General features: G+C 36.9%; 6 protein-coding genes, 1 long non-coding RNA gene and 1 pseudogene across 31 annotated transcripts in view; 3 read left to right on the forward strand and 5 right to left on the reverse strand.

Annotated features, from left to right (window-relative positions):
• LOC127853899 (S-adenosyl-L-methionine-dependent tRNA 4-demethylwyosine synthase TYW1-like) overlaps window positions 1-9,558 on the forward strand; it is an 11,586-nt gene extending 2,028 nt beyond the window's left edge. The window contains 3 exon segments of the mRNA XM_052388704.1: window positions 4,148-4,394; window positions 7,133-7,300; window positions 7,617-9,558. Of these exon segments, the coding sequence (XP_052244664.1) occupies window positions 4,148-4,394; window positions 7,133-7,300; window positions 7,617-7,838 (637 nt within the window). The 3' untranslated portion in view covers window positions 7,839-9,558.
• Window positions 9,559-18,733: 9,175 nt separating this feature from the next.
• On the reverse strand, window positions 18,734-20,974 carry LOC127853910 (uncharacterized). Of its 22 annotated transcripts, none has more exons than XM_052388832.1 (3): window positions 20,306-20,974; window positions 20,150-20,227; window positions 18,734-20,071 (listed from the first exon to the last, which is right to left on the reverse strand). In XM_052388832.1, exons 1-3 carry the CDS (start codon window positions 20,371-20,373, stop codon window positions 19,177-19,179), a joined length of 1,041 nt encoding a protein of 346 aa, XP_052244792.1. In that variant the 5' UTR covers window positions 20,374-20,974; the 3' UTR covers window positions 18,734-19,176. The 22 variants fall into 22 exon arrangements, with proteins under 22 accessions (XP_052244792.1, XP_052244831.1, XP_052244801.1 ...); XM_052388871.1 differs by having other exon boundaries at window positions 18,734-19,954; window positions 20,267-20,974; XM_052388841.1 differs by having other exon boundaries at window positions 18,734-20,032; window positions 20,267-20,974.
• A 138-nt stretch (window positions 20,975-21,112) lies between these two features.
• On the reverse strand, window positions 21,113-35,793 carry LOC127853987 (RWD domain-containing protein 4-like). Of its 2 annotated transcripts, none has more exons than XM_052388889.1 (6): window positions 35,660-35,793; window positions 28,410-28,490; window positions 25,616-25,725; window positions 23,586-23,631; window positions 23,118-23,231; window positions 21,113-22,509 (listed from the first exon to the last, which is right to left on the reverse strand). In XM_052388889.1, exons 1-6 carry the CDS (start codon window positions 35,681-35,683, stop codon window positions 22,318-22,320), a joined length of 567 nt encoding a protein of 188 aa, XP_052244849.1. In that variant the 5' UTR covers window positions 35,684-35,793; the 3' UTR covers window positions 21,113-22,317. The 2 variants fall into 2 exon arrangements, with proteins under 2 accessions (XP_052244849.1, XP_052244856.1); XM_052388896.1 differs by having other exon boundaries at window positions 35,731-35,755.
• Window positions 35,794-38,263: 2,470 nt separating this feature from the next.
• On the reverse strand, window positions 38,264-45,739 carry LOC127867406 (uncharacterized). Its single transcript, XR_008043487.1, has 3 exons — window positions 45,601-45,739; window positions 43,959-44,583; window positions 38,264-38,530 (listed from the first exon to the last, which is right to left on the reverse strand). It is a non-coding gene; the product is annotated as an uncharacterized LOC127867406 (long non-coding RNA).
• On the forward strand, window positions 40,361-45,178 carry LOC127867396 (uncharacterized). Its single transcript, XM_052408519.1, has 2 exons — window positions 40,361-40,593; window positions 43,203-45,178. The coding sequence occupies exon 2, from the start codon at window positions 43,252-43,254 to the stop codon at window positions 44,662-44,664; it is 1,413 nt and encodes a 470-aa protein (XP_052264479.1). The 5' UTR covers window positions 40,361-40,593; window positions 43,203-43,251; the 3' UTR covers window positions 44,665-45,178.
• A 2,424-nt stretch (window positions 45,740-48,163) lies between the features above and the next one.
• On the forward strand, window positions 48,164-99,622 carry LOC127854001 (bleomycin hydrolase-like). Of its 2 annotated transcripts, none has more exons than XM_052388912.1 (11): window positions 48,164-48,272; window positions 67,599-67,753; window positions 68,573-68,725; window positions 77,956-78,186; window positions 79,140-79,232; window positions 79,861-80,052; window positions 85,385-85,546; window positions 87,575-87,642; window positions 88,885-89,002; window positions 95,213-95,276; window positions 98,850-99,622. In XM_052388912.1, the coding sequence occupies exons 1-11, from the start codon at window positions 48,260-48,262 to the stop codon at window positions 99,002-99,004; spliced, it is 1,404 nt and encodes a 467-aa protein (XP_052244872.1). In that variant the 5' UTR covers window positions 48,164-48,259; the 3' UTR covers window positions 99,005-99,622. The 2 variants fall into 2 exon arrangements, with proteins under 2 accessions (XP_052244872.1, XP_052244863.1); XM_052388903.1 differs by lacking the exon at window positions 98,850-99,622 and adding an exon at window positions 97,791-98,032.
• Window positions 99,623-116,703: 17,081 nt separating this feature from the next.
• LOC127854011 (uncharacterized) lies at window positions 116,704-125,238 on the reverse strand. Of its 2 annotated transcripts, XM_052388928.1 has the most exons (5): window positions 125,112-125,224; window positions 122,993-123,109; window positions 122,443-122,569; window positions 121,810-122,089; window positions 116,704-118,146 (listed from the first exon to the last, which is right to left on the reverse strand). In XM_052388928.1, exons 3-5 carry the CDS (start codon window positions 122,520-122,522, stop codon window positions 118,003-118,005), a joined length of 504 nt encoding a protein of 167 aa, XP_052244888.1. In that variant the 5' UTR covers window positions 122,523-122,569; window positions 122,993-123,109; window positions 125,112-125,224; the 3' UTR covers window positions 116,704-118,002. The 2 variants fall into 2 exon arrangements, with proteins under 2 accessions (XP_052244888.1, XP_052244882.1); XM_052388922.1 differs by lacking the exon at window positions 122,993-123,109 and having other exon boundaries at window positions 125,112-125,238.
• Window positions 125,239-133,336: 8,098 nt separating this feature from the next.
• Window positions 133,337-137,270, reverse strand: LOC127854025 (protein unc-93 homolog A-like; annotated as a pseudogene).
• Between the last annotated feature and the right edge of the window lie 6,909 nt (window positions 137,271-144,179).

The raw sequence follows: 144,179 nt of genomic DNA on the forward strand, positions 1-144,179 counted from the left end.
ACTCTGGTTGTCATTGTTACGGAATTATGGCCCTTTTTTGACTTAGTAACTTTTAATATATGGTTAAATTTTGTGTTTCGATCCACTTTAATTCTTAAGTATCAAGGCTATTGCTTTGAAACTTCAAATACTTACATGCTATCATGAGGTTACTGTACCTGGCAAGTTGAATTTTACCTTGACCTTTGAATGACCTTGACTCTCAAGGTCAAATTATTAAATTTTGCTAAAATTGCCATAACTTCTTTATTTATGATTAGATTTGATTGATACTTTGACGAAACTACTCTTACCTGACATACCACAATAGACTCCACCCAAACCATCCCCCGTGCCCTCCCCCCCCCCTATTTTTTTTTTTTTTTTTTTTAAGATCATCTCACAAATTACCACCACACACCCTCACACTATAACCCCCCCCCCATTTTATTTTTTAAAACGGTTATGTTGAAATACCGTCCAACCGTCGCACCCAAAAAATACCCCCCCCCCCCATCGCTCCACCCAACCCCCCCCCCCCCCTCGCCCCCGATTTTTTTTTTTTTTTTTTTCGCTTTTTTGGAAGATAATGTAATAAATGTCCACAACCCCACACTATACACACCCCTCTTCACTCCACCCCTCCCTCCTTTGTGATTGAAAATGAGAGTCCCTTCACCTTTAAAAAGAAAATGGACGGAATTATGGGCCCTTTATACTTAGAAAATTAAAAGTTTGGTTAAGTTTTGTGTTTTGGTCCACTTTACCCCTAAAGTATCATAGATATTGCTTTCAAACTTGGAACACTCGCAAACCTGTCAAAAGGGTACAGTAAAAGGACAAGTTGCATTACTCTGTATGTCATTTTTACGGAATTATGGCCCTTTTTTGACTTAGTAACTTTGAATATATGGTTAAATTTTGTGTTTCGAACCACTTTACTTCTTACCGGTAAGTATCAAGGCTATTGCTTTCAAACTTCAAATACTTTCATGCTATCATGAGGTTACTGTACCTGGCAAGTTGAATTTTACCTTGACCTTTGAATGACCTTGACTCTCAAGGTCAAATTATTAAATTTTGCTAAAATTGCCATAACTTCTTTATTTATGATTAGATTTGATTCATACTTTGACAAAACTACTCTTACCTGACATACCACAATAGACTCCACCCAAAACCATCGCCTGTGCCCCCCCCCCCCTCCTTCCCCCCCCCCCCCCCCGAATCCCCCCCCCCCCTATTTTTTTTCATCTCATCTCACAAATGACCGCCACACCCTAACACTATACCCACCCCCTCCCCAATTTTTTTTTTTAAACGGTTAAAAAACAAAACTATTTATTTTGATTATTTTATGTTTGAAAGACCGTCCAACCATCGCACCCAAGAATCCCCCCCCACCCGAATCCCCCCCCCCCCCCCCCCTAATTTTTTTTTTTTTTTTTTTTTAAGATCATCTCACAAATTACCACCACACCCTCACACTATACCCCACCTCACCCCCCCCCCCCCCAATTTTTAACCAGGTTTTCCGAAGGAAAAAACTGGTTATTAGATTGGCGAATGCGGGCGGGCTGGCGGGCTGGCTGGCTGGCGGGCTGGCGGAATAAGCTTGTCCGGGCCATAACTATGTCGTTCATTGTCAGATTTTAAAATCATTTGGCACATTTGTTCACCATCATTGGACGGTGTGTCGCGCGAAATAATTACGTCGATATCTCCAAGGTCAAGGTCACACTTTGAGTTCAAAGGTCAAAAATGGCCATAAATGAGCTTGTCCGAGCCATAACTATGTCGTTCATCGTCAGATTTTAAAATCATTTGGCACATTTGTTCACCATCATTGGACGGTGTGTCGCGCGAAATAATTACGTCGATATCTCCAAGGTCAAGGTCACACTTTGAGTTCAAAGGTCAAAAATGGCCATAAATGAGCTTGTCCTGGCCATAACTATGTCATTCATTGTGAGATTTTAAAATCATTTGGCACATTTGTTCACCATCATGGGACGGTGTGTCCCACGAAAGAATCACGTCAATATCTCCAATGTCAAGGTCGCCACGACTAAAAATAGATTAAAAAAAAAAAAAAACTTACAAAGGGGGTTAATTTTTTTTGGTCATTTCAAAAGTTCATTTTGAGTTTTCTCCCTTTATCAGATTTTTTTTTCACAATGAAAACCTGGTTTTGTGACAATTTTGTCCCTTGTTTTTTTTAAACGGTTAAAAAACACAAATATTTATTTTATTATTTTATGTTTGAAATACCCTCCAACCATCGCACCCAAGAATCCCCACCCCCACCCCCCCACCCCCCCCACCCCACCCCCCACCCCCCCCCCCCACCCCCCGAATTTTTTTTTTCCCTTTTTTTTGCATTTTTGGAACATAATGTAATAAATGTCCACACCCCCACACAATGCACCCCTCTTCACTCCACCCCTCCCTCCTTTGTGATTGAAAATGAGAGTCCCTTCACCTTTAAAAAGAAAATTGATGAGCGGTCTGCACCCGCAAGGCGGTGCTCTTGTTACTTATATGGCTTTAGTAATATCTTGTTAACACTCTAGAGGCCACATTTATTTCCGATCTTAATGAAACTTGGTCAGAAGATTCATCCCAATAATATCTTGGACGAGTTCAAAAATGATTCCGGCTAGTTGAAAAACATGGCTGCAAGGGGGTGGGGCATTTATCCTTATATGGCTTTAGTAAAACCTTGTTAACACTCTAGAGGCCACATTCATTTTCCGATCTTCATGAAACTTGGTCAGAAGATTTGTCCCAATGATATCTTGGATGAGTTCCAAAATGGGTTTGGTTGTTTTAAAAACATGGCCACCAGGGGGCGGGGCATTTTTCCTAATATGGCTATATATTGCTTTAGTAAAACCTTATTAACACTCTAGAGGCCACATTTATTGTCCGATCATCATGAAACTTGATCAGACAATTTGTAACAATGATATCTTGGATGAGTTCGAAAATGGTTCCGTTGGTGGAAAAACATGGCCGCCAAGAGAGCGTGGCATTTTTCCTTATATAGCTTTAGTAAAACCTTGTAAACACTCTAGAAGCCATAATAATTGTCCGATCATCATGAAACATTGTCAGAATATTTGACGCAATGATATCTTGGACAAGTTTGAAAATGGTTCCAGTTGCTTGAGAAATATGGCCACCAGGTGGCTGGGCATTTTTCCTTATATGGCTTCATGAATTTTCATGAAACTTTGTCAGAATATTTGTTAAAATGATATCTTGGATGTGTATGAAAATGGTTTGTGTCGGTAGAAAAACGTGGCTGCCAGAGTGTTCACTAGTCATGAAAGTTGGTAAGAACATTTTGTTCTGATGACATCTTGGGATGCACAGAACAGGTCAGTTTCTTTTAATCTCAGGTGAGTGACTTTGAGCCTTTCAGGCCCTCTTGTTTTATGGGTGGATTAATTCTTTTAAAATATCTCTAGGTTAAAATTTAGCTTCATTAGAAATTTGTTTGTTTTCTATCATTTAACCTAATTAAAGAAAAATAAACATACTATTAGACCTTAAAGAAATTGTTTTGTTAAAAATTGATTAATATTTTCATCTATTTAAACAGTGTCCTAGAGAAAACATACTTTATTTGAACACATGGATAGTAACCATTTAATTTGCATTTACAGTCTGTTCATACGTATATACATGACATAGTTAGAATTCAGTGGTTACATAATTATACAAATAGATTTTATTATCATTATTTTGGTTGCATAAACCTAACACCTTCACAGAACTATTTGTGCAAACAAGTAATTCCCACAAATAACATAAAATTACTTGACTAAAAATAAATACTATGATTTGAGAAACCAATGCCCTTCACATAGGAGTATGTGCAAACAAGTTGATATTATTCAAGTTCTTGTCAATTTGATTAGTTTAATTCTATTATGTCATATGCTGTATTGATTTGTAAGCCAAAGGCCTATTGAGACCTCTCTTTTTTCAGTTTCCGTGGTAAAACTAGAACTCTGTATATTGCTAACTTCGTGTATATTTTAAGATCTTTAGCATGCTGCCAGTGTCGGGTCAACCAGAACCTCCCTATGGCAATGTGTAGACCATATGCATCAGTTTGTCTTCAGTTGAAACTAGTGATATGTGGGTTTTCTAAATTCAGAAACCTGACACCGGTCACCCAGCTGTATGTGAGTGTGGACGCGAGTACCAAGGATAGCCTGAAGAAGATTGACCGGCCGCTCTTCAAGGACTTCTGGGAGCGCTACATTGACAGCCTAAGGGCGCTATCAGAGAAGGGGCAGAGAACTGTGTACAGACTCACGCTTGTCAAGGCGTTCAACACCGACGAGATTGAGAACTATGCTAAGCTGGTGGAAATGGGAAAACCTGATTTTATTGAAATCAAGGTAATGTGATGCAATTTCTAATGGCATGTACAGTCTGGAATCACCTTTTTGTCAATTTTAATTTTTAGACAAAGAATATCTACAAATTTTCATTAGATTTGAGACAAATTACTTTGGGGATCCTCTTTAAAGATTTTTATACCATTTCAGGCCACAGCATATGTAGGTCATTATAATGAAATATATTTAAAACAAAAGAAAACTTTGCTAATCTTTCCTTAAACCAAAGGGTCAGGAGTTAAAATTTGTGTATGTAAACAAATTATGTATAATAATGCAAGTCTGTCCATTAAAAACCCCTGAAACTCCAAGGCCCACAACACCAAAAGGTCTGATATTCGATATTATATTGTATTATTGTGTTGCCTGACTATGGTCAGGGGACATATAGGTGTAACTTTTTGGCGGTGATGGCGGGGGGCGGCGTGACACTTTTTGAAAAAGGCTCATAACTTCTGTGTCCTCTCAGATGTTGTTTTTATATTTGGTATGCATGTGTATCTGGGAAACACCTTTCAATGCGTATACAATTTTTTCCCCTGTGACCTTGACCTTGAACTTGAGGTCAGCATTCAGGTTTCAAAATCTGCAACTGTGCTTCGAAAAAGGCTTATAACTTCTGTGTCCCTTCAGATATTGCTTTCATATTTGGTATGCATGTGTATCTGGACAACACATTTCCATGGGCATACAATTTTTGACCCCTGTGACCTTGACCTTAAACTTGAGGTCAGCGTTCAGGTTTCCAAATCTGGGACCGGGATTCAAAAAAGGCTCATAACTACTGTGTCCCTTCAGATATTGCTTTCATATTTGCTACCCATGTGTATCTGGACAACACCTTTCCATGCGCATGAAATTTTTTATGCTCCCCCAAAATTTATTTTGGGGGCAGCATATAGTCGCTGCTTTGTCTTGTCCGTCCATGTGTCCGTCCGTTCGTGCACAATTTTTGTCCGGGCTATTTCTCAGCAACTAATGACAGGAATTCAATGAAACTTTATAGGAAGCTTCATTACCAAGAGGAGATGTGCATATTATCAGCGGGTTCTGGTCGGATGATTTTTTTTACTAAGTTATGGCCCTTTGAAATTTTCTATAAAAAAATAATTGTCCCCCCAACTACTGTGCCCTCAAGACGTTTCCTTTTATCTAAATATATAGTGCAATATTGTGACAAAAAAAACCTTTGGGGAGCATCGCCCGTCTCCGACGGTTTCTTGTTAACTTTGGGTCAGTGTTCAGGTTTGAAATCTGTGACTGCGTTTCAAAATAAGCTCATAACGTCTGTGTCCCATTAGATATTGCTTTCATATTTGGTATGCATGTGTATCTGGACAAGGGATATCGTGTCATGTCTGTCTGTGTGTTTTTGTCTGTTTGCTTTTAGATTTACAATATTCATACAAAATTATTTTGGTCATTCATTAAACAAAGTTAAGCTTATTCAATATGTTACTAAATAGGACAAAAAAGGGTAAAAGTTTGATTGTAACAACATTAAGAATTAATGTCCCATACCCGACAAAATAAACAACACAGGTATGCTACCATCAGGCGACACATCCAACTCGCAGAGTTCTAGTTCGATAGTGAACCGATACAAAATGTGTTTAAATCATGCCCCTAGGTGAAACACTTGCCACAGTCCAAGGATCACATGATTTAAATATGTCGATTTATATAGTGATATAGAAAATAACATTTAAAATCTGCTTGTTTAAAACCATATGTGACAAAAGATAGTTGACCTTTACAAAATTTCTTTAAATCGTGCTTGTAGGGTACACATTTGTTAATTGTACCTATATACCTTAATTCCTAAATAATCTTATTGGAAACAACAAAGTGAACAACTTTGATGAGTTTGCTTTGTAATGTCAGATTTTGGTCCTCTACCTTTTGTTTAAATCGGCCCCCTAGGTTCCAAACTGCACAAGGAAGCAGTCTAGGTCTATTTTGGCACACTTTTCAGCTCACCTGAGCTTACCATGATTATGGTGAGCTTTAGTCTATCATCTTTTGTCCATCATCACTTCTGTAGTGTCTATTGTCAATATTTTCCTTCTTGATACTCTAAAGGCCACATTTATGGCATAATATTCATGACACTTTATCAGAACGTTTGTCCCAATGATATCTGAGTTTGAATGTTGGTCAAAAGTTCGACACTATGCTACATGTACTAGGTCAAGGTTTGTGAACATTCTATAATTAACATTTTTGGCTTATCATTCTGCAAATTGCTCAGAACAGTTGTTAGAATAATACCTTAGCTGGGTTTGAAAACAGTAACAATCTGATGGAAAAGATTTCTGCAACAGGTGGGCCAGTTTTCCTTATATGGCAAAAGTGAAACCTTGTGAACACTCTAAAAGTCAAATTCTTGCCCAATTATCATGAAACTTGATCAGAACATTTGTTATTATGATATCTATGGATATTTGTAAATTGGTTACAGCAACAATACGATAGCTGATCAGAACAGTTAAGTCTTTCAGATCTCAGACAGGTGACTTAGGGCATTTGGAGCTCTTGTTTAGAAGTTACATTAATTTTTTGTTTGCAACAAAAATCATGTTAATTTACAACAAACAAATGTCTTACCCATGTAACACACTAAAATTTATGTTTTGTAACGAATATTTTTTCAAAGAAAATCTACAAAATTGAGAGTTCCAGGAATTTGAAAGTTACACATGAAGAAGACAGCATTTAAAAAGTAAATCCCATTACAGGGGGTGACCTACTGCGGCGACTCGAAGGCATCAAATCTGACCATGAGTAACGTCCCTTGGCATGAGGAGGTGGTGAAATTTGTGCAGGAGTTTGCCAATGAACTACCCGACTACGAAATAGCTGCAGAACATGAACACTCAAACTGCATTCTTCTTGCTCATAAAAAGGTTGGTTTGAATGGTATATTTGATTTGATTAAAAATAATGCTGTGATGTTCTTCTGTCTAGTGCAATTTACAAAATAAAAGAATAAGGTTTCAGAAAAGGTTTTGTATACTTTTAATCAGCATAACTTAGGATTTTATTTATCAGTGTATTAGATAAAGATATGATATGACAATCCTTGACATTGATCAAGACCACGCAGTTTTACACTTGATACTTTTGCAAGGAACATTTTTATATCAATGGTATGGATATTCCTTTTGATTTGGGGTTTTTGTAATTTAAATCCATTTTCAATTTTATTGCACCTAATTTCAGTTTAAGATAAATAATGAATGGTGGACATGGATTGACTACCCAAAATTCCACACACTGGTGGCTCGTTACACTGGCAGTGGTGGCCAGATGACGTTCACAGCGGAGGATTACATGGCAAAGACTCCCAATTGGGCAGTGTTTGGTGCCACAGAGCAAGGCTTCGACCCGAAGGAAACGAGATATTTCAGAAAGAATGCCAAGAAAGACATAGCAGGATGCTGAGGGTGTGCTTATTACATGTACTGTGTCATACTTGGTGAGATTCCAGAGATTTCATCTGAATAATGCTTACCAATTCAGTTTATCTGGATAGTCTGACAATTATTGAGTTTCGGTCGACTTTAGATTTACCCAAGGGGCACACAAACAGTTGAAAATTTTGCACTTGAGTGTATGTTTTAATCTTACCCAAGTATCAGTTTATTTTTAAGCTACTTGTTGAAAGCTTGATAAAGCATTGCAAACGTTTGAGTGTGTGTGCATTTGTCAAAGCTTGTCTGGACTTAGTTATTAATTGTGCAGTTTTAAAATAACCATCATCATAAGAAGATGTGTATCACCTCTCTTCTTACCTCAAAGGTCGAAGTCAAACTTTAGTTAAAATATTGCCACTAAACAGTTTGTTTAGACTGTCACTTTGTCATTTACCATGCAATTTTAAATCACTTATACCACAATTGACAAGCATGATAAGATGGCATATTAGGTAATGATACCCATCTCCCAATCACAAACATCAGAGTAACACTAGAAGGTCAAAAGTCTAATTTGGAAATAAAACTGGTTGTCCTGTATATTGTTCAGTTATCTTTCAATTTGAATATAACTTTCCACACATGACCTCTATGATCTAACAGGTCAAAGGTCATATTTGGTCATTAAATAGCTTTTCGGAACTCACTATAATTTAAACATTCATCTTGCAATTTTATATAACTTTTCACAAATTACCACCATTATAAGAGCTTAAAGAGGTAAAACTCAAATTTGGACATAAATGAGCTTTACTGGACTGTTACTTTGTCGTTCGACATTTAATTTTAAAATTGACCACCATGAAGATAAGAAAGGTGACATGTAATATCTGTCACCCTATCTCAAAGGTCAAGGTAACACTTAAAGTTCTCTATCATAAAACAGCTTGTTTGGACTGTATCAGTGTCAAATGTCCACCACAAGATGCTAAGTAAGATATGTCACCCTACTTCAAGGGTATAAACATAATTTCTCATGCAATTTATCAATAAAATGGACGGCAAATGTCCACTCCTTGGAGGTGTGCCAACTCTTGGGCAAGACTTAAGGTGCAGCCTGGTGCAGCTTGTTAAATTATTACAAGCTTTGCTGACAGGAATTGAATGTTTAATGCTTCGCATACAATTGAAGACATAACATACTCAGTAAAGAAAACGACTTGTGTTCTTACATGGCAATATTCAATTTCATCCCATGTAAGGATTTCACCGATTGTTTAAAGTATTTTTATTCTTGTCCTCTTTATGAATCATTAACCCAATTTCTAGACTAAAGACTTTCTAAAGTTGTACTGGCACGTTCACTTCCACACATTGTAATAATTTACACACACAAAATAGAAAACAAAATAGTACATACTCATTTTACAAATATCTTTGTATAATATATAATTGTGTGTTTTTTTTGGTATTTGCATGGGTTATGACATTACATTTTTATATTCTTCTGTTATTGTAACATGGTTTGAATCATTGTGTTTGTCTTATTAAATTGAACATGTTGATTTGTTTAATGAACTTTATAGTGTACTTAATTTTGGATATTGCCTTTGAAAAGGTATTATAACATGCAACCATTACATTTCCACATGTTTTACAATTTCTATATTTTACTCCTTGGTTTTACTCAATTGGTGGTAAATTGTAAATGTTAATATTCTTTCCTGAATAAATTCACCATTCTGGTTGTTGATTTATTCTGGTTTTATTTGCACACCATAACACACTGTACTTCTTGCTACTGAAGTGCTTCAAACTAAATACTACTTAATCTTATAGTTCTTAACTAACAAATGCATAACTGGCCACAAGGTATGTGCTCTTTAAATGTAAAAACTGTAATTTTAGCTTGCAAGAGCATAGGCTTCCAAAAGGTTAAAAGTGGGAAAAACAATGAAACTTTATTGAGTTATCATAACTGTATAGCTAAATGAAGTTGGAAAGTGTGTTTGTACTAATAATATGTGTGAAAGTTTGACAGCCTCCAAAATGGAGCATGTTCATAGCCAATGACTGGCATTATGTGAAAATGGACCTTAACAGATGTATACACAACGGTAAGTGGTGCTTTATTTCAAATATTTTTATGCCCCCTTCAAAGGAAGAGGGGGTATATTGTTTTGCACATGTCCACCAGATGGTTTCCGGATGATAACTCAAGAACGCTTACGCCTAGGATCATGAAACTTCCTAGGTACATTGATCATGACTGGCAGATGACCCCTATTGATTTAAATATCATAAATAACTCTAGCTTATCCCTTTCCAGGGAGTTAATTATCCGGAAAACTTAAAGCGCTGGGAATCATCCACCTCTAAGAAAGAAAACCAAGTCAGGTTAAACATAGTACAATGTAACCTAACCGGAAAACAAGAACAACAACTCATCCTTCCTTTCCGGATAACCACGAGTGCACGCCTATTTTTGCTCAGGACTTTTTCGTTCTTTTAATCGTGTTTATTGTCGGAGTTTGAGGGATAAATTTTATTTATCTTTTCTGTATATTATTCGGTTTACTTTTTTAACCAGGTTTTCCGAAGGATAAAACTGGTTATTAGATTGGCGAATGCGGGCGGGCTGGCTGGCGGGCTGGCGGGCGGGTGGAACAAGCTTGTCCGGGCCATAACTATGTCGTATCATTGTCAGATTTTAAAATCATTTGGCACATTTGTTCACCATCATTGGACGGTGTGTCGTGCGAAATAATTACGTCGATATCTCCAAGGTCAAGGTCACACTTTGAGTTCAAAGGTCAAAAATGGCCATAAATGAGCTTGTCCTGGCCATAACTATGGCATTCATTGTGAGATTTTAAAATCATTTGGCACATTTGTTCACCATCATGGGACGGTGTGTCGCACGAAAGAATCACGTCAATATCTCCAATGTCAAGGTCGCCACGACTAAAAATAGGTTTTTTTTAAAAACAAACAAAGGGGGTTAATTTTGTTTGTTCATTTCAAAAGTTCAGTTTGAGTTTTCTCCCTTTATCAGATTTTATTTTCACAATGAAAACCTGGTTTTGTGACAATTTTGTCCCTTGTTATTCTTTTTATTGCAGTTTTTATATGCCCGTCTATGACGGAACGTATTATGGTATACCCCGCGTCTGTCCGTCCGTCCGTCCGTCCGTCCGTCTGTTAATGTCGTACGCTAAGTCAAATATCCTTTGACAGATTTTCTTCAAATTTTAACACAATCTTAATATTGATAAACCCTGATCCCCTTTCGTTTTTGACAGAATTCTGAATTGTCGTTCCAGAGTTATGGGACTTTGTTCGTCAAAATTTCGTGATTTCATTGAATGTCCTACTGTAGCTCAAATATCCTTCGATGGATTTTTTTCAAATTTCAACACAATCTTAATATTGATAAACCCTGATCCCCTTTCGTTTTTGACGGAATTCTGAATTGTTGTTCCAGAGTTATGGGACTTTGTTCGTCAAAATTTCGTGATTTCATTGAATGTCCTACCGTAGCTCAAATATCCTTCGATGGATTTTTTTCAAATTTTAACACAATCTTAATATTCATAAACCCTGATCCTGTTTTATTATTCTGCTTTTGCTGGGTATCGTTGTTAATAGTGCTCATGTACATGAGCACGTGCACCACGAGGTTTTCGTTCCATTTCCTTCTATAGGTAATCTACGAGGACTTCGTGCCTTTTTCCTCAATAAATAATTGAGGGCATTTGTACAGCGTTTGTTTATTTACATTGTGCTTTCAATTTAACAATTGGTTTTCGTTTGTTGTAGGCTCTTTCTGTTTCTTTTGTTTTCAGAAATGAACTTACAAAAGAGAGGTTCGTGTGGTCACATCAAGGCAAGGTGGGATTCTCAGGACACTTGCCTGGCATATACCGGTTGTACTCTACTTAAAAAGTGTCTTACGACATATGGACACAAGCTGGTCGCCGTCGGACGTTGATCAGCCGCAAACGCCTCGAACCTCTAACGTACGTTGATTATCCGGTGACTTCACTGGTCATGGATGACCAGCTGACATTTCAGTCACCGGATACCGGGCACGATAGTGGTGTTGTCTGTCGGTCATCATCTGACCGTATGACTCCCACCATACATACCGGTGACATTGATCGTGGACCTACGGATCGATCAATGTCTGACCAAATGGCAGCCGCCATTCTACGGTCTTTGGCCGGTGACGTAACCGGTCATGATATGACCGGATGGTCACCGGTCCGGTCTGGTCATGATATGACCGGCCGGTCAACGGTCCGGTCATGATATGAACGGCCGGTCACCGGTCCGGTCATGATATGACCGGCCGGTCACCGGTCTGGTCATCGGTGACCGGTCCGGTCCGGATACCTTCACCGGTCCGGTCACGGGTCAGAAGAAGGCATCGATCTTCATCATCAGATTACCCTTCTTCCAACTCGTCATCGACGAATGAATCTTCGTCATCAAGGAGTAGACATCGGACACGCTCATCTTCGTCGAGTGATTCTCATCGCCACTACGCGCGTAAGCGATCACGTCGTCGTTCACGGAGACGCTATTCCAGAAGATTCCGGTCTCATCGCAGCCGATCTACATCTCGACATCGCAGCCGATCCAGATCGCGACATAGCAGAAAAAGAGCACGTCGACAAACCTCACATAGACATCGTACCTACCATTCGGATAGTCGATCACCGTCTTATTCCTTTATGGAATAACATGTTTCCTCACCACATGTGTCGGCTCCCATGTTAACAGCCACACATGTTGGAACTTCAGGAGCGCAGCTAACAACTACTGCTACATTGTCAGCACCACGGGTGACTTCGACCGTATCTAGTCGGACACCCCCTAATGCTACCCATTCGAATCCTGATGTTCTATGGGTACAGAATGCGTCTGGTCATTTTGTACCGGTCAATGCTGATAAGCATTATCAAATTGCTGACGTCGTGGATGATCATTCATCTTTACCAGACAATCTGGCACAAGATAGTTTCATTCCTGTTCCAGCTGTTTCTTTACACACCTCTGTTCCTGTAGAGAGTGAAGCTGAATCGGATGCGGACATTGATACGAATAAATTTTTGGCTTCCAGTATTCAAATTTACGAGCTGATATTCCAGACTCTGGGTGAAGAGTTGTGTCCACGACCTGTGGAGACTTCTTCTAATTCGACGATCTCGATCACTGAACAACTCGTTCGTACGTTTGATCCCACCATGGTTACTAAGGCGCGTTCCCGCTTGGATACACGCCTTCCGATTGGTACTACTGTCTTATCTGTTTTTCAATCGTTGGAATCAGTGAATAAAACGATTCCTAAACGAGGAGATATGTGGAAAGTACCGAAGGATTTTGTGGAGTCTAAACTTCAGGAACTTAACTACAAACCACCGGTACCCGATCCGACTTCCGGTTTAGATTGTTCTAAATTACCATCGCAGGATCCAGACATCAATAAGCTGTTGCTTACGATGCCTAGTTCATCTACTTCAGTGTCTGTCCCTTTTTCCATGATAGAACATTCGGAAAATAGAGAGCGAAGATCATTAGGTCTATCCAACCAGGTAGACTTAATGCTAGCAACCTTGTTACACTTGGTTTGTGATTGGTCTGATTCAGTTCCGGAAGAACTTCGGGATTTATTGATCCACCTATCACGAACAGCATTATCCCTTTCACATAATGCTGCTGCTTCAATGTCTGAGATGTTAAGGATTCGTAGAGATCTTATCCTTTCATCTTTACCTAAAGATTTTCTCTTAGAACCAGGTATGAACTCGCTCAGAACAGCTCCTTTCACATAAGGTTTCCTTTTTGGTGGAAGGATACAAGAAGCAATCACAGCTGACGAGGATGACCAACTTCATGCTTCTTTAGCTAGAAACAATTCTGGACAACGCCAAGGAGCCTTTAAGCAGCCTTCTTTTAGGCCACCAGCAGTTCCAGCACCCAAGAAGGCCAAGAGAAACAATCCTTTCTATAAAAGACCTGCTGTTAAGCCACGGTCGGGTCCTAACAGGCCTTCTTTTTCTAAGAAGTTTTCTGGTAGAGATTCTGGGAAAAAGAACAAACCCAAGCCGGATCAGAGGAATTTCAAACCTTCTGCTGGCAAGGGCGTACCGCCTCCTTATCAGCCCTAGGCCCCTACCCTTTCTACCTCCACAACCTCCGATGCCGGAAATACCAGTCGGGGCCAGACTTTTCCATTTTTCAAACCGATGGCTTCAAATTACTTCGGACGCATGGGTTATTCTCTGGTGACAAAAGGCCTGACTTTTCAATTCGAAAAAAGGCCTTCACTTTCTCACGTTCCGATAGAACTTGTATCTCAGCATCCACATATTCCACAGTCCATTCTCGGGCTCTTGGAAAAACAGGCGGTAGAAAGGGTTCAAGATCCTTATTCTCCAGGATTCTACAGTCGTCTTTTTCTTGTTCAAAACAAAAATGGTTCCTGGAGACCAGTAATAGATTTAAAAGTGTTAAACATGTACCTTCTCAAACCAACTTTCAAAATGGAGACTTTTTCCTTCATACGGATCTCCATCAAACACCCTGCACTGGGGGGTGTCTTTGGATCTGGAAGATGCGTACTTCCATGTTCCTATACATCCCAACTTCCGGAAGTACCTTCGATTTGCCTTTCATGGCCAAGTCTACCAGTTCTGGGCCATGCCATTTGGGTTGGCGACCGCCCCACGAGTTTTTACCAAACTAATGGCTGCAGTCGGAGCTCACTTCTGAGTACACGGGATTGTTCTTCTTCAGTATTTCGACGACTGGCTCTTACACCAGCTCGATCGTCATTTACTTCTTACCAACCTAGAATTCTCTTGGAAGGAACTCCTCTCTTTAGGACTCCTTCTCAATGCAGAAAAATCAGACCTCATTCCTTCTCAGGACTTCACTTTCGTGGGAATGAATTTCTTGACACACATCAATCGGGTCAGAGTGTCATGTCAACGTATATCAGACCTTCTGGTAAAGGTCAACTGGGTTTTGTCCCAATCTCATATAACAGCTCAAGAATTCCTCTCTCAACGGTATCCTGAGCTCAGTAGCAGACTTTGTGCAGTTGGGACGTCTATTCCTACGTCCTCTTCAGCATTATCTCTCAGCTTGTTGGAAATGGTCTCCGGGCAATCTGTTACAACAGATTCCAATCCATCCTTCCCTAGTGTCTCATCTTCAGTGGTGGCTAGACGAGGGTAGCAGGAGTACCACTTCTTCCTCAGCAACCGTCATTACATATAATCACGGATGCGAGCAAGGAAGGATGGGGTGCTCACCTGGAACCTCTCAATCTAATAGTGTAAGGGTTGTGGTCTCATCAGGAATCTCACCTTCATATCAACAATCTAGAAATGCGAGCAGTATTTCTAGCTGTATCTCATTTCCAGTCACATCTTCGAGACTCTTGTGTGATGGTGTCAACAGACAACACATCGGTGGTGGCTTACATCCAGGCAAAGGGGGGAACACATTCTCAATCCCTGTATCTGGAAACCAAGAAATTACTTGTTTTTTGCAAAACACTCAACATTTTTATTCTGGCCAAATACATACCAGGTAGCCTCAACGCCCTGGCGGATGGGTTGTCTCGCAAACACCAGATACTTCCATCGTAATGGACACTTCATCAAGAAGTGACCAACCAGATCTTTTTCAAGTTCGGTTATCCCCTGGTCAATCTATTTGCGACCAGACACAACTACAGACTACCTCTGTATGTGAGTCCAGTTTACGATCCAGCAGCGTGGGCAATAGACGCGCTTTCGTTCGCTTGGGACCAACTGGAAGCGTACGCCTATCCCCCACCCATTATAATTCCCCAAATATTGGCGAAAATCAGGGTGAGCTCATGCCGGATACTCCTGATTGCCCCTTGGTGGCCCAGGATATCTTGGTTCAACGATCTTCTCAGTCTCCTGTACGATTATCCCAGGAAACTTCCTCACAGATCAGATCATATCAAAGCGGCAGACTACATGCGGATCCAGTAATGTTCCACTTACACGTCTGGCAGTTATCAGGCAATCTCTGCAGAAGAAACGTTTTTCTGTCAGGGCTTCAACCCTCGTTGCTTCTGCAAGGAGAAAATCCACCACAGCAGTCTATTATGCTCGCTGTAAACTCTTCTCTTATTGGTGTATTCGAGGGAAAATGGATCCCCTCAATCCCTCTGCTAGAGGCATAGCAGATTTTCTCATCTATCTTTTTGATGATAAGAAACTTTCTCTTAGCTCTATCAAAGGATACAGATCTATGATTTCGCATACATTGGCTTTTACTAAGTCATCACAAATCTGTGCTGATCCAGCGATTTCGGAACTGATTAGAGCTATGGAACTTAAACGTCCTGTATCTCGAACACTGGCTCCTAAATGGCATTGAGCTTGTGTACTTGGTTCGCTTACTAAGGCTCCCTATGAACCTCTTGATCAGGCTTCTTTACAGTTCCTAACCTGGAAGACCGTGTTTCTTCTTACTATGGCTTCATCCAAACGGAGAAGTGAAAGTCATGCTCTTTCTATAGAAGATAACCATCTTCGTTTTGATGCTGTCGATGGATCTGTTACATTATTATGTCAGCCAGGATTTTTTGCTAAAAATCAACTTCCCTCTATGGCTTCCAAACCCTTTAAAGTTCCAAGTCTTTCTAGAACTTGTGGACATGAAGATGATGATAGACTCCTTTGCCCTGTAAGGGCTTTGAAGTATTACCTTAAGAGAGTAAAGTTTATGCGAGGTTCTCGTAAAAGACTTTTCATTCCATTAAAAGGGGGTGGGGCGATGTGTCTGCGGCTTCTATTTCCCGTTGGATAGCCTCGACAATTAAGACAGCTTATTCTTCTCTTTCATCCAGTGATTGATCCCTGTTTAAGATAAGACTGCATGAATTAAGAGCTCTTTCGGCTTCGTGGGCTTATATTAATTATACCCCACTGTCTGAAGTGCTTCAAGCTGCTTTCTGGAGGAATCCTACCACCTTCTCCTCTTTTTATCTTCGTTCTCTTGAGTGCCAACAAGACAATTTGTTTATGTTGGGTCCTCTTGTTTGTTGCTCAAACTGTAATTTCTTCTATGGAGTAGGTACTCTAGGCCATCCGAGAATTAAGTACGTACAATATGGTACTAACGAAAATAATCTGAGGACATGATCTACGATCTCTGGCTGAAAACCCTAAATATAGGTTCTGCTGTGATGGGAAAAAATATGCGAACCTTCCCGCCGCAGCTTCAAAATCAGCTAGAGATAACAGGTAATTATTTATGATATTGAAACAATTTTTTAAAGTAAAATTCAATTTAATAATTAAATACTTACCTGTTATCGGTAAGTCCCACCTCCCACCCCGCTCATCGACATTTAATGTTTTTGTAAAGGAAAGATGAGTTGTTGTTCTTGTTTTCCGGTTAGGTAACATTGTACTATGTTTAACCTGACTTAGTTTTCTTTATTAGAGGTGGATGATTCCCAGCGCTTAAAGTTTTCCAGATAATTAACTCCCTGGAAAGGGATTAGCTAGAGATAACAGGTAAGTATTTAATAATTAAAATGAATTTTACTTTAAAAATTTGTTTTGAGGTCAAAGGTCAAGGTCACAGTGACTCGTTCTTGGATGCAGTTTCGGACCACATTTGCAGATTATATTATGTACTGGTGTCGTGGGGTCTCCGTCCCCACCAGATAGTTTCCGGATGATAACTCAAGAACACTATCGCCTAGGTTCATGAAACTTCATAGGTACATTGATCATGGCTGGCAGATGACCCCAATTGATTTTCAGGTCACTAGGTCAAAGGTCAAGGTCACAGTGACTCGAAATAGTAAAATGGTGTCCTGATGATAACTCAACAATACTTATGCCTAGGATCATGAAACTTCATAGGTACATTGATCATGACTGGCAGAAGATCCCTATTGATTTTCAGGTCACTAGGTCAAAGGTCACGGTCCCAGTGACTTGAAACAGTAAAATGGTTTCCGGATGATAACTCAAGAATGCTTACGCCTAGGATCATGAAACTTCATAGGGACATTGATCATGACTTGCAGATGACCACTATTGATTTTCAGGTCACTAGGTCAAAGGTCAAGGTCACAGTGACTCGAAAGAGTAAAATGGTTTCCGGATGATAACTCAAGAATGCTTATGCCTAGGATTATGAAACTTCATAGGTATATTGATAATGACTGGCAGATGACCCCTATTGGTTTTCAGGTCACTAGGTCAAAGGTCAAGGTCAAAGTGACAAAAAACGTAATCACACAATGGCTGCCACTACAACTGACAGCCCATATGGGGGGCATGCATGTTTTACAAACAGCCCTTGTTTTTAAACAATTTTTCTTAAGAATCTCAACTAGTGCATTAAAGACAGATTTTTATGCTGCTTATTGCAATGTGAAAAACATCAGAATTTAATGAGCCTGTGTTCTTGTACAAAAATTCTATTTGTACTGCATTCATTGTACAGGGTTTCGATACGCTTCACGCAACGTGAAATGTTGGCACCAATTTTATACGTATTCAAAAATTATTCTTATACCTTAAAATATGGGCACAAACTGAAAAAAAACTGCAAATTTATTTTAATAACTTGAGGTACAGTCAAGTTACTATTACCGTATCATTACCCATAATGGGTCTCTTTGATGTTCAAGACTGCATATCGCGATAAATAATTGACATTTTTAGATGCTTTTTTGCACACAGCATCTTCAAGGCCTGTTCTTTCAAACGCATTTAGTCTTAATCAGAGCTACTCTTTGTCAAACATTTCGGTATGTTTTGCTGACATATATATACGACTTTGTTGACTTCCGTCTCGTTTCCAAATCGAGGTTGAACACGCAAAACTTGTTGATTCTTTCAATAAATGATCTCAATCTTAATGTTTTATTTATGGTTCATTTTCGATATCGATATTTAGATATTTTCAAACAATTTACATGGTTTATAAGATGCCCATATCTTTTCAATCTTTAAAAGATTTTCAACAGATAATTCTCAAAAGAATGTCATGTGCAAAGTGTAGATACAAGATAACAAATAGAAAACAATTAATAAAAAAAATGAATATAATGTATAACTGGCAATATTAGTTGGTCATTGTTAACAACACAGTTCATGTTTCAACAGTTCAAATAGCGTGTTAGATGCCCTCCTGAATGGTTTCGATCACGTAATCCGTTATGGCTACAACTGATCCGTTAATGCATGAATTCTTTGCCTGCCCTTAAAAATATGACTATGCGCTGAAACAGTAAGCAAAGGGAATATTTCATCAAACTGGTGTAAAAGAAGTCTCAAAACATTTATTTCTTTTCACCAGAACAACTTTATTACGCTACTGATATGGTAATGGTAACTTGATTGCAAAAATAAATATTTTAATGGTGTGATAACATTCTGTTGAGCCTGTGTGTAAACCCCTGAAAACCCCGTTGATTCTCCGGCCTGATACTGGTAATGAACAGCTGTTACACTGTTAACACGTGCGTTACTGTAACACCTTGTATGGACAGACACATCATCGATCATAAGGGATGACCTTGTATTGACAGACACATCATCGATCATCAGGTGTGACCTTGTATGGACAGACACATCATTGATCATCAGGGATGACCTTGTATGGACAGACACATCATCGATCATCAGGTCATCAATCATCAGGGATGGCATTGAATGGACAAACATATCATTGATCATCAGCGATGACCTTGTATGGACAAACACATCATTGATCATCAGGGGTGACCTTGTATGAACAGACACATCATTGATCATCAGGGATGACATTGAATCGACAAACATATCATTGATCATCAGCCATGACCTTGTATGGACAAACACATCATTGATCATCAGGGATGACCTTGTATTGACAGACACATCATCAATCATCAGGTCATCAATCATCAGAGATGACCTTGTATGGACAGACACATCATTGATCATCAGGGATGACATTGAATGGACAGACACATCATCAATCATCAGGTCATCGATCATAAGGGATGACCTTGTATGGACAGATACATCATTGATCATCAGAGATGACCTTGTATGGACAGACACATCATCAATCATCAGGGATGACCTTGTATGGACAGACACATCATTGATCATCAGGGATGACATTGTATGGACAGACACATCATCAATCATCAGGGATGACCTTGTATGGACAGACACATCATCGATCATCAGAGATGACCTTGTATGGACAGACACATCATTGATCATCAGGGATGACCTTGTATGAACAGACACATCATCAATCATCAGGGATGACCTTGTATGGACAGACACATCATCAATCATCAGGGATGACCTTGTATGGACAGACACATCATCAATCATCAGGGATGACCTTCTATGGACAGACACATCATCAATCATCAGGGATGACCTTGTATGGACAGACACATCATTGATCATCAGAGATGACCTTGTATGGACAGACACATCATCGATCATCAGGGATGACCTTGTATGACATTTTATGGACAGACACATTTTTGATCATCAGAGATTTTTTAAATTACCTCAACATAATTAAACAGTCACCACATAAGTGATCACTCAACTCTTTTAAGTTTTTTTAAACCTTTTTAGCTCATCATATTACTCTGATACTTTTTGACGGACCATGTGGCTGCTATAATCGGCATCTGACTGGTTTATCTGTTAGTTTCATTTACAGCTTGCAAGTGGTGTATTTATTATGTTCACCATATGAATATTAGATGTCTCAAGCAAGATTCAAGTCCCATGATAAACTGTCTAGTCACACTGAAAGGGAATATAATGGCTTACTCAAACATCTCCAACTTCAAAATTCATCTCCATTGAATTATTCACATCAATTTTTAGAATCATATAAATGGCGTGTTGACGTAAGACCTTATCAAAAGTCTTGGCAATATCTGGAAATTAAAATGTAGGCAAATACAAATTAGTAAACTTAATTCATCAGGGCATTTCAAAATAACTTGCCCCAATTGTTTTTATTTTTGTTTCAAAATCCCTTAGTTACATAGTTTGGACCAATCCACGTACACGTGTAAGTTTTTTCCCAGGACTTGTAAATTGCGAATTAACCTGGTACTTTAACTAACATGTATGCTAGCTCTGTATCAAACATTCTTTCAAGACACCATTCATTGATTCAATATCGGTACCATGTTGTCAAGAGTACAAGACACAACTTTGTGTAATGATAACAGGCTTGTGACTCATATTGACTAACAAACTGTTAAGTTATTTACAGTTCATTTATAAAATATGTCAACATATTTATACATATTTACAAATTGCACAGAATGATAATGCATTAATTTGTTTTCTGGTTTCTTTTTTCCCACGTTCCATACAGTTCATTTTCATCATGAATAGTTAACAAGAAAAACATGCATATATTACAACACATCTTACAATTAAATTTTACCATCAATATCTTTAACATTACAATATAAACAAGATTTGCTAAAGAAATAATTGACAAAACATGACTTCATACGTCTCTTCACAGCTACTAAAAAAGTCCTGACAATAGTTCCCATTCTTTACTTTGCCTCAAATCATTAACAACGTTTACCGGTATTTCATATAGTACAAGGCAATGTAAAGACATGTACAATATTGCTGCTGTAAGTGTGGGTCTAGTTTGGTTCATTTTACTTTCATAAATATCAAAGTATTTATATTTGCTTCAAAAAAGCAATTGTAATGAGAACTTCTGCACTTCATGTGAAATTTAACAGCGTTAATAATTCCTACGAAATATAGGCAGTTTGGATTGAAGTTAAATACTTTGCAAAAATCATAATAACTGTAAAAGAATAAAAGTTCAGCATTGTGAATCAAGTCACCAATAAAATAAACGCTTTTTCCAGACCATGATTTAAACAAGAGGTCCTGAAAAGCCCAAAGTCACTCACCAGAGATACAAAAGACATGACCTGTCCTGTGCAGCCCAATATATCATTAGAAAAAATGTTCTGACCAGTTGTAAAACCAGATGAACCTGGGCTTTAATTATTTTTTCTATTTATTATTTTCTTGATTGGTTTCTGGTTTCTAGACATCAGCTAGATACATATTTCATATGCAACTTTAGTCATTAGTCTGCATTTTCAACAACAAAAAAAAATCATTTTTTTTCATTTTTTGTGCCAGCATTGGGAGTTGCATTGTTATGCTTATTGAAGACTTTTACTGTATGGCCATGAGTATAATCCCACTATGTGTACAAATAAACATTATTATGTGAAAGCTAAACATAGCATTGCTTATAATATTTTCTTATCATGTGATTCAGCAACATATGTATGTGCATATCACATAGACTGAGAAAAAAATTAGCAACAGATCACAGATTTTTCAAAACTCAACTATAATTTCCTAGTAAATGAGTGACTGACTTTTCCACCTCTGTCACCCTATTCCCTACAAGTTCTATCAGCTTTCCTGGCCCCCAGTCTGTGACAGGTGTTTAACAATATCAACCCAGTTCCAGCCACGAGGTTTCTCCCCTGTTGCATTCCCCATTTTCTCATACAGCCGTCTCTTTTGGTGTTTTGTCAATTGCTCTTTCCTTTCTTTCTTTTTACTACTTTCGTCTTGGATCTCCTCTAAGATGCTGTCTTCGCTCTTTACAATACAAGAAAAAGAAAATACTATTACGCTGAGTCATTTATGGTTGATTGACAATTATTTGATATTTAGGAGATATACATCTTACTGAGAACAGAGAGTCCTTCTATTATTTTGAAGCAACTTTATACTATCTTATCAATTTTTCTACAAAACATAAAACACTGATGAATAAAAAAAAACTAGCATACAAATTAAGAAGAAATGTGCCGGAAAATAAACCAAAGAACAATTTTATTAAAAAGCAAATAAATGTCTAAAGAAACTATGTACATAAGACATGTGTACTACTCGGAAACACCCATTAATCTGTGCAGATTTGTGTATGCGACACATGTAGACACAACTTTGTTTTTTCAACAAATATCTAAGTGAACCTATCCCACTGTTAACTTGTTCTCACAAATTTCATTGAAGTAAACAACATATGATCCATGATGCCATTTAAAGATTTTAATTAATTTCATGTGACATTCCTCTTTCATATTCATGTGGCTTCAAGAATGCGAGAATTAAACCAAATACTTATAAATAATATTTTGTTATCATATTTTGTTGTCAAATACCCCCAAACTCGAGTAAAATCCAGAAAGAGGGCACCTTACCTTTGAGGAGGCCATAGAAGCACTCTCTGGTTGGTCTGCAATCAGATCATCATAGTGTTCCTTAACCCACTCAAACAGCGAGTATGTCATAGCTGTACCCTCTAGATCAGCAGTCTGAAATATCAGAATTGTTGTGTGACCAAATAGTTAATACACAATGAAGATTGAAAATGATTTAATATATGTAGATTATAATATTATATTCTGCTTTTATGTAAAATTCGTGTATATTTCTTGCAACATGTGTAAGTTAGAGTTGTAAAATGAGTACTGTTTATGACAGGCAGGTTGATACATTGCATGTATTGCTCAAGATGGTACAGCATTTAAAAGTGAATTATTTGTTTATTCTAAAGCAATAAATTACTATGTGAGAGTAATCACAATATTTGAATGACTATAGCAATCCATGTATATAAATAAATTATTTAGAGATTTTTATTTGTACAAATTGGAACATAACATTACCTGTTCAAGTAGACTATTTCTTATTTTTGATTTTACCCTGTCAATTCTGAAAATATACAACTTATTTAGATACATAACACAACACGATGCCATGGTAAGCCCTTTGTCAACAAAGGCATTCATTTCGTGTTAATAAGCTATCAAGTAAACCTTTACCTGTGTGAACTCAGCACAAAGGCATGTAATTTAACCTATTTATGCCTAGTGTACTCTCCCATTCTTCTAAATTGGATCAATTTATTTCCAAAATAAGGGATGTCTAGTATATTTATTTCTATATTTAGAATATTTCTTACAGAAATTCCATCAAGCAAACAGCGCAGACCGTGATGAGACACCGCATCATGCAGCGTCTCATCTGGGTCTACGCTGTTTGCCAAGGCCTTTTTTCTACACGCTAGGCATTAATGGGTTAATATCACTGTCCATATATTGAAGATTTCTCACGAAGTCTGACCAGCTAGAGACAAAGGCACACAAAAAATTGTGAACATCTGTGGATATTTATTATGCACAACTGCCTGCAAACCAAGGGGATGCACTACTGCAACAAAGTATACTTGATTCATCATGTAAATCTGTATTTCTTTAGGCTGTCTTAAAACACAAACAAAGTCTGACTAAGTACTGCACTTTCAATTTAAGACATCCTAACATGCATGCACTGTTCAGAATGATAATAATTAAGTTTTCAAAGTATTATCTTAAAATTGCCACATCAATAAATGATCAAGTAACAACAGCGCATACAAAATGTTTGAGGCCCATATTTGAGTGCGACAACTGCATGATTAAGAACAAAGGTCTTACTCTCAAAATGCTATCTTGACGCAGCAAACAGTAACTGTTGACTGCGCTAAGATAGCATGTTGCGAGTCATGAAGTTACTGTCCAGATACAAGTAAGTTGAAAGAGAAATATGCAAGCACGTACACTCAACCATTGTGTCAGAACTTACAGCCAGCAGGCTTTCAACCAAATTGTGTATGTTTAATATCACATTTTAAGATTTATCTTCCATGGACCCTTTCTCACTCAGAGGCAAACTGAAAATGGCTATGTGCAAACAGCATAAAACCAGAACAGCTTGCGAGTTACTGGCAGTCAGTTCAGGTTTAATGCTGTTTGCTGCTCATTAATATCAAAGGGTTGGAACTGAAGACTTTAATACTTGAATCTAGTAAGAAGGTCTTCAACAAGGGATGTTTGTAAAACACGCATGCCCCCCATGTGGGCTGTCAGTTGTAGTGGCAGCCATTGTGTGAATATGTTTTTTGTCACTGTGACCTTGACCTTTGACCTAGTGACCTGAAATCAATAGGGGTCATCTGCCTGTCATGATCAATGTACCTATGAAGTTTCATGATTCTAGGCCTAATTATTCTTGAGTAATCAGCAAGAAACCATTTTATTGTTTTAAGTTACTGTGACCTTGACCTTTGACCTAGTGACCTGAAAGTCAATAGGAGTCATCTGCCTGTCATAATCAATGTACCTATGAAGATTCATGATCCTTAAGGCGTAAGCGTTCTTTAGTTATCATCCGGAAACCATTTTTCTGTTTCTAGTCACTGTGACCTTCACCTTTGACCTAGTGACCTGAAAATCAATAGGAGGCATCTGCGAGTCATTATCAATGTACCTATTAAGTTTCATGATCCTAGGCGTAAGCGTTCTTGAGTTATCATCCAGAAAATGTTTTACTATTTCGAGTCACTGTGACCTTGACCTTTGACCTAGTAACCTCAAAATCAATAGGGGTCATCTGCCAGTCATGAGCAATGTACCTATGAAGTTTCATGATTCTAGGCCTAAGCATTCTTGAGTTATCATCCGAAAACCATCTGGTGGACGGACGGACCGACCTACCCACCTACCGACATGTGCAAAACAATATACCCCCTTTTCTTCGAAGGGGGCATAATTAAATATAACATTCTAGGAGACTATAAACACGTCTAAATATGTATCTAAGTGGGAAAGGGTAAAAGTAAATGCACTGATAACACATGCTAGTGAAAATTGCATACATGTGTTTGTTGTAGAAGGTGTCCAGGTTGATGTTAGGTGGAGTATCTGGATAGTTGTCCACCCATGAAATTTCGACTATCAGCGACCTGTAGCTGTTATCTTCACCATACTAAAAAAGAAGACTTAAAACATGCATTCATATTGCAGCCCATCAGTACTAACACAAATTTATGCTAATAATATTACCAGAACCATTCATTATCAGGCATAATTTTATGAATTAGAGAATTAGTATTGTATTATTAATTAACCAAAATGTTTGCCATTTTTTAACTTGACTGGAATGTCATTACAACAAAAGAAATGTTTAAATCATGTTTCATGCTGATTTTGCAAAGTTTGTTTACAAAGTTTCACTGAAAACACATAAGGAAAACTGACCCATCCCCTTTTTTAAATTAAAAAAGAACCTTTCATAGATTATAAGATATCATTTTAACAAAATGTTCTCAGCAAGTTTCATATACACTTGACAAATAATTTGACTGCATGAGTTTTCAAAAGCTTTCACTGGAGCCAGGTTTCATGAAGATTGAACTATAACTGTGACTTTTACAAGGTTAACAAGGTTTGACTATAGCCATATAAAGAAAAATGCCAGAATTCTTTTTAAACTCCTCCAAGATATAATTTAGGGAAATCTTCTGATCAGGTTTAAAGAACATCGGACAATAAATGTGGACTCTACAGTGTTAAAAAACAAGGTTTTACTATAGCCATATAAGGAAAAATACCCCACCCCTGGTAGCAATATTTTTCAACCGACCAGAACCATTTTCCAACTCGTCCAAGATACCATTGGGACAAATCTATTGACTGACAAAGTTTAATTAAGATCGGAAAATAAATGTGGCCTTTAGAGTTTTAGCAAGGCAAATGTTAACTATGCACACTGCATGGCAGACAAAAGATGATCACAAAAGCTCAGCATTGGATCTCAGCCTTCTGCTACTACATGATGATGTATATTCAATTTTCTTTTAATCAAGTTCATCATGAACTTAAGTAAGGGGTTGTTTTACCAAAACTTCAAGTCATTATTCTTATATACCATTAACATGGTCACACTAAAATGTAGAGTGTAATACCCATACTATTTATGGCAGATGAGGTTGGAAAATGCATTAACCTGTAATAAAAACAAAGAAGAGAAATGGCAATGCAGAAGGCTGGCAGATGGAAAAATGTTGATAAATGTTCAGCACATGTTTAAATGTAGTTTAATAGAATGTTTAAACAAGAGCACCACCTTGCGGGTGCAGACAGCTCATCTATTTTCTTTTTAAAGGTGAAGGGACTCTCAATTTCAATCACAAAGGAGGGAGGGGTGCAGTGAAGAGGGGTGTATAGTGTGGGGGTGTGGACATTTATTACTTTAACTTCCAAAAATGCGGAAAAAAAATGCGGAAAAAAAAAATCGGTGGGGGGGGGGGGGATTCTTGGGTGCGATGGTTGGACGGTATTTCAAAAATAAAATAATAAAAATTAAATATTTGTGTTTTTAACCGTTTCAAAAAATAATTTGGGGGTGGGGTGGGTGGGGGGTATAGTGTGAGGGTGTGGTGGTCATTTATGAGATGATCTTCAAAAAAAAAAAAAAAAAATTAGGGGGGGGGGGGGGGAGGGCACGGGGATGGTTTGGGTGGAGTCTATTGTGATATGTCAGGTAAGAGTAGTTTTGTCAAAGTATCAATCAAATTTAATCATAAATAAAGAAGCTATGGCAATTTTAGCAAAATTTAATAATTTGACCATGACAGTCAAGGTCATTCAAAGGTCAAGGTAAAATTCACTTGCCAAGTACAGTAACCTCATGATAGCATGTAAGTATTTGAAGTTTCAAAGCAATAGCCTTGATACTTAAGAAGTAAAGTGGATCGAAACACAAAATTTTACCATATATTCAAAGTTACTACGTCAAAAAAGGGCCATAATTCCGTAAAAATGACAACCAGAGTTATGCAACTTCTCCTTTTACTGTACCCTTATGATAGTTTGCGAGTGTTCCATATATGAAAGCAATATCTATGATACTTTAGGGGTAAAGTGGACCAAAACACAAAACTTAACCAAATTTTCAATTTTCTAAGTATAAAGGGCCCATAATTCCGTCCAAATGCCAGTCAGAGTTACATAAGTTTGCCTGCACAGTCCCCTTATGATAGTTAGTAAGTGTTGCAAGTATGAAAGCAATAGCTTTGATACTTAAGGAATAAAATGGACCTAAACACAAAACTTAACCAAAATTTTCAATTTTTTAAGTATAAAAAGGGCACATAATTCTGTCAAAATGCATGCAAGAGTTATCTAACTTTGCCTGCCCAGTCCCCTCATGAAAGTAAGTAAGTGTACCAAGTTTGAATACAATAGCATTGATACCTTCTGAGAAAAGTGGACCTAAACGCAAAACTGAACCGGACGCCGACGCCAACGCCAAGGTGATGACAATAGCTCATAATTTTTTTTCAAAAAATAGATGAGCTAAAAAGATCTAAAATAACTTAAATATTGATGTTAATTTTTGTTAAATAGAAATATTGTGACAGAAAATTTTGCATGTGATATGTAGTTCTTTTTGTCATCACTTCATGTACCTGCAATTTATTTACTATATGCTTTTTTATCTTATCGCTGCTAAATTCCCAGAGGTACAATGTATGACAACTTTCAGAATGATTAAACAACTATCTTAATAAATTTATCAAACTCAAATCCTGTTTGTGTTTTTCTTCTTAATTTACATTGTATGTGTTTAATGTGTGCATTCTAGTCACCATGCAGGTATACACTTACTTTGTACTGAAATGTTGTGGGTCCAATCTCTTTAAACATGGTATCACCATCGTAAATAGATCTCAAGACTTCAAGTTCTTCCTACAAATAGAGTATTCTTTAAATTTGAGAGTAACATTAAATCAATGTCATGTTTTATGTCATGATAAAATGCTACTGTTTAATCAAGGCAGATTTATTTAAGTTAAAGTGACGATTTAAAAACTAGAAAATTATAAAACATTGCAAAGCGAAACGATTGAATTACTGTCAAAGTCAATACTCAAACAAACTTCAGCAAACAGGGTTTTTTACACTGACCAAAAAAAACCTCTTGATTTATTTTAAACAAGCAAATTCGTTGAATTGATATCCCTCGCCAATATGCTTCTGGACACAAAAGTGTTACCGGTATATTAGACACTCAAAAAAGCATTTTTCAAGGGCCATAACTCTGTTATGAACAGATGGTGTACAATGCCATTTGGCGTGCATCATCCTCTTATCCATATATATATATTCATACCAAGTTTCAATGAAATCCGCCAAAACACTTCCAAGTTATGGCTCAGGACACACACAAAAGCATTTTTTCAAGATACAAAGGGCCATAACTCTGTTATTAACAGATGATGATATTTTAATGAAAAAAATGGATTCCTTGTGAAAAAAAATACATAGGGATGGCACGTTTCAACCAAATGAGACAATTAAAATAAATTCAAATTCAAATGATAGCAAAAAAGTTATTTTGTGCCATGCACAAAGTCAGCAAAATGCACACGTATTATGACCAAAATGCTCAGCAAAAAAATCACCAAAAAGTTAATTTTGAACATGTTAAACAATTGCAAAACAGTTGAACCAGTGAAGATATTTTTAAAATTCAAACTTATTTTAAAACTGCAAATCAAGACATACAGTGTAATTATGATCATTTAGCAAATCAACATGTTTGAAAACAAGAGTTCCGCGGTCGGAGATGACCGCATTGAAGCCGGATTTTTTATTTAAATGACAGGAAAGTACCTTTCGTGTTTTTGTCAATGCAATACTTAAATTACTGAAATATTGTTCAAAGGTCAAAATGAAATGTAAGTACTTTTCAAGGCATGAGCAAACCTTGTGTTATGTTTTGAATGCATGCATATACATGAACAACAATAACATTTAAGGTCACAAATATGAACTTGAATTGACAATTAGGACCTTGACCTTAGAATGAATGACCTTGAAATGACCAGTGGTCATCTAAGTGTGCTTGCAAACCTTCATGTCAAGTTTGAAGACTCTATGTCCAAGCATACCAAAGTTATAACAATTTTAACATTTTAACATTTAAGGTCACAGTGACCTTGACCTTCAAATGAATGACATTGAAATGACCAGTGGTCATCTTCTAGTACTGGCCAATCTTTATTTCAAGTTTGAAGACTCTAGGTACAAGCATACCAAAGTTATAACATGAAATAAGAACTTTAACATTTTTACATTCAAGGTCACAGTGACCTTGACCTTCAAATGAATGACCTTGAAATGTCCAGTGGTTACTTACTAGTTCTGGCCAACCTTCATGTCAAGTTTCAAGACTCTAGGTCCAAGCATACCAAAGTTATAACAACTTTAACATTTTTATATTGAAGGTCACAGTGACCTTCACCTTCAAATGAATGACCTTGAAATGACCAGTGGTCATCTGTTAATCCTGGCCGACCTTCATGTCAAGTTTGAAGACTCTAGGTCCAAGCATACCAAAGTTATACCATGAAATAAGAACTTTAACATTTTTACATTCAAGGTCACAGTGACCTTGACCTTCAAATGAATGACCTTGAAATGACCAGTGGTTACTAACTAGTTATGGCCAACCTTCATGTCAAGTTTCAAGACTCTAAGTCCAAGCATACCAAAGTTATAAGAACTTTAACATTTTTTATATTGAAGGTCACAGTGACCTTGACCTTCAAATGAATGACCTTGAAATGACCAGTGGTCATCTGTTAATCCTGGCCAACCTTCATGTCAAGTTTGAAGACTCTAGGTCCAAGCATACCAAAGTTATACCATGAAATAAGAACTTTAACATTTTCGAGCACGCCGCCACCCCGCCCGCCCGCCCGCCCCCCCCGCCCGCCCGACAACATCAATCTATAAGCCGAGATTTTTTCGAAAAAAATCCGGTTAAAAATCACTGGGGTTGCTAGTACAAAGAACTTTATACCATAACATTTATAACATGAGTGGATTTTTGGTCACCCATCTTTTTTTTTTCCTCTTCCTACTCGACACTTTTAGGGAAAAAAATCCGAACATCATTTTATTAAAAACTAGAAGTGGCACAGCAGAGGCCAAAGTGTATCCCCTTGCCGCATAGATGTTATATATATTTAAAGGCAATTTTGGGTGGGCAAGGCCTATGTTGGTGGGGCCCTAGGGTGGGAATTGTGGACATGGATGGTCCAGATAGACCGTGTTGTCATAAGAGGTGTTCAGTATTTATTTAGAGTAAATTGGTGACTAAATGAAGAAGTTATATGTTAAAACAAAATGTTGGGTACAAAAAAAAAATGGGTACGAAATTTTGGGTACGAAAAAATTATGCCCCCAAAAATTTGGGTACGAAAACAAATTTGGGTACAAAAACATATTTGGGTACAAAAACAAATTTGGGTACTGACAAAAATGGGGTAAAAAATAATAATTTGGGTACGAGAAAAAAATTGGGTTCAAAAACAAATTTGGGAAGGAAAATTTGTTGGGGGTACGGGGAAGTAGTACCCGTGGACCTCTCGATAAATTTGAAAGAGGACGGGAACCAAGCTGCCTTTACCTTTATCAATGGTCCTGGGATGGGTAATGTGGACGTGGATGGTCGAGATAGACCGTTTTTTCATAAGAGATGTTCAGTATTAATTTGAAGTCAATTGGTGAATAAATGAAGAAGTTATGTTAAAACAAAATTTTTGGTGGGCGTGGTTGTCCACTATCTCCTCCTTCACTATAAGCACTAGAACCTTGAAACTTACTCACATGGTAGCTATGAGCATATGTGCAACGGTGCACGATTTGGAATTTTGATCTGACCCTTGGGTCAATAGTTATTATCATGTGCATAACATGTTGTTAGTAAAATGATTTTTTTTTACCAATTTTAAAGTTTTGGTAGGGCGTGGTCGGCCACTATCTCCTCCTACACTATAAGCACTAGAACCTTGAAACTTACACACATGGTAGCTATGAGCATTTGTGCGATGGTGCACTATTTGGAATCATGATCTAACCCCTGGGTCAAAAGTTATAATCATGAGCTTCGCATGTTGTTAGCAAAATGAGTTTTTTTTACCCATTTATTTACCCATAACTTTTGACCCAGGGGTCAGATCAAAATTCTGTCACCGTCACCGTGGCACATATGCTCATAGCTACCATGTGTGTAAGGTTCAAGATTCTAGTGCTAATAGTGTAGGAGGAGATAGTGGCCAAACGGACGGTAAGAAAGATGGAGACCAATACAATATCCCCAAGCTTTTAAAAGCGTGGGGATAAATACTGGCCTAACAATACTTTTAGCTATTGTATGCCGAGTTAGACTTTTTACAAGAATACATCTTCCTTTGCCTAAAATTGTATCTTTCCTTTATAAATACTTTTGATTTACATATGGTTTGAAAGGGAAAAAAATGTACATGGCTACGAAAAAAAATGATTTTATCGTGAATGGTCTCAGAGATATTAATAAGTGAATCTTTGTAACATTTCACGCCTATGCACATTTTCCTAAATAAAATGTACATAACCCCCATTGCCTAACACTGTATTGTTTCTTTATAAATACTTTTAATTTACGTATTATAATAAAGGTTATAAAAAAAGGCTAAGAAAACGTTTTTATTTTAACGTGAATAGTCTGGTAGATATGTTTAATCAAATCTTTGTAACATATCAGGCCGATGCATATTTTATTGTAGAAAAGTATCAGTATAATGCTTCCTTCAACTTTATTATTTCTAAATTAACATCTCATGTTTAAATATTAAGGCAATATTAAAAGCTATAGCCGAAAATAAATTGAGCAATTTTAACCAAAGAAGTTTAGAAGATATTATGTGCAAAAATTTGGAAAGATTTCAGGCTGAGGCATACTTTTGTATTGAAAAGTTCATATCTGCCTTTGACTTAAAAGGACCTTTTCACAGATTTTGGCATGTATTGACGTTTGTCATTAAATGCTTTATTTTGATAAATGTAAACATTGGATCTAAAAAGCGCCAGTTAAAAAAAATCAAAATTAAAGAGAAACAAGAGCTGTCTCCATAGGATGACATGTGCCCCCGATAAATGCTTTGATAGAAGTTATGAGCATTTTTCGAAATCTAAACGCGGACCTAAAGTTCAAGGTCAAGGTCAAAGGGGTTAAAATTTGTGTGCGTATGGAAAGGCCTTGTCCATATACACATGCATACCAAATATGAATGTTACAACTGAAGCAACATAGAAGTAATGAGCATTTTTCGAAACCTAAACACCAAGTGTGACGGACAGACGGACTGACAGTGCGATCACTATATGCCCTCCTTCGGGGGCATAAAAAAGTAACCCTCAACTGGTCTCAAACCACTGAACCCTTGAGTAAAAGTCTAATACTAAGACCACTGGGCCATCCCTGCTCATACTATGATTGATGTACATGTATTTTATACTTTATATAAGCAATCCTCGTACATGTAGTGCTACAAAATAAAACGACAACAAAAGATTTCTCCATATTATTCAATCAGCGCTTCCACTAGCTTTTAAAAGTTGGTAGTCCTGACTTCCAAGCCTAAAATTTTGGATGTCCCACTTTAATTTCAGAATTTAAATTGACATAGATGTTCCAACTCTATCTATTACCCGATAATCCAGTATTATTAGGATTTCATAACCAAACTACGGCGAATATTGACGATGAATGTGTTAAAGAATTTCATAAACACAAAAGTTCACCTTTTTTCGCAAGTGCATATACAAATTGAATTGTGGGATGGGGGAATTCCAATTGTTAATCATGTGACACAATTTGAGAGCATAGAGCACTTTTCATATTTAGTAATAACAACAAATCAATGACTGAATTTAACATGTTACATATACCTCCTTTCAGAAAAGTTTGCGAAAGTGAAAGTGAATTTCTGAGCATTAGAACGAGTCTTTCTTTAAATTTTACGGAGTACGCTTCATTCCAGATCGTGATATAACGTGTCAGGACATTCATACATGAAGACCTTACGTTTTTGGTTATTTCAATTGCGTAATAACGCAAATACGCTTGTTATCTATAGCCCTGATATATATTGAGCTTGCCTTCACTTAATACTGATAAATAATTTAGCAAGACAATACAACTTTTGAATACACATCGATACACAGCGATAAAGGCGCAAACGCATTCTCTTCAAAGAAGACCATGTCCAGGCTTTTTCCGCCCTATGCCACGGGTCCGAAATTCGGCCCCATTCCCAATGCAAATCTGGTTGTTTTTTTCCCAATTGAAAAAAAATTCCCAATTCTAAAAAAAAAAAAATTTTTTTTTTTTTTTTTACCCTTAAAATATATAAGTTGACCTGATCAGGTGTAGAAAAAAGAAAGTATTGCATAACAAATTAACTGTTGCCTTGAATTTGTTTTGAAAACTGTAAAATATGTTAATGATTATTTAAGACTGTCCTTATTTTCCTCAAAATCCGGCGCTTCGCGCGATTTTTTTCACCTAAAAAAAGGCCAAGCCTTTTCCCCAAATTCAGATTAAAAAACCTGCACTCATCACACATGTTCATGATATTTTGTAAAATTTTAATAATAAGTTATCCAAATAGTTGTTTTTTACCAGTTAACGGCTTCTTTGAAATATAAGAAACACTATTTACATGCGATAATTTTTCCCAATTGAGCCAATTTTGCGATTAATTTTTTTCCCAAAATGGGGGTTTTCACGACGCGAAATTCCCAAAATTCCAGTGTGGCGTTTTCCCAAAATGGAGCGGAAAAAGCCTGATGTCTCTATAGTCTATTGTGGTCTACTGTTTTAATACACACATGTAGCGACATGTGTAAAGAAACTTCAGCGTACAATTTATATAGTATTGACATACCTGTACGCTGAAGCCAACCCTGTATCGAAAGTCAACCAAGTCGTAACATATTTATGTCACGCTATAAATCAAAGAATACTCATTTTCTTGGATACAGTTCTACATATATTGGTTAATGAATATAAATTAATGCATAGAGGAATATTTTAAGGTTCAAATGTTTCAAATGCATCTTACAATAGATGAATAAAACTCTCATCAGTCTGAAATTAACAACTTTGACGCCATTGTCGCTTTGTCACGTGACAAGTTTTCATTTGGATACTTTCGGATCAACTTTGACATTTTTTGCTGAAATTGTAAACATTACTTTCGTTTTCTGAAATCTATTATTTTTGATTAACAACATACGTCAGGTGGATTATAAAACTGATTTCAGTGTGACTCAGGTAGTTTTAAATATTTACTTTGAGTTTGTAATTACACTACAATTTGTTAACAAAACAAGCCAGAATAATCTTAAATGCCGGGAAATGTCATTCTGAATTTCAAAACACTTGAGCACATGGTATGTTACTAAAAGTAGAAATACCGTCATATGACCGTGAAATCTCGGGAGATTCGCATTTCAAGAAAGTCTGTCACATCGCTGTTTTACTCGATATGTAAGAGCAGAATAGATAAATTTTAAATGTTTAAGATAGTATTTTGTGAAAAAATATATCAGTTAAATGTGAAAAATGTCCATCTTTCCGATCAAGTGGTTTATTTGGGCCAATAACTGCATTTAATAGCTGTTTTGGACCGGTCTTTGTTAACTGTCAACGTTTCGGGATTTTCTGGTTGACTTTCCTAATGGGGTTGGTCCATAACTATAAAGTCGCGCCAGTCAAAAATCATAAAAAGCGACATTTAAAGTTATGGTAGCCAGAACTAACACACATGTAGATAAGATTATGACGCGCATCACTTTCCCAAGTGACTGAAATATCGTCGCCGGACGAATTTCCGTGAAAACCCGATAACGTAAAAAAATTTCTTGATAGATCTTTAATTGGACGAGTGATCTGCCTAAATAGTGAATGAGTACGAAACCTCCCGAGCTCACTCACATGAAACAAAGTTGACATACCTTAGCCCAGAAAAAAATACTATACATTAGGTTTCTTGCGAGTTTAGAATAAGGTTCTGAATTCTTACCTCCTGCAGTTCTGTTTTCGACATGACTTAGTGATAATTACAATGACAAATCAATGTTGACATGCACTTACTTTTGACAGTTTTTAAGTACGCACCATTTAATAGTGCGGTGTGAGTTCTTTATAGGCTGCATTACACCAGTTATATTATTATTATAAAAGTTCCAACGTTCAAAGCATTTTTCTTTTATGTCCTATATATCATATTTCTCAAGACCGATATCATTGTTAGAATAATTCTGTTGTTTTTTTTTTAAATAAATGCAGTCAAAAATATATGGTCTCGCAACTTCTAAGAAAGAACAATTCGCCACAAGGCTCAATCGGAAAACACTGTTTCGGAAATGAAATTCCGCTTATTCGCTTACGACACGAGTCTTTATATAATTGTTGAAAATCCTCAAATATCTGCCCACGTTTTAAACACCGATCCTTCGCGAATTATATTCTGGTAAAATACATGGTTTGTCTTTTTTAATCCAGTAAACAAAAACAGAATCACTTAAACGTAATAAACACCAACACCCTGACCCTTTTATGAACGACTTTCCCCTTACGGAAGTCAGGTCCCAAAAGCATCTTTTTCTAACCCTTTCAGATGCAAAATGGGCGACCCATATCTATTTCATGGTTGACAAGCCTTGGAAGCGAATCGGCACACCCGATCCTTAAAATATTCATTATCACGAAAACGTCTAAAGGGCGTGCATCTTTTATTTATCCGACCCCTTTTTGAGTATCCATGGTGATGTCGCGGTGGTGTAGTGGATGAGGTGTCCGCCTAGCGATCGGGAGTTCGTGGGTTCGCTCCCCACTCGGTGAGCATTCTCATTATCTCCTCCCTAGACACCTAGTACTGGTTCTTCCCAGGAAACGGACTCGATAATGTCCCTCTGCCTATAATGCTCTAAAGGGCGCTTGGCAGTATAGATAGATAGATAGATAGATAGATAGATAGATAGATAGATAGATAGATAGATAGATAGATAGATAGATAGATAGATAGATAGATAGAAGATAGATAGATAGATAGATAGATAGATAGATAGATAGATAGATAGATAGATAGATAGATAGATGTCGTGCGGGACATTACAATGTAAAGAAATTGAAGCTGTCGTAAACGCGGCTGCAAGGATCGTAACTAGCGCTCCCAAATGCTGTAGCTTTGACCGTCTCCTAGTATCTTAAATGGAAATCCCTAGGTAGCCGACATAACTACAACATCATAAGTTATTTCTTCTTTATAAAATAAAGAACAATCTTTCCCCATCATACCTTCCCAACTTGATAACCAAGAAGTACGATCGCAGATATCCGCTTCGTAGCAATAACGATATTCCGCAATTTTCACAAAAAAATCAGCTGCGTGGGTCTTCATTCCTGCCCTCAAATAGTTCGGTTATGGAATTCTCTTCCATCGCACACACGAAACGTCACTACGATAACTGCATTCAAACATAAACTCACAAATTAAACAGACAAAACACACCATCGCCAAATCTGTATAATACAAGTATCGAACATCGAAAATGGCAGATACACCACTGCGGACTACGTTTAGGTTAACGCACATTCAACCATGATGTTCACCGTTACGCGTAGACACATCACTTATGGCACTCTTTGCTTCATTGATGCATAATAAACGCCTTCCAACTACGTATTGCAGTGCCCACATTTTGATAACATACGTAACACCTTCCTTTCAAATCTGACGTGTCCATTGACGTTAAACAATCTGCTATTTGGAAATGATCACCTGGACACAACACATATCTATTTAGCGTGCCTTAGGCTTCATTGCAGTAACACATTCTTTGACATCTCGACTGTGGTTGGGATAGACCGTCTCCTCAGATCCATATAGAGATCATTTCACAATAAAATTTCATACAATGTATTATAAAAAAGATAATTAAACCGTATGAGAACGATACAACAACATTATCCTCTTACAATAGCATCCTTAACTATGCATATTGCAATTTCTTCTCCAGTAACTCCAACATGGAAAGGACTAAAATATTATTCTTGACTAATAAATTTATGAAATTTCGACAAAAGCCCCGTACTTCAATAAACGCACCCAAACATTCATCTTTTAACGTTATCCCAAGTGAAATGCACCAAAATGTCGCAGACACACATGTGATGCAGGAAATAAGAACAAAAACTGTGGGCGCGATCGCTAAATTATTTAAAAACCCAAAGAGAAAATGAATTCTTTAGAAAAAGGCACTTCTTTCGACCGCGGAAAATACCCTTCACCTTTAAGGTGCTAATAGGGAAATCGCTTATTAATGAATGTGGATGGCGGTCAGCGTGTCTGTAAAAATGTTCTGTCCGCCAGAATAGGCTTTCGATATCTGCCAATGATAATTTTTTCTATTGAAAAGTACAGTTGTAAGATTCTCAATTTACAAGACACAAGTGAGATTTTCAAAGACCAGCGTTATGCAAATACGGATCTTATGCCATATGCGACCAGACCAGCTCAGGCCGGGCAGTTGCGAAGGCTGGGCTTTAGTTACGTTTGCCGCCTTCGCCATAAGACACATTTTTTCACCACGCAGCAATAGTGTCGCTTAAAAATATGGACATGAACTGCTTTCTAATCAAATGGTAACATAACGTACATGTATACACATGTATTTCACTATAGCGTATGAAGAGGGTTGGGGTAAGCAGCGCAGTGGAGGTTGCAGCACTAAACGACCGACGGGGTCGCCATGGGGCAGCGATGGAGACCATGGCTTGGAGGGGGTGGCTTTAGCATATGGATATTGCAGATGTGGTCCAGAAACAACATCCCCTGAGAGGTCACACGGCATGTCCGCACATAGATGCAGTCGTGAAGACGCAGGTTGACCTGTAAATAAACTCTTAAATACAAACTAACATCGCAAATTACGTCAGTGTGTATTTCTATACGAGATCGCAAAATTAGATAATTCTTGCGATTGCATTAAGATTATGAAATAGCAGTCTAAACGCGGTCTCTTAACGATATCTGTTACAAAAAATAACTTAAGTTGTGGTAAGAGGAAACATTTGGCAGAATATTAACACGATGTAATACCATTATTATATTACAATGATCAAACTATATTTCCTTCACTAACTAATGCAACACACAGCCGGTCAGATAAAAGCAGATACAAACCTGAACCAATGTTCTTGAAACTTGTTTTTCACATTAAAAATCAATTTTACTTGGTATGAAGGTTTATTTAAATGACATTAAACATGATGTAATCTTTGATGGCGCTGAAATTGATTTTATGATTTAATATAACTTGCCTTGAAGAGACTCAAAATCAATGCAAGTTTGTTGACATCGACTTTCAGTTTATTCACATCTTTTAAAATACCGTTTTTAAAAATTGGCGTAAAATTATAAACAAGAATGTCAGGTGAAATGGAAAATCGATATAAGAGTGTTTTGTGAAGACGGGATCAACTACTGACTTTGTATTCATTTTACTAAGTTCATGTTTATTAAAGTTACCCGTACAGATGACAAAAAACTGTATCTGCAAATATACCGGAATAAAATAACACGTTTACGTATATTAACAAGCGAACCGCAAAATTCACAAATGTGCAAGTCTTTTTAAAAGTCCATGTGTTCACGTGAGAACTAGTTGATTTTTTTCGTGCGAGCCTTTAATTGCATTCGCGAGTCCTAGTGTGCGACTTAAACACAGACGCAGCAATGCTAAAACTTTAAAAAGCAAGAAAACGCCAACGCGCGAATTTATAGAAACATACGGTGGCACTAAGGTGACATCACCGGTCAAAAAAAAAAGACAGGAAAACAGAACTTGTGTTTTCTGCTCCAAACAAACGGGAAAACAGAACTTGTCTCCTCCTCCTTCTACTACTACTACTGCTACTGCTACTGTTGCTGCTGCTGCTGCTAGTAGTAGTAGTAGTAGTAGTAGTAGTAGTAGTAGTAGTAGTAGTAGTAGTAGTAGTAGTAGTAGTACCGGGTCTTAGTAGTAGTAGTAGTAGTAGTAGTAGTAGTAGTAGTAGTATAGTAGTAGTAGTAGTAGTAGTAGTAGTAGTAGTAGTAGTAGTAGTAGTGGTAGTAGTAGTAGTAGATGTAGTAGTAGTAGTAGTAGTAGTAGTAGTAGTAGTAGTAGTAGTAGTAGTAGTAGTAGTAGTAGTAGTAGTAGTAGTAGTAGTAGTAGTAGAAGTAGTATAGTAGTAGTGGTAGTAGTAGTAGAAGTAGTAGAAGTAGTAGTAATAGTAGTATGTTATATTATATCAGAGCCTTGCCTAAAGGACGTTTTCATTGTCTGATTAATTTGAAGGAACAATATAGTATCTTGTTCCATCCATATAATCCACGTCTGTGATTGGCCGATTATCTTGTGCGCACAATATAGCGATTGTGTTTTCCCGTCTCCCCCCCCCCCCCCCCCAAAAAAAAAAGACGGGAAAACAGTCTTTATTTTGTGTTTCCCTGAGTTATTTTTTTTGGAGCGGAAAACACACGTTCTGTTTTCCCGTATTGTTTTTAAGCGGTGATGTCACCTTAGTGCCACCGTAGAAACATAGAATGTTATCAGAGATGAAACTTCGAGCCAGTTTTTCTACCTCACCTTGTCGTTTAAAATGTTGCTAGGCAACTATCGATAGTCTCATTAATTTGTAAACGTTATTTGCCAATATTTCTTTGAAACGCATTGTAATATACTAGTATAACAAGTAATCGGTATAGTTATGGGAAAACATTCGATTCCGCCAACTGTGTTTTGTGTGCATGATGCAACGGTACTGTTCAACACCATGAACTGAATTTGTTCTTTTCGGGTTTATAGTTATTTCATGCCAGATGCTGCACTACATGAGGAATTCCTACGATAGAACGCTATACAATTAACAATAAAACGTGATTATAAGAAAAGGATATATAATAGTATACAGGTGGGTGAACAATTATTGGAATGAGCTAGCCGCCGAGAGTTCTATATTTAAAGAAACTTTTATGTATTTTATTGACATTATTATGATAACACTGGTCTATATTTCATCGATATTTTCAACTTTAAAGGGACATTTTCACGTTTTGGTAAATTGAACAAATTACAAAAAATGATTCAGATTCGCAAGTGTCCGTTGTAGTTATAATATTATAATATTTGTGAGGAAACAGTAATACTGAGCATTTAAAATGCTCTAAAATATCCAGTATATGCATCTTTTGACGACCTGAAAATTATAAAGCGTTGTAACGCGAAACGATTAAATAATTTGGAGAGTCCTATTGTTGTCGAACTATATTTTGTGACACTCCGAGGATTGCTTATAATTATACAGAATAAAATACATCATTCATTGTATGAGCACGGATGGCCGAGTGGCCTAAGCGTTGGACTTTTGCTTCAGGAGTCAGTGGTTTGAGCCCAGTTGAGGGCTACTTTTTTTCTTTCTTTAATTTATTCTTTTTTAGCTTTTACTGGAGCTTTTTAGGTCAAGTTTTTACATTTATCAATATAATGTATTGAATGACAAACTTCAATAATGCCAAAATCTGTGAAAAGGCCCCTTTAAGGCGAGCGTCCTGGGCACCTGTCTTATTTACTGTTGGTCTATTTTATTTATAAAAAAGATAAATCGTCATTTTGCTAAGATTTCATTATGTGCGTTTTACTTCATGAGTTGATTACGTCAAGGAAGTAAAACGCATTTAGTGTACATATACTTTAGATACTTTATTCGGTCCCAACTTTGCGCGTATAAAAGACGTATATGTCTATTGGCCATTTCAGATTTTCTACATAATGATTTAATAGCACTCCGCGATTTTCCATAGACTCTTAATGTCCCTTACACGACTGAACTCTTTACATCCCCTTTAAAGACATATTGACAGTTAATAATTCATATTCATAAAAGAAGATATTTAATACGTATCTATAACAATATGGGAATTCTAGTTCAAAATGCTTTTGGAAATATTGCTTGTACTTTTTAAAACAAAAACGGTCTCAATAACAGCGTACAAATTCACTAATTGTAAAGTTACAATAGTAATGAATGAACCGTACATGATGTTATTAATTTACATGATTTGTGCTGTCGTAAGTCAGTTTGTTCAAATCCCATCTCAAAGTATGAACGAGAATTTTAATTAAAATAAAATAAACGTAAAGGAAAAAAGATATAATCACAATCTGCCATCTGACGATAACATCTAAATAAAGCGTGTGTTCATTAACCTTCATTTAATCTATTATTAATACAATTTAAGTACATAGCATTCGACTGTACCGGTAAATAATTATTTAATGATAGTTATTAAAGCAATTACTGCTGACAGATTACATAATCTGATTAAATTTATTATTGACTAACGCTAGAAACTCAAGATAACAAACTAATACAATCGTATTTAAGTGTAGCCGATATTTTAGAAATATTACCATTAAATAAGGGGAAATTAACAATATCAAAATCAAAGCTATCGTGTTTGTCACAAAGACAACTGTGCAGAATCAATGCTGAAAGCATTATATTTATTAATTTCGAGTGATTTAGGATAAATTGTGTTAATTGTTCTTAAACTGGATTATCTATACTAGTATATGACAAATCATTAATATATCTACCGTTCTTTTTAAAACTTTGAAAAAAAAGAACTTTTTAGCCCAGCACATATTGCTGATTGCATTTGTTTACATTTCAAATTAATGTAAGCATTTTTAACAAACATCTTTTATTATTTCTATAGATTCTTCGTTAATGGTTACAGTTTGTTATATTTGAATATTAACGATCATACAGATGCTTGCTTGCAAATGAGTGTTTACAATTGCTTATTGCAATCGAAAGTCTCTTTTGTAAAAGTCAATTCATATCAATATAAAGAAGTGAAACTCCAGCTGCTGGAGCAGTATTGAATTTTCATTAAAACAATTAGTTGGTCCTTTATTTAAGGCAAGTGACCGATTGCCAAAACAGTACAAAACAGCACAATACAGCACAATACAAACCAACCTAAACACAAAATATGATTAAAGCTGGGGTCACCGCCTTGGAACGGTCAATGCAAAGCATTGGGGGTTTAAACCTGGTTATAGAGCGCTCAACCTCACACTTGGCCCAGCAATATTCATAATACATTTAAGTGTAAATAAAATTTAACGTCATAGCATTGTAACTCAAATTAAACAATAATAAAAGGGAATTAAAACGCATTCAATTTAATTACTATTTAATTACTCAATTGCATTGAAGATACAAGAGTAACAGAATTACAACTTTTTGACGAACGATCAACTAAAACTATTAACAATTGTCAACTACATTCCTTCTTTATAGAAAAGATTTGAGAATATAGAATCATAGAGTTAATATCTCAGATAATCATCGCGCAAATACAGGAAGAAGCAGCAATAATGGGTGTAAAAAGCCCCGAACCAAATAAATGGGTATTTCCCGAGGTCGTTTTTCTACATTATTGATTCCTGTACCACTACCCAAGCTTCTTGAAAAGAAAGCATCATTTATCGTTTGAAATTGTGCTATTTCAGATTAGCAACTATCGACCTATTCGCTACTAGGTAACCAATAATTGTCGCCATGAACACCACGCAGATACCATGGAATGTAACGACAACGAACGGCAACATGGACGTGCAACTCAGCCACACATGGAATATTCCATTCGCTGCAAAACTCGTCGCGATCCTAGTATTATCCATCAATTTGCTCCTCGGCAGTTCATCCAACTGCATACTCATAATAATTATTAACAATTCGCCCACCCTGAAAACGCCGGCAAATAGTCATCTGATAAATATTTGCGCAAACAATCTGATCCTGTGCTTATCAATGCTTTTGTCACTTATATCGATTCTTCTGCCAACGAATTACAAGACAAATACAACTATTCTCACAGGGTTTCACATTTTTCTAACGTTCAACTGTTTCTTACAATACTGGGGAACGTTCGCGTCCATTAGCTATTACAGATCAAAAATTGTAAATAGCCCGTCCTTGGTTGTCAAACGCCGACGGCAGATTATATCGCGATGCTTGGTAATGTCGTGGGTGACGTCAGTGCTCGTGAGTCTGATGGTGTGCCTGGCGCACATCGAGTACGACGTGTATGCCTGCAGGAGTATCAACCCATTCCAGAATACATTCATGTATTGTCAAGGCAACAACAAAATGTCTTCACAACAGCTAGGAATAATTATGATCAGCCTAATCATATTCATTGCAATGTTTGTCATTATATGCACCTCGTATCAAAAGGTATTCAAAGCTTTAAATAAAACAAATACCTTTGGTAGAAATAGAGTGTTCCCGCTTTCTACGCGATCTGCAAGTTTGCCCTCGGAAGGAGAGAGAAGTAATTGTTCGCCTCAGGATGATGGATCTAAAATGGTACATTCATCCCATCGAGAGCGGGTGGTGTATACCATCTCGAGGAATTCCGGCACCGACGAGTTTATTGTCCACTACACGAGGAATGACAGTATAAACATGTTGTCATTCGAAGATATACTGGCCTTGGAAAACCCAATCTTAGCATCTCAACTACGCAAACAAATTGTTCAGAAACGCAACGTTTATCTCACGCGAAGCAATGCGAGTAATACGTCCGTAAAATCGAAATGCCCGGACTTTACCGACATCTCCGCCAGCGCCGATCTTCAAAGGTTTCAAAACTTGAAAAACAATTCTGCTCTCCGAAATCATTTCATAAGGAGGGACCGGATGGGGTTTAATAGTGCAACTCGGAACAGTTTGGTGATGCTGGCGTCTTTTGTAGTCTGCTCCCTGCCAATGTTCGTCTGCGAAATTCCTACGGTGCTCACCAGCCAATCCGAAAGTCACAGAGTGCTTATTCTGATGTTTACGGAGCTGGTGTTTTGTTTGAATGCCCCTATCTATCCACTGTGGTACCTGGTACAAAACAAACGTGTGCGTAAATGTTTACTTAGAGTGATGGACACGATTTGCATGAGTTTGCGTATCAGACGTTAATATTAGTGTGTTCTTCGTTACAAAACAAGCCATGTGCTTTAAATAAAGTACAGTAAACAATAAAGATGCATGAGTATACTGAATGTGCATAATTGGAGTAGAGTAACATGTTCACGCATACAAGTATTGTGTTTCTGTATTATAAGTAAGAAAGGAGAACATATGAGCAACCTGAGAATGCGTCCAACGCCCTCACATATTTTTTTTTCATGTAACTGTAATAAAATACTGAATGTAACATTTAATTAATATTCTAAATCAAGCGATAGTTAAATTAGTGTATACATTAATAGAACAACTGGTAGCCGCCTTATTGTTTGATAATATTTTAGGTGAGGCGAAAAGCCTGTGTTATTTCATCAACGATAGGGCAACAACCTCTGTCATGCCCCGACGCCCACTTGTGTTATGACATATTTCAACTAATCGTTACGTCAGAGTATTTTTATCGTTGATCATTTTGATTTATTACGTTGACGTGTAATTCGTGAAGTCATGAGCACTTGAATTTAACTTTTTTGGTAAAATATGTAGTTTTTTGCTGTTTTGTTTACTTGTTCGTATGAAATAAAATACTAGTACATATTGGTACCAAATTCTTTGTTGTGTTGAATCTAATCCATTTTTTTTTGCGAAAATGATGACTTGATTGTTGATTTTTTGAGTAACATGAATTACCTCCAAATAATGACTGATATAAAAACCTCCTTACCTGATAAAAAATAGAATATAAAGGCACCTTTTGATTTCATGACAATATTTGGTTGTGATATTAGCAATCATTATAAAAACAAATGAGTGCTATTCTTATTTTTACAAAGCAGTTAGGGTTGCGTACATTAATTATTACTAGTGCAACATTTATAATATAGAAATATGCATCGTTCTTTTATGCAAACAAATCTTTCCACAAAAGGCGGTATATAGAAGTCGCACTGTCCGTCTGTACGAGTTTCCGATGTTCGTCCCACAATTCCTGTCTCAGCAATAACTCCGCCGTATATTAATGAATTTTGATATATATTTTTTTACAGATATAAGCCATCACACGGCGACATTTTGCCTGTAGCTCATGTCTCCATTCTCCAAACATCGAGGTCAAACATTAAGGTCATACGTCATTTAGTGGCCAACAAACAACTTGACAATTCTCGTCTGAGCAATAGCTTTGACTGGTTCCGAGCATAGCAGATGACATTATTAACGCTGTTTGCCATCTAACATCGACCTTCAGTGTACGGTTATCTATTTCGCGTGTTAAACGGTAACGTGCGTGTGTGTGTGTGTGTGTGTGTGTGTGTGTGTGTGTGTGTGTGTGTGTGTGTGTGTGTGTGTGTGTGTGTGTGTGTGTGTGTGTGTGTGTGTGTGTGTGTGTGTGTGTGTGTGTGTGTGTGTGCGTGCGTGCGTGCGTGCGTGCGTGCGTGCGTGCGTGCGTGCGTGCGTGCGTGTGTGTGTGTATCAGAGTTTATTTTCAGGTCCTACTAGCCTCTTCACGAGGTATCTGTATGACGTACCATTTGGGTCAAAAGACAACAAGACCTACTTGTAAAAAAGAGAAATGTACGTCGACGTACAATATGTACGTCGACGTACATTATTTTGTACTTCGACGTACAAAATTGTACTTTGACGTACAATTTTTACCGACCCTTGAGTGTTAGCCAATCAGAAGACCCCTTACATCTGTTGCTTTCATCTGCATGTTAAACATTCACTGCGCTATTTTCAGACTCTATACGATTTGTTTTTCAAAATTTGATTTCATATTATTTGGCCTATGCTTTCTAAAGAATCGTGCTTCCACAATAAAACAGCGGAAGTCTACACTGTGTATTATCAACCTGCTGTGGTGATCCTTATCTTATCCATTTGAGCTTCAAGTAATGACATATAGATCAGACATCGGCCGGCTTTCTAATAAAGTGTATACTATTTATTACTTTAAACGATTTTAGAATAAATACCGTCAAGTAGATACTTATTTTTATTTTTATTTTTCAATTTTGATATTTTTATTCATTTTGTTCACAATTAAAAAAGAGATTTGAAACATTTATTATGAATACATCTGAAGGAAAAGCGGCTAAAGAGACGAGAGTTTTGATTGGCTGTCCAGAAAATTTGTACGTCAACACAAATTGTACTTCGACGCACAAATATTTACGTCGAAGTGTATTTCATATTTGTACGTCGAAGTATAATTTGTGTACGTCGACGTACATATTGTACGTCGACGTAAATTTCTCTTTTTACCTAGTAGTTCTTGTTGACTTTCGACCCAAATCGCAATATTTCTTAGTTAATTGGGTATCAACGTTAGTAACAAAATGGAATTCATGCGTAAACGTGCAAATTGGTATCCTTGTGGCGACTGTAAGTTGCAATGTGCCAGTGCCTGTTTGTTTTGTGCAATGTGCAGTCAGTGGTACCATGGTGTTTGTGAGAATGTATCTGACCTGGAACTTTATCAGTGGGGTGAAATCGATATGGACTACATATGCAAGCGTTGCCGTTTGGTCGATAACTGCAACTTCGATTACTCACAGGGTTTGAGTCGCCTAAAGAACTGCGACAAGATCGAGGCCATGCTGACTATCATGTGGTATGAGATGGGACGTATGCCAGTCAGATATGAGTATTATAAAGTCAACCATTTTTGTGCAGTAACGCAGAAACGCATCAACTAACAGCACGCCATTGAGGGACGGCGACAGCGACGCTGATATTTACGGACAGTGCCATCAAAGCGGTGCATTACCACCCCGAAGCGTCCAAGGTCAGATACTTGGGTGTGTAGCGGTAACCGCTATGAAGTCCTTTCATACAGTGACGACACACGCCCATCTGAAGAGCATCTTATGGACACAATGGACTTCGAAGAAAACATTTCAACAAATCTACCAGCGAGACGAATAACAGTTAAGAGACGAAGATATTCAACGAATGGCAACATATGTGAGTTTGGTTGGTACTGGTCATTCCACCGGCTATTCCCAATCCTCCGTAAGATAGGTAATAACTAATCTTCAAACAGTAAAGACCTATAGAATACATTCTTTAGGTCTTTGACTTACCGTAACCCATGAAATATGAAAAAGTTGGAGACTATAGGAAAACCGTTGCGCTGAAAAAGGTTACATTCCACTAGAAAACGACATGAACAATTAATGTGCAGAAACAGTCGATTTTGATTTGAAGTTCTTTCTCGGTTTAAACATAACATATCTTTTGCATTTCGTAAATCGATACTGCTTAAAATTCCCTTTTAAGAAAAGTTATGGTTACGAACGGTCGATTTTTATGTGTCAAGTTATTTCTTAGTTTGTACATTACTATCTTTTTTATTGCATAAATCGATTCCGCTTTCAAGAAAAGGTTTAGTTATGGGGGTCTCTATGTACAAAATGTTGCATTTATTTTCGTTAAAGTTGTCGCTTTCACATATTATTATTTAAGGAAAGTATTTAGTATAAAATGACCTGTATGTGAGAGCATGGAACGACAACTCTGCATGGAGCTCTTCGTTACAACAACAACACCTGTGTCATCAAAGTCCACTTCGGTCGCCGGTTTTCCGTTTCATATAGAGTAGAACATGTCTCAGTCAGGTAATTGTTACCTTTTTTATTTGGAAATGTTCTCATAATACTAGCGTAATTGATTTCATGCGATACTATTGTTTTGTTTTCTCAATATTGACTGACTCCCAGAGCTTTAGTCCATATAAACGTACGTACTCCCAGAGCCTTTGAAAGTTTGATAATTTTTGCTAGGACGGTTCTTAGCAACCTTCTGGGTCATAAAGCTGAGTGTTACATTATTGCAACTACCAGAGTCTTTGATATTTTTTTCTATGATGGTTCTGGAAGTCCAAATGTACCCCTTTATGTTCACAGCCGCACTTCTGCAAGATGCGTTTCTGTGCGAATCGCTTAAAAGACGTCGTATCTTACCAATTAAGGAAAGCAAATAATAGACTTTCAAACACATTAAATTTACCTGCATGGCAACCAACCAACATGGCAACCAACCAAATTTATTCTTTGTATGCACCTTAAAAAAACATGATGACATTTCAACACACTATTCTTGTTGAAATTTCAATGTTTAAATTTGGAACAGTGTAAATATTCAACATCTGTTCCACATCGTTATCGACCTAGGCCACATCAAATATTACGATGTGCAAAAGATTGGTGTACTGCAACCTAACCTAGTGTTTTTTCCAGGAGTGAAAATGGGCATGGCGCATTCCTTTCAATTAGGGCATTTTAACGCGCAGTTTAGGCAAAATAGGGCAAAAACGTTCCATGAATACCTGGTTTTAGGAGAAACATGTAATCAGAGGCAGGTGTGGGAAAAACAAAAAATATAAACAAGCAAATATAATGGTAATTGATGTATTTAACTTACTTTAATTAATATTAATATATTTACCTTGCAAGTTCCATGCTGTTTCAGTAAACTGTACAGCATGACAAACATAATAATGCAATATATGCATATGAATCTGATTATAAACAGATCCACTAACATATTATAAGCATTGCTTTCCACAGGAATTTTTTCAGCGCCCCGGGGCTTAAAGGGGTGGCTTGATGTTGATTATTTTTTTAATTTACGTGTCAATTGACGTTCTGTGCGGGTTGTCAGCGGTCATTCTTTTTCCTAATTTTTCCTACTTTTTCATCAGGATCCTACTTTTTCATATTTTTTTACCACATCTTCCTACTATTCCTACTTTTTCATTTTCAATGGAGAAAAAATTATTTTTTTTAGAGTTTATTTAGTGAACTTGCAGGATGAATGAATCTATGGCATGACTGTATCCCTGTTAAGGTGCATTCATCTAGATGAGACCTGACAACCTATGCTGACTGTCTGCTAGCACCTCTTCAGGAAGCATAGATATTTATTTCTTATGTAATTTTGAAATTATTGACATTTTTTTTAAAGTAACAATAGTGCCTTGTTTACTTTCTTAGCATTTGTACACTGCAGACTTCACTACCTTACACAGTTTCCAGTGATGCAAGAGCTGAAGGAACCCATTTTTTATTCCAGTTTTATTTTGTTTCCATTGACAACAATTTGATCAAACTTTATGCATGTTTACATGATATTGCTGTTTGGAATGTAGTGATATAGAGATACATGTATTGTATGAGGGGTAATGTAATATGGAATTTATTACACAAGTTATTTGAAAAAGATAAAACTGATGCTTTTTTATCATTTACAAATATAATGTAATAAATTCCGTATTACATGACAACGGATATGATGTTCTATTGATATCATAGGTACATCATGTTTAGTAATAAAAGATAAATTCTCATGCCTAAATGCCCTGATACATTTTCTGATGATGCCATAGCTAGTGAGGTAACTTCAAGGTGTTACAGCGTAGTATTAAAAATATTTAAAGGCATTATTACACTCCGCAACGTCTTCAATGATGTAAAAACCATTATTTGAAACTGAAATAAACAATCTAGTGCAACTGTTTCATTGACCAATCAATGATGTCATAAAAGATGTCAGGTGATAAGGTCCTATCTCCAGTTGCATAATCTGCTCTGCAATGACCAGTCATTTTGAATGTAACTGCACCCCAGGGATCGACAAATTCACTCTCCCGCTCGTAATTACGCGTAGAAATCGGCTCCGGACGAGTGAATAATCCGGCAGCGCTCGTCCTGCAGGGCGAGTGGCATTTCTGGCCGAAAAGATTAAAATTTCAAGTTTTAAAATATTTTTGCAAAACAAAACGTTTAATCCAAGGTGCCTGTACCACATGACTTTTTCCACTATGTGTGGGACAATCGGATGTCAACCAACCATCGATTCAGGTAACGTTTTTGATAATTTCTTCATTAATTCAAAACCATTTTCAAAAAAACTAAAGACGAGAGCCCGGTCATTGTCAAAATACACAACTGTGTTAAGTTTGCGCAAAATTAATTTAGTATTTTTTCCAAAAAGTGCAACCGCGCGTTTGAAAAGACACGAATTGAAATGCTATGTGTGAAAAAATATCAAGAACTTTTAAAGTTATCGCAGGATCCAGAAAACCACCATTTTCAGCAGTTTTTCTAGTCTATTTGTTGCCATAGCAACCAGAATTGTTGATGTAGGAACAAAATGAAATGACATGCATAATGTCCATATTGCCATCTATCCAGGTTTCAAGTTGCAAGAAAAAATATTAAGAACTTTTTAAGTTATCGCAGGATCCAGAAAAGTGTGACTGACAGACAGACATAGTGCAAACCATTAGTCCCCTCCGGTGAAACCAGTAGGAGAATAATAAGAGGACATCTGAAGACAGGTTTGTGAATGTGAATAAAAAATATCATAATTAATGAACTTAACTTGCAAACTGCAGTTCACAACTTCACAGCTCTTGATTTGTTCTTTGATGTTATTCACACGTGTATAAACATAAAATGTTCTTAAGATGAGTTCATGAGCACCAAATTTATATAAATTTGACTTTTAAGAATACATGAACTGTCCTTTATTTGTCCTCACAAAACGCAGTAAATGAATTAATGCAGAGCGTTTGAAGAGGATAAGCAACTGTTCATGAACAGCTCATGAACTAACCTTAAAATGTGTGTGATAAAAAGAATGTACATTTTACAATTCATGAACTGGTCTTAATCTGGTTCTTGTTAAATTGAGTTTCTGACTTCATAATCATTTCTAGCAAATGCTTTAAGGAACTGCTATATGCTAAATCTCCTGCAGTTTTAATAAGAATTGTCACCAATTAAACATCAAATAATAAGAATTGTCACCAATTAAACATCAAAACAAGGGCTGTTTGTAAAACATGCATGCCCCCCATATGGGCTGTCCGTTGTAGTGGCAGCCATTGTGTGAATACGTTTTTTGTCACTGTGACCTTGACCTTTGACCTAGTGACCTGAAAATCAATAGGGGTCATCTGCGAGTCACGATCAATGTACCTATAAAGTGTCATGATCCTAGGCAAAAGCGTTCTTGAGTTATCATCCGAAAATCATTTTACTATTTCGGGTCACCGTGACCTTGACCTTTGACCTTGTGACCTCAAAATCAATAGGGGTCATCTGCGAGTCATGATCAATCTACCCATGAAGTTTCATGATCCTAGGCGTATGCGTTCTTGAGTTATCATCCGGAAACCATTTTACTATTTCGGGTCGTGACCTTGACCTTTGACCTAGTGACCTCAAAATCAATAGGGGTCATCTGCGAGTCATGATCAATCTACTTATGAAGTTTCATGATCCTAGGCGTATGCGTTCTTGAGTTATCATCCGGAAACCACCTGGTGGACGGACCGACATACCGACCGACCGACCGACATGAGCAAAGCAATATACCCCCTCTTCTTAGAAGGGGGGCATAAAAATATAATACTCCTTGATTCTTGAGCGATTTTTACATCCAGATTATATCACAATGTTCTTTATGAGCGATTCATAAATAATTGCATTTATTGACTTGAAAGACTTTTTACATAAAAACAATTATATTGCACAATTATGCCTGTCCATAACTTTGACCATGATTAACTAAGTGGGATGAGTGAAAAATACAAATAAATGTAAGTAATTGCCCACTTTTCTATCAAAAGAGGGCCATTAACACTAAGGCACTCACCTAAGAACCGAAAGAACTTAACTATTGTAAGAAGGTGTAATTAAAATTAATGAAAGTACATTATCAAACATAATTTATATCATTTCTAGGCATATTTTTGTTTTGAACTTGGCTGAGAGTAAAAAAAGGTTTATGAAGATTGGAAAAAAGCAAATTCTAAATTGTAAAAAAGCTTTTTTATGTGACCTAGTTTTGAGCTCACATTACCCAGTTTCCCATGCAATGTAGTTGGGAAAAGTGTTCTGACCAAGTTTCATTAAGAAGTAAAGGCAGTCAATAGATCATAATTAACAAAGTACAGCTAAAGATATGGACAACTTCTGTTCCCCCTAGAGCAATGTTTTCAACTGAATAGAACCATTTTCGAACAAAGCCAAGATGTAAGTAGAACAAATGTACTCTTGACAAACTGACCTTTCTTTAAATCACATATTTCAGAGCATAGAACTCAGATAATATATAATTTAGAGTAAAAAGCATGTAAATTGTTTAGACCAATTTTCAAGATAGGTCAATAATGCAGGGTCTATGGTGTTCAAAATGAAAATTGTTTAATGCAGTCATGTCATGGCATTCAAAAACAAAATATAACATTAAGGTTCCAATGATTATAATAGATAAAACTATTGATATTTGTACTTATTTTGTTCTAGCAAGACTTTGACATATTCCATAAAAAATACAGAAAGGCAGACACATTTTTATGCAACCGGATGGAATGATCGGGGTAAAAGTTTTTGGCCTGTCTCACAGTCATTGTAATGTGTCTTGTCATTGTATGTGCCACAAACTTTAACATTGGTCATAACTTTTGCAATATTGAAGATAGCAACTTGATATCTGGCATGCATGTGTATCTCATAGAGCTGCTCAATTTGAGCGGTGAAAGGTCAAGGTCATCCTTCAAGGTCAAAGGTCAAATATATGGCTTCAAAGCTGCTCTTTAGCAGGCACTGTGTTTCTGACAAACACATCAATTGTTTTAATTGTCATCTGTTGCAGCAGCCAGTTGTGAGATAAAACTTTGAATAAAAGTACTTTTAAATAAATGACACAAAAATATATTATGTCTAAGTGCAGCATAATGACAAACTTTTGATAATTAAACAAAATTTAAACACAGAACCATGTATTTGCACATATTTTAACCTTATATTAGTTGTGTTCTGAGAAAACTGGGCATAATGCATGTGCGTAAAGTGTCATCCCAGATTAGCCTGTGCAGTCCACACAGGCTAATCAGGGATGACACTTTCCGCTTTTATGACCTTTTTCGTTTAAATGAAGTCTCTTCTTAGCAAAAATCCAATTTAGGCGGAAAGTGTCGTCTCTGATTAGCCTTTGCCGACTGCACAGGCTAATCTGGGACGACACTTTACGCACATGCATTATGTCCAGTTTTCTCAAAACGCGACTCATATAATTTGGGGGAAGGTCAGCTCTACTGGAAAAACTGACATATAGCCCGTAGGCTTTTGCACAAGTGGCTTCAAAATTCAAAGGCATACTCACCATCTAACATAGAGATAATGAAATTCAAAAGATCGCCTTTAACTATTTTTATGCTACAGAAATTTTAAGAAAGAGTTTAATTGCATTGGCTTATCCATCAGTTTACGATAATATATATAAATCTTATTTCTAACTTTCAATGTTTATTTGTGTCTCCATGTGTTTTAGTAGAATTAAGTATAACTTTAGTGCTGCAAGTTATTTGTAGCTTGTTTTAGCTTCCATGACAAAGTTATTTGTCGCAATTGCCAAGAGTATTCAACAAGCTGTTATAAGGTCTATTTTGACCTACCTTTGGTATAAACATGCAATTGGTAACATGCAAAATACAATGACCCAAATTGATTGTTTAGGACTTGTTTAACTCTTTGCATGCTGGGAAATTTGTCGTCTGCTAAAATGTTGTCTGCTGTATTTCTAAAATTAGCATTTTCTTCCGATTTTTTCAAAGAAAACTATCAGAATAGCAAACAGTTTGGATCCTGATAAGACGCCACCTTTTGTGGCATCTCATCTGGATCCAAACTGTTTGCAAAGGCCTTCAAAGTTCGGTTCCAGCACTGAAAGAGTTAACTTGTCATCCACACTCTCTGACAGATTTCTTGGCTGGCTGGTTTCACAACATGTACACTTTCATGTGATCCTCAACAGGAAGCATACTGTGTTAGTTCTAAGATTGTTAAATCCTATTTATTCATAGTTTTTATATGTTTTTGGCATTCAATAACTGCCATTAGTGCAAGTTAATTGGTGGGCAAAGCCTTATATGCACTGTGATCATGCTATTTGCGTGCAGCCTAGAAATAAAGATGCAATTTATCTGTAATGCCACTTGATTTCCCCTGAGCTAGATTGTTACAAATGCAGCTCATGCATTTGGAAAATTATTCAATGCTGTTTTTAGAAAAATAATTACATTCTAAAGCCATTGTAAGACATCATTAAGAACCGCAAACTGTGGTCGACATTTCAAAAACTTTAATGATACTGGTCAAACATTTAAGAAGTAACCTTTAATTGACCAGAGTAATTTTGATAACAATTTAATCTTGCTTTGCTTGTTCCATGTAAACAAACAAATTTTTTTTGTTATATCCTTAAAAAGTGGGTTACAAGTACTTCTAACTTATCTTAAAATAATGCATATATCCATATACTGTTTAGTTTAAACCTATTTATTTTTACTCGCTTGCATAGAATTTTAGTGATCAAGTGTTTTTCAAAAGGATTAAAATCATAAAACCTGGTAGATCTAGATTACGACCAATGCCTTAGGGCACTTGACCATTACATTTTCATTATTGGGTAGTTTACCATGTATAATGGTTAGCTTAAAGTAAAACATACATGCAAGTAATTTATACTATATAGTAGTAATTATACAAGCATGTGCTATTATAAGTTTAAACAATTGACACTTAACACAATTTCATATCCATATCTATTCTTAAAAGCAAAATTTGTACAGTGGCTCTGAATTTTCGAACACATATCGTTGTCCCTAAATATTCGAACAGTTGTTTGTTTGTTTTTTAATTTGTATCTCAATTTTCTGAGTTATTATAGTAAGAATAATCACCAATTGACATTCAACCATACACCGTAAAATTTGTCAATTTAATGCATTATTGTTCAGTTACATTGTTTTCAGCTTTAAAAAAATGTGCTTAACGATGTATTTAAACAAAAAATTAAGCCTTGGTATTATTTTCTTCATGTTCCTGTAAATTGTGTGGACGACATAATTATGACATATGACTCATATTTTGGTTCCGCGGTTACAAGTACACATTTAGGGTCCATCTTGCGGAATGGGCATAATTAACACCCTATTCTGATATCATAGTATTGCTTTTAAAGGGGCCTTTTCACAGATTTTGGCATGTTTTGAAGTTGGTCATTAAATGCTTTATATTGATAAATGTGAACATTCAATTTTAAAAGCTCCAATAAAAAATCAAAAATAAAATTTAAAAAAGGAAAAAAAGTAGCCCGCAGCAGGGCTCGAACCTGTGACCCCCGAATCCTGGAGTAAAAACGCATTAGCCTACTGAGCTATCCTGCCAAGCATACATACGATGAGTATTTTATACGCTATATAAGCAATCTTCGTAGTTTCACAAATTTAAACGACAACAACACAACTTTCCAAATTATTCAATATTATGCAATGCTTTATAAATTTTAGGTTTTTATAAAAAAAAGATGCATATAATGTCTATAAATAGACCATGGCAAATACTGTTTCCTCACAAATATCATAACTAAACCAAAAATTTGCGAATCTGAAACAACTTTTTTCAATTTTGTCAATTTACCAAACCGTGAAAACATCCCTTTAAGATATAAAATAACACACAAGGATTAATAATTCAGAAATGCTTGGGTCAATTAGATACAAAACACATAAATATACACAAATATCAATACAAACACTTTGTTTTGATTATGCCAAAATACATATTAAATGGTATGTTTGCATAGTTAGTTGAAAAAGCTTTCCGTAAACATCACAGAATTGAAGCTGGGTCCGTCTCTGTCACTGAGGTTTTGATAATTAACTTGCCGCATAACACCTACCGTGTAGTTTGATGGTGTTCATCTAATTCTAACACAGCTTCGCGCCTTAAAGCGTTACAAATCCTTCGACTAATCCTTGTCAAGTCTGAAAAACAACAGAAGTAAAACCCATTTTAAAGCAAGTGCTTTTACTTTCTTTGTCATTCATTTATAAAAAAAGGACCGAATTTAATAATCAGGCAGAAATATCAATCATGATATTTATTTACAGACAATAAGTATTTTTTTTTTTAATATTATAGTTCAACATAACATGTTTCTTAAAAAAGACCATTGGTTGGATAACAATTACGCAGTGTATTTTATTTAAAATTTATGTTCAATTAAACATAAATTGTTTAAACATTACACAATTACTTCAGTATTCCATCATGTAACATTTGGTTAATTCGATATATTTTCAGTACAGACTGAAGTATATGTTTTAGATTCTTACAAAACTGTGTTCAGATTAAATGCAGAACTGACTGGAACATTCTTGCATACCACACATAGCATTTCAAAAATGTGTTCCACACATAGCATTATTGCATTTTTATACACAGACTCCGAATCAAATGTATATGCGCAAACATATAATATATGTAGCTTCTCTATGAAGAATTACAATGTCCGCCCTTATTTTTAAACCTTCAACAATATTATAATGAACGTTTTTGTTGATTGAATAACAAATATACCACACATAGCATTTCTCTTTGTGTGTTTTCAAACACGCGGTTGCACTTTTTGGAAAAAACACTTAATTAATTTTGCGCAAACTTAACACAGTTGTGTATTTTGACAATGACTGGGCTCTCGTCTTTGTTTTTTTGAAAATGGTTTTGAATTAATGAAGAAATTATCAAAAACATTACCTGAAGCGAGGGTTTGTTGACATCCGATTGCCCCACACATAGCCCAAAAAGTCACGTGGTACAGGCACCTTGTAATCGGCGATTAAAAAGTTACCGGATGTTGATTATTGCACACTGTGCTAAATGAAAACAAAAACGAGTTAAAAGTGTGTTAAAACAGTTTATTAACTTTATTGAAGTTCATGAGTTAACACTAACAGTTATATTATACAGTCCAACCCCTCTTAAGCAGCCAGTCAAGGGAAACAGCCAAGTTGGCTGCTTAAGCGGGGTGGCCTCTTAAGAGGGGGTTGGGTCATAGGGAGTCTGGAGTTGATGAGTGCATGGCCAACTGTTCAATTTTTAGTATAAACAAAATGGTTAATATGTGTACATGTACTAAACAATGTATAGACTTAAAATAATTTTATTTCTTCCTTTCTTAAATCAGCTATAAGACAACATTTTCATTCAAAAAATATTCTATTCATCTTTCTAATCATCATCAATATCATCATCATCAGAATCAAGTCAATGAAAAAGAATCATTCTCATGATTCATTGTTTACACAATGCGCGTTGTATGGCCCCTATGCACTTAAGATGGGAACAGTTGTGAATCAGTTATGCGTGAATAACTCCCGTGTCACTATGGATCGATAATTTAATCGGTTTATTGCAGTTTTATGGCTTTGAATACCTACCGCACGAATTGGTCCCGACAGTGATCTCCTTCACGATAAAATCGTGGCCAGTTACTTAAGAGACTGATAATAGCAACCGGGTGTAATCCTCCTGGTAATCGTGCTTTTCATGCATAATATAATAAAAACATTTTTTCGCTGCGTAAAGGGTTTTATCAAAATTAATATTGAAATCATTGTTAATATAAAACAAATATAAATGTTTTGTTTTATTCCCAAATGAGAATAATAATTTGTAATCCGAAACACACTCCCGATTGTTTAATGTTAACGAGACGTTAACAAATTCTAGCATCGTGTATTTCCTTTGTCCCGACAAAAGCGCGCGAAAATTATGCACCAATGTACAATGTCACGCCATACCCATGGTTCGAAAGCATGCGTGTATTGATTTTTGGATAAAAACATTGTAGCACAGAGAACATGTAGATCAGTTGATTTCGATTAAAAGTTTTGTTGTTCTTTTTAACTTTTAATTAGCCGATAATTGTCATAAATGTGTGCTTGAAATAGCATGAGCTACAAATAATAAATTATAAATTAAGAATCTCCTTTCCAGTAATAATAGGTGATATTCGCACGTGCGGAAACAAAAAGATCAAACGGTCGCATATTGCTTTTAACCCGATAACCCGATAATCCGCCGCTAATTAATTGCAATTTGCAAACAGGCTGTCAAAATGTTTATCACATCACGCTTCAGTACTACAGAGCCTAAACCGCAGACTGGAAGTACGTATCGATTTTTTCGCCGTTGCGTCTGTGTAATTTTGCCAATGTACATGACTGACTTACTTGCGCGTGACCACTCATATGGGGGAATTAAACATTTGGGATGCAAAATTGATGGCCGCTGGCCGGAGAAACGGGGTTACCGCTTAAGAGGGGTGCATTATATAGTGTTTATCGACGGTCGTGGCACAGACCGGCCGCCTACATGGGGTGACCGGCGATGAGGGGTGACCGGAAGTAGGGGTTGGACTGTATACTAGTAACCAATAGAAAATCACAATAAAACATATTAGTTACTGATTTTTTTCTCAATAAATTGCAGGGCAAGTAAATATTTCAGCAGGACAAGTGGAAATTCTTAGCTACCGTACTTGCCCTGCAGGGCAAGTTGCTGAAAAACAATTTGTCGATCCCTGCACCCTATTGCCAATTTAAAGGTTTCAAAATGTAGCTGTAGCAGAGCATTGACACTGCTTTATATACTGGTATTAATCTTGTACAACAAGTTGGTGTATCACAAAATAAATTTGGTCTTCTGCTTAAGGTTATAACATGCACAATATATTACCATTTTTATACCCATACACAGAAGAAATCTAACCACTTATTTGATGATACACCAAAATGAACATCATCAAATTATACTTCTTCAACAGGGTAGCTTTGCTTGAAGCTTTATTGTCATGGATACACTGTATTAAAGTGCTAAAATGCCTAGTGGGAAAACAAAGTTTAACTCTTCATGGATTGAGAAGTTGGACAACAGTGGAAAAATACTTGGATCGTGGTGCAAGAGAGATAACGGCAATGAGTTTGCAGGATATTGTACTGTCTGCATGAAGTCCATCTCATGTAGTCAGTCTGTTGCTAATCAACTGATAAGTCATGCAGATGGACAAAAACACAAGGAAAACATGAAATACATGTATGATAATTCACAAAAGCGTTTGTTTGGAAGTGCTCCAAAGCCAAACAGCTCTCAGGGTGGTGGGTATAAATCTATCTGTATGCAAGTACATCCATCACACAAGTATTAAACAGGTACAAAAGGCTGAAATCCTCTGGGCCCTTTAGGTAGCTTCAAGTGGGTATCTGTACAGAACATGTGATGGCACTCCTGCTCTGTTTCAAGTTATGTTTCCTGGACCTGTGTCTAAAGATTTTGTATTATGTATTCCTACTCTTGAGGGAAAAGTTCCTACTTTTTCCTACTTGTTTTGCAACAGTTCCTATTTTTTCCTACTTTTTGAAAAAAGGTCACTTGACAGCCTGTCTTTGGTGCGTTATGACTCTATGAAAAACAGCGTCAAAAGACGCCATTTGGTGCTCTATGACTCTTCAAGAACCCCTCCCCAGCTATAAAGTCATTTATAAAGACATATTGTAATAATTGTTTTAAAACTTTCCCGCAAAGATGGTAAAATCCCGACTCGAACGACTCCCCAATAAATCCGTATCAACCCGACTCTATTACTGCATTCTTACTACTTTTCAAGTTTCTATTCATTACCCGATAACCACATTTTTCAAAGCACTTTCTGGTTAAATATTGACGATAAAAGTGCTCAATAATTTCTTATACAACAATTGTGCCATTTTTCTCAAGTATCAAATAAATTTTGGCCTAAGTGACAATTTATAGATTTGATGAAATATTGCCACGGAACATGCGTAAATCACTTGACGTAGTGTGTGCTTGATAATACGACGCTCAATATACCCACGTTTTCTATGCACATGACGCGACGTTTTACACGCTGCATAATTTTTCTCCTTTTTTATTGAGACAAAGGGTCAACACACAAAAAATTATCACTGTTTATTTGAAGCAAGAATCTGTTAACATAGAGTTAACATTTACATTCGGAAGTGGGTTTCGGATTACAAATGAAATTATGCTCATTTAAGACTTCAAGAAAACATGAACAGTTGCGAAATGAATTCAACGATCATTTGTTTAAACGCTGTACGAGTCAAGTAAATGTTTTGAGAGTAATATTAATGAAATGCACAACTTCCACGAGGATCATAGCCATCATCAGTCTTCTAAGCCAAGATTTCTGTGGCAATTACATGTTCCTCTCGATTTGTCTGCATGATTTAACTGCAGGTAGTGCCTTCCTACGAGTGCTGTCCCTTATACAAAGCGTACGCTGTCATTGGCCAATATTGATTTTCCAATACAGCGACACACTGCCCTTAAGTGGGCTTTAGTTGAGTAAAGCGTTAGATGTAGTTGACAGAGGATTGTAAATTGGCTTTCAAAATTTTCGGCAAAGTCTATATCGCTTTGATCTTAAGAATAGCTAGTTGCAATAACAGTCAAAATACACTGATCAGAAAATTTCAGGTGCCCCGCGGACTCTGATTTCGAAATTCAAGCGCCCCGGTGAGGGACCAACGGCCTGTGGAAAGCACTGATAAGTGATATCATGCTTGTCTAATCCCATTTTCTAATGATAATTTTGTCAGATTTTTAACTTTGCAAGTAAACTGAAAACTGACGATTTGTAAACACTCGTTTCTGTGACATACATCCACTGAGTAGATTACTAATAAATATGTTGTTGGTATCTAAAACGTTTTGTGCATCGTTGATTATCACAGGCATTTCATTCATCCCTTCTTAATGTATGATCTAAATCGTTAATTCAATTGTTACTTTCATTTTTGACGAAAGTCGCAATTTATTTTCTGTATAGTCCGCCGTCTTGTTAAAATGATGTAAGCGACAGGTGCCCCTAGCAACGTAAAATCGTATATGTCCGCCTTATTCTCGATTCACATTTTGTTTAATGAGTTTACATTACAGTAATTGTTTCAATAATTAATTATCTTGAAGATGTTAATGATCAAGATACTTTTTTTTCAAATATTTAATCACGCGTAAAAATACATGTCTTGATATAACTGAATTATGCCTGAAACGCACAAATTCCACGAGGATAACATAGAGGTTTTCATTACAAGTCTCCGGATTAACTGTCAACGATTTTATTGTGGAGGAGTACACAACACGGGCTGATTAGTGTGCTTGTTACAAAAAATTGATATTGACACGGGGTTATTCACGCATGACTAATTAACAACCGTGGGAAGCTTCGCTGCATTGGGGAAGTACTCAGATACAGTTGGCTTAGAAGTTTGGTCAAGCCGCAATTAAGATGTTATCAATAAGAGCCCATGGAAGCCAGTTGTATGTCATGTATATTCATGAAAGGGCAGGGCGGCGGCCTTTGGAAAGGGCAGCGTGGCGCTAAATGGCTTTGAAAGGGGGCAACGAGGCGTTACAAAAAAAGGGCATGGGGCCGCGCTACACTAAAACAGCCTGGATAAAACCCTATAACCAATAGCGATACTTTACATCCACAGTGACAACATTACCACAGTCTTTCAATATGGTGGATAGAGCATACCAAAGAATAACAAATTAAATTAAAAGCAATTATTTCTTGCATTAATGGTACCATTTGCATTAGTTTGTGTTTGTTGTGCAATGTCATGTGAATCTGAAACATTAAGAACTCCTACTTTTGGTTCAAAGTCAAGGTCATCCTTCAAGGTCAAAGTTTAAATATTGTATTTTTCTTTCCTAAAACTTTAACCTTCTTTAAAGTTTGGTCATAACTTTTTTATCCCCGCCGAAAAAAATTCGGAGGGGATATAGTAATTGGTCCTGTCCATCTGTCCGTCCCTCCGTCCGAAACTTTGTCCGGAGCATAACTCCAAATCTATTCAATGGATTAACTTTAAACTTAGAATATAAACAGATGGCAACTAGGAGAAGTGCAGTGACCAAGAACCATAACTCTATCTACCTTAGTTTTTGAATTATCTCCCCTTTTACGATTAGAAGTAATGTTTAATTTGATGTTAATAGATCTAGTGTATTTCGGATACTGTAGACTTTCGAACTTAGCAATTTACGATGTGAAAAAAATGCGTACCAAAAATGCTTATATGTCTATATATATCGCTCTATGTATACATGTCCCGGAAAATCGGCAAATGTCCCGGAAAATTGAGCTCAATGTCCCGGAATTAGTCCGTAAATTTATGGCATGTATGACAGATGGCAAGTAGGAGAAGTGCAGTGACTAAGAACCATAACTCTATCTACATTAGTTTTTGAATTATCTCCCTTTATTTGATTACAAAGTAATTTTTTGTCCGGAGCATAACTCTAAATGTACTGAAGGGATTTACTTGAAACTAGAAATATAAACAGAAGTAGGAGAAGTGCAGTGAACATATACCATAAATCTTTCAGCCATAGTTTTTGAATGATCTCCCTTTATTTTTATATATTTTTTTTTTAAATATATTTTTTATTTTTTATTTTATTTATTTATAATTTTCAGTTATATATAATATTTTAATTTGAACACTGAAGTATTTACTGTAAATTGAATAGATGAGATTAAGGAAAAATACAGTGATCAAGAACAGTAACTGTTTATAGTCTTCTTTTTTTACTCTCTACTCTCTAAAACAAATGTTGTCATAGAAGCAAACACATTTTGGCAGGGATTTGGCACTATTGTGACAAGCTCTTGTTAATATTAAAGATAGCAACTTGATATTTTGCATGCATGTGTATCTCATAGAGCTGCACATTTTTAGTGGTGAAAGGTCAAGGTCATCCTTCAAGGTCAAAAGCCTAATTAATGGCTTCAAAGCAGCGCATCTCTTGTTCATTTTTTGACTCCTTTTTATATGCCCGTTTTAAAAAAAAACGGGACGTTTTATAGTGTCACCCTTGGCGTTCGGGCAGCGGTGGCGTCCACAGCAGTGTCCCCTCTCTTATTTAAATAGTTTTCATCCAATCTTCACCAAACTTGGTCAGAAGTTGTAACTAGACAATATATAGACAAGTTTGAATATGGATCATGCCGGGTCAAAATCTAGGTCACGGGGTCACTTAGTGCATTTCAAGGATTTAGCATGGTGTCCACTCTCTAATTGAAGTAGTTTTCAAACCCATCTTCACCAAATTTGGTCAGAAGTTGCGTCTAAATGATATCTAGGTCAAGTTTAAATACAGGTCATGCCGGGTCAAAAACTAGGTCACGGGGTCACTTTGTGCGTCTCAAAGATTTAGCATGGTGTCCACTCTCTAATTGAAGTAGTTTTCATCCCATCTTCACCAAATATGGTCAGAAGTTGTGTCTTAATGATATCTTGGTCAAGTTTTAATATGTGTCATGCTGGGTCAAAAACTAGGTCACGAGGTCACTTAGTGCATTTCAAGCATTTAGCATGGTGTCCGCTCTCTAATTGCAGTAACTTTCATCAGATCTCCAAACTTGGTCAGAAGTTGTATATAGACAATATCTAGGTCATGTTCAAATATGGGTGATGCCGGGTCAAAAACTAGGTCACATGGTCACTTAGTGCATTTCAAGGATTTAGCATTGCGCCCACTCTAATTGAAGTAGTTTTCACCGACCTTCACCAAATTTGGTCAGAAGTTGTGTCTAAATGATATCTAGATCAAGTTCAAATATGGGTCATGCCGGGTCAAAATTTAGGTCACAAGGTCACTTAGTGCATTTCAAGGATTTAGCATTGTGTCCGGTCTATACTTGAAGAAGTTTTCATCCGATCTTCACAAAACTTGGTCAGAAGTTGTATATAGACTATATCTAGGTCAAGTTCAAATATGGGTAGTGCCGTGTCAAAAACTAGGTCACGGGGTCACTTAATGCACTTCAAGCATTTAGCATGGTGTCCAAAACCTTCAAACGGGTGTATCTTGTGACAGTTTGGCAATCTTGTTTTTCTTTGGGACTCCTTTTTTTTCTTTGGGACTCCTACTTTTTTGTTGGGAAGTCTTTCATTTTTAATCCTACTTTGGTACACATTTTTTTTTCCAAGTAAGGACAACTGTTTTCAATTTCAAAGTGAGACCCCTGTTTGGTCAGACTCTTTTTTATCCAGTGGACTTTTAAAAATTGTCAGATATTTATGAATTTATATAAAATGTGTAAAAAACTTATTATACATATATTACAATAAAAATTATCATAAAAGTAAAGAAGAACATGTGTCGAAAAATGCGCAATAAGCCAGATATTTAATTCTGAAATCGAAAAATGCCTGAACCGTCGAATTGCAAGCATGTATATCATGCATGTACGATGTGAATCTAAATTTAGTGTTACGGATCATTTAATTCTCTGCAATGATATCTATTAATACGACGCACAAACACTTACACCAATCCTAATAAAAACGATTTTTTCCGATATTGTAGGAAAATATGTAAAAAATATCTTCGTCACAATCGGCTCGGGGTGCTAATTTGTCTTTGCTGCATTTTATGAAATTCATCTTCAATGTGTATTTTTTCTTGCCTATTTTGTGTTATCGTAACATATTTTTATGCCCCCGGTAGGGTGTATGTCAGTCTGTCAGTCTGTCCGTCCGTCAAAAAAAACCTTTAACATTGGCCATAACTTTTTAAATATTGAAGATAGCAGCTTGATATTTGGCATGCATGTGTATCTCATGGAGCTGCAAATTTTGAGTGGTAAAATTTCAAGATGAACAGCATCCTTCCAGGTCTAGGGATCGAAAAAACTAATCCAAGGGAAGTAATAAGCTTTAAATGGACATAATTATCTGACCTGCCAAATTATATATTTTTATGCCCCCTTTCGAAGAAAAGGGGGCATATAGTGATCGGACTGTCCATCTGTCTGTCTGTCCGTCTTTCCGTCACACTTTGCGTTTTGGTTTCGAAAAAAGCTCATAACTTCTATGTCCCTTGAGATATAACCTTCATATTTGATATGCATGTGTATATGGACAAGGCCTTTCCATACGCACAAAATTGTTTACCCTTGTGACCTTGACCTTGAACTTAGGGTCCGCATTTAGGTTTCGAAATCTGCGTTTAGGTTTCGAAAAATGCTCATAACTTCTATGTCCCTTGAGATATAACCTTCATATTTGGTATGCATGTGTATATGGACAAAAAGGTCTTTCCATACGCACAACAATTTTTACCCCTGTGTGCTTGACCTTGAAGTTAGGGTCCACGTTTAGGTTTCGAAATCTGCGTTTAGGTTTTGAAAAATGCTCATAACTTCTATGTCCCTTGAGATATAACCTTCATATTTGATATGCATGTGTATATGGACAAGGCCTTTCCAAACGCACACAAATTTTGACCCCTCTGACCTTGACCTTGATCTTAAGGTCCGCGTTTAGGTTTCTAAATTTGCGTTTAGGTTTCGAAAAATGCTCATAACTTCTATCAAGCATTTATAGGGGGCATAAGTCATCCTATGGTGACAGCTCTTGTTTTTTAATAAATCAAAGTGGCACAGTAGGCGGCATTGTGTTTCTGACAAACAAATTGTGGTAAACGGTCAAGGTAATCCTTCAAGGTCTAAGGTCAAAAATACAAATCAAAGGGAAGTAATAAGCTTTAAAGGGAGATAAATATTCAATATTGAACATAGCAACTTGATATTTGGCATGCATGTGTATCTCATGGAGCTGCACATTGAGTGGTGAATCTACAGTCAGGGTAGTGGCTTTTAATTATTTGCTACTAAAAGTAGAGAGTGGCTTTTAATTATTTGCTACTAAAAATAGAGATTTGTTAGAGACAATTATTTTCAAGAGAAGTAATTTATATAATTATAAATCTCATATTATATATTTCCTTATCAAGAATTTATCTTCTTTTCACAGTAACTGTACAGATTTTTTATTTTGATTATTTATAACTCAAATGAATGATTTGTCAAAGTTTTTCTTTAAATGATATAATTATCATTTCTTTACTGTACTAATTCGTGAATGGTAGGGTTTATTACATACCTCTGGACTTATGTCTATAGGTACATGATGAAATCTGGCTATGATCTCTTTGATAAACCACAGGCCTTGGTTGTCAGTGATGTCTGACTTGGTCATTTTGACTGTCTACAGACCCCCCACCCCCCTTGGTTGGATTGGACAAAATTCAAGGGAAGTAATAAGCTTTAAAGGGAGATGATTTCTATACCTGCCAAATGATAAATAGAAATTTTATTTCAAAGCGGCGCAGTAGGGGGCATTGTGTTTCTGACGAACACATCTCTTGTTTATCAATATATTACAATATAACACATATAAAAATCGTGCATACCCGCTTTAAGCTTAATAAGCATGTAAGCGACTGATATATTGATTGTGAGCGTCAGATATTTTGTAGGCAGAAAAGAATATCAACTGTGTATTTAAAGTATACAGTGTCTGGGCTTGAGTGACCTGATTTCAAGGTTGATTGGCCCACCTAGCATTTGCACGTCATTAACACATCATTAACAATAAGGTCACGGGAGGTTTCCTATTCCAGTGCAGACCTGTTTACAATTGCTTACGTTTTATTGAAACAAAACAGAGTATCAGCAATTTTATAATAACATAACTGACAACTAGATTTTCAATATTCATAATGCAGTATGTTGTTGTTGCTTCAACTTAACTACCACCTACATCAAAGACTAATTTCATAGCCTCATTTTATTACGTTACAATAGGGAACTTGTAGATGTTCAGCCTTTAGACTACCTTCACTCTGATGCTAATGAATAACTTGAAAATTTATTAGAATGAAATTAAATTCATTAATATATCATTTTGATATTACCCATAAATATGATATCTTCATATTATTAACATGTCCTAATCATAATTTTTTAATGTCTTCAAATTTATTATTTAAGACAATTAGACAACCAGGGTTTTCCAACCAGTCAATGCACATAAGTGGAATATTGTGATTGTAAGCAAATTACAATTAACTGATCTATACCGATCCCTCTTTGTGGAATATTCACAAACAGAACAGTTATGATTATATTACATTTTACTTAGTTTAATCAATTATGTTTTACATATTTTATTTTGTTAATTGAAGGTCTGTCTCAGAAACAAATTGATCAGTTTGAGGAATCATTTTCCAAGAATGACAAGTATCAGCTAGCTCAGAATGTCTGCAATGGCCACCCCTTGGCAGAGATGCTTGCCTCCCGTCCCCTGCAGCAGTCAGTCCAGCACTGCTTCAACAACACGGTTAGTATAAGAGCATGGTACTGCCTACAAGCAGAGGTTTCAAAAAGCACATTCCCATTTTATTTTGCAATTAAAAATGTTCATAGGGAAAAATATCATAAATGACTGCTTTTAACATTTAAGGTCACATCTTTTAATTGTATAAAAAGTTCTTTGCAAGAAGACAAACCAATTTTGATTGTGTTCAATTCTCTGGAGCTTTCAGGAAGTCTGGCAAGGCTGGCATTAAGAGGAATGCTATCTGTGGCCTCGGGTACTGATTATTGAGATATGGCATCATTTTCTTTTTATAGAGGGGAATGTTTGAGATATGTTCAATAATCTGTTTTCATGGCATTATGCGTGCAAGGGAATATATATTATGCCATAGTTTGTTGATTTAAATGCAAAATATCACTGCTAATTTTTATTGAAGGAAAATTCTTAAATCCAGAATTTGTTAGCACATGAGAAAATATTTAATTAGTGTGAAACATAATTTTATTTTTTAGCTCGGCTGTTTTCGGAGAAAACCGAGGTATTGTCATAGCCAGCTTATCGTTTCGTCCGCCGTCAGCTGTCCGCCGTAGGCGTCGTGCTGAAACTTTAACATTTGCTCTAAAATCAAAGTGCTTCCACCTACAACTTTGAAACTTCATATGTAGATGACCCTTGATGAGTTCTACACGCCACACCCAGTTTTGGGTCACTAGGTCAATGGTCAAGGTCACTGTGACCTCTAAAAAATATAATAAAAAATTCTGACAAGCTTTCGCAGCAGAGCGTTGGCACCCGTTATGCAGGGCTCTTGTTGAATTATGTGCTTATTCTATGCTGTAGATTGAGAAGGAAGGCCAACCAATAACAGACCAGCAGCGTTCTGGAAGGTGCTGGATATTTGCATGCCTCAACATCATGCGGGTCCCATTTATGAAGAAATACAAACTGGAAAAGTTTGAGTTCAGCCAAAATTATCTGTTCTTTTGGGATAAGGTGAATGATTTTTTAAATTTCAATAGATTTATAAATTTTGTTGAGCAAACCTAAATTAATGAGTCCCAACATATCACATAGAGTGTATGTGTATGTTTCAGGCCTTAACCCTTTAAGTGCTGGAACCAAATTTTGAAAGCCTTTGCAAACAGTTTGGATCCAGATGAGACGCCACAGAACGTGGCGTCTCATCAGGATCCAAACACTTTGCTATTCTGATAGTATTCTTTGAAAAAAAATCGAAGAAAATGCTAATATTAGAAATTCAGCGGACGACATTTTAGCAGATGACAAATTACCCAGCATGCAAAGGGTTAAGAAAAGAATTGCCAATGAGTCTAAATGTTCAAATCCATTTTTCTGTTGTTAGTACCATAAATAAATCTTACACCTGACAGTCCTGATTTGATTTCAACCATATTGTTTGCCAGTACTAATTGTTTTATGATTAATAGAAATAATACTACAAGTTTACAGAAACTGATGTAAAGTTATGTGTACTATCGATATGTTGCCATGAAAACCATTTTAATTGTAAGATTAATCTAATATTACACATTCTTTAATCTTTTGCATCTCTTATTTATACAATTTATGTTTATGCGTTAATAATTAAGTATGAATAGTTTCAAAAACACATTTTTAAACAAACAAACACAAAACAATATCACTATGGGAGTATAGGTACAGAAAAGTGTACCATAAACAGCCCTATTTACTTACAGCACACGTATATTGAGATTTAAGATTTTTCAGACACTTCATAATGAAACAAAAAGTACTATTGCTGTGATGAAAATGAAACGTAAGTTTTACTTGAAATTAGGTTGCCCAGCAAAAAACCTACGAGCCCAGAACTTTCCTAATGCTTTATATACATTTTTGTTGTTCAATGAACATACAATGTGAGGTCAGACAGCTAGGTAATAAAATGACTTAATTTTCACATTTTGTACATTGTTTTCACTTATTCATGACCTGACAATTTAGTTACAGCTAAAGAGGTGATCATTAACCTCAAACGCACACTTTTGCGTGTACATTTGTTATTAATTTGGACCCCTACTAGGCAAGACCATTGTAATAAACACACAGCTTTCTTGTGAAGTAAGTTCTTTTATTTAAAGGTCTTATTACATTGTAGTGCTGTTAAATGTCGCATCGCTGTTATATATCGCAGGCTACAAGATTTGTCGCAACGCTGACGATAAATGTTGCAATGAAATATAAATGTCGCAAACATTTCAACTGCCAATTTATGTCGCAACATTAACGATACATGTCGCACACCTTTGTAAGTCATGTTAAAAATGAAAAGTTAAAGTAAAAATGACTAAGACTTTAAGGTTAGATCTAGATTACCCGACGAAGTTCTTTGGGCCGACTTCCATAAAATGGTCAGTTTTTAGTTAGTATTGTCCGAAATGGTAAGTTGTGGTCAGTATTGTCCATAATTGTCAGCTGCGGCGAAGATCGACCGAAGCGGTCATATGTATTCATTTTCGACCAAAGAAATGTTTAAGAAAATATTACCAAGACTTTAAGGTAAGTTCTAGATTACCAGACGAAGTTCTTTGGGCCGACATCCATCAAATAGTCAGTTTTAGTTAGTATTGTCAGAAATGGTAAGTTGTGGTCAGTATTGTCTATAATTATACCCCCACAAACGAAGTTTAAGGGGTATATAGGAATGAGCTTGTCTGTCGGTCCGTATTTAGTGTCCGCTCTCTAATTCAATTCAAGTTGCTTTCATCCGATCTTCACCAAACTTGGTCAGATGTTGTATCTAGATGATGTTTAGGTCAAGTTCGAATATGGGTCATGCTGGGTCAAAAATTAGGTCACGGAGTCACTTAAAGCGTTTTAAACATTCAGCATAGTGTCCGCTCTCTAATTCAAGTAGTTTTCATCCGAGCTTCACCACACTTGGTCAGAAGTTGTATCTAGATGATGTGTAGGTAAAGTTTGAACATGGGCCATGCAGGGTCAAAAATGACGTCATGGGGTCACTTAGTGCGTTTTCAACATTCAGCATGGTGTCCGTTCTCTAATTCAAGTATTTTTCATCGGAGCTTCACCACACTTGGTCAGAAGTTGTATCTAGAAGATGTGTTGGTAGAGTTAGGTCATGCTGAGTAAAAAACTAGGTCACAGGTCACTAAGTGCGTCTTAAACATTGAGCATGGTGTCCGCTGTTTTATGTGAACACAACATGCAAAATATTCTGTGTCAATACGGCATGTTGGGGTATACGTCACCTCTGGGACAAAGATCAAGTTTGTCAGCTGCGGTGAAGATCGACTGAAGCGGTCATATGCATTCATTTTCGACCCAAAACGTTAAGTTGTATTAAAACATGAATAAATAATTGTTTTGAATTGATTGGAAATCGGAAAAGCGAGGTGCCCATTAGTGTTTGCATCAGGCTTAAGGCGGTTTCGACAAGTTTGGTTATATCAGGTCAGTCTTAGAGGAATCCTCTGGGTAGAACAAAATGTGAATTCCTCGCTATTTCTGTTGGAGACTCACAGCTTTGCCATCCTTGAAGTTGGATAGAAGGCGAATACTCTTGGATAGAATCATCGATCCAGGATGGCACCGGGATCTCTGGTCCCAACCTCTGTGCTCAGCTCTTTGGCTAAATACGGGGCCGGCAATGGAACATGCCTTTCTATTTAAACTGCCAGGAATTATGGGTTCTCTTCTTAAACGGTTGGTCCTTTGGGACAGTTAACTGAACATGCTATCTGATTTTCCTACCTAAATTTGATAAAAGGCTTGCACTAGGGTCTGTGTCAATGCATAATTGTTCTGCGGCGATAAGTTCAGTAGCTGAAAAAATCTCTTTTGCGACACATACATTACTACGGCATACCGTTAGGGCCATCGTGGTTACACAATTAAATCCAGAGGGAGATAGTGCGATAGTACGGTGGCAACAATGCGATAGCACAATAGTGACAATGCCATAGTACGATTGCGACAAGGGATTGTAGGATGGCGACAATGCGATAGTACGATTGCGACAATGCGACAACGTGATATTGTAGTCATATTGTACTGTAGCCATCGAACTGTCGCATTGTCGACATCGTACTATCGCGTTGTCCTACTGTCGTCAGCGTATTATTATGGCATTGTCGCCATTTTTCTATCGCACTGTCGCCATCGTATTGTCCCACTGTCGTCATCATATTATCGCACTATCGCCATCGTACTATTGCACTGTTGCCATCGTAGTGTCGCACTGTTGTCATCGTATTATCGCATTGTCGCCATCGTACTATCGCCTTGTGGCCATCTTATTGTCGCACTTTTGCCATCGTACTATCGCAGTGTCGCCATCGTACAATTGCGTTGTCGCATGTTACTATCGCATTGTCGCCATCATACTATCGCGTTGTCGCCATCTTACTATCGCATTGTCGCCATCGTACTATCGCAATTTCATATTGTTGCCCTCTTGATTTGAATGTGTAACCACGATGGCCCTAACGGTATTCTGTACATTACTGTTACTTAATTGTAAAGTCTCTTAAAATGTGATACATTCCATATCACAGAGTATCAAAGCCAGTGTGCCGTCAGTGTGACAGAAAATCGTCCTTACAAAGCGAAGGCATATGCTAAAGCGATACAAGAAACATCGTTCGGGGGTATGCTAACATTTCATACACAATAGGGTACATCATTTTAATAAGACATGTGCACTTTACAAGATTTTGAATGTGCTTAGATCATTAACATGATAGACATCAGTTTGGGGTTATTTTATAAAAAATATTCTATTAACTTAGCGAATGTAGTTATCATAATTAAATTGATGCTATAAATAATATATAAACCAGTCAAATAGTATTGCAAATAACTCAAACATGTATGTAAAGAACGCGCGCGTATACATATTTAAAATATGTATGGGTGATTCATGATAGTGCGGTGACCCTATGCTTTTATTGCATTTAACATATAGTATTTGTGCGTTTTAGCTATAGATTAATTATCATCAATATATAATATTGATAAATAAATGTTAAAATCTGGCTAAACACCTCGTACAGATATGGGTGGGATTCAGTTTACATTTAAGAAAAAAAAACATCCACAACGTAAGTCACCACAATTGTAATTACTTTCATTGATTTAAATATGTTCATGTCATGCACCAACAAAAACGAACAAAAACAACGTATTTTTCGTCTTAACCGTGAAAACAACAGAAAAAAACTCACTGTTAACACGCTTGATATATTATAACTTAAAAACAACCGTACACACAGATGTTATTTAAATTCCTAATCAGTTTTACCCTACGCCTATATCATGTATAAAAAACAAGCAGCCAAACAACATATACCCTTTAATGAAATCCCAACATCAAATTTATATCGCTACAATTTCTGGCGTTTTAATATTTATTTAAATTTTCAGTAAAAAGTTTTTAAAGAATGAAGTTAAAAAAATCCTTTCTATGATATCTTAAACTGGAGTACGAGCTAGGTAACACAATCGTCTTATATGCTTGCAGACAATTTGCTGATAATGCACTTGTATACATTGTCAGCGTAACGTCTGTATCGATGTCGAGCTTAATGATCAATGTCTGTATCACACAAACATATAAAGTCAAAATATGTGCATGATTTAATAGTTGTAGGAAATTAAACAAAACATCATATCAATGAAATCATGTTGTTGTGTTTTTTTAATCAATTGTGTCATTTAAGAACATGTTGGATGGTGTCCTTAGCTCCAATTAACAGAAAGGGGTCGGTGTCTATATGTAACAATGATTGTTATTCGCTCGTTCTTTTTCTAGGTCGGTTGGTGGAGGTTTCCAAACATACTTTTGAACTTGAACTTAATCTCGCGTTGCGATTAAAGATTTCAACATTAATTGCTGCAAATATAAGCCTATTTTAGAATGTGTGTCGCTCAAACAGTTAGTCTCTCAATGTTAAGTCATTACATTAAAGGTGACACAAATGGCTTGCTCAAGCTCTTACTGTTCATTATGTATTGTATGCAATATCAGGAACATATAATACTCTTCTTTTTGAAATGCTTGAATGGTTTATACCATTAATTAAAAAATTATTTAACCAGACTAAAACGTGTGATGCGCACATTTCCCGTACATTTCAGATGAGTTGTTTACGTGAAAACAACTATAAAGCATATATTGATGTAAAAGCGTCATTTCCAAACATCAAAAGCAGGGAAATTTAATATGATGACTATCATCAAAAACAAATTAAATAGTTAACATCCTACTTTATTGAAGCCTAAATTAATTCGTTTACTCTCAATGAACTAAATTTTCCGTTACCAGGCATGTAAAGTCCCAAGCTCATTAAAATAAAATCCTAACATCCACTCAAAGAATTGTCACTGTTAGCCGGATGTTATATAGCGTCAGTCGTGGGATAATTTGAAATTATAATACTGAAACAATAACCCTGGATTCTTCGAAAAGAGTTTATCAGAGAACTCAGTTTTCTCGAGTAAAACATGATTACATGTATATTTCTCGAGCAAAGCTCATGTTTCACTTTAATTTTGTGATAGGTGCTAAAATGATTACCTCGACTATCCGAGAAAGTCATGTACTTCATACTCATAATGCTTACATAAATAAAAGTAATGCTACAAGAAATATACATTAAAACGTTCAACTGGTTTATATATAGTGTTATTGTTGTTGTTGCTGTTAATGTTGTTAGGTAAATGCCTTTTAGGCCACTTAAATATTAATAAAAACATGCAGCAATGGTACAACATAGACCAATAACTGGTGCATATTTTATTATGTAAATTTTCACAATTGTTTAAAATTAATCAGGTTCAATTAAGAATAATAATAACTACAGCTGCCAATCTAGATCTACATTCACAGTTATAATTTTTTTATCACGTTGTGTTATAATCTGAATGTAATGGCATTCATATAATGAAATAAGTATTTTGTTTGGTCTCTATGAATAATAAACAATATCAGTTACAAAGCTGGCGAAGGGGCTCAAATCGATCACAACGTTGATTGAACAAAAAGCAAATTATTGTTAATGTTGTTGTCAGCAGTAATAAGCATGTATTACTTTAGCAAGTACACACTATATTTTTGTAAATGTATGAATTTCTTATAAATTCAAAACATAGGCTAACGTTAAGTGTTTATTTATTTAATTTCTTTGCAAAACAAGCATTTTACGTTCTAAAAATCTCAGATTTTGTAAATTAAGTAGTTAATATTTCTATAAACAGCGCATGGTAAGGATTTTATATACCATGTATTATTACCCAAACGTTTTTTCACGCATAAATAATCGAACAGAAAATCAAAGGTTTTATATCTATATATATAGCACAACATTAGGGGTAATTTTCTTTCTTTTATTTAGCAAAATATATTGTATACAAGTTGAAATAAAACAAATCTGATCCTGGTAAGCTAAATATTGCGAATTGCTTTGGAGATTTAATTTTGTGAAAACTCATTACAAATCTATATTTCATCAAGATACAAAGATACATTTCCAAAACCACTGTAAGTCGTGGTTAAATAACTAAACACCAACGCATGAGCAACCCTGAACATTAAAATGACTTTACATAACATGTAACGGTTAACTTAATGTATGCAAGTAAAATATGTAAATTCTCTCGCAACCCTGGGCATTAGACTTAATGGAAATTTATTTTAAAAAGATGATAATTTACAATTCATAACTCTTCCAAATGCAGTTGAAACCACAAGAAGCTTGATACGCCATAATCCGTGACGGGAGCTATACACACTTTGCTGCAAAGTAATTGAACAAAATCTGTCGATCAGATCTCTTTAAAGCGCGGCTTCATTGCTCACATAAGTATTTTACCTTATTTTATTTTAAAGGAAAGTTTGCTTTCATAAAAACGTTGGCTTGAAACGTCGTGATGTGGCAGAATTTGTAATGCAATTATTTTAACTGCACCTTATTTTGAGGCACTGAAAATAATTTTCACTGCCCCAGACACATGTTATACAAAAATCAAAAGAGCAAATATTTCACGAAAACACATTTGGTTGTTTATGTCAATACATAAAAAGAAATGTTGCAGCTCTACTAATAATTTACATAAGTTAGTTAAAGCTTAACAGGCGAGCTTTTAATGTTTGGAGGGTTTTTGCTGCTTGAGAATGGTAATTTGGCTTGCTCTTTGCTAACTCAATAGCCACGGCACGCTTGTGCCCATCAAATTTTTCGTGTTTATTTATGCTATCGATTTTCAATGAGGAGCAACCAGTTTCAAAAGAATTTTGCATACCTTGTTCAATTCAATATTTGCATTTCATACCGCTCTCATGATCGTTCGTCAACCAAGGCCTAGTTTCCAACCATCCTAACTGAAATTTGCGCTTACGTTTATTTTGATCATATTCATGATATTACTTGCGTTTTTCTGAAAGGTTAGTTTTTTCAGGCTGAGAAACGTCTTCAATAAATTGCCACATATTTAAATTTATTACGACTTTGGCGCAGCCATTTTGAATAGAAAGTTTACAACATCATACTCTGTAAACTTTATGTGTATTCGAAGTTTTGAACAGCTTAATTATACCCCCACAAACGAAGTTTAGGGGGGTATATAGGAGTGAACTTGTCTGACGGTCGGTCGGACTGTCGGTCTGTCTGTCGGTCTGTATCAAATGTCCGCTCTCTAATTCAAGTAGTTTTCATCCGATCTTCACCAAACTTTGTCAGAAGTTGTATCTAGATGATGTCTAGGCCAAGTTCGAACAAGAGCCTTGCTGGGTCAAAAACTAGGTCACGGGGTCAGTTAGTGCGTTTTAAACATTCAGCATGTTGTCCACTCTCTAATTCAAGTAGTTTTCATCCGATCTTCACCAAACTTGGTCAGAAGTTGTATCTAGATGATGTCTAGGCCAGGTTCGAACATGGGCCTTGCCTGGTCTAAAACTAGGTCACTGGGTCACTAAGTGCGTTTTAAACATTCAGCATGTTGTCCGCTCTCTAATTCAAGTAGTTTTCATCCGATCTTCACCAAACTTGGTCAGAAGTTGTATCTACATGATGTCTAGGCCAAGTTCGAACATGGGCCTTGCCAGGTCAAAAAAAAGGTCATGGGGTCACTTGGTGCGTTTAAAACATTCAGCATGTTGTCTGCTCTCTAATTCAAGTAGTTTTCATCCAATCTTCACCAAACTTGGTCAGAAGTTGTATCTAGATGATCTTAAGGCCAAGTTAGAACATGGGCTATGCCGGGTCAAAAACTAGGTCACGGGGTCACTAAGTGCATTTTTAACATTTAGCATGGTGTCCTCTCTCTTATTCAAGTAGTTTTCATCCGATCTTCACCAAACTTGGTCAGAAGTTTTATCTAGATGATCTGAAGACTAAGTTCGAACATGGGACATGCCAGATCAAAAACTAGGTCACGGGGTCACTTAGTATGTTTTACAAATTGAGCATGGTGTCTGCTCTCTATTTCAAGTAGTTAAAATCCCATCTTTACCACACTTGGTCAGAAGTTGTAACTAGATGATGTGTAGGTCAAGTTCGAACACGCCGGGTCAAAAACTAGGTCATGGGGTCACTTAGTGTGTTTTAAACTCCACCATGTTGTCCGCTCTCTAATTCAAGTAGTTTTTATCCAATCTTCACCAAAATTGGTCAGAAGTTGTATCTTGATAATGTCTAGGGCAGGTTTGAATATGGGTCATGCCTGGTCAAGAACAAGGTCACGGGGTCACTTAGTTTGTTTTAAACATTCAGCATGGTGTCCGCTCTCTAATTCAAGTAGTTAACATCCGATCTTCACCAAACTTGGTCAGAAGTTTTATGGAGATGATCTTTAGGCCAAGTTAGAACATGGGCCTTCTGGGTCAAAAACTAGGTCAGGGGGTCACTTAGTGCGTTTTAAAAATTGAGCATGGTGTCCGCTGTTTTTTGTGAAGACGACATGCAAAATATTATGTGTCAATGCCACATGTGGGGGTATTCGTCACGTCTGTGACAAAGCTCTAGTTTGATTGGCTGAGACCATTTCACACCAGAGGGGTCAAGGTATTGAGGGACTACGGGCTTTTGAAATTCAATCACCCAGGGTAAAAAGTACTTGCCCTGGGCGAACCAGCAACCGTTAATTTCCATCCCTTAATAATATTAAGCTATGCTAGCCACATATGGCATAAAACTAATGTTTGCACAACCCTGATTATATTTTAGGTTGAGAGGGCCAACTATCTGCTGCATGCTTTTGTGGAGTGTGCTCGTAAAGGGGAGACCTATAACGGTCGTCTGATAAGTCACATGTTGCGCAACCCTTCTGAGGATGGTGGGCAGTGGGACATGCTTGTCAACTTAGTGGAGAAGTATGGTGTGGTGCCTAAGGAGTGCTTCCCTAATACCTGGAGTGCGGATAACAGTCACAGACTGGGGCAAATAATGAATAACAGGGTAGGAAGATTTTGATGTGCTCATCAATGCATTTAAAACAAACTATAATGAAAACATGCAGAAATTGTTTTTGTTACCCCAACATTTCACAGTGTCTCTGGGACTCAGATCCTAGAAAATGTTTGGGTCTCAACCGGATTTGGTTCAGGCCCAATATTTGGATCCAAATGTAAACATGTATTACTTCTTTTATGCAATTGAAAACCTTCTTACTAAAAAAATATTCCATCATGAAATAAAAGTTTTACAGTTGCTTTGTGATGATACAGCCTTTACCACTTTTATATCAGACACTTGTACACCTTTGCACTACCTTGTCTACATTTAAAAATATTGGGTCATCAGTCTTAAAATTATCTTGGTTTATATGTTTGTTTAAATTCGCCAATTTAGTGAGCCATGTAGTGATTATGTGAGAATGTTACTGTTTTGCTTATCATACAGATGTATGATTCTCTATAACTGTGAAGTGCTACTTGTCTTATTTTGATTGGACAATTGCAATCAAGGTCGCAGAATGAGAAATAGCTGTGCTATTTCATGTATTGCTTTATAAATGAATGGCATTCGGGGTAAGAAGTCTAGAGTATACTTGGACATTTTCCATTAGGTTAACTCATTTACTCAGAAATGTGTGCTGCTTTAATGGGTGGTATTAGTAATACAGTTTTGCATCATTGGCAAAATCATTTTGTTATGAAATATGTTTAGGCAGTTAATTTGAACATTATAGCAAATAAAAAAACATTATTAGGTTGTCATATAGAATAATGAATACTTAGATTTGAATATCTAAACTTTTTTTTTTTTAAATCCATTATTGCATATTTTACATTTGAATTGCATGCAACATTTCCCAAATTTGAAATAACATAGTAACATAAGCATTACATGAAAAACATATTCTAGTGATTTCAATGTAAGGTGTCATTGAGACTGATTGTCAATTGCAGCTGCGTGAGGGCTGTTCAGTGCTGCATGGGATGGTGGCTGCTGGGAAGACTGAAGCAGAGATAGAGACTGCAATCAATGGCATGAATGAAGAGGTGGGTCGAGTCTCATTAGGGATAAAGGAAAACAGGAGCACATGAGCCATTGACCCTTCAAAATTGGGCTGGGTCCCTAGATTTGCTCAATATCCTCTTTTGTTTACAATTTATAAGGAAAACAAAATTTGTTAATTGTTGTCAAAATTATATTTTAAATCCCTGCTCATGGGCATTGTGTTCAGCTAAAATCCTTTCAGCTAACCTTAACATAATTTAGTAAGTATAGTTATATGGGGAATCTTTCCTAGGATGCCCAGTGTCCTTTTGGAATTAGCAATTGGAAAAAATGCTGCAACAGAGACTTTGCTTTTTATGTTGTCTTAAACAAACGTTTAAAGTTTTGATGAAATATAAGATCCTTTGCCTGTCACTGTGAGCCTCACACAAAGATTTATTTAACACAAACCTATTGTTCTGTTTCACGATCACTAGGATGCTATGCTATGCTTTCTGTAAGATCTTTCACAGATACATTTGCATTTTACATGATTATGCCACACACTGTTAGGGTAGAGTGTTAACTATTGTATTTACAGATAAACAATTGAAATGCAAATACATCAGTTATACACTTAACTTTTGTTTGCTATTCAACTTTCTAATTACCTAAGCCCTCTGTCTGCAGATCTATCGCATCATGTGCATAGTGCTGGGTAAACCTCCGCGCACTGTGATGTTCCAATACATGAATGCAGCAGACAAGGGAAAGGAAGGGGAGACCACCGGCGCAAAGAAGACGCACAGCATCGGACCTATCAGCCCAAGGGACTTCTACCACCAGCTGGTCAAGCCAGATTGCATGGACATGGAGGACTTGGTAGGGGGCTGTACCATAGTCTGGTATCGGTTGTCATAATTATGTCTAGTTTTCTACGGAACACTTATTAGTCTTTAATTGTCCCCTACCGGTTTCGTTTGCGCTCTGTGTGTCTGTCAGTCCGTGAGTCTGTGAGTCTGTCACACTTTTCTGGATATTCGATAAATTTAAAAGTTCTTCATAGTTTTTCATGAAACTTGAAACATGGAAAGATGACAATATGGACATTATGCACGTTATTTCATTTTGTTCCTATGTCAAAAATTATGGTTGCTATGGCAACAAATATATAAAATTTCTGACAATCGTGGAGCAGGTAGGGGACATATATTGCTTGGCAATAGTCTTGTTAGTCTTTAATTTTATATTCTTGTACAGGGAGGGGTTATATTAGAGTCTCACCGTGTGTTTGTTTGGCGATTGATCAGTTCAAGGTGTAAATATTATGAGTTTGTTGAGCGATCTTCCTTTTTATGCTCCCCCAAAATTTATTTTGGAGGGAGAATAAAGTTGCCGCTTCGTCTGTCCATGTGTGCGTCTGTCTGTCTGTCCGTCCCTCCGTGCACAATTTTTGTGCGGGCTATTTCTTAGCAACTAATGACCGGAATTCAATAAAACTTTATGGGAAGCTTCACTACCAAGTCGAGATGTGCATATTATCAGCGGGTTCTGGTCGGATGATTTTTCACAGAGTTATGGCCCTTTGAAATTTTATATAAAAAAAAATCTTGTCCCCCCAACTACTATGCCCTCAAGACGTTTCCTTTTACTGTAAACGTATAGAAATTCGTCGGTATGAAATTTCGTGGTTTAATAAAAAAAACTAATTCGTTGACACGTAATTTCATGGATTTCAAATTTTCGGGGAATATTGACAGTCATAATAATTAAACTTTTCTTAAAACAACCAGAGTAATAACGAAAAATAATCTGCTAATGTGTGTTGACAGCAAGGCTTGTGATTAATGTGCACTGAAGCATGAAAGTGTTGCCGATAATTGTCGATAAGAGCAAATAAGCGGCGATCTTGTGGGTCCCCGCTCGCTAATTTCCATCAATGTTGATTTTACAATATTTGCAATTCTCTGCTCAATCGGTCCCCTAGTAGTAACAATTGAGTAATAACGTCCCCAAAATACACGTGTGAAAACCGTTATGTCTCTTTTAACTTTAATTGGCACTAATTGACATATGTGATAAATCTGCAAACTGTTAATTTGACGACGTCACGTAAAAGAGAACAATCGTTGATGTACAGTTTAAATTCCGTGCTTGATTTAAAAAGATGTATTACCCAAACACTTACCAAGAAAACAACATTTTGTATTACCTAGCATATCTCAATCAAATATCTCAGATAACCGAAAACAATAGAGAATGTCAGCAATGACATTCGGAAAGGACCGATTTCGGATTAAAAATGTAAAAATAATCGTTGGTACTTTAATTCGTGGTTCAGCGAAACAACGAAATCCACGAAAATTCGTACCACACAAAATTTAATGGTTTTACAGTATCTGCATATATAGTGCAGTATTGTGACAAAAAAAAACTTTGGGGAGCATCACCCGTCTACGACGGTTTTTTGTTCCTCAAGTCATTACATTGAAATTTTAGAGATGTCATCACTATGAAGTGGTAATGTGCTTTTCATTCTCATTGATCCATGCACATGTCTTGTATTTGCCCATGATCATAGCTGACAAAGCTGACATAGATAATACTATATTAGTCACATTTGTGACATAATTGTAGTTTTGTAAATATTTATTTGCTTTTGGATTTAGCTTGCCAATTAATGAACAGCTCTGTACAACTTGATCCTCGTCATAATTAGGGCTGTCAAGATTCACCGGAAAATCGGTATATCGCGAGCATGTCATTAAAACAATTGCACCATGCCGCACCGGTTTTTATGTCCCCCACTATAGTAGTGGGGGACATATTGTTTTTGCCCTGTCTGTTGGTCTGTTTGTCCGTTGGTCTGTTGGTCGGTTTGCGCCAACTTTAACATTTTGCAATAACTTTTGCTATATTGAAGATAGCAACTTCATATTTGGCATGCATGTGTATCTCGTGAAGCTGCACATTTTGAGTGGTGAAAGGTCAAGGTCAAGGTCATCCTTCAAGGTCAGAGGTTAAATATATGTGGCCAAAATCACTCATTTTATGAATACTTTTGCAAGATTGAAGATAGCAACTTGATATTTGGCATGCATGTGTATCTCATGGAGCTGCACATTTTGAGTGGTGAAAGGTCAAGGTCAAGGTCATCCTTCAAGGTCAGAGGTCAAATATATGTGGCCCAAATCGCTTATTTTATAAAAACTTTTGCAATATTGAAGAAAGCAACTTGATATTTGGCATGCATGTGCATCTCATGGTGCTGCACATTTTGAGTGGTGAAAGGTCAAGGTCAAGGTCATCCTTCAAGGTCAGAGGTCAAATATATGTGGCCCAAATCGCTTATTTTATGAATACTTTTGCAATATTGAAGATAGCAACTTGATATTTGGCATGCATGTGTATCTCATAGAGCTGCACATTTTGAGTGGTGAAAGGTCAAGGTCAAGGTCATCCTTCACAAGGTCAAGGTCATCCTTCAAGGTCAAACATCATATAGGGGGACATTGTGTTTCACAAACACATCTTGTTCATTCTAATTAGTCTTTAATGAACACAGAGGATAAATACATAACATATTTATGCCCCGAAGGAGGGCATATAGTGATCGGATTGTCCGTCTGTCTGTCCGTCTTTCCATCACACTTTGCATTTAGGTTTCGAAAAATGCTCATAACTTCTATGTCCCTTGAGATATAACCTTCATATTTGGTATGCATGTGTATATGAACAAGGCCTATCCATACGCGAAACAATTTTTACCCCTGTGACCTTGATCTTGAACTTAGGGTCCCCGTTTAGGTTTCGAAATCTGTGTTTAGGTTTCGAAAAATGCTCATAACTTCTATGTCCCTTGAGATATAACCTTCATATTTGGTATGCATGTGTATATGGACAAGGCCTATCCATACGCATAACAATTTTTACCCCTGTGACCTTGATCTTGAACTTAGGGTCTGCGTTTAGGTTTCGAAATCTGTGTTTAGGTTTCAAAAAAATGCTCATAACTTCTATGTCCCATGAGATATAACCTTCATATTTGGTATGCATGTGTATATGGACAAGGCCTTCCCATGTGCACAAAAAATGTTACCCCTGTGACCTTGACCTTGAACTAAGGGTTCGCGTTTAGGATTTGAAATCTGCGTTTAGGTTTCGAAAAATGCTCATAACTTCTATGTCCCTTGAGATATAACCTTCATATTTGGTATGCATGTGTATATGGACAAGGCCTTTCCATACGCACACAGATTTTTATCCCTGTGACCTTGACCTTGAACTTAGGGTCTGCGTTTAGGTTACGAAATCTGCGTTTAGGTTTCGAAAAATGCTCATAACTTCTATCAAAGCATTTATAAGGGGCATATGTCATCCTATGGTGACAGCTCTTGTTTGATATAATTATCATTTTGAAAACTGTAGAAGCAATTAAAAAAGGTTAAATAAATACATGTAATCAGTTAATATCCAGATCAAGCAAGCGCTCCCACGTGTAGATGTTTAACTTTCACGTTTAAAATAAGGAGTCATACATGAATAGTTCCGTACCTTTTTGGAAGTTGAGACTGATTCCCTATGCAAATAAGTTAATAATTATAAGAAACATGTTTATTCTTTTTCTTATTTTCTTTCTTTATTATATCGCTAGTTTAAAGCATGGCACTTCCGAATTATGTTATGTTAAGATGCTGAATAAGTCGAGGAAAAGTCGGATCGCTAAAGATATTTAATACTGGGCTCGCTGACTCCGCATTTTTAACCTGTCCTTGGAGCGATACTACGTCTATCAAGTTTATTAGGTTGTGTTGATAACCTTTTGACAGGTTGTAGTCAGAAAATGATTCTTTATCTTATTAATTACAGTTTCTAGTCATACCATGATACCAGTGTTTTCAGATTATTGAGTTTAATAAAGTTGTAAAACCTGTTATTCTGCTGTTTTCTTCACATATATACATTCTGTAAAATATCGCGATACATGTACATATCGCAATACAGTGTTGCCGTATCACAATATATCACGATACAATCACAGCGTATTGCGAGAACCCTAGTCATAATGCTGTGTTTGTTGTTAGGTCACAAGATTTCAAGACAACATTCATCTGTTTCAGATTCACTTTGGTAATTATGAAATATTTGGGGCAGTGTGCCCATATCCTGAATAAAGCATGAAAGTTTGGTTAACTTAGATAAGGCTCAGAGATATTAATTTTTGCTGAACCTGTGTTTCGAGAGGTCATTTCTGATATTTGTTTTATTCGTAAAAATGAGGGGTAAAGTGGGACAAAGTGGGACAAAGTGGGTACGATCAATTCCTTAGCATATTCCAAATGGACCCAAACAAATCTGATTTTGTAACCTCTTCCTATATAACACTGTCAACATTATCCACATATTATATTAATAACATTTTATAAGTAGCTATGTAACTGACTGCCAGTCTCAATCTTCCAGTTGAAATTGATTTTTCAAAATATTTTGATTATTTCTATGCTGATTTGTTTAAAAATGGCATCATACTGAAAAATCTTAGAACAAGCGAATCTCATCATATCTTGGTGATTGACATAACAGTAAAAAACTAATTCAAAGGGGAAATGTCTAGAAATCACCTGGGGATATACAAACGATAGCTATACCAGTGTCTAAAAAGTTAAGGAAAAGGTTAAAGGTGTGGTTTATAGTCTGCTTTGATAACGTATGCATCTTCAGCGGACTTCAACATGAACACCCCCCCAGATGTCAGATAGATTGTCAGAATTGTTCATAGAAATTGAAAAAAACAAACGGTTATGTAATTTAACACAATGAATTCTGTCAAATGCTTTGAATCGTTGAGCTTGCTCTTGTAAATATTTCTTAATTGACTGTTTTTAATTGATATAGTAAGTTCAGTTGGTTGAGTACTAAATTACAAGTCTTAGGATAGCAGGTTGATTTAAGGCCCAAGTACAGAAGGTCTTTGGGTATTGGTCATGAAATCACCCCTGAGTCAAGCATCGCAGTCATTAGTTACTTCCATAAGTATGTGCTCATTGTGATTGTAAACATAACTTAAATACTGGCAAATTATCCGGGTATACAAAATAAAAAAAGACTGCCTTAAAATTATTGCAATATAATTAAATACATCTACATATAAGAGCAAGCAAAAAATAAATAATTTAAAATTTCAATATTGTATAATTTTTGAAATTCAATTCAGGTGTGTATAGTGAATGACCCACGGCCAAACAACCCCTACAACAAGCTGTACACAGTGGAGTACCTGGGAAACATGACAGGGGGAAAGCCAACACTCTACATCAACCAGCCCATAGAGGTCCTCAAACAACTGACCATCAAGTCAATCAAAGAGGCACAAACAGTACGTGTCCTTTAGATATCTGGCCATTTGGTCCATCAAACAGGGCTAATAGCATGTATTTAGTAAAATCTTATTCATACGTCCATCAAACTGGCCTGAACAGTATGTGTCGCCTAACATCTAGTCCATACATCCATCAAACAGGCCTGAATAGTGCGTGTCCACTTACAGCTAGTACATACATCCATCAAACAGGCCTGAACAGTGTGTGTCCACTTACAGCTAGTCCATACATCCATCAAACAGGCCTGAACAGTGTGTGTCCACTAACAGCTAGTCCATACATCCATCAAACAGGCCTGAACAGTGTGTGTCCACTTACAGCTAGTCCATACATCCATCAAACAGGCCTGAACAGTGCGTGTCCATTTACAGCTAGTAAATACATCCATCAAACACGCCTGAATAGTGTGTGTCCACTTACAGCTAGTCCATACATCCATCAAACAGGCCTGAACAGCATGTTTTCACTAACAGCTACTACATACCTACCGTAATTACTCTATGTTTTCGGACATCCCCTTTTTTAGCTAAAATAATTATTTTTCGTGACTCTTTATTTTCGGACACACGAGTTTTTGTCTGTTATTTATGTCTCTAAGTTTTCGGACAGTATATTTTACAGCGCTATTTTACCAAATTTCGAACCTGTTTTCGATATCTAATGACACTTCGATCATGGGGTTTTACAACCAGATTAACATCATAAAACATTGCGGGTGCATGCCTGAGGGCAATGGACCATTACATTTGCGTTATTGGGTAAATAACCTTGTAAGCCGGTATTAAACAATGGTTTCGCCCGATAGCATAAGCGTTATGACACCAGGGGTAGTGCCAATTAACAGTTCAATTATCTACCGCAATGGTATTACCCCTTCTCAGTAAAATAACTGTGACAAATACTAAATGTTTCAAATTGTGATGCACCCTATTACAAGTTCTACGAACAATGGAAGGTGTTACACAACAACTATCGGAAATGAACAAACAAAGAATTCATAGTTTGCTTTTTTTATTGCGTTAAATACAGGTTCATACAAGCGTGTATCGGTACATCACATGCTCATTTTTGAACTTGTTGGTCTAAGTACAACCTTGAAGTAACTTTCTGTCAAATAAATTAAGCATTTACAATTATTTAAAATGCAGTGCAAACATGTATAACTGTTATTTATACTATACAGCATGATATTTTACAAGCGCGTGCTATTACCGGTAGTCGTTGATACAATTGACGCTATTTTCGGACACTTCCATTTTCGACTCTAAGTTTTCGGACACCTGTATTTGTTAATATTTTTCGTATCTAAGTTTTCGGACACGAAAAAAATTAACTATTTTTAAGTGTCCGAAAACATAGAGTTATTACGGTAATCAAACAGGCGGAAACTGCAGTTGTTCACTAATGGCTAGGCCTTAAGTCCATCAAACAGGCCAAGAGCATGTGTCCACTTACAGCTTGGCCATAAGTCAAACCAATTTCCTCAGAATGAGCTGTTATTTTTGTATCATGTTAAAAATTTTTGTAGCGAGTAGAGTCAAGATATAGAGAGAATATTAATACAAAAAAAAGCTAATAACTTTCTTGCTGATATGATTAGAAAGTGAATGGCATTAAAAAAAATTATAAAAGTAAAAGGGTATAAAACAGCCAAAAATACATATCTCACCTGGACATCGACATCTTGACGATCAGGTGATTACAACCTCTGTTGGAAATCAAGATCATAAAATATAACCAAGATGAAATTATACTATTTTCTTAATTTATTTTAGTATTATATTTATTTATAAGAATTTCTGCTTGAAATATTCTATGAACATTTGAGGAACAAAATATGGTTTGCTTACAAAATATTGAACAATTTTTTCAAGGCTGAACAGAAATTGTGTAATTGAAAGTTTTAGAATGTTACATTTACTTTTGTGTTATAGCTTTTGCCAAGTGTAGCAAGCAAAATGAAACCTCTTTATTGTATTTAAAGTAAAAACACAAAATATTCTGTAAAATATGCTTTTTTGCAGCCGGTTTGGTTTGGATGTGATGTTGGTAAACACTACAACCACAAGCTGGGATTCTTGGATCTAAAGGCGTAAGTTGAAATGATCAAAGACCGGCATCCTCCTTCGTGATGATTGATGTTATCTTTCTTCACTTTGAATACTGTATAAAGCAACAAGGAAATTGAAATAGCTGACAGCCCTAATATTCTTGAACAGTGCTTATTGTCCCCTACCGGTTTCACCGGAGGGGACTTATGGTTTGCGCTCTGTCAGTCTGTCAGTCAGTCACACTTTTCTGGATCCTGCGATAACTTTTAAAGTTCTTCATATTTTTTCATGAAACTTGAAACATGGATAGATGGCAATACGACATTATGCACGTCATTTCATTTTGTTCCTTCATCAAAAATTCTGGTTGCTATGGAAACAAATAGACTAGAAACACTGCTGAAAATGGTGGTTTTCTGGATCCTGCAATAACTTTTATAAGTTCTTAATATTTTTTCATGATACTTGAAACATTAATAGATGGCAATATGGACATTATGCACGTCATTTCATTTTGTTCCTACTTCAAAAATTTTGGTTGCTATGGAAACAAATATAAAAAAAATTCTGACAATGGTGGAATTTCTGACAATTGTGGAGCCGGTAGGGGACAATATTGCTTGGCAATAGTCTTGTTTTTGTTTTATTCTTCATCGATGAGTCTGTCTTAGTTAGCCGTCCCATATCAAGCGCATGTTGTTATGTTGTCATGTTGTCATAATACTATAGAACCATGCATTTTTATGCCTCCGGATCGAAAAATCGGGGGCATATTGTTTTTTGTCTGTCTGTCTGTCTCAACCTTGGTTAAAGTTTTGCAATAACTTTTGCATTATTGAATATAGCAACTTGATATTTGGCATGCATGTGTATCTCATGGAGCTGCACATTTTGAGTGGTGAAAGGTCAAGGTCATCCTTCAAGGTCAAAGGTCAAATAGATGGCTTCAAAGTGGCACAGTAGGGGGCATTGTGTTTCTGACAAACACATCTCTTGTTTTAACCTTTGATTTCAACGCATGACCAAGTGTGTCAATTTATTTCATTGTATGCCTTTGAACAAAATTTGTTAATTTACAATAATAGTATTTGATTTTTTTTTTATTTTTCTAAAAAAAAAATGATATCAATATACTCATAACCGAAAGTGATAGATTTTTAAAAAAGCACTCTTGCAACACAACTGATACAAAGAAGGTAACCACAATGTTTTTACCAACATAATTTAAGAGTTTTGAGATTGAGATAACAGCTCGTAAATATTATGCTGTGTGTGCTTTTCAGACTGGATTTTCAGCTGATGTTTGATGTGGATACACTAAAGCTGGGCAAGGCAGAGCGGCTAATGTATGGAGAGTCCCTTATGACCCATGCCATGGTCTTCACTGCTGTAAACACCAGTGTAAGTTTGTGGGTTGTGTTGATACCGTTAGCTATCAGTCTTGTTAATCATAGGACTGAAAATCTGAGAAGCTGAAGTAAAATTCACAATCTGGCCCATAATTTGTGTAGGGGATGGTCATGAATAACTGTGTAGGGTTTGGTCAAGAATACTTGGATAGGGTTTTGTCAAGAATGCTTGTGTAGGAGATGGTCACGACTACTTGTGTAGGGTTTGGTCAAGAATACTTGTGTAGGGTTTGGTCAAGAATACTCGTGTAGGGGATGGTCAAGAATACTTGTGTAGGGTTTTGTCAAGAATACTTGTGTAAGGTTTGGTCAAGAATACTTGTGTAGGGTTTGGTCAAGACTACTTGTGTAGGGTTTGGTCAAGAATACTTGTGTAGGGTTTGGTCAAGAATACTTGTGTAGGGTTTGGTCGAGGATACTTGTGTTGGGTTTGGTCAAGAATACTTTGTAGGGTTTGGTCAAGAATACTTTGTAGGGTTTGGTCAATAATACTTGTGTAGGGTTTGGTCAAGAATACTTGTGTAGGGTTTGGTCAAGAATACTTGTGTAGGGTTTTGTCAAGAATACTTGTGTAGGGTTTGGTCAAGAATACTTTTGTAGGGTTTTGTCAAGAATGCTTGTGTAGGGTTTTGTCAAGTATACATGTGTAGGGTTTGGTCAAGAATACTTGTGTAGGGGATGGTCAAGAATACTTGTGAAGGGTTTGGTCAAGAATGCTCTTGTTGGGTTTGGCCAAGAATACTTGTGTAGGGTTTTGTAAAGAATACTTTTGTAGGGTTTTGTCAAGAATAATTGTGCAGGGTTTGGTTAAGAATAATTGTGTAAGGGATGGTCAGGACTACTTGTGTAGGATTTGGTCAAGAATACTTGTGAAGGGTTTGGTCAAGAAAACTTGTGTAGGGTTTGATCAAGTTGTGTTGGGTTGTGTTGATACCGTTAGCTAGCAGTCTTTGTTAATCCTAGGACTGAAAATCTGAGGAGCTGACTAAAATTAACAATCAGGCCCATAATTTGTGTAGGGGATGGTCAAGAATAACTGTGTGGGGTTTGGTCAAGAATACTTGGGAAGGGTTTTGTCAAGAATGCTTGTGTAGGAGATGGTCACGACTACTTGTGTAGGGTTTGGTCAAGAATACTTGTGTAGGGTTTGGTCAAGAATACTTGTGTAGGGGATGGTCAAGAATACTTGTGTAGGATTTTGTCAAGAATACTTGTGTAAGGTTTGGTCAAGAATACTTATGTAGGGTTTGGTAAAGAATACTTGTGTAGGGTTTGGTCAAGAATACTTGTGTAGGGTTTGGTCAAGAATACTTGTGTAGGGTTTGGTCAAGAATACTTTGTAGGGTTTGGTCAAGAATACTTGTGTAGGGTTTGGTCGAGAATACTTGTGTTGGGTTTGGTCAAGAATACTTTGTAGGGTTTGGTCAAGAATATTTTGTAGGGTTTGGTCGAGAATACTTGTGTTGGGTTTGGTCAAGAATACTTTTTAGGGTTTGGTCAAGAATACTTGTGTAGGTTTTTTCAAGAATACTTGTGTAGGGTTTGGTCAAGAATACTTGTGTAGGGTTTGGTCAAGAATACTTGTGTTGGGTTTGGTTAAGAATACTTGTGTAGGGTTTGGTAAAGAATACTTGTGTAGGGTTTGGTAAAGAATACTTGTGTTGGGGATAGTCAAGAATACTTGTGTACGGTTTGGTCAAGAATACTTGTGTAGGGTTTGGTCAAGAATAATTGTGTAGAGGATGGTCAAGAATACTTTTGTAGGGTTTGGTCAAGAACACTTGTGTAGGGTTTGGTCAAGAATACTTTTGTTGGGTTTGGTCAAGAATACTTGTGTAAGGGATTGTCAAGAATACTTGTGTAGGGTTTTGTCAAGAATACTTGTGTAGGGTTTGGTCAAGAATTCTTGTGTAGGGGATGGTCAAGAATACTTGTGTAGGGTTTAGTCAAAAATACTTGTGTAAGGGATTGTCAAGAATACTTTTGTAGGGTTTTGTCAAGAATACTTGTGTAGGGTTTTGTCAAGATTACTTGTGTAGGGTTTGGTCAAGAATACTTGTGTAAGGGATTGTCAAGAATACTTTTGTAGGGGTTTTGTCAAGAATACTTCTGTAGGGTTTTGTCAAGAATACATGTGTAGGGTTTGGTGAAGAATACTTGTGTAGGGGATGGTCAAGAATACTTGTGAAGGGTTTTGTCAAGAATGCTTGTGTTGGGTTTGGCCAAGAATACTTGTGTAGGGTTTTGTAAAGAATACTTTTGTAGGGTTTTGTCAAGAATAATTGTGCAGGGTTTGGTAAAGAATAATTGTGTAAGGGATGGTCAGGAATACTTGTGTAGGAATTGGTCAAAAATACTTGTGAAGGGTTTGGTCAAGAAAACTTGTGTAGGGTTTGGTCAAGAATACATTTGTAGGGTTTTGTCAAGAATACTTCTGTAAGGTTTGGTAAAAAAAATCTGGCATGAGTATGTGAATTGTTGAAACAGCAAAAAATCATTATTGACAAACAATGCAAAACATAATTGCAAGTGTGTGGCTTTAACATCTTCTTAAGTATGTGACTCTAACACCAATATAAGTGTGTGCCTTTAACACCATTGAAAGTATGTGGCTTTAACAGTATTGTAAATTTATGGCATAAAAATGGGTGTTAGTTTGTGGCTTAACACAAATAAAAATGTGTTGCTTTCAAAGAAAGTACGTTTGTGTAGTTTTACACCACTGTAAGTGTACGACTTTAACAGCATTGTAATTGTGGATCTTAAACACAAAAGTATGTGGCTTTAACACCAATGCAAATGTGTGACTTTAACACAACTGCAATTTTTTTTTGCTTTAATACCAATTTTAGTTTGTGGCTTTAACACCAGTGTAAGTGTATTTCTTTAACATGTGTAAAGTATATTTCTTTAACACCAGTGTAATAAAATGTAGTATGTAGAAAACATAGGTTTACTCACTATTTCATTGTAAGTAAATCAATTATTCCCTAATCTAAATTGCTTCAATGTACAAAATCGAACAACAACACAACAAATAGGTATAAGGCATGTTATTGGCAGCAAAATACAAATTCAATAGAATCTTGATTTAGCGGACTTCATCCAACTGCAATGACTCAGGGCATGTTTGCTCATGGAACGAAGTACTGATGATTGACTGTTTGAAGCAAGCGGAAACCTAAATTCGAAGGCCATCTTAGTTACTGAAAATATACTAAATAATGTTACAGCAAAGGAGTCAATAATAAATGTCAATCTAAAGAAATAGATATTGCTGGTGACACTGATAAAGCAGAAAAATGCATACGGTATTTGGGTGCATATTTAAACGAAACACTAAATTTTAAAGAACACATCAAAATTAAGTGTCGTACAGCTATGTTCAACTACCTTGAAATCAAAAACATAAGGAAATACTTAACAAAAGAAGCAACAGAAATACTTGTTTTGTCTTTGGTAATATCCCATCTGGACTATTGTAATCTGATCTTGTATGGAACAGCTCAATGGGAAATAAACAAAATGCAACGTATCCAAAACATGTGTGCCAAATTGGTACTCGGCCGACATAAATATGATAGTTCAAAAGATGCTTTATATGAACTTCATTGGCTACCAGTAAAGGCAAGGATAACATTTAAATTACTGGCCTTCATGTATTATTGTTCTGTTGGTCACGCACCAAAATACCTTTCAGAACTTTTAAAAGAAAAAGTACCAGCACGTAACCTACGATCTACAGTCTTGTATAACGGATGTTATGATGTGAAACGCACAAGGAGAAAAACATTCTTGGACAGGAGTTTCGGAGTTGTTGGTCCGAAACTGTAGAATGACCTTCCATCAAGCATCCGGACTTCCGCCTCAATAGACATTTTCAAAAGAAATTTGAAAACATTTCTCTTCAGAGACTTTTACAACCTATTTTAATTTGAATACCTGTGATTTAAAAAAAAATCGAGACTCAGTTGTACGGGCTTATTTGTCACTAGGACTCGGAGGACCAAGAAATTAAAGAATTGTGCGGGTTACTTTGCTTGAAAAGGATATTTATTGTACAAGTGACTGTTAACCAAGAATCATTTGGGCTTCTTTGCTCAATGATTGAGTTACATCAACCAGCTGTCTTTTAGTCACGCTTAGGCCCTCTAGTTGTGTCTTATAGTCACACTGTAATTTTAACCTTCAAGCTGTGTCTTGTAGTCACACTTGGTCAGTCTATTTGTGACTTGTAGTCACGATAGTTCAATAAGGTTAAAACCCAAAAGAAGTGTCCTTAAGGGTGACGGTTGACTAAAAGCTGTGGGATCCGACAGCCAGAGTGCAGAAATATCCTTTTATGTATCCTTTTAGTTAATGAAAAACAGTGTCTTTATGTTGCCAAATATTTGCTCATAAAATAATTATAATTATTGTCTTAACCCGAGTTATATCAGTTTATTACATAATATTTTACTTTTACTTTGTTTTAATAGTTTAGCCGGTATTGTTTTATTGCTTAAGTTTCTTACAGCATTATTATTTATATCACACATATTTAGATCATTTATCCTTTAATTAATGCTGCATAATATTAATAATACCTCTTATTTTTTATCAATATTATGTATATATATATGTTTTGTACAACGCCATTGAATATAATTTTATAAATAGGCGTTTCATCAAATTAGCAAGTTTCAAGTTTTAAGTTTCAATAAGTAATTTATACTATATCAATAAAAATGAAACCTTCGGCTGCATCTAATATGAAAATCTGAAAACAAACTCAATTTACTATACTAACAACAAATATAAAAACATTTCTCTTAAAACTTTCACAGACGTTAATTCTGAAAATAAATATTAATGAAACCAAAACGAAATATGCACATATATCATACAAATGATATAGCAAATTTAACCAAGTAAGGGGGGGGGGGGGGATGGGCAAACGACCTTTCTTTGCTGCCAATAAAACCTCGAGTGTCAAAGAATGCCTCTCGACACCTTTATAACGCCACGTAACTTTGCAATGCAGGAGCTAATTTCCCACTAAATCAAATCATAAAACGAAGAAATACGATCAATAACGAAAACTATAAGTAGAACCAATTTAGAAACGTGAATAATTTAATGTACTTGTGTTGCCTAAATATAAGCGTAAGTGTGTGGCTCTTTTTTAAAGGGACCTTTTCACAGATTTTGGGATGTATTGAAGTTTGTCATTAATTGTTTTTATTGATAAATGTAAACTTTGGGTCTAATTAAAAAGCCCCAGTAAAAAACATTGATAAAATTAAAGATAAACAAAAAGTAAGCCTCAATTTTGAGCTCTTACCACTGACCCCTGGAGTAAAAGTCTCACGCTTAGACCACTCCGCCATCTGTGACTCATGTAATGAATGATGTATTTTATACTTTATACAACGTATTAGCAATCCTCGTAGTGTCACAAAATATAACGACAACAACAGAACTCGCTAAATTATTCAATTATTTTGTGCAAGCGTTGCAACACGAAAAAATTGAATAATTTGGTGAGTTTATAATGTTTGTACATAGCCATTTTCATTTCGTTTTTGAGTGGGAAAGGGTTAATACTGATGCTTTATAGCATAATGTATTAAGCAGTAAAAATGTTACCATCTGATGTTGTCCATAACACTTTTTATTATGCTCCCCCAAAATTTATTTTGGGGGGAGCATATAGTCGCCGCTTCGTCTATCCGTGCGTGTGTGTGTCTGTCCCTCCGTCTGTGCACAATTTTTGTCCGGACTATTCCTCAGCAACTAATGACCGAAATTCAATGAAACTTTATGGGAAGTTTCACTACCAAGAGGAGATGTGCATATTATCAGCGGGTTCTGGTTGGATGATTTTTCACAGAGTTATGGCCCTTTGAAATTTTCCATAACTGTACATATAGTGCAATTCTTGTCAGGGCTATTTCTCAGCAACTAATGACCGGAATTCAATGAAACTTTATGGGAAGCTTCACTACCAAGAGGAGATGTGCATATTATCAGGGGATTCTGGTCTGATGATTTTTTACAGAGTTATGGCCCTTTGAAAATTTCTATAAAAAAATTCTTGTCCCCCCAACTACTGTGCCCTCAAGACGTTTCCTTTTATCTGAATATATAGTGCAATATTGTGACAAAAAAAAACTTTGGGGAGCATCACCCGCTCCAACGGTTTCTTGTTTATTTATTGTAGGACTCTGGAGCTGCTGACAAGTGGAGGGTTGAGAACTCCTGGGGTGACAAAGATGGTGATAAAGGTGATACAAACTGGTCCATTTTAGCAAACATCTTATTTTATTATAACATAAAACTAGGACTTCGATGTTTGATGATGCTGTATTGTATAAAAATTCATTCACTGTCAAACATGTTTGTCAAAAGCATGGCTATTTTTGTGATAGCATATTGTCAATTGACCAGTTGCAAAAAGCAAAGTGAGGTGTTTAAGTTGTTGTCTGCAAAGCTTTGGGCCATGTGCTATTTTTAACCAGGTTTTCCGAAGTAAAAAACTGGTTATTAGATTGGCGAATGCGGGCGGGTGGGCGGCCATTTGGAACAAGCTTGTCCGGGCCATAATTGTGTTGTTCATTGTCAGATTTTAAAATCATTTGGCACATTGATTTTGTTCACCATCATTGGACGGTGTGTCATGGGAAAGAATTACGTCCATATCTCCAAGGTCAAGGTCACACTTTGAGTTCAAAGGTCAAAAATGGCCATAAATGACCTTGTCCGAGCCATAACTATGTCATTCATTGTCAGATTTTAAAATCATTTGACACATTTGTTAACCATTGGACAGTGTGTCGCGCGAAAGAATTACGTAGATATCTCCAAGGTCAAGGTTGCCCATCTAAAAATAGCTTGATTTTGAAACAAGGGGGGTAACTGTAATGAACAATCAGTAGCAATACACATTTTGAGTTGTAGTTGTCTCCCTTAATCAGACTTTTTTATTGAAAACCTGGTTTTGTGACAATTTTGTCCCTTGTTCACTTCTGTCTTATTTATTGACACAAGGGTTTCCATTAGGTTATATTGTGATGTCTGCTATTTCAGGCTACAGTGCGATGTCTGATATTACAGACTACATGGTGATGTCTGCTGTTGTAGGCTACATTGTGATGTCTGCTCTTTCAGGCTTGATTGTGATGTCAACTATTTCAGGCTATATTACGATTTCTTATATTTCATTTATATTAATTTTCAGGGAAGACTGACCGTCATAATATTTAAACTTTTATTTAAACAAGCAGAGTAATAACGAAGCATAATCTGCTTATCTGTGTTGACAGCAAGACTTGAGGTTGATATGTACTGAAGCATGACAGTGTTGCCGATAATTGTTGGTAAGAGCGATAAAGTGGCGCACTTGTGGGTCATTGCTCGGTAATTGCCATCAATGTTGTTTTGACAATATTTGAAATTCTCAGCCCAATCGGTCCCCTTGTAGAACAATTGAGTAATAAGGTCCCCAAAATACACTTGTGAAACTTATGTCTCTTTTAACTTTAATTGGCACTAATTGACATATGTGATAAATCTGCAAACTGTTAATATGACGACGTCACGTAAAAAAAAAAATCATTGATGTACAGTTTAAATACCGTGCTTGATTTGAAAGTATTATTACCCAAACACTTATCAAGACAACAACATCTTGTATTAACTAGCATATCTCAATCAAAAATCGGAAATGTCATTCGGAAATGAACGATTTCGGATAAAAAATGTATAAATAATCGTTGGTACTTGAATCGTGGTTCAGCTGACCAACGAAATCCATGAAAATGCATACCACACAAAATTTAATGGTTTTACAGTACATTGTGATGTCTGACATTACAGATTTAATTGTGGAGTCTACTATTTCAGGTTACATTGTGATGTGTGATATTACAGACTTTATTGTGATGTCTGCTTTTTATGCCCCCGGATAGAAAGATCGGGGTATATTGTTTTTGGTCTGTCTGTCTGTCTGTCTGTCTGTCTGCCTGCTTGCCTGCCCGCCCGCCCGCCCGCCCGCCCGCCCGCCCGCCCGCCCGCCCGTCCGTCCGCCCGCCTGTCCGTCCGTCCGTCCGTCTGTCAGTCAGTCAGTCAGTCATTGTATGTGTGTGTCACAAAACTTTAATCTTCGTTAATTAAACTTTTATAACTTTTGCAATATTGAAGATAGCAACTTCACATTTGACATGCTTGTGTATCTCAAGGAGCTGCACATTTTGAGTGGTGAAAAGTCAAGGTAAAGGTCATCCTTCAAGGTCAAAGGTAAAATATCATTGTATTTTTCGTTCCTAAAACTTTAACCTTGAGTTCGTTAAAGTTTGGTCAAATATTGAAGATAGCAACTTGATATTTGGCATGCATGTGTATCTCATGGAGCTGCACATTTTGAGTGGCTAAAGGTCAAGGTCATCATTCAAGGTCAAAGGTCAAATTTATGGCTTCAAAGCGGCGCAATAGGGGGCATTGTGTTTCTGACAAACACATCTCATGTTCAGGTTACATTTTGATGTCTGCTATTTCAGGTAACATTGTGATGTCTGCTATTGTAGGCAACATTGTGATGTCTGATATTTCAGGCAACATTGTGATGTCTGATATTACAGGCTACATTGTGATGTCTGCTGTTGTAGGCTACCTTGTGATGTCTGCTGTTGTAGGCTACATTGTGATGTCTGCTGTTGTAGGCAACATTGTGATGTCTGATATTACAGGCTACATTGTGATGTCTGCTGTTGTAGGCTACCTTGTGATGTCTGCTGTTGTAGGCTACCTTGTGATGTCTGCTGTTGTAGGCTACATTGTGAAGTCTGCTGTTGTAGGCTACATTGTGATGTCTGCTGTTTCAGGCTACATTGTGATGTCTGCAGTTTTAGGCAACATTGTGATGTCTGATATTGCAGGCTACATTTTGATGTCTGCTGTTGTAGGCTACATTGAGATGTCTGCTGTTTCAGGCTACATTGTGATGTCTGCTATTTCAGGCAACATGTGATGTCTGATATAACAGACTTCATGGTGATGTCTGATATTTTAGGCTAGATTCTAACGTCTGCTATTTCAGGCAACATTGAGATGTGGGCTCTTTTGGGTTACAGTGTGATGCCTGGTATTTCAGGATACATTGTAATATTTCTGGCTTTATTGTGATGTCTGATATTTTTGGGTTTATTGTGATCTCTTCTTTTTCAGGCTTCATTGTGATGCCTGCTATTTTATGCTATATTGTAATTTTTAGCTCGGCTGTTTCCGGAGAAAACCCGAGGTATTGTCATAGCCAGCTCGTCGTGTCGTGTCCGTCGTCGTGACGTGTCCGTCGTCCGCGTCGTGCTAAAACCATAACATTTTGTCAAGGTTTTGAACATTTGCTCTAAAATCAAAGTGCTTCAACCAACAACTTTGAAACTTCATATGTAGCTGCACCTTGATGAGTTCTACATGCTAAACCCATGTTTGGGTCACTAGGTCAAAGGTCAAGGTCACTGTGACCTCTAAAAAATAAAATAAAAATAAAATAAATTCTGACAAGCTTTCATCTATTCAAAACTGCACCCGCATCCGAGCGTGGCACCTGTTATGCGGTGCTCTTGTTATTTTATGCTACATTTTGATGTCTGCTACATCATGTTGCATTGTGATGTCTGATATTTCAGGCTACAATAATAATGTCTGCTATTTCAGGCTACATTGTGATGTTTTATGTTACAGGCTACATTGTTATGTTTGCTGTTTAAGGCTACATTGTAATGTTTGCTGTTTAAGGCTACATTGTAATGTTTGCTGTTTCAGGCTACAATAATAATGTCTGCTATTGTCTGCTATTTCAGGCTACCTTGTGATGTCTGACGACTGGTTCTCTGAGTTTGTGTACGAGGTGGTAGTTAGCAGGAAGCTGATACAGGACCCCAGCATCCTGGCTGTGCTTGACCAGGAACCAGTGAGACTCCCAGCCTGGGACCCCATGGGCGCACTAGCACATTGATGTCAGGGCAGGGCATCGTCATGTTTACAGAGCGTTTGTTCATGGTCTACATGACTCTACGGATTAGTATGGAAAAATAATCTGACTCTTTGTTAGGCCCTGAACAATAAAAACTGGTATATTTGTAACAGCTTTTACTGATAGGGCACATAAGAATGTTTATTCATGAGCTGCATTTGATATTGTTATTAATATTTACTTTGCATGTTTGTGTGTGAATAACAGGGAGTTTTACTTTAGATGTGAGCTATGGTTTTTAAAATATACGTGATATGGAATGATGCTGATTGCTAAAGATTATGATGAAATATAAGGAAAATAATGAACTATGTGAGTACAATCCATATATTTATGTTTTCATAAAGCAATGTGCCATGTGTAAACACATATGTTAAATCATATGTTTGTGTTATGTGATGTTGCTATATTTCTGGAAAGTGTTTTTGATATTGTTGTTAAAACTGCGGAAATGTATAAGATAGTAAGAGAACCAAAATCCCATTAGCTTTTTAATTTAGATATAACTAAATGGAAATTAAATGTATTTGAAATGTAGGAAATGTTCTTTTCGTTTATTTGTATACACAATGTGTTTAAAGAACAGGATCTGGTATTCAATTTGTCTCAAGTTATTCCTATCCCCCTCACTACATTTGATTGAAAAGTAACTGTTAAAACCCTTTTCTATTGTGCGTTTAATTTCAAATTAATTGACCAGCTTGAAAAACACATGCATACCTACCCCATCTCAACAAACACATTTGCAAAAGAAGGCATACACAAACACATGAACAAGCAAGCAAACACACACAATATACAAGCATAAGCCTTATTACGAACACCCCCCCCCCCCCCCCCCCACCATCAGCATGCAATAACATAACACACACACACAATTGCTTAGGCACAGACCTTATCAGTTTTGCCAATTTTATAAATACTTTTTTTTGTTTTAATGAAATTTAGTTTCACTTAAAAAGCGTTTCTTGTGATAATTTCTGATAAAACTTTTCAAATATCAATAGAGCATTACAATTGTTTAACTGGGTCTTTATATTATGGCAAAGGGAAAGCTTACTGGCTTGCAAGGTAATCAGAACAACTAGGCGCAAGGTCAATGTTAAATGTAGGAAATCAATCGCTAGGGCATTGTCCCGAAAAATACTTGGATTTTAACGTAAATACCCGGTAGATTATGCTTTGTCCAGAGTAACACTTTCATCTTCCTTTAAAGATTATGTTTATATAATCAGTTGTAGAAATGATGAACATAAGGAGACAGTTAGATGCACTTAAGAACCATGTAATGCTTAGATCTCGAATGTCATTGTTTTATGTTCTGTATTTTCGCACCATTAAAATACACCAGCTACAAGCTTAAGGGATGAGCTACGCTGGTCAGTCACCGTCCTTAAATCAGGAGCCATTCTTGTCAATCCCCGTCCTTAAGTCAGGAGCCATTCAGGCCAATCACCGTCCTTAAAGTCAGGAGCCATTCAGGTCAATCACATTCCTTAAATCCAATCTGGTCAATAACTGTCCTTAAGTCAAGAGCCATTTTGGTCAATCGTCGTCCTTAAGACATGAGCCATTCTGGTCAATCACTGTCCTTAAGTCAGGAACCATTCTGGTCAATCACCGTCCTTAAGTCAGTAGCCATTCTGGTCAATCGCCGTCCTTAAGGCAGGAGCCATTCTGGTCAATCTACGTCCTTAAGTCAGGGGCAATTCTGGTCAATCACCATCCTTAAGTCAGGAGCCATTCTGGTAAATCACCATCCTTTAGTCAAGGGCCATTCTGGTCAATCACCGTCCTTATGTCAGGAGCAATTATGGTTGATCACCGCCCTTAAGTCAGAAGCCATTCTGGTCAATTACCGCCCTTAAGTCAGAAGCCAATAAGTGTAATCACCGTCCTTAGGTCAAGAGCCATTCTTGTCACTCACCGTCCTTAGGTCAGGAGCCATTCTGGTCAATTACCGTCCTTAAGTCAGGAGCAATTCTGGTCAATAACCGTCCTTAAGTTAGAAGTCATTCAGGTCAACCACCGTCCTTAAGTCAGAGGCCAATAAGGTCAATCACCGTCCTTAGTGTGGAGTCATTCTGGTCAATCACCATCCTTAAGTCAGAAGCCATTCAGGGCGATCACTGTCCTTAAGTCAGAAGCCATTCAGGTCAATTGCCGTCCTTAAACTGTGAGCTATTATGGTCAAACACTTGTAATCCCGCTTCAGCCTTTGAGACGATATTAACCTGGTAAAGCTGGTGTTATGCTGTTAATTACATGTAATATTATTTCTTATTAAATACAATGAGCTAGTTCAAACCAGCCGGTCGCTTCCTTCTTCATCTACTTGCCTGTCGTTACGTTTTTAGTTGTTCGCTTGCCAACAACTTATGTCAGTACCAAAAATTTCAAGTCTATCTATATATCTATCTATAATGTCTTACTCCTCTTGCGGGTATTATTGACAAGTCAGTTCGCTCTTTACTACGATAAACCTGATCACTGAAAGAGTTGTATGATTTATGCAAGAGGAATTAGTCCTCAACTATATTCATACAAATACAAATGGAAACATAATGTGAATATCATGTTAAATGGATTATTTTTAGACGGAGCGTATAAAGAAAAATTCAATAAACAATGTTTGTATATACATTTCGCGAAAGAGAATGTTTATAAATGATTAAAATAGTCCACTATCTGCTGCGTCTATTTGACGTTGTATTTTTGCTCAGCAATCTGAGTGTATTAATAGATGCGGGAAAATAAAACTTATGCTCATAAACAAGTATAGTGGGATGATGCGTAATCTCGTTCACAGTGCATGCTACTACAGCGTATGGCGTACCATTTGTGTCGAAAGTCTATGTTACGCTTGAGGTAAACATAAAGTTGTACTACGAAGTATATATTGTACTTGGAAGTACAAAAAAATGTACTTCGAAGTACAAAAATGACATACACTTCGAAGTATATATTTGTACCCCGAATTACAATTTGTACTTCGACGTACATGTTTGTACTTTCTGAACAGTCAATCAAAACACTCGTCTCTTTAGCCGCTTTTCCTTCAGATTTATTCATTATAAATGTTTAAAATCTCTCTTTTGATTGAGGACAAACTGGATACAAAGAATAAAAAATTTACATCCTCTAGTCGTTTATTTCATTTCCGGAAGCTCAACCTATTATTTTGTCTCTTCAAGTAAGTGTCAGATTCGAAGAGAATACAACATTTCATTGTAAAACCGAGAATAGACGAATGACGTAAGTGTTTGTAACCATTTTAGATTATTTAGATTATTTGAAGGCAGCAAATATACTTATAACGTATTTAGTTTCACAAGCAATATACTAGAAATACAAAGATGTATTTACAATTAAATTGCACTAACTCTGTGAAGCGCTTCGGCAAGTATTATACTAATGTAAAAACAACTAATATAAAATCAATCGGGTAATGATTGCTCTGCCGTGTTGTCAATTAATTGTTCGTATGGAAGAAAGTTAATTAGCTGCGTATTAAACCTTGAAAATTGCGATGGCAATGATTCGAAATTCTTATATCTTAAATGCGGATCAAAGCAACAATGTAAGGCGTCTTCTGATTGGCCAACACTCAAGGGTCGGTAAAAACTGCACCTCGAAGTACAACAAATGTACTTCGACGCACATATTGCTCGTCGAAGTACATTTACCTTTTAACCTAGTAGGTCTTGTTGACTTTTGACCCAAGTGGTATGCCATAACAGCGGGGTAAACCTAGTAGGTCTTGTTGACTTTTGACCCAAGTGGTCGGCCATAACAGCGGGATTAACCTATAGGTCTTGTTGACTTTTGACCCAAGTGGTAGGCCATAACAGCGGGGTTAACCTAGTAGGTCTTGTTGACTTTTGACCCAAGTGGTCGGCCATAACAGCGGGGTTAACCTAGTAGGTATTGTTGACTTTTGACCCAAGTGGTCGGCCATAACAGCGGGGTTAAATTGGATATGTCTGGGAGACGCTGTTTCGTTTTCAACAGATAGTGGCGATCTTTTGTATTCAAGGGTGCTTACAACGCAATAGAAGATAGTTTGTTTATATTCACAGTTCTAAATTTATAAAACGTTAAACGTGAGTTCACCAATTACTACAGGTATATTAAAGACAACAACAAAAATGCTTTATAATAGCTAAAACCGAATATAAAAAACAACTAAATATAACAAGAAATATCTTTTTAAAAAGGTAGTCAGCGTAAATGCTAACTTTGAAATAAAGTTTGCAGTTTACATTTCTCAATAATAAAATTGAAAACAAAAGTTTAACTATTGTGTTTTTTCACGTGTTAGTCGCATATTCATGAAATGTGTGTTATCATTGTCAAACCACACATTAGTGTAAGTAGATAAACATATTCTACGGGAATGCACATCATAATGTGTCCTCACGCCTTATTATGAGTGTATTTCTTCACCATCGAAATATACCGTATGTTAATATTAGATCTACACACAGTTTTCTTTCGACACATTTAAATCACACGTTCATAGCCGCGTCATGCGAAAATTGGTATTATGCGTTTCGGCCAGCGTATCTTAAGCCCAGCCTGTGCATTTGCACAGTCTAGTCAGAGGCGATGATGTTCGCTATGAAATCACTCAATGCGTTGTGGTCTTATTATGTATCTCCTGACCAGATTGAGATAAGCGCAGGCTGAGTGGGCTATATATATGATGGGGGCGTATGGAATAAGACCCGTTTTCACATGACGATGGTCATTAAAAATCTCAATGCGAATTGTAAATGGCACATTTTAACACAATGCTTTTCAATACAAAATTGAATTCAAAATAGCAAACTTGTAAATAAGGGCAGTCTATCCATGCGTTCAGGCATGCGGACCGAGTACGGCAAACATTTGTGGTTGGATAATTAAACGATTTTCTTCTTATCGTGACACTATACTATTTCGGTAATGTGTGTTTTCTCATCTTGAAACAAACCTGTGTTTATCGATAGTCAATTATATATTTCCCTGGCGATTTAGTGAACGAGTACTGACCCTGAAATTCTGCGAGATGGATTAAAACGCGTAATTGTAACTGGGCCACAATGTGTGTCGTTTGAACATACAGACAGTACCGTAATCCGGAATTCCTTACACTGAACAGTGTTACATCCTTTGCGCTGAGCACAGGCACAGTGATGTAACCAAAGTTCAGAGGTTTTTATCTCGAATCAGCCTATGAAATATTCGAAAATATTCATGCGTGTCTGCTGGCGTTATGTAAAAGTCATTTAAGGTGAAAAGCTTGGTAATGAAACGGCCCCCTTGGGTAAACAGCTACCTAGAAAAAAATGCTCTATACCCATGTTTAGGTCAGAGTTGTTGACACCGTGTGAACTGCTACGGTAACAAGTAATACATAAAGAACAAAGTACGGGTCAACAGGGCTGTCTTTATGACTACCTAATTCGTGGGTAAAAAGTATTGCTCGCAGATTTTTTTTGATTTTTTTATTTTCATCAATTATCTTATTGTATATTTTGAATTTGTATATGGTGTCAAAAATCAAAAGTTTTGTACAAGGAATTTCCATCATGAAATTATATTCTTAGTGAGACAGGTATTCGGTATTCCAAAAATATTCATTTAATATCATGGTGATTGCAATTTGTGTTTATATTCAGTTCTTATTACCATTTCATCATACTTTCTATCCTTTAAGAACGTCAAAAAAGTGCCACGTTGTTGTTATTTTGTCTAAGTTATCAATAAAATACATAGGATGATAAAAAGTGCACACACATCCCGACCCGGGCGTTAAGAGACAACTTTTATAAATTTGAATGGCTTGTGTTCATTTCAAACGTGTGATTAATTTTGAAAAATGAGTTTAGTCTTAGTTATGAAATAGCGAGCAACTTCAGTGCCTTCGGCGCTTTGATTAATCTAATGTACTTGATAAAACCTGGTGCTATTTACCGGTACTTATGACACACACTTTATCGATAATCATAGACCCAATAGACCGATAAAGCCAATTTCACAAAGGCTTACATGACGCAAGCTTAACCGTATACTTATGACTTGTTACCGTACTGGCCTGGAGTAATACTCAATAATGGAGATAAATACGATAGGTAGTCCACCAACTTAAGCTGTAAATATTAGCGTTTAATCATTTGAAAATACAATGTACTAACGGTGCATACTTGCTAGTTTTTAAATCCTTTCATTTATTAACATAGTATTTACATCCAACGAATACTTGTCTCTCATTCAAACAGCACATGGGTCATCTTCGCACCCATACACATCTCTAAGCGTTCAGTTTCCCCAGTAGACCACGATCGTGACCCAGTTACAATCACCAATGCGTCACGAAGGGGTTTTCCTGGGGGCCAGCCGGTAGCCGACACCGACACCCTCTGCTAGCTCTATCTGACGACAGAGACCGCGCGGCCGCTATGGGTGTCAGTGCAAACTTCCGGCGGCCAGGTATCGAACTCAGACGCCCGAATACCCTTGTAGTGTCAGCAGGTGGGCGTACATCACTGCCCGAATGCAGGGAGCGTCCGCGGACCCTCAGGGTCTAATCCAAAGAAAAGGACTAGACCCCACTCATGTTATCTGTCCTTCGCGTGGTTCATAGGAGTTGCGAAGTAAGCGGCTGACGAAGAAAGACCCTGTAGCCAGTGTTCGCACACCGACAGCAAAGCATTTCTCATTGACAACACTCGTCAACATGGGGGTATTTATATTCGCTCAAGGCATGTGACTTTTTTGTTTAAAGTGTACTGGTTTCCGAATTTGAATATAAACCAAAGACTGGAGCGTGTTACCAGCGGACTATAAATAGTTTGTTGCTGGTATTTTTAAACATGACGAATGGTATTTCACCACAATACGCAAACGTATTAAACTGCTGATACAGAAATCGCCAATTCAGCACGTTGTTTTAGATAGGTGCATAAGGCATAGGCCTATTGGTTTTATACGTGAGTTTCTTGTATACTTGTACACTAATAATAGCACAGAACTCCAATAATTGTGTTGATCAATAATGTATATATCTACTTTCGATTGACATAATATGATTGAAACAGATAGGGCCACTGATGGATATCATTTTTTTATATAAAATGTACATGTCATATACAAAAGCTCTTTTTACTATTCGTGCACTGCGGAAGTAACCGCAACATACACGTGCAGCTTAAGGGAGTAAAATATTAGGTATCTTTCTTATTCGAGATTAAACTAACTGGCTGATATTTATAAGCTCGATTGGTCATTGTCGGCTCGGGTACTACTAACGTGTACCCCGGGTACTCTTTAGTATACTTGCATGTACCCCGGGTACGGTAAATGTACTAAAACGTACCCGGGAATGTTAATGCTAAATCTGTCGTTGTCGGCTTAAAAAAAATATGTTCACATTTATGTCAAATTTTCTGTTAAATGGCCTCTATATTGTTGAAACTCCTACTCAAAAACATGTTGATGCAGTTTTTTTTAAAGAGAAGTTTGTTTAAGATAAACAATATCGTTTAACGCACGGACTTTAGATCAATATATACGCTCCGTGTTTTGTTAATCGGTAGCGCGTTTGAAGATATCGGATTTCGGGCTGGAATACAACTCGGTTACAGTCTAATATCGACCGTGCACGTTTAAGTATATTTACCGTACCCGTGGTACATGCAAGTATACTCCCCGGGGTACATGCAATTACTACCCGAGCCGGCTATGGCCAATCGAGCGATATTTAAGGTGCTCAAACTTATTAGATAAGGAAGTTTTCTTACCAAATTTGGTTAATGTATCTACATTTAAGACATTTCCTTTTTTTCTCGGCATACATTCAGTACCAGTATATAAAGGAATACTATACGGAACACTTACATGTATCCACGTGCACCATTATATATATAAATAATAATATGTTTTAGATAGGTGCATAAGCATAAGGCATAGGCCTATTGGTTTTATACGTGATCTGAAAATAAAAAATGGCCGCTGATGAAGACCGTGAGGTCGAAAGCTTCGGCAAAAATGATACAGCGTTTTTGTTTATATGCGCTCTCTCTCTCTCTCTGTCTCTCTCTCTGTCTCTCTCTCTGTCTCTGTCTGTCTGTCTGTCTGTCTGTCTGTCTGTCTGTCTGTCTGTCTGTCTGTCTGTCTGTCTGTCTGTCTGTCTCTCTGTCTGTCTCTCTCTGTCTCTCTCTCTCTCTCTCTCTCTCTCTCTCTCTCTCTCTCTCTCTCTCTCTCTCTCTCTCTCTCTCTCTATATATATATATATATATATATATATATATATATATATATATATACAATATTATATTTAACAAGAGATAAATGATTCTATTAACGAAGAATTAAAACATGTAATTAATGGTTTGTAAGTCTATTACACGTTTCTGACAACTATGAGTTCACATGGTTGTTAAAGGAATACTTTCGCCGTGGAAATCGCTATTATCCGTCATTTTACAACTACATGTATTCCTCCTTATGAGTGGATGGGGATATACAACAGACCGTATGCAGGATATTTTGACTGGCGGGGGGGGGGGGGAACCCAAGCGGGGAGGGTGCGGTAGGGGCCTCCGCTTCCGAATTTCAAGTTTTTCCTAATTTTGCACTTTTTAAGGTGAATTTTTATGCTTTAAAAAACTTATTTCGTGATATAAATTTATGGAATATAACAAGTAAATCATCAACTTTCTGAAGTCTAGAGCTTTACAGATTGGTGTGAAATTCACACCGTTGTTTAAAGCTTTGTATTTCAGAAATGTGTGATGTTTGATGAAGAAGGAAAGCAAACTTTAGAAATCAAACAACTTTATTAAGAAATGTATAATAACGTATGACTGACATATAACCATAATATTATTTTCTCTTTGAATTCAAATTTTCTCTAAAGTTTCATAATTAAATTCGTAATAAAATGTTTATCACTACTACACTTTAACCTTCATCAACACAGATTAACCATCACAATCGTCTACAACTCCGACATTTGTTTGGAATTTTCTCTATAATAACCGTTTTCCGGAGGTTTTTTAAGCAACGCTTTCAGATATTGAGCAGATTTTTGGTATCCGGAGAGGCGCCCCCTCGGAGAGGTGCTCCCCGGAGAGGTGCCCCCCAATTTTAAGGGGGCATAGAGGTGCCCTCCAAGCAAATCTGGAGGGGCGGATAAGTGCCCCATGTCAGAATTTAGTAGGCGGATATCTGCCCCCCTCACAATAATTTAAATGGCGGATAAGTGTCCCCATTGGGACTTTCGTCTGTTCCAGTTTGCAATCAACCCAGACACTTACCGTAAGAACAATTCGCAATTTATCGCACCACCTGGTGCTCTTCCATGTGCAATGGCGCCAAGATGTATGAGGCGAACAGAACAACTGCGGCAGAGGAGAGGCAAGCCCGAAACGTCCGTGTTGCAAGCCCAACTGGAGACGTCCCACTCCTCCCATCCCAGCAGCCATTTGCGCACACACAGACAAAGCCAGTCCCAGACCCACAGATGGCTTGAGTGGTCCCAGTCGAGTCGACGGACGAACGAATGAATAATCCAAATTGTTAACGGAATAATTTAGAAACAAATAAATGTATTTATGTACAATAATTTCTATCATGGGATTTGATGGATTGTAATAAATATCAATGTTATCATGTGTTTACTTCTATCCTTATCGCAATATTTGATGAATGAACAATGTCATTATCAATTGAAGGATGCTACTAAACATTATATTCTTTGTTAACTTCTGTCATCACTTTATTTTCATCATACTTAATCTATGTATTTTACTTACGTTATTTTGTATTTTGCTTCAGATGATGGATGAAGTAATATGTGAATCGCGCTCTGAGAAACAAACCTTTATTGGTTAATCACATAACAAGTGACATATGAGTCATTAGTAAGTTACCGTTCGCGAACTGTAGATTGCATTTTGTGCATTTTTGTGCAAAAAAAAATATAATAAAGTATGGACATGACGTGATTACTTGACATTGCACATGTTCACGCTATTTCCGCGCGTTGTTGTATCAGAAAAGCATCGAATATATGCATTTTCAGTTGAGCCCAATGTTAGGAATTGATAGTAATAGTTTACCGGGACTGAATGAGCATTTTCACATGTTGTATGCCAATGTTCAATTAGTTTCATTTAATTAAAATCATGACCATGCCGATTACAAACCTTTTTTTAATAGACGCCGCAGACGGCAAATGTTTAGATTCTCATCAAAACTTTTTCAATGCGGCGAGAAATCTCTTCACATTTTTCCGTTCTCATAATAAAAGTATTTATCCTATTATTTAACATAGATGAGTTACCATAAGACTAGTATTAATGGTATGACTTCAATAGAGTGGTCCGATCTTATGAAATGTGATTTGTTTGACCCAGGTTTGACCTAGGTATTAAAGTATCGGTGGATTAATTGTTAACAAAATCAATTGTGATTGTGTTTAACTTGTATTTATCCAAAGGGTTTGTTAAAATCTGTCTTAGTTTTACAACAGCATTTCAAAATGGAATAAACGCTTAAGCTATTATAATAATAGCATTACTGCAGGGCGTCCATCTGAACCACACAATTACGCAGTTTCTGCATGACTTGTACGTTCGGTCAAGTTTCTCGATGGATCAGTTAGAATAAACAGCACATACATGTGTATCATTTAAAAGGGTATTAACGAAAGGTCGGATATACAACTCCACACACACGAACACACTTACACACACTGTGATTTAGTATACGAATACTCGTAGGGAAAACACACACGCACGCACGCACGCACGCACGCACGCACGCACGCACGCACACACACACACACACACACACACACACACACACACACACACAATTTTCCTCGTTAATAAGGCACCACCTGAATAGACAAATCCTGCAGGATCAATCTGCTCAGGGTGTACTTTAAGGGGAAGACAAAATTTAGGGGGCATTTATCCGGGTCATCAATTCTGAAAAGACGACATTACTTCGCCCCCTAATTTTTAGCAAAAGGGAAGTTCTCCGCCAAATAAAAAACATTGAGGGGTCATATATCCGCCCAGTGAAAAATCTTTTGAGGTGGCACCCATGACTTACAGATGAAGTATCAGTTTCGTTCCGGTTCATTTTTTTTTTGACGAAGTTATGGGCCTTGGACTTAGACAAAGACGATTACCAACATCGCCGCCTTATTGCTTCCAACATTATTTGTTTTTCATTTATTAACGTCAGCAATGTCCAGACCTACGAACTCATGTTTCAGTTGTTTCCATTCGCTGCTTCTCTTTCCTTGGTCAATCAAAAGACCTGTTTAATCAAGCATTCAAGATCCCAAGGGGTAATTGACTGAGCGGGGATGTGGGTACAAGGAGATAAGAAAACATTGCCTTAGGGCTTATCTCCACCGGCGAGTAAATTAGCGCTAATCCTTTTGTTTAACAGGAACAAGAAAACACTGTCTGCTCTTTTGTATTGAGTGAAAGTGTACTGTGTTTCAGGAGAGAAAAATTGCAGTAGGCCCATTATTTAAAAAAAAAATCATAACTCAAGAGCCAGCTGGGAGGGCCCGGGCCCCTGGGCCCACCCCCTGGGTACGGGCCTGTACAAATTATTGCGCTCTCGTGCGAGGTCAAAGTTATTGACTTCAATATAGAAATACTCTTGAATGGGAGTATAGGTCTAATTATCACATCTTCGCTGCACACACATTCGTGAATAGCCGACCGTAGCCGTCAGATCTCTTTATATACCCCCAAAAGCCCTCCAATACTTGTTGCCGATTTTTGGCCAACCCTAACACGATTTTATTTAGTTGTCCGATATGTGATAAACAAAACTAGAACTGTCAGTTAAATTGTCGCACAAATAAATCTACATGTAGCTTTTCCTGAAATAGAATGACAAAAAGCAACGTGTATTTTACGTTGCACAGGCATACAATCCACACATTTCTTCTTGGGTTTACTTTCCCTCGTGGGAAAACGGTAGAGACAAATCTATAATGATTTGAACGAATTTCTTATTGCGACTTTACGTTTAAAATAAAAATCCGCTGTATGTTCTACATAATTGAACTTATTTATGTGTCACAACCAACTATTGAAATTAAAAGCTTATACATACAACCCTAAAATTTTTCTACATGCGTATTTATATCTATTTATTTAGCTATTATATCTTATTTATGGTTACAGTAATAACAGCTTCAAAGTTCAAATGTGAATACCTAGTAACTGTCACATGACAATCATTTGAATACCAAGATTTTTGTTCGTGATCATGTGTCCTTTCTTAATTTCTTTAGTTTGTTCCGACGGACAGATTTACGAGAATAACGAATTTACAGACTACAAAATGAAATGGTAAAATTACAGCCAAATGTGTCAAACAAATGAATTCTGTATTCGAATAAAGAATAAGAAACTAGGAAAAGGGAATCAAATTACTGTCCATTATCCATTTATGTCTTTGACCGAAAGTTGGGATTTAACTCCATACCCATAGCTCTAGGTCAGTACATCAAAATACTTGTAGATAGACAACGTATTATTTACAGGTTATATGGAAAAGATTCGCATATACGTATCATATTTTGACATATGTATACCTATGCTGAACGAAAATGTTCGCCACGTGTCTTCGATTTGCGCGACCCTTGAAGTAAAATATAAACTCCGATAGATGATATATCCCATGTACAGTCCAACATGTCAATAAAGACCACTCAAGGGATTTGGTCGTTGTGATACAAACGTCAAGAAAACATACATCGGGCGACATCATTTGTGGCGAACAGTTCTTTTTTCAACTCCGCCAAGGAAGGTCTCAAGCCCGCTCAGAAATGGAGGAGGGTTGGGCGTAGGGCCAGCTACTCTACCCTGTTGCAACCTTATTGTTACAGAAACGCCAAACAGAATAACCGCAGACAGCACGGACCTGGAAGAAAGTGAACCTCCAGCTGGAGGACGAAAAACGCCGGACGGCGATAGCCTGTGTCAACTACAAGCCATCCGCACCACAACCACGATCGGAACATGAGATGTTCGAACCATGTACGAGACCGACAAGATATCACAAATGGCCGCACCATTTTAGGAATCAGTCATCAAGATGGACTTGCTCTGGGAGAATGCGATTGACTTCCGGTGATTTTATGTTATCGGAGTATGAGCAGGAGGATGCAGCACACACCCACGGAGTAGCCATGATGCTTTCCAAGTCCTAACAGAGCGCTCATCGGGTGGGAGGAGGCGAATCGACCACGGGTAATTACGGCCTCTTTCCATACAAAGAAGAATAGAATCAGCGTGGACGTAATCCAGTGCAGCGCCCCGACAGCAGAGGACGAGAAGGACAACTTACAATAGATTGTCAACCATCATAAACAACAGACCAAAGAAAAACATCGTCATTCTCATGGGTGACTTCAACGCCAAGATCGGCAGTGACAACCGAGGATATTTGGAGATCATTGGGAAGCAAGAGTTAGGCGAGAGGAACGACAACGGGGCTACGCCGGCATCATAGTGAGACCGGACCTTAACCGCATTGTAACACGAGGTAAATTTACCGGCCGTCATGTACGCAGTAAACAATAACCTGTGACAGAAACCCACTGCTACGCCTTAACAACAATACATTGATTAGGAAATTGCGGATTTGTGCCATTGGGGTCCTACTTTCCACACCTTACGGCTGTTACAGATGTTGATTTTACAGGTAAAATCATGTATACGAACATGAAATTCTCAAAATTAGTTGGCGATAACCGATTTTCAAGAAAATCGCGTCGATAGATAAAATGTAGAAATCAAAATCCGTATGAGATAAAAAAGGATCGAAGTTGGGACATGGGATTTACTTTGACATGAGCAGAGTTTCGAGATAACATAACGAGCATCGAATGTTATTTGAATAAGAATACCGTATGCTAAAAACCTATCGTCGGTCTCTATCCAAAAGAACGTATAAGGGTTTGTCACAAGGTGAAGATGCGTATTTTTTATTGAGACCGACGACATTAGGTTCTCGACTCTCAACTGTCGTCTTATATATGGATTTTCGATTTTGATCGTTTCCTTTGGCCTAGTCGTGAATTTAATTATATCATAATAAAGTGCATTACCATGTCAAATGTGCGCTTCGGATCATGTTGTGTCGTTGTTACTATCTCTTCCTCAAAGGAAACATCAAGCCACTCCATGACTCTGTATTTAAACGAGAGCGCCTATGGCGCTGAAAGCATAGTTGCAAGAAACAGGGAAGTTGCTGCTGAAGTAAATGTTTAGGTCAAAATATACTAAATAGTTTCCTTATATGTTTCGATGTAAAAGCGAAAACTTTGAGCGAAAATAAAAAAATCATTTTGCACATAGAGACCCCCATAACCATTCATTTTCTTGACGGGCATTCTTAGCTGAATCGATTTAAGCAAAAAAAGATATGTCATGTTCAAACCAAAAAAGAATTCGACTCAAATCAAAATCGACTGTTTTGGCACCTTTTTTCAGCCGTTTCTAGTGGATTGTAATCTTTTGCAGTGCCATTTTTTACTTTAATCTCCAACTTTATCCTACTTCAGGGACTTAGTAGTGAACACCTATGCTTACCCTATCAATATCTCCAAACGATAAAATCAGAACAACAGTCTAAAGTGTATAACATGCCTTCGAGGAAAATATGATGATTTGTTCATGACTCCATTATTTAGTATATTGTAGCCTTAACGATTTCTGACATCACGAGTCGCCCCCCTTGTTGTTGCTACCAAAATGGTCTATTTTTAGAAAAGGGAATTCCAAACAGTGACGAATGTGAATGGTTACAAAATGACATAACTATGAAAATAAATACGTAGAATTACATTATTTCACGCATACCATTATGCAACCATCCGTTTTCTTTTCCGACTTGATACATTTACAGCTTTCCATTTAATATTTTACAGACACAACACTCGTCCAGAATTCGCGCGAATCCATTAAATCCGATGCCACATTTAAACCGTTAGCTCTACTCGTAACGTTAATTTTTGGCTCAAAGTAAATCATTTTAACTTCAATTAACACATCTCTATTACTTTCAAACTCTACTTCATCAAATCCATAGAAAGGCAGGTCAGAATCCATGTCATAAATCAGAAAACATTCATCGTACTCCGCCATTTTTTACACATTTTCAAATAATAAAAGTGCTTTATGCCCCACTTCCTGCTGAGAATATGTTAATTTCTATTTATAATTAACCGATGAAATGTTACATATCCTTAAACCAGGGCCTTATGAATTCAGTTATGTAAACATTTGACCTCTCACAGAACGGTCGTGTCTCTTGCTGAAATTAGCTCTTATACACGCAACGCTGCCAAATTTCCCTTGTCAGATTTAAGTGTGAAATTTCATTATGTATCTACATTAATTATAGACAGAAAGTAAACAAAGGAAATAGAAATTAGGTGTGAGGTCGCTATCAACAAGAACAGAATTGTTTTACGAACGAAATTTGTTTTAGTTTCTAAGTTTTTTTCACGTAAAACGGTCTTAGAAAAATTCTCTAAAAACGGTGTCAGCAATATTCTTGGAAGAAAACGTTAGAAAAACGTTTCAAAATTTTTTGTAAGAATTACCATATACTATATTAAATAGATATTTCGTCTGATTTTTGATCAGGTAAGGCTTTATAATGGTCAACCATTCCATGTCGGTTTTCGAAATGTAGCTTATACCTTAAGCATAGGTGCGTTGCACCTATGCTAATAAACACACATTTTCTTTATTTCGCCTTTGAGAGATAACCATTACGTCCTAGGTGAGGAAACGCATACACGCTAAAGCGTTGTCGTAGCGAGGCATATATATACGTATACTATCAGAGACATGATCATACATAATACTATTTAGCCTTTATTTCTGATAACTGGGTCACCCTACACATTTCTGAACACACCAGTGACTTAACGATACATACATCAATATGGAAATTGTAAAATTGTGTCATTTAAACAAAGTTGTAAACCTTAATTGCATTTTTGTAAAATAAAACTGTACTTCGGTTTGATAAATCAGCGGTATATTTATTGTTTAACGCATAAACCAGACACCTGTTGAATCATAATTTGATGTAACAGACCTATGAAATGTCATTGTGCTTTAATTCAGAGTTTTGTTATTACAAAAGCATAATCTTACCCGTTTTAAACACAAATTTCCACTAATCCGTTCTTTGATGTCATGTGTAGGTACACAATGTTTTCGTAGAAAAACATATACCCGACTTCGTAGCGAAAGGGACTACGCTTATACCTCGTCAGCCCCCATTGACATTGCGGTTAATGAAACACTTTCATTTAAATATACGGCATCATACGTCTCTCGAAACTTATTTCTCCTTTCAGGCTGATGTGTTTGCATGATGGTGCGATTAATCATACGTTTGAAATGAGTTATTCGGTGACAATACGTATTGTGGAATGGCAAATATTTCTGAAAAAAGTCCATTAAATCTGAAGTTACCGGCGAAGCCTACACTTGTTTAATATTTTCAAATCACATGCCATAAGATTGGTGTAACACAACATTCATTCATTGTCGGCTATCATTAAAATAAGTAAATTAAGATATTAGGAAATACGAAAGCATGGGAAATATCCTGCACGTCTGACTTTTTGAAGGCTTGGCAAGCAAATGAAACTGGTTCCGGCTCGATTTAAGGTAGTTTTAAATCAAAATGGGGTTAGTGTGGTTTCATCTTTGTGCACGTGAAAATGGTGAAACGCGATATGATAACTATTTTCAATTTCAACAGTTTAATTGGGTTTAAACACCAGAAAAAACATAAAAAATAGTTAAACAATCATTATGTCTCGTATAAAATTTTAGAAGCGTAATCGGCATGTTGCAGGCGACCATTCCCCCACTTGATGAAGCATCCGATCGTCACGGATGAATGATTTTATAGTTTGTTTGCAAATACTGTTTTCAAATTATAACATGTATATTTTTTAAATCAAAATATTTACTCATAACCGAGATATTCAAGTTTAAAAAATGATGCGTTCTAAAAGTCATTAAGTTTAGTTAAGCGTTATATAATTCCTATTTCATTTCAATTTTTATCATTCTCGGTGGGTTTTCACAATCAGGAAAACAGAACATGAATTAGAAAAACAATATGGCTCGTATGAATATTCATGAGCGCAATGTTGCAAACCGGTCGGCCATTTAGACGTGTAAGTTGATGCGTTTTTCTTTCACATGTTTATTTTACGATGTGCGATTGTGAGAATTTTACTTTTTCATATATGCTTTTAATTTGTTATATCCAAATTTAAACAAATCCGTTCTAAAACAAGGGATTTTATTGATTTGAATACGCGTTGCGTTAGAAACGTCTCCAAGTGTATGCTATCAAGTGGACAAGAACTGACTTCTGTACGTGAATGAATTAGAACGGATCTCGATCAATCATGCACGATGTTTAAATTATAAAATCAATTTAGACTCCGGTACGATTATCAACGGAGTTCAATGGAGTGTGCATGTGGTTTAAACCTATTAATACCGAACGCATTGTCATTTGAATAAAACTAAATTGTGGATAAAATAGCTCTATCGTTGTTTCTATATTCTGAGTAGATGTTTTGCAAAGCTGTGGTTTCCCGATTAACAACAATATAAGGTGCATACATGATTTATTCATTGAACAAGAATAAACATTTTATAGTAAACAAACACCCACAAGAACAATAATAACATCAGATGAAAAAACAAGTCATTTTACATAATTTTAACAAAAAACACAAGAGTGCGACAAAATCCCCCCTACATCGCTTACGAACCGCACGGTAAATATCTTAAGAGAAAAAAAAACAACAAGGCTATGAAATTTAGCCAAAAATATATGGACCAAAGATGTGTTTGTCAGAAACACAACGCCCCCTACTGCGCCGCTTTGATTTATTTATATTTGGTTTTGATTATATCCTTTGAAAAATATCGCTTCGCTTGTAAAACTGATCTGTACCTGCCAAATGACAAATAGAAATTCTCCCTTTAAAGCTTCTTACTTCCTTTGGATTTGTTTTTTTACCTTTGACCCTGAAGGATGACCTTGACCTTTCACCACTCAAAATGCACAACTCCATGAGATACACATGCATACACATGCATGCCAAATAGCAACTTGTTATCTTCAATGTTGGAAAAGTTATGGCCAATGTTAAGTTTTCGGACGGACGGACGGACAGATGGGTCAAATTGTATATTCCACCCTACCGGGGTCATAAAATGAGCTCAATATATGAAAGCATTGCGTAAAAGATATCCGGAAACTGTTATATTAATATATTTCCATGAATTTTACTGTCTATGAATATTAGCTCCTACCTTGGATGATATGCCTTCAAAAATATTACCTCCCTCGTCAAAGATGTACCTTGTACCTGCCAAATGATAAATAAGATGCTTCCCTTGGCAAATATTAAGATCAGTCAAAAGTCAACGGAGTCAACGGAGTCGAACGAATTTTACACTTTATAACGTAGGTAATGTAGGTAGAATAACATATCAAATTATCAGTATTTATATCTTTAAAGCTTTGCGTAAAAAAAACTTCCGGGAAACGTTATGCCGGACGGACAGACGGACAGAAGGACAGACGGATAGAAGGACAGACGGACAGCCACTGCGACTGCAATATGCCACCATTACAAGGGCATAACAATAGTTTCAACAATACATATGAACAAGAGCATTCCAAGCAGTGGCAATAGACCATCAGAGGACGTGTACAAAAATTGGTTAATTGAAAGGCATTCGTATACGAGAAACAATTTAGGACAAAATCATGCATTTTAACTTGTAATAAAGTCTGTGAGTGTACAAGAGGAAACTAGGACCACAATTCATATGTTTCCATTTCGCGCCACTGTCACGCAGACGTCTGTGAACGACCGACCCTTATTTCCAGATTTCTCATTTACGCCTCTGAGCATTCCAAGCAGTCCAAAATTTACTGCTTATGTCATCGAGCTGAGCTGTTGCCAAGTTCAGAAGCTTAACTGCTGCCTCTTTGGCCGGCCCTGTCTTGGAGGCTACGATGGCTTTCAGCTCCGTAACCTGTAATAACAAGAGATGTGTTTGTCAGAAACACAATGCCCCCTATTGCACCGCTTTGAAAAAAAATTCAATATATCATTTGGCAGGTTTAGAAATTATCTCCCCTTTAAAGCTTATTACTTCCCTTGGATTGTATTTTTTGACTTTTTACCTTAAAGGATGACCTTGACCTTTCACCACTGAAAATGTGCAGGTCCATGAGATACACATGCCTGCCAAATATCAAGTTGCTATCTTCAATATTGCAAAAGTTATGGCCAATGTTAAAGTTTTCGGACGGACGAACGGACGGACAGACAGATATTTATGCTATATGCCACCCTCCCGGGGCATAAAAAACACCATCACTACACATGAAGCTATTAAAGAAAGAGGACAATAAGCAGCGTGTAGTCAACGTTACAAAGGCTCAAGGCGAACAAACTTCGCTGTGTTTACATCACCAGGAGGGTTAACGGTAGACACTGCATTCAAAAGAAAAATCCTTCTAGATCTGAACTGATTTATTTAAGTTTAAACTGTTTGCTTTTTTAATACAAAGCGTTGTGCGTGCGTGTATTAAAGTAACATTTCAAAAGTCTGATAAAGGGAGAAAATTCAAATTGTGCATTGTTACCAACCCCCACCCCCCCACCCCCCCCTTGTGTAAAATTCAATCTATTTTTACACGTGCCGACCTTGATTTCAATTTGAAAAAGGTCTGCTAAAGAAAGACAACTCAAAATCAAAATGTGCATTGTTACCGATGTACATAGTTACCCCCCCCCCCCTTGTTTCAAAATCAATCTTTAAGTTGTTGCGACATTGACCTTGGAGATATTGACGTAATTCTTTCGCGCGACACACCGTCCAATGATGGTGAACACATGTGCCAAATGATGTTAAAATCTCACAATGAATAACAGTAATGGCCCGGACAAGCTCATTTATGGCAATTTTTGATCTTTGAACTCAAATTGTGACCTTCACCTTTGAGATATCGACGTAATTCCTTCGGAAAACCTGGTTAATGATACACAATAACTCATTTGGGTCGGACAAGCTTTGTGTTAAAATTTGCTGCATGTATAGGACAGAGCTTATCTCTGAATCCGTCATGTGCGCGGATATTTTTTAAGGATGGGTTAGAAAATATTGTCCCGTACAATTTGATTACATTTATTGAATAAAGATATTCAATCGCATTATGCATTATGAATGCCATGTACTTGTTTCGAATTAAATTAAAATCCAATCATCATTAGTTGCATCATTAGTATTACATCTTTTTTACATCAACCAGGCGCTTCACCTTTGCTGAAACAACCCGACCCATTCACATTCTGTATGTGCTACACGTGTAGAGCTATTTATTACAGCTTCGAGTGTAATTTTATTGATTGACGGTAACCCGGCTTTCGACGTTGGAAAAAAGGAGTCATCCAGTTTCTTATTACTTTTGAATATGTGTACCAATGTTTCGTGATTTTTGGTACTTTTCGAGTAACTTCGAGCCTTTTGCGGAAACCTATTTACATTATTAATCGCCTTTAAATTTACGCGTTATTTCAATATTTAGTTTCGCTCTACTTGCCTGACACTGAACGGTATTTTGACCTGTATAAAAAAACAAGAGCGGTCAGAGGACAGCGCGCGCTCGACTATTTGAGTGCTTGACAGTACAACGTAATGGGGAAATTGTTCAAATTATTCAATAAGGTAAAGGTAATAGTTCAGGTATATTTTCCACAATCTATTGAACATTTGTAAAGACATAAAACAAACTAAATAGATTTTATTTAAAGTTTGATAGCAAAAGCTTGGGTGGGAAGTTTGGACGGTCATTCAAAAATAAAGTAAATAAATAAAAAAGGGAAAAAGGGGGGGGGGACGGGAAGGGATTCTGGGTTAGGGCGTGGGGTATTGTTTGGGTGGAATCCATTGTGGTATTCAGGTAAGTGTTGTTTTGTCAAAGTATTAATAAAATCTGATCATATGTACAGAAGTTATGGCAATGTAACTAAAGTGATATGCATATTGTAAATTGAGAAAGGGCCATAAATCTTACAAAATGCTTGATACAGTTGTCTGCTCTTGTTTTTAGATTGGGGTCATGTAGGTAAAGAAGCTTGCAAAATATGAAAGCAATATGTCAAGGGACATTGAAAATATTTGAGGTGGTACGCAAACTTTAACATAGAATTTGCATAATTCTTAGTGAAACAAGAGATGTGTTCGTCAGAACCACAATGCCCCCTATTGCGCCGCTTTGAATTTTTTTTTTTACCTTTGACCTTGAAGGATGACCTTGACCTTCCACCACTCAAAATGTGCAGCTTTATGAGAACGCCGCTTGAAAATATTATTTTTTTACCTTTGACCTTGAAGGATGACCTTTACCTTGAACTTCCACCACTCAAAATGCAGCTTCATGAGAACGCCGCTTTTATTTTTTTCCCTTTGACCTTGAAGGATGACCTTTACCTTCCACCGCTCAAAATGTGCAGCTTCATGAGATACACATGCATGCCAAATATCAAGTTTCTATCTTCAATAATGCAAAAGTTATGGCCAACGTTAAAGTTTTTTTTTCGGACGGACGGACAGACTGACGAACACATACTGACATACAGTTCAACTGCTATATGCCATCCTACCGGGGGCATAAAAAGGGCCATAATTCTTACAAAATGCTGATACAGTTGTCTGCTCTTGTTTATAGGTTGGGGTAATGTTGGTAAAGTATGCAAAATATTAAAGCAATATGTTAAGGAACAATGAAAATATTTGGAGTGGTACGCAAACGTTAACATTTGCACGCTTACGCTAACGCTAACGGGAACGCCGACGCCGGGGTGATTAGGATAGCTCCACTATATAAATTTCATATATAGTAGTCGAGCTAATAAATTGCCGTTCATGATACCAACATTGCACTGTATGATACATCCAGATTAGCAGTAGCATCTTAAAGACGGCCCAGAGCAAGGTTATATATTGAATAAAACGCTGTTACAGGCGGGTCTATACGTGCACATGTATAGTGTACCGTTTCAGCAAACACAAGGTAGGTCGGACCTTTAATACACATGCTTTATTATGTCAGAAACGTTCCAAAACTCTTAGAAATACATTAAAGTTTTTAGTTCGGCACCAACAAACTTATCAATCGGGTAAGTGAACACACATTTTTGGAACGATTAATGCAACACTTATCTGTAAAGTAACCTTTGATCTCTGTTGAAAAAATCGATTTGCATAATATGATCGTACTTTACTTTATATATATATATCAAGTATTCAGAGTATTTAGCTATTAATTTTTGAGAATCGAAAGATCCAATATAACGGATAGGGAGGCAGATGGACGGACCGATATGACGGACGGAGTGTAAACTCTTACGGTGAAACCGATAGATGACATATGAAGAATTTCTTAGGCAGCGCCATAACGTTGTTTTATAGCCCGCTTAACACTATGATTTAGTCACTTTTGTTTGCCCATTTCATAAACACCTCGCCCCATTGAAGTGATTTCTAAATTAATTTAGTTATGTATTCAGTAATATATAAATGTTTAATTTTTTTTTAAATAAACATTTCATCTGAGTTATAAGTGGTTCTCATGATTTAAGCTTCAACCGGAATATATTTATATATGTATTTTATCAAAATCGGTCTTACCTTTGATGAAACGGCATCGTATGCTTTTGCTAATAGAGACACCTGATCAGATGGTGGCCTCTCAAGTGCAGCGTTCACATCGTTAGCCGTGCCGGATAACGCCGCCGCAATGCTCTTGTAGGCACCCGAAGCGAAATCAGACACTGTGTTGCCGACGCCGGAAAAGAAATCTGACATCGAATTGCCGACACCGGACAAAGCGTTGCCAACTTTGTTAGCTGTGCCCACGACCGCGTTTTTGACCGTGTTGAAAGCGTTCTTAAACCAGTTACGTTTCATCCTTGAAATTAAAAACACACACTTAAAAACATTCAGTACCAGTACATCACGTTTGAGTAATCAGTGTTGTATAAGCCATCAATACAAAAGTTTAAATTGTATTGTACAATTATATTTTTACAAATTTAGGTGTTGACATAAACTATGTATTCTTACATATAAAAATAACAAAACAATTGAAAATGCCATGGCGGCTACTATACAGCTTAAAGCTTTGAGAAAAACGTACTTTTCCTAGTTTCACAATACAAGTTAAAGGTATTGGCAAACAAAATTAAGAAAAAAGCTTCCATTGAAACTGTCCGTAATGGACATACCAAAATCAGTTGTAACAATTTAAACGTTAAATGTTACCTATCCAGTTTAAATTGACGGTAGCGCTCTGCCCTGTTGACAACCGGAAGAGCCTTACCGCGTGCCTGGAGTTCGTCCATGGCATCCGCTGTGTTCTTGCTGTGTGAAGCGATAACACTCACCGACCCTGTCGAAAACACGAGGGTCAGATGTACGAATATATGTTTTAAAGGACCATGAAAAAGTATCAATTATGCACCATGCAGTCTTCATACAAATAGTTTAAGCATCATGCCACGACGATTTACATTAAACACTTCAATAACTTGTCTACCCTGCAGTTGTAAATAATTCACCAAGGACCAAAAGAGTTTGTATTTTTGCAAACCATCGTACCACATGAATATTCATATATCCACAACATAGTTAATGTGAAACTTTACATTTGGATTACAGTAAAACCGTGGATGTTTTTTCAATGCGTTTGTTCTTAATTTAAATTTTAAATAAGGCAAAAGACTGTTTAACAATGAGCTTCAAATGCTTGTGTTTAAAGTATTATAAATGCATAAAATATAACTATTGCACAAGTATATTTGTTATAACATACCGCAACTACATCACACAACATGGTGGCTCATAGAAGTATCCTTCATTCCTTGTTGTATATGCCGTTAATGTATAATCATTTTATCTCGTGGGGGTAACCATATACACTAGATTGACACTTGGCAAACACAAAGAAATAGTGAAATGTAGTGTGAATACACATTTCGAAGATCCGATAAGCAACAAAACGTTTGCAAACACATATCAATAACAAGAAAAGAATAAAGGCCAAAACAGCACCATCAAGCATGAAAGATAAATGGTTTTAAAAGCATATTCTATAAAAAAAATTACTTCTTGTTAATTAATGCAAATGCAGGTAAAAAGCACAAGAATGACATTAAGGTTCATGTAAAGTCCCAAAATGACCCCATTTAGATGGAATTTTAAAATATAAAAATGATCAGTTATACCCAAAATAAGTTAATGAAATTTACATATGGTTGCAATAATCACATTTTTATTCCATATATGTACACAATTAAAAAAAAAACACTCACAAATGGTAGTAATAATGTAATTATCAAAAATATTGCAAGGTATGGCAAATTCTCAATTTCATTAAAAAAACACAAATGCACCAAATAAAAACACCAACAGTATATGCAAGTTATATGTAAGGTACTCCGAGCATTGAATTGCGTCAATACAGCCCCACAAAGACACTATGCGTATTTCAAAATGAACATGTCAATGCCATGAGTCGCTATTTATAGATTTTGGAAAAATACTAACTTTCTGCGCGCATAGCATGCGAACAATAAGAGTTATGATCTTATAAAATAAAATTAATTAAAATATATCATTTTCATAATATCTCCATAACAATGACACTTACTTGAAACGCACTATTTGAAAAAAATCTTGATATAATTGACTCTCCTCCCGATTTAATTTCATCGGTCGTCCATCTTGGTCAGAAATGTGTATTGATTCGTATTTGCGAATTTGTTAAATATTGCTTATATTAAATATTTACTTTATAACATAACTTGAAATTACCTCATAAACAAATTATACAAATTTTAGAACAAACTGATCGTGAATAATTTATCAATGATCGATTTTGAAACGAAAAAACGAAATATTTTTCGAATATACTTCCGGCAAATAATGGCTTCCTGAACAAGTAAACATGACAAGACAATAACAAATGCACTTTTTCATCGATGACAAGGTTTTTATAGAAATGTAAGTGTTCAGATGGTTTAATATGTGCGTGTGCCCAACATTTGTATAATTCATTTTTCCGATCCCACAAATATTATGCCTAGATCGTTAATTGAAATATTGTTATGTCGACTTCCTTGAAACCGGATGTTTTATGCCCCACATGTTTAACTAACGTGTATGGAGTTCGAGATGTGACATAAACATGTTGTAATTTGTTTTAAGGTAGCCAATTAGTCGTCTTTCCTAGTCCTATATATTTCAAATGAACAATCAAAGTGTTTTCCCTATTGGTAATATAGTTTATTTTTTGTAATTATGTCATTTTGTGACTATAATGAGTACTGTATTGCGAGTAAATAAGTAATTTTGAAAATGAAGGTTCACTGGTAAGTCCACCATACTTAAAGTAGTTCCCAATTATTGTGTTAACTTTTGACATTTTTTTTATGTTTTTCTTTTCCTTATTTTAGGATTGTTGGTGTGTGTTGTGTGGACTTTTCATTTGTAGTACCTAACATTAAGTGTATACAATATTTTGACCAAAGGAATTTGTTCAATTTAACTCTGTTTGTTATTTTGATAATTTCATGCATGCGCTGTATATTTCTTCAAAAGCAACATTTTGCATCATATCTTTTTTATTAGCATTTTCTTATATGTTCTACAAGTGTTTACGAGGCTATTGACTTATAAATTGAATTTATTGCCATAATATTTATTGAAGTATTTCTATGTGAAGAATACGCCTTTTTACACTTTACATGAACCTTAAGCATCATTCATGTAAAGGCAGATTGACTCTTCCATAGAAATGCAAAACATGAACATTATCTTCAAAACGTAATTAAGAAGATACTGAAATAATCTTATAAAAGCCAAATATTAAACGTGCAGCACGATGCGAGAGTTATGAAATAATTTAATGCTAAATAAGAAGAATTTCTTACCCACAATCAACATCAAACATGCTATTGTCACGTTCATTGTAGACACCTTGATTGTCGAAACTAACTAACAATATTTGACTGAATCCTTTATATTGCAACGTTTCCCGCCCAAGTGCACGAATTAAACGTGCATTAATGGGAAATGTTCTTGATGTAGAAGACTGGGACCGTGTTCTTCTTTCAGTGTGATGGGTTTTTGCCTTATTCTTTAAATTACCACCGAGAATTGTTGGTAGTTTCTTTAACTTACAACCGATTATTGTTTGTAGTTATTTAAGAAATTTCTTAAATTCGATACTTAATTTTACGTAAAGGTGGACGGCCTCGATAGAGCGTTGTCATTGCCTTATGTTTCAATTAGAATCGCAACTAGTTTTAACTTTAATTCCCTCTTAGGAAATGTCCCAAGCAAAAATACATATTTCTTCAATCGCATAAACAAAACCAAACTGTACCGATTGAGAACTTTAATACCGTATTTTTATAAACGATCAGTTTTTCTAGAAAAAACGCATTGTCTCGTGTTTGTATCACTTTCAAAATTATTTCGTATTAAAGATGAGCTTCAATAAAAGAACTTTGCTAAAATCGATCTATTTCTGAAACCGTCCGTACATACGCTATTTTAAGATTGCCTCTTCGTCTAAATTCTACGACTAAATAACCTATACTTGTTAAAAGTCCTTTCAACAGAATCCAAGCAAAAACTATCTCTTTATTGCTTAATTATTTGTTTATGCATGAATATACAGCAAATATAAAGTGATGCTATTAAATCAACATTAAGTATATAATATATATGCACGCTTATATGATAGAATTGTAATTATGTTATTACGATCTCGTACATTGGACTGTTTGACAAAAAAGGTCAGATTGGTGTCCAGTCTAAGCTTCTCGAGTGTAACCGTTGACAACGTGCAACTGATGGATACCGTGAAAAACGTAAATCAGTGGAATATTGAGTTACACAATGTGTAATGTCAATGTGAAGCACAACCGTACGTTATGGGTGAGAAGCTTTTTCATATCTCTTCACAAAGATATGTGTAGCTGACTTGTTTTCTGTTGCATTATCACACCCGTTTTGCGGTTCGACGAAGGCGTCACAGTTCGACAAGCCCTACAGACAGCAACAAATGACACAATCTACATCGTGTGTATGTGTATATCGAAATTTATGAGGTGTTTCCGCGCGCACTTTAATTTACTAAATAGACTGACGAAAGATGGAAACGAATTTTCAATTATAGCTCCCATAGCAAGCTACATGTATTTCTAGTTGTAACTGAAAGATTTGTATGCTCCCCGAAATAAAATTTCGGCGGAGCATATAGTTGCCAGTTTGTCATTCCTTCCTTACTTCCATACTTCCTTACTTCCTTACTTTCTTACTTCCGTCACACTTTTGTTACCAATTCTCATAGCGTCTTCAATACTTTACCAATCTCTTTCATATTTGGCATGTAGGTACCTTGCATGGACCTCTACCTTTTGATGAGGTTTGAGGTCACTGAGGTCAAGGTCAAGGTCACCGAGGCTAATAATAGATTTTTCCGTCACACTTTTGTTACAGTTTCTCATAGCACCTCATTTCTTTACCAATCTCTTTCGTATTTGGCATGTACGTACCTTGCATAGACCTCTACCTTTTGATGAAGTTTTAGGTCACTGGGGTCAAGGTCAATGTCACCGAGGCTAATATTAGATTTTTCCGTCACACGTTTGTTACAGTTTCTCATAGCACCCTCAATACTTTACCGATCTCTTTCATTTTTGGCATGTATGTACCTTGCATGGACCCCTACCTTTTGATAAGGTTTGAGGCCACTGGGCTCAAGGTCACCGAGGCTAATAATAGATTTTTCGTCACGGTTTTCTTACAGTTTCTCATAGGGCCTTCAATACATTACCGATCTCTTACATATTTGCCATGTAGGTACCTTGCATGGACCCCTACCTTTTGATGAGGTTTGAGGTCACTGGGGTCAAGGTCACCGAGGCTAATACTAGATTTTCCGTCACGCTTTTGTAACAGTTTATCATAGCACCTTCAATACTTTACCGATCTCTTTCATATTTGGCATGAAGGTACCTTGCATGGACCTCTCACTTTTTATAAGGTTTGAGGTCACTGGGGTCAAGGTCGAGGTCACCGAAGCTAATAATATATATATTTTTAGGTGGTTATTAACACATAGATTGACAAAGCGCATCATCGGGGAGCATCCATCAGTTTCACAGATATTCTTGTTAGTTTTGGTGCAGTCCTGTGTTGTCGGGGGAAGCCGGAGTTCCCCAAGGAAGCCTCACCTGGACGACATGGTGACCACCAAACAAACTCACACGCTTCCGGGTGATTCTTGAGCAGGGATTGAACCCGGGTCGCCTAGTCGAGAACCGCGTGTATCAAACACTTAACTAACCGAGAGCTCACAGATGATATTGATACATAGAACTGTGGAAGTGTTGCTTTGTTACTAGAAACGCGATCACACATTTTAAATGGGGGAGGATTTTCGATATTATTGGTTTTGCATGTGCACACTTAATTACCGATAATAGATACAACTTTTATCAGTGTTTAAAGGGTTGTAAAACATCCTAAATGCTGTCATATCTGGGGTTTTGTACCCGGTCGACATTACCCCGTCGTGTACTATAACCGCATCATAAAACTCAAAATAAAAGAACATTTTTTTCGAAATATTTAGTCACACAAAGTTAACCCATTAAAAATACACTTTTCCTTATAGCAATAACCAAACTTTTAGCACATAGACTGAACGAGATACAAAATGCTCGTTTTTTTTCATCTTTTCATCTTTTCATATGACACACGAACACTAACTTGGTACATGAACATGTGTTCAACATTTTGTCCCGCAAAAAAGAGCATGTTGTATTTTGTTAAAATCTATGTTAGCAAACCACACCTAGCGTTGAAATTTTGGCTCTTGCTATAAGGAACATTGATTTTTTACAGTATGTGTAAACTTTTTTTTCGAAATATTGTACGAAATATTTGTTCATTTTGATTGTTTATGGGCTTTTAAACATATTATACGACTCATTAAGTTTAATAAGCCAAATGGACGGGTATTGCGGATGCTTTCGGTGAACCTCTTTTATTACGGGGATTTCTACACATCTGTTGAATAATAATCCGATAGTGTTTTTGTTTTGTTCCTCGATGCCGTAGCCTTTGTAATTATAAACTGATGGGCTTATACGTCTTGCAGATAGATTATTCACACGAATCACTTAAATGGGCCTTTTCAAATAAATCGCCAAAAGATGCATATAAAGGCTATATTAGACCACGGTAAATGTTCAGTAATACTGTTTCCTCACAAATATCATAACTAAAACGAAAATTTGCGAATCTGAAACAACTTTTTTCAAGTTTGTCAATTTACCAAAACGTGAAAAGATCCCTTTAATACTTTAAAGAAATATAAATACTCAAAACCAACGGATATTTCGAAAAATATTTCGTTAAATAAAGTTAGCCCATACAAAATCAGTGTTGCATAAAGCAATAGCCAAAATTTCAACGCAAGATGTGGTATGGTAACAAAAAATGAGGAATCGTCTGAAAATAACAACACGTTAAGGATTCACCATAATGTCAATTAGTAGATTGTTATCATTAAAAGAATGTGATAACTTAGATTAAACGAGAATCAAAATGCTCGTTTTTATTTTTTTCGGCACTATATATTTCATTTTAATTTCCTGCAACGATACCTATATGCGAGATATCGCCTACAAAAGGGCGACGGTCGCGTTCATAAAGGGCGACGGTCGCGTTCGTAAAGTGAGACGGTCGTGCTCAAAGGGCGAGATATCGCATATAAAAGGGCGACTGTCGCATTCTATTTTTTTTTGAAAACGCGACAGTCGACAGGCGATATTATTACAGCGATATTTGAACAGTACAAATATTGCGTGTCGCCGCGACTGTCGCGCAAAATATCGAGTGTCGCTTCGTGCGTGTGTCACGGTCTGAAATTAGACTGCGATACACTAGATTCTGATAATATGGGTGATATTTGAATAATAAAATATCGTGCGTCGCCGCGACTGTCGCGCAAAGTATCGAGTGTCGCTTCGTGCTTGTGTCACTGTCTGAAATTAGACCGCGATACACTAGATTCTGATAATATGGCCGATATTTGAATAATAAAATATCGTGCGTCGCCGCGACTGTCGCGCAAAATATCGTGCGTCGCTTCGTGTTTCGTGCGTCGCCCTTTGAACGGGAGACATGACACACGAAACGACACACGATATTTTGCGCGACAGTCGCGGCAACGCACGATATATTTAACACGATAAATCGCCTTTTGGGCTACCTACACAAGGGCGATATTTCGTGATTCATTTTCGCGCGTCGCTTCGTGTATCGCGCAAAATATCGTGCGTCGCCGCGACTGTTGCCCAAAATATCGTGCGTAGCCGCGACTGTCGCGCAAAATACCGTGTATAGCTTCGTGTGTCGTGTGTCGACCTTGATGACAGAAGGGCGATATTATAGATGGCACTATCCGGATTCCGTAGCTTCGTCTTAAAAAAAAGGTATTTGATCGCGTAAGCGGCCAGCTAAATTTACAGAGCATATTTTGCAAATCAGTATGTGTTTAGAAGCCTTAAGTGCGGTAAGAACCACAACTCACTCTAATAGGGAGGATTATCGCTGCCTGTCTGCAGCAGACGACAAATAATTCTGCTCTAGCAGTGAGTTTATATACCCTCTAGCAGTGAGTGTATATACCAGCTTGTAAGAGGACATTGGCCAGCCTAGTGTTTATCATTAAAATCTGTACACATTGGCTGCTTTCAGGGAAAACGGGGCTTAATGCGCGTCAAATAAGATTAGCATGTGCACACTGATTAGCCTGTGCAATGCGCACAAGCAAATTAAGGACGCCAACAGTGAACAACTTCAGTGCCTTCAGCGCTTTGATTATTGTGTTGCACTCGTACACATCGGTTCCTATACACGTAGTACACGGCGATCTGGCTTTTAATATTGTTGCTGGAAAACGTTCGGGGTCATGGTCAACGACAAAGTCCCGTGGACACGTGGCACGCTTGTTTATAGGGTCACTCTGACCTGTGGAGACTGCTGTCGGACACATCGGCGCCAGAATATTTGTTTCGAAGGTTGTTGACTGGTTGCACATTTGCTTTTCTCCGTCATAACTGTTCATCGTACCAATTGCCGCTCCTGATCGGGTTTTAATCGCACGCTTTTTGACATGGAAGAAGACTGTTTAGTTAATAAGTCCACAGTTTCCACTCGTAGACCCGATATGCTGCAATTTATCGCCATGATCGTGATAGCTAAAGAACGCGCCGTCAGTCGAGACAGAGAAGCCGTATGTCAATGCGCTCATGCGGCAGAATGCTAGAATGTGCAACGCAAATGCCTTCTGCAATTACGGTAATTTAATCATTTTAAGTACACATTGAAATGGTTGTGGCGTTCACATACTTAAGTAATTTTTTAAACAGATTGATATTTTTATAAATAAATTTTTCTCAATTTTAAATGCGTGCCAGAGCAAATAATGACACTGAAAATACGAAAACAAAAACATATTTCCATGATTTAACTGAAAACCAAATGAGTGATATCTTCACGAACAAAAGAACAGTAAAATCTTTTTCATAAGTCGGTATATTTTGGCAGAATGAATGCACGGAAAATTATAACTTAGTACCAATCATAAACTTATTAATTACTTTGACCTTTCAACCTGAAAAGTTACTTATTCATATCTTCTTGTACCTCCTTAATGTAATTATACCGAAAGCTAACAATATACTATTATATTCATACTATTAAAAGTTATTATACGAGTATCCTAAATGAAATTAAATAAATATCAATACACCCGATTTCATAATGACTGACACAATCTCCATAATTGCTTAAGTCTTCCCATTAATGAATATGAACCATTGCAATATTGCATACTGTCTTCATGCTCGTTTGTGCATGACTTTAATTTACATTATTTCTCGATGACTTATAGAGCGTGATCAAGTACTATGTATCTATGTATATATGATGTGACATGTATAGATTTCATTATAATTAACAAGTAACTTAATATCATACCATTCATTAAAATACATTCACAAACAATTACGCCCCTACGGTACATTCAATACACTATTGCCGTTACAGTGACCACTACCAAATAAATATTAATCTATTAACCCATTTATGTCTAGTGGACTCTCCCATCCTTCTAAATTGGATGAATATATTTCAAAAATTAGGGATGTCTAGTATATTTCTTTCTATATTTAGAATATTTCTTACAGAAATTCATTTAAGCAAACAGCGCAGACCCTGATGAGACGCCGCATCATACGGCGTCTCATCTGGATCCACGCTGTTTGCTAAGGCCTTTTTTCTAGACGCTGGGCATAAATGGGTTAATTATTATATGTTTGTGCGTACGTTATGCGATCATATGCGATTTATTCGAGTGCTCTATTTGTATAAGCACATTGTTTTCGTTCTAGCCTTAATGTCATCTGGTCACACACATACTTTATTCATGCCTTCACAATGAATGTTCACTGAATTGTTTTCAAGTGAAACGAATATTTGAAAGTACTTCAGTTGAAGAGCATTCTATCAAGTAGTGCTGCAAACTAAAACAATCAACTAGTGAATCTCTTGACAAAAAATGTGTCGCGTTCTGAGAAAACTGGGCATAAAGCATGTGCTTAAAGTGTCGTCCCATATTAGCTTGTGTCCGCACAGGCTAATCAGGGACGACACTTTTCGCTTTTATGGTATTTTTAGTTTCAAGGGTGTCCCTCCCTACCGAAAATCAAGTTTAGGCGGAAAGTGTCGTCCCTGATTAGCCTGTGCGGACTGCACAGGCTAATCTGGGGCTACATTTTACGCACATGCAGCATGCCCAGTTTTCTCAGAACGCGACTCTAATGTTTATTGCTGATCGTTTATCTACAATGAACAAATGCTACGCCGTAAATATTATAGATGCTGGTAATGTGATTTACCCATTTATGCCTAGTGGACTCTCCCATCCTTCTAAATTGAATCAATTTATTTCCAAAATTAGGGATTTCTAGTACATTTATTTTATTTCATACAGAAATTCCTTTAAGCAAACAGCGCAGACCCTGATGAGACGCCGCATTATGCTGGGTCTACGCTGTTTGCCAAGGCCTTTTTTCTTGACGCTAGCCGTAAAGATAAACCAGAGGTAGTATTTTCGTGAATCTTTTTATCACGATACTTTGAAACCCAAACTTAAATATTTATTCTTATCATATAATCCAGTAATAAAAGGTTTGTTTGATTAACAGAATCTTCATTTCCATGAGGTCACATATAACATCTAGTAGACTCAAGTGCAATTTATAGAAGCTCAAATTTAAACCAGTCATTAACATGGATTCGTGATATCTATAGTAATAAATGTATATGTACGCTTTAATAGCAACATATGTAAACTATAATATCGACGTATGTAAAAAGAACACGAACATTTAAATATTCTTAGTTCGTCTCGGTGTATGTAAAATGAGTTTACTTTGAGATGTTCGTATACCTTGAATATTTTATCTTCTACATTTTAAAAAAATCGAACAAAGTAGGTATTGTCAGCAATGAAACTAATCAAGAGGTGTTGGACACGAAGGTCTTACCATGTTGAAAACCTTCTGTATGTTTGCCTTGTGGAACGAAACGAACATAGCCATATGTTATTTCCATTCTTCTTATACAATTAGAAAACATAACTTTCCAATAAAAAATCCATATTCAACTTTCAGTTAGATTTTAAGCGTCCGAAAATCAAACGGGGATGCTAAACGCCCTACAGTTTCAATAAGATTTACTGTAACGCTGATGCAATATCGAGTAAGAAACGACCATGTAGGCGACATAAGAACTTCCTAGAAGAAGTCGATAGTCGATTGGCTCTTAAAGGGTTACTTAAAAAAAGGGTAAGAATATCATACACTTAATACTTAAATATCTCCGGAGTCGTTCCTGAATACTTAAACATGGGATAAAATAGTTTTGATTTAAAAACAATCGCTTGAGTGGTTTCCTTTGATCTTCGAATGGCCAATTATCACGATTTTTTTTAAATATAAAATAATGTCATATCGACGTGTTCGCTCCAGATTAAAATAACGCAGCACAATTAAAAGCATTTTAAAAACCCTTTTCAGTTTTTATAGTTTTATGCGACATCCTGTGCAAAGTACAACATGAACCACAACAAAACACGTGTTTGCACAAGAGATTTAACTTCCCCGTTCCTCTTAAAGGAAATTCTTTTTTGAATGATCCGAATATGAGTATGAGACCATATAAGTAACACGAAAGAGCAATGAAATCAACTCAAAACACTCACATCACACAATAAATCACATATTGGGTGGCATTCTAGAGTCCTTTACTCAAAACACTCACATTACAACACAGGAATTAACATATCGGATGGCATTCTATAGTCATTTACTCAAAATACTCATATCACACATTAATTCAAATATTTGATGGCAGTCTATAGTCATTGGCGTGTAACCTCGACACGCGCCACTCTACGATCGCGTACAGTAACATGGCGGCCACCAGTAGCGCAATGGCGACTATGATTTTGGTTGCCACGCACAGGAAGCTGCTGTAGACGAAGGTAATAGTGAACCCTATGGCCTTCCAGGTGTGGTAGTTGGCGAATGCGGCCTCCTTCTTGTCAGGAAACAGGAGGGCTATCAGCGCTGGAAGGGACGAATACTGGGGATCATGTCGCCATTTAAGTTTAATGGGCCGTCCAACAATTTTCACGTTTTGGTAAATTGACAAAAATTAAAAAAAGTTGTTTCAGATTCGCAAATTTTTGTTTAAGTTATGATATTTTTGAGAAAATAGTACTACTGACCATTTACCATGTTCTAAAATATCCATTATATGCATCTGTTGACGATTTGAAAACATGAAAATTATGAAGCGTCGTGCGACGCGAAACAATTAAATAATTTGGAAAGTTCTGTTGTCGTTTTATTTTGGGATACTACGAGGATTGCGTATATATGTAAAATATACATCCGATGTAAGCATGAGCATGGATGGTCGAGTGGTCTAGGCGGGAGACTGTTTACTACAGGACTCCAGGGGTCAGTGGTTCGAGCTATGCTGAGGGTTACTTTTTTCCTGTTTTAAAATTGTATTCTTGTTTTTTTACTGGAAATTTTTTAGTTCAAATGTTTAAATTTATCAATATAAAGCCTTTAATGACAAGCTTCAATACATGCCAAAATCGGTTAAACGGCCCCTTTAAATCATTATATTGAATATTCACAAATAGCAAACAATCATCTTTCTACGGAATACTTATTGGAACTATATATATATAATATACTGTGGTAAACGTATTGCGCGACCCGAAGCTAGGCGATTTCATTAATTTGTTTGTGCAAACAAATAATACATTCAGCCTCACATGCTATAAGATAACAAGATACTACAGTCCATTACACTATCAGTAAGTACATTTAGGTTTGACTAATAGCTTAGCATGCAAGATTTTACTTACCCATTGAGCTTATTAATTAACATACCACACTATACATGAGTAGTTATAATGGTATGAGCGATAAGCAATGGGTTTCACGGTCTTTACTATATAGTCGTTGGGGCGTAGAAACAAACAACACACAATTAGTCATAGTAATAAGTATGCGTGTACGGCCATAATAGCGACTGTTGGAGAGTTATATCAGACTGTTATAACCCCGGTACGGTTACAATATTTTTACCAATGATGAGAGTACGTTGTCTTTAATTAATGAGCCCATTATTTGGAAATGTAACGGAAGAAAAACAAATCGGATGCTTTAAATTAACAATGATTAAATTGCAACAGAGAGTTTAAAATCTGATGTAATTCTAACATATGGCCAAAACTATTTCAATTTTTTTTCCACTACCAAAATGTATTGATTTCAAATGTCATTTGTTGCCTTGCACACCTGAATTAGATCACTGCAACTTGTTTCTGACCTTCCACTGTATTATTTAAAACATTATATTTTGAATTTTCGTTAATTTCATTATAAAGAAGACATTGTTGTGTTCACAAATACTTCTTGACAACAGCAGTCACCTTATACAGGCAATATTGGATAAAAGTTGTGTTTTATTTAACAAACGTATTCAATCGTATTCAATCGTGGTATGTAGTCCTTACCGTTCGACTGTGTCTGCCAAATGCCTTCGGCCAGCCCCCAGACGACCGGAACAATGTAGATGACGGCCTCGTTGTCGGCGCGCGGGGTCCAGACGTACAACGTGACGAAGATACCGAGATTTACTACACCGGCGACAGCAAATAGCAATTGACGACCTGTGTACTTTGATAGCCGACTCAACGTGAGTGCAAACACCGTCGTGGAACCACCATAGCTCGCCATGACGAACCCCAGCTTCTGGATTCCTATTGGGCAGCTGATGAATGCCTGAAAATCGGTAGCAAAGATATGATTTTGATTCTATTTGTCGTACCCCGAATAACAACCATAATCACTCAATTACAAACAAAGTTCTCGATCTTCAGGAATGATAGTAGCAGGTTGTCATTTCATTTATGCAAAACGGAAGATGCGCAATAAAAAGTAAGGATTTATAACACATAAATTATTGTTGATTGTGCTTGAAATGTCATTCAAGTTTTTCAAATATATTGCATACGAAAATACTCATACAGGTCTTTATCGTATTTTACATGCAACTGAAGACATTAAAATCTCCTACCTTGGTATAGTCGGTCCACAGTATGGCCTGCTCCATGGCCATGAACATAATGAGCGGCACAAGCAGCGCCAGATTCAGGTCACCCAGGCCACGCCCACAAGCCACCACGGACTTGAGCACCTTCGTGCTCCTCTTCTCCAGCCGCCGCAGTGGCGGCAGGAAGCACATAGCGAGGACAACTCCGATGACGTCACATGCGAGGTAGACCCCGAGGAGAATGTACACCACGTGCCTCTCAGGTTCCTCAATTTGAGTAGCATTTACTTCTCTCGGGCAGTCATTCGCGTCCGCAGTATTTGACGGTGTCGTTAGACGCCGTGTTGTTATATGATCCCTGCTGAAGTACTAGGGACGAAATGAGATTCCCTGTGATCTGAGTGGTCTCATACATTGAGAAGAAAATCCCATTGAATTTACTGAGGATTGCGTGACCGTCAGCCCCGGTCCTGCTGGCATATGAGAGCGCCATGTCCGACAGGTAGACGCTCTGGGAGGTCCACATGGGCCCTGCCGTGATACCCAGCAACACTGACGACGGTATCAGCGTGCCGAAAGTCGGGTAAAAGTTGGTCCCGGTGTATATCACGTGACAGATAAACGAGAACACGATGATTCGCTTCTCCCCGACGGCGCTGATGACGGCTGGCGCAAGGATCCCGGAAAGGATAATGCAAGCGTACATACAGGACAGGGAAATGATGCCGAGCCCCGCCGCCTGGTTGAGGCTGCTCTGCAGATTTTGGAGCGCAATATACGCCGTGAAAATGGCGGTAAACGCCGCGGACAGAATGTACACGTTCCTGTTTTCCCGGCCGGAAGTCGGGCCCTTGATGGCGTCACTGGAACTCATATTGGACGACTGTGACGTCAGATCTTGTCAAAAAATAACCCAAAATTCAATGGTCAATTTTGCAATAAAGTAGCTCAAACGAAGTGTCGCAAAGTATTTTCAATATCACTCTTTTGATATTGCCTTTTGAAATTACTTTTGCAGAGTATTGTACTGCTTGTATTGCTGCCCTACACATTGAATTCACAGAGCGTGAGGTAGGTTAACAATGTCATAAATGTTAAATAAAATGAAGCGTTATTTACGCACACAACGCGCTGCAACATCTGGTAAAATGTCATAAATATTAAACAAAGTAAAGCGATATTTACAAACTCAACTGGTCTATAAAGTTCTGTCATTCTGACGCTGAATAGTCTTCATATTTTTCTTATCCTCGAATAGAAATGTCTTTGTTATCAACTGCATTAAAAATGTCACTAAACGTTCTCATTCATCTGTGCATAAGTATGACCCCACGTTTAACTAACACACAGCTTATCTAAAACCCCAATACTCGCGTGTGGGTGGCTGAAGAAGAAGTCATTTTCGGTATGTGGGGTTGCTGCATTACCGTATTGTGAAAAGGTTGTGAACGGTAAGTCGGATAAGCGTGCTCCCCGGTTGTGAAAGGGGTGTGCATGGTTAGTGGGTTTACTGTGTTTCCCATCTGCCAAAATAATGTGAATAGTAAGTTGGGTAACTGTGCTCAACAGTTGGGAAAGGTTGTGTGATGAAAGCGGATTACTATGTCTAGTCTTGTAAAGATTGCCCACAATAAGTTGGAAACACTGTGCTCATTTGTACTAACAAGGCTGTGTACGGTAAGTGGGATTACTCTGCTCCCGAGTTGTAAAATGTTGTCAACGGTGTATTCAACTCTTCACCCAAGTTGTGTAAAGGTTTGCAGAGTAAAAGGATTTTTCTGTGCTTCATATTCGTGGGAAGGTTATGCGCTTGAGGTGGTTTACTGTGCTTATGAATCGTAAAAGGCTGAATACGTTAAGTGGGGTTTCTTTTTTTCTAGTAGTGTAAATGTAACGTACTGTAATTGGAAGTCGGTTACTGTGATCCCCGGTTGTGAAGAGTTATATACGGTAACTTAGGTTACTGTGCTTCCTTATTTTAAAAAGGTTGTATTCGTTAAGTGAGGTAAACGTGTTCCGCAGTTGTGAACAGAGCGGACTGTAACATCCATAATTCCCACTCTTATATGATACTTATAACGGACGAAAATCAAAGCGCTGAAGACATGGATGTTGCTCGCTATTGTATAATCTTAGACACAACTCAGTTTTCAAAATTATGTTTTGGCTTTTTATATCGCAAGTTTAAAATGAACACAAGCCATTCAAATTTATAAAGAGTGTTTTTTAAAGCACTGGTCGAGATGTGTTCTTTTTCAAATTATTAATAAAAAAGATAATTTAAGCTTCATTTTTGGAAAACAGGAGGGCTTAATGCATACGCATTAATTGTCATCCCAGTACCAGGGATTCTCTTTAAACGAAAAACACCATAAAATCAAAAAGTGTCGTCCGTGATTAGCTTTTGAGCATTGCACAGGCTAATCAGTGTGCACAGGCTAATCTTAATTGACATTGATTAAGCCCCGTTTTCCCTGAAAGCATCTAATATGTACAGATGTCAATGATATGCTGGCCAATGTCGCCACACAAGCTGTTATAAACACTATACTGGCCAATATTGTCGCACAAGCTGTTATACTGTTATATTGATTACATACAGGCTGTCTGCAGTGTACCAGTGGTGAACTATATAAAGGCAGTGGTTATCGTTCCTAGCGTAGTTAACAACAGACTGACTTGCAAAACTGCCACTACATAAGTTGTGAGCTATCACTCACAACTAAAACTTTAACGAATCGTGATATTTAAAAAAAGGCAAGTTAACTTTTAAACTGGAAAATAATTTGCTAGTATTTGCACGACCATGTTCCAGACATAATGCAACATTTTTAACAATTTGATACAATTATATCGAACAAGCATGTACTGTAGTCTAGTAAATAGGGGCATCAAACAACCATGTACTGTAGTGTAGTAAATAGGGGCATCAAACAACCATGTAGTGTAGTGTAAGTAAATAGGGGCATCAAACAACCATGTAGTGTAGTGTAAGTATATAGGGGCATCAAACAACCATGTAGTGTAGAGTAAGTAAATAGGGGCATCAAAAAACCATGTACTGTAGTGTAGTAAATAGGGGCATCGAACAACCATGTACTGTAGTGTAGTAAATAGGGGCATCGAACAACCATGTACTGAAGTGTAGTAAATAGGGGCATCGAACAATCATGTACTGTAGTGTAGTAAATAGGGGCATCGAACAACCATGTACTGTAGTGTAAGTAAATAGAGGCATCAAACAACCATGTAGTGTTGTGTAAGTAAATAGGGGCATCGAACAACCATGTAGTGTAGTGTAAGTAAATAGGGGCATCAAACAACCATGTACTGTAGTGTAAGTAAATAGGGGCATCGAACAACCATGTAGTGTAGTGTAAGTAAAAAGGGGCATCAAACAACCATGTAGTGTAGTGTAGTAAATAGGGGCATCAAACAACCATGTAGTGTAGTGAAAGTAAATAGGGGCATCAAACAACCATGTACTGTAGTGTAAGTAAATAGGGGCATCAAACAACCATGTACTGTAGTGTAAGTAAATAGGGGCATCAAACAACCATGTAGTGTAGAGTAAGTAAATAGGGGCATCGAACAACCATGTAGTGTAGTGTAAGTAAATAGGGCCATCGAACAACCATGTAGTGTAGTGTAAGTAAATAGGGGCATCGAACAACCATGTAGTGTAGTGTAAGTAAATAGGGGCCTCGAACAACCATGTAGTGTAGTGTAAGTAAAAAGGTGCATCGAACAAACATGTAGTGTAGTGTAAGTAAATAGGGGCATCAAACAACCATGTAGTGTAGTGTAAGTAAATAGGGGCATCAAACAACCATGTAGTGTAGTGTAAGTAAATAGGGGCATCGAACAACCATGTAGTGTAGTGTAAGTATGTAGGAGCATCGAATAACCATGTACTGTAGTGTAGTAAATAGGGGCATCGAACAACCATGTACTGTAGTGTAAGTAAATAGGGGCATCAAACAACCATGTAGTGTAGTGTAAGTAAATAGGGGCATCGAACAGCCATGTAGTGTAGTGTAGGTAAATAGGGGCATCAAACAACCATGTAGTGTAGTGTAAGTAAATAGGGGCATCGAACAACCATGTAGTGTAGTGTAAGTAAATAGGGGCATCAAACAACCATGTAGTGTAGTGTAGTAAATAGGGGCAGCAAACAACCATGTAGTGTAGTGTAAGTAAATAGGGGCATCAACCAACCATGAACTGTAGTATAAATAAATAGGGGCATCAAACAACCATGTTCTGTAGTGTAAGTAAATAGGGGCATCAAACAACCATGCATTGTAGTGTAAGTAAATAGGGGCATCAAACAACCATGTAGTTTAAGTAAATAGGGGCATCGAACAACCACGTAGTGTAGTGTAAGTAAATAGGGTAATCGAACAAACATGTAGTGTAGTGTAAGTAAATAGGGGCATCAAAAAACCATGTAGTGTAGTGTAAGTAAATAGGGGCATCAAACAACCATGTACTGTAGTGTAGTAAATGGGGGCATCGAACAACAAGGTACTGTAGTTTAAGTAAATAGGGGCATCAAACAACCATGTAGTGTAGTGTAAGTAAATAGGGGCATCGAACAACCATGTAGTGTAGTGTAAGTAAATAGGGGCATCAAAAAACCATGTAGTGTAGTGTAAGTAAATAGGGGCATCGAACAACAACCATGTAGTGTAGTGTAAGTAAATAGGATCGAACAGCCATGTAGTGTAGTGTAAGTAAATAGGGGCATCGAACAAACATGTAGTGTAGTGTAAGTAAATAGGGGCATCGAACAACCATGTAGTGTAGTGTAAGTAAATAGGGGCATCAAACAATCATGTAGTGTAGTGTAAGTCAATAGGGGCATCAAACAACCATGAAGTGCAGTGTAAGTAAATAGGGGTATCAAACAACCATGTAGTATAGTGTAAGTAAATAGGGGCATCGAACAACCATGTAGTGTAGTGTAAGTAAATAGGGGCATCGAACAACAATGTAGTGTAGTGTAAGTAAATAGGGGCATCGGACAAACATGTAGTGCAGTGTAAGTAAATAGAAGCATCGAACAACCATGTAGTGTAGTGTAGTAAATAGGGGCATCGAACAACCATGTAACGTAGTGTAAGTAAATAGGGGCATCGAACAACCATGTAGTGTAGTGTAAGTAAATAGGGGCATCAAACAACCATGTAGTGTAGTGAAAGTAAATTGGGGCATCGAACAACCATGTAGTGTAGTGTAAGTAAATTGGGGCATCGAAAAACCATGTAGTGTACAGAAAGGAAATAGGGGCATCGAACAACCATGTAGTGTAATGTAAGTAAATAGGGACATCGAACAAACATGTAGTGTAGTGTAAGTAAATAAGGGCATCGAACAACCATGTAGTGTGTGTAAGTAAATAGGGGCATCAAACAACCATGTAGTGTAGTAAATAGGGGCATCAAACAACCATGTAGTGTAAGAAAATAGGGGTATCAAACAACCATGTAGTGTAGTGTAAGTAAATAGGGGCATCAAACAACCATGCAGTGTAGAGTAAGTAAATAGGGGCATCAAACAACCATGTAGTGTAGTGTAAGTAAATAGGGGCATCGAACAACCATGTAATGTAGTGAAAGTAAATAGGGGCATCGAACAACCATGTAGTGTAGTGTAAGTAAATAGGGGTATCGAACAACCATGTAGTGTAGTGTAAGTAAATGGGGGCATCAAACAACCATGTACTGTAGTGTAGTAAATGGGGGCATCGAACAACCATGTAGTGTAGTGTAAGTAAATGGGGGCATCAAACAACCATGTAATGTAGTGAAAGTAAATAGGGGCATCGAACAACCATGTAATGTAGTAAAAGTAAATAGGGGCATCGAACAACCATGTAGTGTAGTGTAAGTAAATAGGGGCATCGAACAACCATGTAGTGTAGTGTAAGTAAATGGGGGCATCAAACAACCATGTAGTGTAGTGTAAGTAAATAGGGGCATCGAACAACCATGTAGTGTAGTATAAGTAAATAGGGGCATCGAACAACCATGAAGTGTAGTGTAAGTAAATAGGGGCATCGAACAACCATTTAGTGTAGTGTTAGTAAATAGGGGCATCGAACAACCATGTAATGTAGTGTAAGTAAATAGGGGCATCGAACAACCATATAGTGTAGTGTCAGTAAATAGGAGCATCGAACAACCATGTAGTGTAGTGTAAGTAAATAGGGGCATCGAACAACCATGTAGTGTAGTGTTAGTAAATAGGGGCATCGAACAACCATGTAGTGTAGTGTAAGTAAATAGGGGCATCAAACAACCATGTAGTGTAGTGTAAGTAAATAGTGGCATAAAACAACCATGTAGTGTAGTGTACGTAAATAGGGGCATCGAACAATCATGTAGAATAGTATAAGTAAATAGGCGCAGCAAACAACCATGTTATGTAGTGTAAGTAAATAGGGGCATCGAACAACCATGCAGTGTAGTGTAAGTAAATAGGGGCATCGAACAACCATAGTTGTAGTGTAAGTAAATAGGGGCTTCGAACAACCATGTATTGTAGTGTAATTAAATAGGGGCATCAAACATGATAATACTTGTTTTCAAACGAATGATTACAGTCATAATTATACCTTGTTTGATTACAGTCATAATTATACCTTGTTTGAATGCAGTCATAATTATACCTTGTATGATTACAGTCATAATTATACCTTGTTTGATTACAGTCATAATTATACCTTGTTTCGACAGCTGTTATAATTTTTACAACACTTAAGCTTAACGGAGCTTAACACTTGTACATGTCTTTGTAGATAAATTCGATTTTATAGTGTTCACTTCGACAGGGGTCTGTCCGTCCATTTGCCTTGATTTGAGTTCATTCTCATTTTAATCGGCTTATTCGGAATTATATTCAATATTTTGCAAATCAACGTTTACATTGTAGACCATTCACAGTTAAGTTCATAATTTTATAAGCAATAAAAACTGATCTGATAACGAACGTCGCTACAGTGCGTCGATTTTCGTTTTTGTATTGGAGATCAATGAAGCAGAGCTGTTTTGAAGTGTACGGTTAAGGGCACACAATACTATCTTACTTAAGAGACTCTAGTCTTTGTAGTAATTTTGCTTGCCTAGCGTGTAACTTAACAATTACATTTCAAACTTATTGTTGCAGCATACCCAGCAAATAATTGAAAGTTATCAACGAGCACACTATGGTCCACAGAAATAGTTTGAATATAACCATGAAAACTTTAATGTTTACACACGCTACTTTTTGCATAAAACGGTTTCGTACTTTTGTTTCGCACTACACAACACCAAATAAAACACTGAATTTGGTTAAACATCTTTTTAACACCCAATATAATCTACGTTTAGTGATCTTGAACAATTTATTATACACTTTTATTGTAAACAGATAAAAGATTATGTGATTGAACATGTAATTGTATTTAATGAATTATAACAGTTAAAAACAACTAACCTTGCTTCAAACAGGTTATCAAAAACGTCGCTTTATAGTATTAAACTTTAACACTTCTTAACTCGAGCCAACACATGTTCTTGTTTCTTTTTCAAGTACATTCACTTCGATCGTCAAATACAACGCGTAATGTTCAATCCCCACCGTGGGAGCGTTCTTTAGATCTCCCCCAAAGAAACCAAGTACTGGTTCTAGGCCCAGGACACGGGCTTGAGAGCGTTTATATAAGCCATAGGCGTTCGATGCAATCGAGCTAAAATAAATAGGTTTAAACTAAATACAACGTGGTCGGTTTACGAATGGATTATTTCAGTGAAAGGGAGAGAACTAGTGTGTTCCTATAACAAATTATAAAGCGTGACTTACTACGCGTCTGTCATCTGTACACGGATGCATGAGCACACTTCTCCATCTGATAACAATAAGTTATAATCTACGGAATACCGTTAGGCCATCGTGGTTACACATTAAAATCCAGAGGGCGAGAATGCAATGACGCGAGAGTACGATGACGAGAATGCGACAATACGATGACGACAGTGCGACAATACGATGGCGAGAATGCGAGAACGCGATAGCGAGAATGCGATTACGCGATAGTACGATGATGACAATGCAACAGTGCGATGATGTCAGTGCGACAATACGATGGCGAAAGTGCGATAGTACGATTGCGACAATGCGAGAATGCGAGAACGCGAGAGTACGATGACGAGAATGCGACAATACGATGACGACAGTGCTACAATACGATGGCGATAATGCGATAACACGATGGCGAGAATGCGAGAATG

This window comes from Dreissena polymorpha, chromosome 1, assembly GCF_020536995.1.
Source record: "Dreissena polymorpha isolate Duluth1 chromosome 1, UMN_Dpol_1.0, whole genome shotgun sequence".
In the NCBI taxonomy this organism is placed as follows: Eukaryota; Metazoa; Mollusca; class Bivalvia; order Myida; family Dreissenidae; genus Dreissena; species Dreissena polymorpha.

Coding starts and splice junctions, on each gene's coding strand:
- LOC127853910 (XM_052388715.1), bottom strand. CDS start 20,373: ATGTGTCTGTCCATAAAATGTCATACAAGGTCATCCCTGATGATCGAT. Junction 20,228..20,266: donor GATGTGTCTGTCCATACAAG/GTCATCCCTGAT, acceptor TGTCCATAGAAG/GTCATCCCTGATGATTGATG.
- LOC127867396 (XM_052408519.1), top strand. CDS start 43,252: ATGAACACCACGCAGATACCATGGAATGTAACGACAACGAACGGCAAC.
- LOC127854001 (XM_052388903.1), top strand. Junction 79,233..79,860: donor TCAATGGCATGAATGAAGAG/GTGGGTCGAGTC, acceptor CTCTGTCTGCAG/ATCTATCGCATCATGTGCAT. Junction 95,277..97,790: donor TGACAAAGATGGTGATAAAG/GTGATACAAACT, acceptor CTGCTGTTGTAG/GCTACCTTGTGATGTCTGCT.
- LOC127854011 (XM_052388922.1), bottom strand. CDS start 125,148: ATGAACGTGACAATAGCATGTTTGATGTTGATTGTGG. Junction 122,090..122,442: donor CGTCAATTTAAACTGGATAG/GTAACATTTAAC, acceptor TTTAATTTCAAG/GATGAAACGTAACTGGTTTA. Junction 118,147..121,809: donor ACGATGCCGTTTCATCAAAG/GTAAGACCGATT, acceptor TTGTTATTACAG/GTTACGGAGCTGAAAGCCAT.
- LOC127853987 (XM_052388889.1), bottom strand. CDS start 35,683: ATGTCGAAAACAGAACTGCAGGAG. Junction 28,491..35,659: donor CGAAAACAGAACTGCAGGAG/GTAAGAATTCAG, acceptor CTCTATTTGTAG/GAAGAACTTGAAGTCTTGAG. Junction 23,632..25,615: donor ACCTTCTACAACAAACACAT/GTATGCAATTTT, acceptor GTATATTTTCAG/AATTGACAGGGTAAAATCAA.